Genomic DNA, 144,179 nt, shown 5'->3' on the forward strand with positions numbered 1-144,179 from the left:
ACAAGGCTTCGTTGTCGAGGCAACCCAGCATGGGGAATAGGTTCCCAAAAGTTAGGCTTGTTTCTAACTAGCTCTTATAATTTAACTTGACCTACATCTTTTAATTTACGTTCTTTTATGTGGCTCAGTTACCTTTACTCTGTACTGACCACGCTTCTTCCTCTCCAACTGGCTTGAGACTCTACCTTTTCTCTTCTCAGTGTCCTCTGTGCCTGGAAATCCTGCCTAGCTATTGGCCATTCACCTTTTTTTTTTAAACCAATCAGAATGAGACATCATCACAGTGTACAAAAAGATTATTCCACACAGTTGGGTATAAGCAGAGGTCAAATGAAAGCCATTATGAATCTTAAGCCGAGTTTACACTTACTGGCAAGGTACTACTTTCTAGGAGTTCTTAGCGTGGAAATCAGTCTTTATGCTGCTCCTTGTGAGTCCTGAAATGGAGCCTGGAGGCAGAAAACCCTGTTGACGGAGGTGTGGGTGAGCCAGCCCGGAAGTTGTGAGCACGGGAGAGCTGTTCCCATTTCTCATCCACTTGTGGGGACATGGATGATGGAGATGGGGTGGGATGGGGGGGAGGGGGAGCTGAGGCAGGTGGGAGAGCTGGCCCTGAGGTCATAAGAGAGGAAGAGTTGTTTCTGCCCCCTACCAGTTGCAGCACCTGGGAAGTGGACCCTGTACCTAACCTGGACAACACAATAGAGCTGACCCTGAAGGTTTAGGTGTGGGAAAACTAACTCTGAGGACTTGAAAGTGGGAGAAATGACTCCACCCCTTGCTCATCATTATAGGGGGTGAACCAGTCAGGGCAATGCTGGAGAGCTCACCCTGGCGGCAAAGATGGGGAAAACTACCAGGTGGGCCAACCCCACAATTACCCAGAGCCAGAGCCAGAGTTATGTGTTAGCCCATCTCAGCATCCACCCGCACTGTGATCTCCAGTGGGGTGGAAGGGAATGGCAGTCCTACAGACCCAGGACTGCAGAATTTCCACAACACAGGGCATCAACAGGATGTCTAGGAGAGCCCTGGTAAAAGTCCAGCATTGACGGTGTAGCAGTGTGGGGAGTTTGAAAAAATATGCCCCCCCAAATGGAGTGGCACTACTAAGAGGCGTGGCCTTGTTGGAGGAAGCATGTCACTGTGGGGTGGGCTTTGTGGTTTCATTTTCACAAGCTTCCCTCAGTGTGACTGTCAGTCAACTTCCTTTTGCTTCTGAGTCAAGATGTAAGACTCTCAACTCCAGCACCATGTTTGGCTGCATGCCGCCATGCTCCCCACCATGATGATAATGGACTGAATCTCTGCAATTGTAAGCGAGCCACTCTAATTGAACTTTTTTTAAATATGAGGTGTAGTAAAAGAGCATGGTGGGCTGCGTTCCTGGCACCCGGCCGCCTGACTAGCTTTTACCTGAAATAATTACATGGAAACTGTATTCATTTAAACACCGCTTGGCCCATTAGTTCTAGCCTTCTATTGGATAATTCTCACATCTTGCTTTAACCCATATCTAGTATGATATCTGTGTATCACCACGGGGTCGTGGCTTACTGGGAAGATTCTAACCTACGTTCATCTCAGGCCAGAGAATCATGGCATCTACTACACTGCCTTCTTCCTCCCAGCATCCTGTTTTGTCTACTCCACCTATCCAAGCTGCTGTCCTATCAAAAGCCAAGGCAGTTCCTTTATTTAACCAATGAAAGTAACACATAGACAGATGACCCTCCTACACCAATGAGGTATTAAAAATAAAAAATACAGAAAAAGAGAACCCCTTCCTTCCTCCCTTCCTTCTCCCTCCATCTTTTCTTCCCACCTTTCTCCTCTCTTTCTCCCTCTTTCCTCCTTCCCCTCTCTCTCTTTCCCTCCCTCTCCCCATCTTTATCTTCCTCCCTTTTCCTCACAACCACTGTTGGGACTATGTCTGAAGTCTTGGGTGGGTTTGACTTCAGCAAGCCTGAAGTTTGACTTCCAGAAAGCTCATACCCTGCACAGAGAACTTCTTTTCCTTAACCAAGCACTTTGAAGACATTTCTATTCCTAATAAGACTCCGCACTCTGTAGGGATAGTTTAGTTTATTACATCTGACTTGCTTTTTGTTGCTGTTGTCTGGGTCTTGTTTAGGCAACCATATGCTAAGGTATCATGGATGAAGCTTCTCTGTCGTTTCTAGGAGGCAAAGTATCACACCAGATTTTTTGGTCTCATGGCCCTTACATTCTTGCCATTACTTTTCCCACAGTGTTCACTGAGCCTTAAGTACAGGAGTTGTATTGTAGATTTATCCATTTGGGCTGGGCTCCTGTCTTAGTTAGGGGTTCAATTTCTGTGAAGAGACAACAGGACCATGACAACTCTTATAAAGGAAAACATTTAGTTGGAGTGGCTCACATTATCAGAAGTTTAGTCCATTACCATCATGGTGCAATATGGTGGTGTGCAGTCAGACATTATCCTGGAGAAGGAGCTGAGAGTTCTTCATCTTGATGCATAGGCAACAGGAAGAAGTCTGAGTGTCACACTGAGTGAAACTTGAACAAAGGAGACCTTAAAACCCATCCCACAGTGACAATACTTCTTCCAACAAGGTCATACCTACTCCAACAAAGTCACACCTCCCAACAGTGACACTGCCTATGAGCTTATGGGGCCAATTAATTTCAAACTACCACATTCCACTCCCCGGCCCCCATAAGCTTGCAGCAATGTCACAGTGCAAAATGTATTTGGTCCAGCTTAAAAAGTCCCCATAGTCTATCACCGTCTCAACAATGCTTAAAAGTTCAGTCTTTTATGAGATTCATGCAATCTCTTAACTGCAATCCCCCATAAAATCAAAATAAAAAGCAGATTACATACTTCCAAGATATAAAGGCACAGGATATATATTACCATTCCAAAACACAGGGAAGGGAACATAGTGAGGCAATATTGGATCAAAGCAAAACTGAAAACCAGTTTGGAAAACTCCACATTGCATCTCCATGTCTGATGTCAAAATGCTCTTCAGACCTCCACCTCCTTTCGTCTTTGTTGACTGCAACATACTTCTTTCTCTCGGGCTGGTTCTACTCCCTGTTAGCAGCTCTCCTTGACAGGTATCCCATGACTCTGGTATCTTCAACATCTTGGGGTCTCCAAGGCAATCCAGGTTTCAACTTTACAGCTTTGTGCAATGGCCTCTCTGGGTTTCCACTCAGGGACACCACTGACACATGCCTGGCCTCAGCAGCTTTCCTTAGACACTCCTTGACTCTAAGGCCAGAACCATTGGCTGAAGCTATCAAGTTCTGCTTGCTGGGCTGGAACATGGCCCCCCTTATTCAATTACATTTCTATCAGCTTTCTGTTTTCTATGGTTTCCTTCACTGTCAAAGCTTGACTGTCCTAGAACTTGCTCTGTAGACCAGGCTGGCCTCAAACTCATAGATCTACCAACCATTGCCTTCTGAGTGCTGGATTTAATGATGTGCACCACCACACCTGGCTCTAAGATTTTCTTTAATTCTTTTTTATAAATCGTAAAGTTACCTGGGTGGATTCTTGCCATGAGAATGTTCCCTTTATTCCATTTCTTAATCTGTTTATCTCCTTTAACATAGGTCTTGCCTCCATTCCACTTCCCGGTGCTCATTTTCTCCTCAAATTATACATTTTGTATTTTAACTTTCTTAGCTTGCTCCTTTTTATTATAAATCTTCATTAGAGTTAACACTAATAACCATATGACAGAATCTATACTAGACTGTTTTGAGATTTCCTCTGCCAATGGAATTAATCCAGAACTCTTCATTTTAGCCTTAGGCAGACTCTCTGGAAAAGGGGCAAAAAACAGCCAAATTCTTCACCAAAATATCACAAGAGCAATCTCTAGGCAACATACTGAAAGTTTTCCCCTGTGGAACCTCTTGAGTTAGGCCACACGGTTCAGATCTTCCATGTTCCTACTAATATGGTCCACTAAGTAGGGCTTAAAGTATTTGGCTGCTTTCCTAACCCAAAGTACCAAAGTCCAAATTCCTCCAAGCAAAAGCATGGTCATGATTATCATAGCAATATCCTAGTCCCTGGTACTAACTTCTGTCTTAGTTAGAGTTTCAGTGCTGTGAAGAGACACCCTGACCATGGCAACTCTTGTTAAGGAGAAATATTTAATTGGGGTGACTCAGATTACCAGAGATTTAGTCCACTACCATCATGGTGTAACATGGTGGCATGCAGGCAGACATGGTTCTGGAGAAGGAGCTAAGAGTTCTACATCTTGATACACATGTAACAAGAAGGGGTCTGAGTGTCACACTGAGTGAAGTTTGAACAAAGAAGACCTCAAAGCCCACCCTACAGTGACATACTTCTTCCAACAAGGCCACACCCAGCAAAGCCACACCTCCTGATAGTGCCACTGCCTACGAGCTAATGGTGGCCAATTGCATGTAGACTACCACAGCTCCCCATGATGAGTTACTCTCTGAGTTTTGACCAGATGTGGTTTTCTTTAATGGTTCCATCTGTTGCAAAGAGAAGATTCTGTGATGGGGAATAAGAGCTGTGCTTATCTGTATGTATAAGGGTAAGTATTTAGAACGCAGTTAGGAAGTATGCTGGTATAGCAGAGCGATAGTATAGGTTCTCTTCTAAGATCCATGCCCTTAAAAGATGAATGACCTACAAACTCCCAGTATTCGACTGTGTTTCCAGTACCAGGCATGATCTCTCTCTTACTAAGCAGGCCAATTAGACAGCTGTTGGTTACCACCAAGCTAGAAGTGCCACTCCTGAACCCTTAGGGGTATCTTGCCATGCTAAACATTGCTATGGGACAGAGGTGATCAGTTGGGTAGGACTATTGGCTGCTTTCTTCCCTTGGGAGCTTACTACCAGTACTATGTAGGCTAGTTCTCAGAGAGGAGCCTGTCACATCAGATCCACCGTGGATCCTTCAAGTCTTTTGTCCAAATCGAACAGAGACTTACCTTCAGCCTCTGGGAGGCATCCTAGGACAACGACAATTACCTGTATTGTTTGGGGGAGTCTCTTGGACTCTTCTGACTGGCAACTGTAAAGTGGGAGCCTCACGCCTGTTTCTGGATTTTGTTGTTGGTGTTGATAATCTATGGCTCTTGGTGGGAGCATTTTCAGTCCAACTGGTATAACTTGATTTGAACTGTATTTGTGTATGTATACACACATACTTGTATGAAAAGTATATGTACTTTTAGGTAAATAAAATGTTATGTGTTTTCTTATGGCTCTTCCAAACATCCGTAGTGTCCCCTCCACCATCCCTCTCCTTTATCCCAACACAAGTAGTATTTATTTCTTCCTGCCTCCTTCTATATTGATAGATTATTCACAGATTGAGTAGTTGAAACTTCTTAGTGAGTCCACAATAGAGCTTTCCCCATCAAACATTTGATTAGTGTTTTCTGTCACAATGGTATGCTTTTGTATGTGGCACAAATTTACACTCACCCTCTTCTTAATTTTTTTTTCTGTATTGGAAGCTAATTAGGGAGTGGGGGGTGGGAAGCTGATGGATTCCACAGACCCATGTCCGAGGCTGGGGTCAGGGCAGCTGTTTCTACAATGTCCCTGATCAAGCCTATTTTCTTATTTCCTTCAAAAATGCACTTTTGCATCCCTTCAAAACTCATGGAAGCTGAATAGAGCCCCATGCCTGACAGAAATCCTTCCGGCACAGTGAGAATGACCATTACTTATTTATAGGCCGATGTTTGTCTGGTTAAGTTGACTTTGCCAGTGTGCAAAGCAGTGAATCTCTTCGAAATCTATCCTGGGTGTCTTTTCTGCCTCGTGGCATGCAGAATCATTTCCTTCCGGTAAATATTTGGAAACCCATTCAATTAACTACTCAACTGCACTTTGTTTCTGCACCAGGTTGACCAAGAAGATATGTGTAGGTGTATGTATGTAGTTAGGTCATCCTGTCCTTTTCTCTCCTCTGAAATCCATCTTAAATCTGGAGAAAAGGGTGCTTTCAGAATGTCATTTTGGTTCTAATCAGAAAAGAGCTTTTCAAAGCAGAATCAGTGGTGGGAAAACAAAGTCCAAAGAATGACAAGGAGAGGTTTGAGGAAGGTCCTCTCACTGAGGTGACTACTAGTGTGTCTGCTGGACTCCTCCCCTTACCAGCTTTATCGAGGCACCGCTGTATAAAAAATAGCGGCATGATTAATGTCTCTGGTTTATTCTGGTAAAAGAATTTTCTGGTTTGATAGAAAAGAAGCAGAACTAGCCAAAATTAACCATCTTGCTTCCTGTTTTCCCTGTCAATGATGCCTGAGCAATGGAGAATTTGGGGTGTACTTTAATTCATTTCTCACTAATCTCAGAAATAAATAGTAGAATGCAACCTGTCTTTCCCACTCTGAGGGGCCAGGGATAACCCCGTTGGGGTATAGACTTGTCTACTATGTTCTCTGTCTGAATAGCTTCCTCAGCATCTTCCACCCCACCTGCCCCACCATCATCACTCCAAGACCAGAGCCATCTTGGGTCAGGAGTAAGGGCACTTAGAGGGGATGCAGGAGCCTCCAGGTTCCACTGATTTATTTGAGTCAAATCTTTATTATGAAGAACAGAATAAATTCTTCTTGACTGAAATCTATCAGCCCAGTGATAAAGGAACCAAGATAAAGAGTTAGAAATAAATGGATAGACCCTAATAGCTTTAAGACATGAAAAGTTCCTAATCTGGTCTGCGTTTGAAGGTGAGAAGGTGTTTACCATCAAATATTAAAATCATAGGAACAAAACAAAGCAAATAAAGCAACATGTGACAGAGAAAGAATGCCTATGTAGAAATGACTGATGGCAAGTATGTCTTTTTGACTTCAAGATGTCTATCTTGCAGACTGTTACGAAGAACCTCCTAGCATAACCCATCTATCCTCAGTTTTTATTGTCAACACAGCCAAAAGTCATCTGGAAAGAGAATCTCAAATGGATGAGTGCCCAGATCAAACTGGCCTGTGGTCATGTCTGTAGGAAATTGTCTTGATTCTTGATTGATGTGGGAGGGCTCAGCCCACTGCGGGCAGTGACAGCCCCTGGCTCGTACAAGAAAGCAGGCTGAGCCTGAGCTAGAGACAGCAAACCAGTTACCAGGCTTCCTTCCTGGTTCCTGCCTCCGCTTCTGCTCAAGTTTCTACCCTGATCTCCCTCAATGATAGGCTGTGATCTTGAAGAATAAGATGAAATTAATTAACCTTTCCATCCCTAAACTGTCGGTCAGTGGTTTATAGTAGCAACAGAAAGTCAAGTTAGGACACCTCCTGAAGCCTAGTCACTTAAAAGAAGGTCACCCTGGGTTTTATAAATACTTGAGTCATGTGCGCGCAAGCCAGATAACAGATCAGCAACTATCTGAGTGCCTGTTACCAGTGCGATTCTTGTTCTTTCCGTAGTTTTCTATCTCAGTTACGTTAATGTTCAGAGTGCTCAAGCTAAAGTCCGTCTTTCAGCAGAGCGGGGACTGAGTTCACAACTGTTTTAGTTCTGTGCTCTTTGCTCTACTCTCTCCTTCTTTACTGCTCATCTAAGCTTTCTTGAGTCCCCTCCTTATACCTTTATGACGGATCATCTGAATCTCAGGGTCCAGGAAGAATGTAACTCATGGTTTTGTTTGGTTTCTTATATGCTTCTGTGATTCTAACTTGACTTTAACTTAAACTTAAATCAAGTCTTCCTTCCGGGCTAGAATATGGTTTCAAATACCATATGTGATAATAATATGATAATTAACATTTCTGAGCATTTCCTGTATGGAATATGCACTGTGTGTATAAATTTTTAGATTTTTAACTCAGCTAAAGTTAAAAGCTATCAGAGGCATAAATTATTCCGAAGCCTAAACTTGTCTTTCTATGATTCTAGCTGCCTACGAAATTAAATGCTTCTATGTGGAACCCTGAGGCGCTGCCTCTGTATCCACGGGACACTGGCTACGGAGAAGGGAGCTTGAAGCTGAAATCTCAGGTCAGACTGTTGATCTGGGGCAAGTTTCTTAACTTTCTGAGATTCATTTCTCCATAGATAAAAGTGGAGACATCAATCAGATCCAGGTATATGAAGGATAGAAAAAATAACAGCTGCCAAGTTAAGGCATCCACTTCCTGTGGTGGCCACAGTGAATTGCATGAACCTTATGCCTTCAGAAGAAGCCATTCATTCTCTCATTAGTCTAGAGGTCAAAAGCTCTAAGCAAGGTGTTGGCAGGGTCACATCTCTCTGAAAAACCCTGAGGGGATCTTCTTTGCCTCAGTCGGCTGATGATGTCTCCAAATGTCCCTTGGCTTGTGTGCCTCTATCTTTTGTGGCCTTTGCCTCTTTTCTCTCCCTTTGCTCTTGGTGTCAAGTATCTTTTGGTTTTCATCTTCTAAGGACACTTCTCAGTGGACTCAGGACCCACCTTAAATCCACCAACGTGGTTTTGTCTTAAAATTACTAATTTAATTACATCTGTCAAACAATTCCCCAAATAAGGTCCCATTCACAGGGTCTTGGGAGAAACATTGTGGGTATACTTTGGTGGAACGCCGTCTCACCATACACAGCCCTGAGACAGGTCTTGTTCTTTTCAAAGGTTTAGGAAAAGACAGCAGCAAGTTTTCCTTCACAAAAGCCAGTCCTCCTATCACTGCCTCACCTATAATCATACCTTTCTGCGTACCCAAACAGCAACTTTTAATAAATCAGAACCCGACTTATATTTCATGTAACTGAGCTAGGGAAATGGCTACACTAGCAGCTATGCTAGCTTTAGGACCTGTGTTTGGATCTCTAGTACTTCTATAAAAGCTAGGTGTGGCCACACAAACACGTTACCTCTGGGCTGGTAAGAACAGAGATAGGTGGTTCCCAGGGGCTCAATGGCCAACCAGTCTTTTCTAAGGCCAGCTCCAAATTCTATGAGAAACCATATCACAAAACAGTAAGGTGGAGAGCTATATGAGATACTCAGAGTCGAGCTTTGGTCTCTACAGGCACATGTACAGGTGAGTGCACGCACACATACATGTGCACACACACATGTACACCACACACATACGTGCACACACATGTATACCACACACATGCATGCACACACACACTACACACATGTATATCATGAACACGTACACCATACATACACATACATGTGCTCACATATATAGCACACCCACACATGTACACCACACATATGTACACCACACCCTCGTACACCACATGCACACACACATGTATACCACACACATTCACACACACACACACACACACACACACACCACACACGCACCTACATCACACACACACACAGGTAAAATTCCAGAAACTGGTATTAGTTAACATTGCTAATCTATCAAAATGAAGTAATATCTGGAAATAATAAGATTTGTGAACTCTATAATGCTCAAGGCAGCTTGTGTGAAATGGAGAGCAGCATGGATAATGTTCCAAAATGAAACTGCTTAGTTGTATTTTATTGCTATAAATATAGCCCATCTCACATGCATCCGTTCTTTTACCACACTACACATGAGTCAGTCAGATGAATTAAACATTAGTGCGAAGAGTAAATACAGAAATGCTTCTAATTGCGCTAAACTCATCTATATATAGTAAAGCTTCCTTCATATTTTGTACCACTTCTAATTGATTAAATATTTGAAGTGAAGCCTAATTTAGCCAGACTTTAATTTCCCAGTGGAAAACACTCTCTTCATCAAAGGTGATTGTGCACCCCCCCCCCATATCAAACACCATTTCTAAAGGTGGTTTGTTGAGAGAACCTCACTCAGTACACAGCCCATCTCATTATAACATTCTTTCGAAGCGGAATGACTCCTAAATATATCTTGGGACGGGCCCCAAAAAACCCCTTCCAACCAGGCCAAAGAATTGGCCTCTGCAGGTGGAGTGTGAATTCAGGATGTCTTGAGGCCATACATTGTTTTACTCTTTTTTTCTACCAAGTCCCCTTACTTCCGTTAGTAATTTGTGTAGAAATCCTGGGCCACCTGTGACCACCCAGTTTCTCTGCTGGTTGCTTCCAGGTGTCACTGCGGACCATAGAATGGGTCCAATATTAAAGTTCTCACTGACTTCTCCTTTTTATCTTGTTCATAAAGAAATTCCATACCAGAATCATTCTGATCCTTGGACATATAAAATCTTTCCATTTAACAACCCAACGCTTGCAGGTGGAAAGAGATGCTCACTATTCCTACCAACATTCAGTTTTGATGCTTAGAGTTTTGGTCTGTGCTTCAGATCACTTACAAAGGAAGAGCACACTTTAATGTCCTCTAAGACACCTTTTGGGACTGATCCCAGTACCAGGGCACAGTCTCTGTTCTAGATCAGCACCCGTGTCAACTGTATACTATGGCATTAACTCTGCCATGGTCCAGCATTGTAGATATAGAAGGATCTGCATTCAAAATCATTGGGGAGCACTCCTCTGAGGAGAAACAGATCACAAAGTAGCAGAAACCCAACTGTTGGAACAGTATACAGTATTACAGACAGTTGTGAGCTGCTATGTGGGTGCTGGGAACTGAACCCAGGTCCTCTGGAAGAGCAGCCAGTGCTCTTAACCACTGGACCATCTCTCCAGCCCCCAGATACTATTTTAATACTTACTTTGGTCATTGTATTAATTTGTAAGAGTAAATAGCAAACTTCCAAACCTTGGTTGCCAAGCACAGGCCAGGTCTATGTCTTGGGCTTCCAAACCTGTTAAGGGCATTTCTGTAAATGGCCTTCTCCATGAGCCTCCAGAACTCCAGGCCTTCAGGAACTCCTTCCTGTTTAAACACTCAGAGTTCTTACATCCAGTCAGCTGTTGGGGAGATATTGGGGGGCTGCCTGTGGGAGATTTGTAGACACCAGGTCTGGAAGGGGCCCATTGGCGACAGGTTAGACAAACGGTCACAAAGAAGGCAACATGATAGTAGAATTGAGTTCTGTACCCAGGAAGAAGAGGAACTGAGTTTTATTTTATCTTGTTTCACTTTGGGTGTGCCTGTCTCTACCACAATCACCTAAAATGAGATTTTAAGTCACAGTAGCCTAGGGCCTCTTAGGAGCGATCCAAGCTGACTGCTCATTTCAGTTTCCGAACTGAAACTTCTTGGTCTGTAGTTGAACTTCAAGAGTGTCCCAAGGTTTTTAGGGAGACTGTTACACAGCATCCATCCGCATTGCAGTGATTTAGCTGGAGCAATCACTGTTATCATCTACAAATATACTTGCGAAAAAATTACAAAAATTGAATTTTGGCTGATCTTGTTAACAGATTGTCTACAAACCTTGATCTTATCCACCCTCCTCATTCCTAGTCACTGATTTTAAAGCATTTGACAGAAATGAGTTTACTAGCACATTTATATTAGTTTTTTTCAAACATTTGAGATATGTGGAAGACACATAGGATTTATTTTTACATGACTTCATTGCTAAACAAATTAAAAGCAGTAGTGCTGAAAGTCTAAATCTTTTAGCGCCTATATTTATAATGTTCTCTATTTTTAGTTGTCATTGAAAGGTCTACCTCCTGATGGCATCTACATGGTGCAATGCACATGACTTCAGTTGTTTTCCTTAGCGGAGAAGTCAGTTTCATTGGGGAGCTTCTTGCACAATGCTTGTCTCCAGCTTGTCTTAAATCAATTACTTCAGAAATTCGCAGAGCCCAGAGTCCCCAGAGGTATCTCCCCACTGATAATCCATGCTAATAAATTGCACAGCTTATTCGGTGTTTGCAAAGTGAAACATGCTTTTGCCTGTTCGTAATTAAGTTCATCTCTCCTGCATTAACTGTGCCGTTCTGTCAGGGGTTCTGTTTAATTAGAGAACCACAGGCTTGCTAAGGACCAGCGCGGGTTGTTTCCTGCTTCGAATTCCTTCTTACTTAGATTTGGACATCTGCTTTGGGTCTCAGGGACTCTGCCTCCGCCCCTTGCACAGCAGTGGCCCCGCATAGCTCACCCAGGAGAGCCTTAAGCCTGAAATATATAACTAAGCCATATATTGAACCTTGTAGTAGCAGCTGCTGTGGTTTCTGTTTTTAGGGCTGCAGCTTGAGGTGAAGGTCATAATTTCTGTTCTCACGACTGCTGGTAATGGCCGCAGGGCTCCTGAGGGAGTAGCCACAGACCAGAGCATGATGGGAGAAATGAACTCAGGTGACCCTCCTGTTTTGCTTAGATGAGGCATTGGTAGGAGACACCTTCACTGAGTTCTTAGCTAAGGTCAGGCTCCTGGGTCTGTCACCGCCCTCTACTGGATCAGCTTAGATGCCCGAGGAACACAGTGGGACCACTGCTGAGGTTTTCTGGAGCCCAGCTCTGGGGATACAGAGACAGAGCTTGCCCCTCACCTCACCTGCGTGCAATTAAACCGTGATTATGGCTTGCTTGGCTTGCCAGTTGCTTGTGCTGAAACGAGTCACATCTGTGAGAGCTGCCAGATGTGGGGGTTCTATTTGATTTTGCACAGTTGCAGAATAAATTGCATTTGGGGTTTGAAAGAAGATATATTTAGATCCAAGACATAAGAAGACCAAATGTTTCCAGAATGCTGAAAAAGACGGTGGCAAGAGTGTTTCCCTCAAGAGTGTGCATGTCTAAGCAGACCCAGGGTAGTCCATTGACAAGTCCTTCAGATGTCATTATTATCCCTGCAAAATGTTGTGGAGGGGGACAGGTCAACTTTGGGGCCTATTTGCTTTAGCCATCAATGTGATTTGACTCCCCAGAACCACTTCCTCCGTTAGATCTCCTATAATTTATCCAGCCTATTCCCTCTTGCTTATTTTCGGGGCTTTTTGACTCACACCTACATTTTATTCTTCATACAACTCTCTCAAAAGTGACAGAAATAAATGCCCTGGAATCAAAACTCAAAGATGAGAAACATATGTTTCTTCACCCCGTCATCTTCCTCGGTGAGTAACTGGAGCGGCTGCTCCTTTCCCAAAGCCCCCTGCCTTCTGACCTCCTCCGGAGTTGGTGTGTGAGCTCGGGTGGTTTATGCCCTGCTTCCTTCCTCATGGAGTGGCTGCCAGCTAGCTGTGCTTCTTGAATGAAAGACCCAGCTTGTGTCTAGCTCTCTCCTGGGCATATCACCCTCTATGCAACTTCCTACACTAGGTATCAATGACCTTAATTGAAGAGTTTTGTTTGTTTGTTCTTTTTTTTTCTGCTAAAAGCCTGCATACTACAGTTATAATTACTACCCCCAAATAAGCCATTGTGAGTATTCTCTTAATTCAAGCTACCTTTAGGCTCCTGTGTATAGGTAACCGCTTCAGCGTTTATTTGTATGTGAATTTCTGAATAGTTTTCCTTAATTTCTTTCCTATAATCTACAATAACTTGTGAAAGAATGAATTCCTAATATTAAAACCATCCATGTTTCAGATCATGAATTTTTAAATTGTCTGCGGTTTTTATTGTGTTGCCATAACTTGAATTCATTTAGAAGACAAGGACAGATTGGGAATCTGTAGCTTTTCAGCCCCTAAGTTAATGGCTTCCTATTTCTTTCTTTCTTGTTATTTTGTTTGTTTGCTTGCTTTTTGTTTTTTGAGACAGGGTTTCTTTGTGAAGCCCTGGCTGTCCTGGCTGTCAAGCAGGGAAGGAACCTGAGGCAGGAGCAGATGCAGAGACCATGGAGGGGCGCTGCTTACTGGCTTGCTTCTAAGGCTTGCTCACCCTGCTTTCTCATAGAACCTGGGGCCACCAGCCCAGGGATGGCGCCATCTCCGTGGGCTGGGACCTCCCCTATCAATCACTAATACAGAAAATGCCTTATATGGTTGTCTGCCTGTAGCCTAATCTTACAGGCATTTTCTCAATTGAGGTTCCGTCCTCTCAGAAGGCCATAGCTTGTGTCAAGTTGACATAAAATTAGCCAGCATGTACCCACTGAGCCATCTCTTATTCCCTCAAACTCAAAATACTTAACCATTTTTTAAAAAATGTGTGGTTCCTTTTAAATTGGCACAGTCTTCTCAGTGCTAACGTATTTTGTTATGTCTGATTTATGGCTGTAGTCGTCGCTAAAGAAAAATGACTCCTTCTTTCCTTCTTCACAAATGTCTGTAAAAACTGGCACTCCGGCTCTGGGGCTTGCTTCTTTTCCTGTCGTTAGTTTAAAGCAGGGTCAGCGTCGGTCTGTCACACTCATATAATGTGGACCCCTGATTAATTACAATGTATGTCTTGTTTTGAAGGTGCTTTCTTGTTGATGAATTTCACAGCTAAGTCCTGCGGTGAAGAGAGCCAGGCTCAATTTCAGTTAGAGCCTTGGAAATTCGCAAGAGTAGTCTAGATCAGTGTTTCTCAACCTGTGGGTTGACACTCCTCTGGAGAGGGCGTGGAGTGACATTTTCACAGGGCTCACCTATCAGATATCCTGCATATCAAATATTTACACTGCGGTTGATAGCAGTAGCAAAGTCACAGCAACAAAAATAATACCGTTGCGGGGTCACCACAACATGAGGAACTGTATTAAAGGAACTGTCTCAGCGTTAGGAAGATTGAGAACCACTGGTCTTGGTGGTGAACTTGAGAGACTTGAAATTCCAAGATTTGTCTAGGCGTTCACGGCAGGGAACATGTGGCTAAATTGCTCCCAGCTTTAGGTGCATGGCTGTCTGAGGGCCTCACTGAGTTATCTGACTCCATGCCAGTGGAAAGTGTAAGTCTTTCTTCAACGTAGACACAGAATTTTGATATTACTGTGCATGAAATAAACAACATAGGGGAATAAGCCTCATTTGGTAGCATTTTAGTGAGCTCGGCAGAGAGGCTGCACCAGAAGCTACCTGTTTGTTCACCAGGGGACATCTCTGTGTATGCGTATTCTGAGTGATTGATTTTTGAAATGCATGAAGGACCAATGATTGATGCATGAGGTATGAGTTCTCTAACAGGGCTATACACGACCATCATTCTTCCAGAACCTTCCTCTTGCTCATCAAGTATTATAGCAACGGTGTTTGAAAATCTCATCACAGTGTGTGAAATCTGGTTTTTGTGAGCACAGTCATTTTTTCTTCCTATTGTTTCCTGAGATAAACTTATGGGAATGCTTGTCTTTTGTGGTAAATGGAGAAAGAGAGATAGATTTGGGAAAATCAGATAGTTCTAAAACCATTTTCTTTTCTTGCTTTTCAGTTCTTTGAAGGGGATTTAGAAGCTCTATCCGTTGCGGGTGCAGTGGAATAAAGCAGTGTTTTCCTGGAGTCGGGATCGAACCCAAGGTCGTACACATGCTCTCTCACACGTGTTCTCTCTCACGTGTTCTCTCACACGTGTTCTCTCACACGTGCTCTCTCACACGTGCTCTCTCACGTGTTCTCTCTCACACGTGCTCTCTCACACGTGCTCTCTCACACGTGTTCTCTCAGAACTCTACCCTTCAGCCCTAGCACAGGCCTTCTTGAATCATGTAGGACTCCGGGGGAGAAAACAAGATAAAAAAATTTGCCCACCTGATTCTGTGATATTTGTTTACAATGCTTATGTAAACACACACCAACACCTTATGTTGGGTGTGGTAGCACAGGCCTTTAATTCCAGGACTCCAGAGGCAAAAAAGCAAGCAGGTCTCTGCGAGTTCCAGGCCAACCTAAGTTATATAATGAGTTTCCAGTCAGCTGGAACTGCACTGTGAGACCCTGCTTTAACTCCCACCCTTGAAGCCTAAGCCACAAATGGTTTCTGTACCATATAATACATATTCATTCAAATATATTTTTAAGTATAAATCACACACCCACTGACATAATTATACTATAAATGTAACAAAGTAATACAGGATATAAGTATATTAATACATTGAAGAATAAAATATATGTGTAGATTATTACATTATCTAACAACATATACATTAGTAAGTAGGGTTTTGTATGTTATTAACTTTGTATATAACTAATGTGTGACCAACCATCCCTTTGCTCCTGGGCCCAGGGGGTTTCCAGGGATACGGGCTTTTAGTTTAAGATAAATATGAATGAGAAAGCATGACATTCCAGAATGTTCTCTAAAAATTAACCCTAGTGAGGATGAAGGTGATGTGACTGGTCTGAAATTTGGCTGCATTTCTTCTCTATGAGAAAACAGATTCAATGCTCTCTCTGGATTCTTGCCCAGTTCCTGACAGAGACCCGTTACCTCTCTCCTACAGTGGGCAAGAGAGCTGTTCTTCCCAACGTGTGCTGTTTTTATTTAATATGCTAATTTCAGCATTTACAAAGTGGGGGTATTTGGGTGCAGAGAACACAGGAGCAGAAGGAAGGGTGATACATTCAGAAGAAACTAAAAACACACAATGAGATGTTTCGTATAACAGATTAACAGTGGCCACAGCTCGGCTTTGTGCCCAAAGAGGATGCAATCCGTTACCAAGTTGGTCGTATCTGTAAGAACAACTAATGCCACGCAAGTCCAGCGCTTTGTGGCAAGGCAAAGGGGCTTTCTACTGATCTTTGTAAGGACAGCACTTTGGGTAGCAACAAGAAGCATAGCACCACAAAAGAGATCACACACGAGATCCAGGGAGCCTCAAATAAAGGCCAAGGGCTTAACTTCCAGTTCAAGAGAATCAAGAATTCTGTCTTAAGTTCCTTGTAGGCTAGGTTAAAGTACAAATGTGTCATTTGTAAATAAATAAATAAATAAATAAATAAATAAATAAATAAATGGGAAGAACTCTACAAAAGGTCCAGGTATAAGGATCTTCAGTAGCTTGGCACTACCAGGGGCAGACGTTAGAGTCCTCACAAGGCTGCCTGGGTTTCCTACCCTGGAAGCAATGTTCTATGATGATATTTCACACAAGCTTTGGAAGTCTTGAGAGCCATGATTTTGAGGATTCCTGCCTGACACATACCTCCCAGAGTTCAATCTGCCTGTGACCCACCGGGCCTGAGACAGCAGGACAGAATTCTTCATGTGAATGTTGGGAATCCAAACGCGGAAGCCCGCCGGCGAGAACATCTTGCATCTTCTTGGAGGTGAGCCAAAGAAGGATTGCAACAGTGGCATTGCTGTCAGTGCTATGTCCTCTGTCCTAACACATGAATGAGGAGATGAGCACAAACCGTCTCTGCAGACCACCGAACAGTGCATAAGAGTCAGTTCCCTGGGTCCATGAGGAAGTGAGGTCCATTCAAGACCAGGCTCCAGACACATCTCTTTGACACATTTATTTTGCCAATGTTCTCAGAATCATTCACACACTGGCTTGGCTTCCATTCAGCAACCTGACTTTTGCTTTGGTTGCTTTGAGCATCACCAACCCGGAACAGGCTGATCCATGTTTTTTCTTGGTCTCTCTGCCAGGTACCCTCCCTTCTTCTCTCCCTCCCCTCCTGCCTGCATGCCTTTCTCCCATTTTAATTCATCCCCAAGTCTACAGGCATCCTCAGCACTTTGATATAAAACTGTGATTAGAGCCGGTTGGTGGTGGCGCACGCCTTTAATCCCAGCACTCGGGAGGCAGAGGCAAGTTGATCTCTGTGAGTTTGAGTGCAGCCTGGTCTACAGAGCAAGTTCCAGGACGACTAGGGCTAACCTGTCTTGAAAAACTTTAAAAAACAAAGCAAAACAAAAGGTCTATCTCTGACTACTCCCCCAAAAGAATCTAAAAACCTGGGATTAGAGCTCTATAATTTCCCTACCTGCTGCTCAACTGACCTGGTGGCCGGAGCTCTAATTTCTCCCTTTCCACCATCTCTCTTGATGAAACTTAGAGGCCACCTTTTTTCTACAGTGCTCTTTCTATTAAGTACACGGGCATAAACAAGATTATATGTTTCCCTCAGGTTGCTCTGACAGCGACCTGTCTGTCAGTAATGGTTTGTGGCAGAATAGGAAGGTTGGAAAGTGTGGTTGTTGATGTTGCTGTTTTTAATACAGACTCTCGAGTAGACACTGAGCTATGGTTTCTCTTGCTTCTACTCTGCCAAGGCTGGGATTACTGGGGTGACCCCCTCCCCTGCCTCTCCGTGTGTGTGGGTGTCATGTTATATCCCATCCTTGACAGGTTGACAGGTTCCAGAAGGTCCAGACAGCATGGGGTGCTACGATCTTACTAGTACTAGTGTCTGGAGAGGTTTATGGCATTTTTATACATGTTCTATTAATTTTATGAAGTTTCTGTAATCCAGGCAAGCTGTATAACTTCTCTTTCTTGTAAAAAGTCCTGGTATTTGAGAGACATCTTTATTTCCAATGTTTTCCCGAAATAGAGATCCTTTAGATTTCATAAGCTTTAATAAGAAACCATAGAAATTCTTCAGTAGCTAATTTAAACTGCTATTTTGCACATATACATACATATATGCATACACACACACACATATATATGTATATATATACACACATATGTAAAGAGATGGAGGGAAGGGAGAGAGAGAGACAGACACACACCACACACAGAGGGGGAGGAGAGAGAGAGAGAGAGAGAGAGAGAGAGAGAGAGAGAGAGAGAGAACATGCACTTAGGAGGACTTTTACCAAATTTCTGATATTTTATTGATAAGCTCAGGGCTGGCCATTTACCCATTGGAGAACCAGTATTTGGCACCTGTTTATGAATTAATAAAATCAAAATGTCACTTGTCTTTTAAGTGAAATTTTTGACTTCTTTGGAATTTCTAACTACTGCCATCTAAAACACGTGTCCTTGTGGCAGTAACCTATTAGAATTCTTAAATATCAAACCTTAGCATTTGCCCTTTAGAGATTAATCACAAGGCTGAACTTGATTACGTGAATGACGAGTGTTTACCACCTCAGAGTTTGTTCCAGCACTTTATCACCTGCTCTGCTTCGAGCTCGCTCTGGAGATCGAGATATTTGCTACCTGACTATGTACAAAAAAGTTTGAAGTGTTTTAGCAACCAAACAAATCACACAGTGAGAAAGAGGTTCCAATAGCTTGCTTGTGGTTATGGTTGCCAGGGAAACCACTTCCTTATACAGCGTTTGACAACAGCCACAGGTTTTTTTCTTTTCTTTTTTTCTGTATTTTCTGTCAAATGCCATAGAAGTGAAGTTTGTTCAGAAGCCTGGAGAAGTAAGTTTATAATGAAACAAACCACAAGCCAAATAGAAGTTATAAAAAGGCAGAAGAGGAGAAATTCTGGATATCAACTGCCGTGATGTTTTAAAGTTTGTAAATGAAGCTAAAGGAGGCGTTTCTGCTGAAAGGGGCAGAATACGAGTTGGGAGTAGGCTGTCCTTGTTGAAGCAAGTCCAGGGTCGCACTGGGTTCTGACAGTATGCCATGTTTAGTTCAACAGACAGCCTCACCTCTGCTGTCTACAAACGGATAGGCAGAATCTTAAACATACCTGCTAACATGATCAAAGAGAGGCGTGGCTCTCTTTCCTGGTGACAGACTAGACTACGAGACAAGGCGTGGGCTTCAGAAATGAAGATCTGTTTTCAGAGGCTGGACATTTTCTGCTAGAAAGAAATGAATTGTGGTACATGGCCCTGCTGGAACTCCTTACTGAGAAAAAAGGATATGAGATATTGACAGAGATAAAATCTGTTTTTCAAAAGTAGTTTCCCGAGGCTTGTGAATTTAGAGCAAGATATATACCAGGGAGAGATGAGATTGGTTTGATCCCATAGTATTTTAAAATTTATTATTTTCTCTGTGTATGTGACTGTGTATGTCTGTGTATATGTGCAGGTGCTCATGTGTGTGTGTGTGTGTGTGTGTGTGTGTGTGTGTGTGTGTGTTGGCATGCACATGCCTGAGCATGCTTCCAGAAGCTTGAGGCCAACTCCGGGTGTCATCCTGAGGAATGCTGCCACCTCCTCTGATCCAGGGTCTCTCATTGGCCTGGAGCTTAGGAATTAGCTTCGAGTGGCTGCCCACTGAGCCCCGGTGATCTTTCCGGTTCTACTTCCCAGCCCTGTGATTATAACGTGTACAGGACACTCAGCACTGTTCTGGGAACTGAACTCAGGTCCTCACGCACGCACAGCAAATGCTTTACTGCCCAGCTGTTCTCCGACCTAAACCCTTTATCTGAAGTTGGGGGTGGGGGGTTCTCATTCATAAGTGAAGAACACTGAACTGGAAGTTGAATGATTTTGTAGAGAAAAGGAATAAATTGATCATAATCCGAGTCTGTCAGCCTACAGAAAAGGACCTGATTTGAGAGACACAAGCAATTTGAAATGCTGCAAGTCAGAGGAAAGTCCAAGTGGAAGGGACAATTTAGGAATAGATTCTAATGTCTAGAAAATGTTTCATCCTTGATTGAACATTTCCTCCTGTATTTAGTAAACCATTAAGTTTATATAAATTTAATTTATCTAAAATTTTAATTCATTGATGTGTACTGTTTCTCTGAGGAGATGTGAGCAAAGGTCTATTCATCCAGACAGGGCCTCAACAAGGACCAGAGAGACGATTCCAGCCATGTCTTGCTTGGCAAGCCAATGAGCGTTACTCACAGGAGCATGGGTGAAGTGTTACTTATAGGAACATGGCCAAGTCATGAGAGCCGTGTCACAGACGAGCCTACCCCAGCATGAATGACAGCTCACACAAGCTGCCTCCCTGGAACTCCCCGGCAAGTTATAGGCAGCTCCACAGGAAGCTCTCCTCACCCCAGTGATTCTGTCCCGCTTTAATAGCCTTGGGTAGGGAGGGGCCTTGTGAACTTTGTGGCTTTCTGAGCTCTCTGTGCCTTGTAAGTTTCCTTAGCTTCCTGGATCTCATGAACACACTTCAATTCAGAGGAAACAGCTACAGAGCATAGACGCATAGCCATAGCAGATAGCAGAGTCAAGTTTCATGTTTATTTTTGTTTTTGATTTTCCACTGTTTGGGTGATAGACTTTCAAAAACAATTGATTCATCACTGCCCATCTTCTCGGGTCAAAGTGCTTCTGATTGCTAGAGATTGCAGAGCGGTTATCCCAGTGCCTCTAATTCCACCACATTGTTATACAGAAGATTAGAAAAACCAAAGAGAATTCTTAGGATATTTTTAACGATAAGATTAGCTAACTTCAGGAAAGAGAATGTTGTAAAAACGGAGGCAGAAGCTAACTAGAAGAGAAGAGGACGTTTTGTTTTCCTTTGTACAACAGTCAGACAGCACCTGAGTTAGGTGTTCAGGAAATACACACTTTAGCTTAGGAGGCAGATCTATTTGCTCAGCGAACATTTTTGGAGCATCTGTATTTTCAGTATTGTGGATATAAATGAAACAAAACTTCCTCCCGAATCTCGTAGTCTAGTGAGAGGGAAAATATACAAACAAAAATGCAATCTGCTTAGGTCGGGGAGTGGTGAAATCGAGTTCCAGGGCAACCAGGGCTACACAGAGAAACCCTGTCCAAAAAAAAAAAAAAATCTCTGCGTAAGCAACATTATGAAAAATATACAGGATTCAGATTTAGATTCCCACCAATTGGCCAGGGTCCTTCAGCTCGATGTTCTGGGACTGAAGAAATCCTTCTCTCTTCCTTCCTCCCTGCCTCAGACCCCACTGCCCCCAGGTCTTACACATCCCGACTGTAGCTCTAGCTACAGGTCTCAGGCATCTGTATTTGCTGTGCGGATGCAGGTGGGGTCAGAAGGGAAGCCACGGCTCTGACTCCGACCCGCGCTCTCCTTTTCACAGTCTACAGATTCTCAAGTTTTCACTTTCTTTTCTGTTCTCATGTTTTTCTCCATCAAACTCTACTTACACTGGTTAGTTCTCAGAATCGGAGTCCATATACACAGACACATAACACAAGCTCGCTTCACTCAATGATGAGACATTATATATAATAGTGGTCCCCCAAGACTCCACTGGTAAGTGACAGGCAGCCATCTTAGTCTGTGCAAGTGCACCCCATGGTGTTCACAGAAGGACAGAATCTCTTGGTGACACAGCTCTCAACATTTCTCCCCCAGGAAGCGCTCAGGACTGTCGTTATGAAACTTGATTTTTCATCCCGAAACCATTTAGAGTTCAGGCTCTCTGCCTGGCTTCACAAACATAGTTAGCTGTTTTATGACAACCTTAGTTATTTATTTTCCTATTTCCAGTGTTTTGAATTCAAGCAAATATAACGCGTTCCCCATGAAAGGCCTCAGCAATGTTCCCTCCCTTTGCCAGCTCATTGGAAATAGCTGTAAAGTCCTTTTCCTTCCTCTTACCAAACACCCAGGGCCAAGTTCTCTCTGAGGCTCCAGTGAGAAGCGCTTCACACACTGACTCCCTGTGTTTAAGGAAGGAAAGGAACACGTTCCGGCTGTGTGTGGCTCCTTCTTTCTCTCACCCAGTGGTGTCCTTCCTAAAAGTTTCTGCTTTCCAACTAGTAAGTGTCTCTGATCTATCGTTCTGAAACAAGATAAATGATTGTTATTCTAACTTTCTCAGTGTCTTCCGGAATAAGCAGGATAGGCATTACTGTTACATATAAGAAAACTGGGGAATTGATCCAGTGCATATGGATACTAAAGCAAGAGTCAAGGAGAAGATCCCAAGGAAGCAAAAGATGAGTGAGTATGAGAAAAACAAACTCATTTTCCATAGCGCTTATTTTCCATTCTGTTTGCCTTAGAGTTAGTTTCCACCGTTTGGTTTCTTTCTAGTTGTCCTGACAATCAGGCCCCAGACAGTAAAATGAGTTTGGTCCCATGACCCTTGACTGCCAGCTCTGTGGTTGGAGTGACTGACTCCTCTCTAGTTGTGTTGTGCCTGATTGGGGTGACACCATCACATCCCAGGCTGCAGGCGAGGAATGAGTAAAGTCTAAAGCCGGTGGGTGGAGTCACAGATCAGGTTGCTTTCTCAAGGCACACTCTGACTCTCTAACCTAGTCGATTACTAATTCACTAGACAGGTCACTTGTCTGTGACACATTGTTACGTTGGAATATTGGGTTGTTAGGCAACATGTAAGAGATAACAAAGGAACAAAAGCATGTTTTCAAGTTTCAACCCACTAAAAGGTTTCAACGAGTCTACTACGCATTTGTTTCAGTTGGTACTTTCCAACTCTTGAAGTCTTCTGTGGAAATGACTATAGTATTAAGGTGTCTCTCTTTCATCTCCTTTTTAGTTGTAATTAATTTATATTACCATTAAACAGTACTTTATGCACCTAGGATGCTTAATCTTGACAGTAAGCTTGGCTGTACCGAGAAGTCCCTCAGAGGTTGGCAAAGCACTCCTCTGGGTACACCTGCTGGGGGAGTCCAGAGAAGACGAAGTGAAGGGAGAAGGCCCACCCTGAGTGTGTGGCTCCCAATGAAACAAGAGGAACGGGCTGGGGACCGATGACACAGAAGCAGAAAAGAAGAAAGCCTATGAGGACAAGTTCCCCCCTCCCCCACCTCCTTCTCTCCCTTCTTTGCCTTCTTTCCTCTCCATCTTCTTCTTTGCCTCCACAACGAGCTGTGGCCCTCTGTCGCACCCTTTCTGCCTCAATTAACTGCCTAGGGGGAAAATCCTTAAGATTTATTAAGAAGAAATGTACATAGATAATCTCACATTCAAATTATATTGGGAAAATTAGGCAGACCGTTCAAGCCAAGCCCAAAGTAAACATCTTCTAACCTGACTCCTTGCCCCCTGCCAGCTCCTGCTTATGTGGGAGGTGTTGCTCTGCTTTTCGATTCTCTTGTGGTTCCTTCAGGTCGGGTTCTAGCCTAGCACCAGGTCCTTAGTCGCTTACAGAAAAGGTCAAATCTAGATGGCTACAAACCAATGGGCATAAGAAAGAAATCCTCTGGGTCCCCTGAATCCTGGGACCCCAGTGGAAGTCACATCTATCCTAAATTGGATTAAATAGCTGCTGAATGCCCTATATGGGCTTTATGTACTATAAAGGCGTACCAGGCTCAGGATCTGCAGGCGTTACAGATGACTGTTTCTTATGGGAGAGGAGAGGCACCGAGTGACTTCGTATGACCAGCTAATCATGAATAGACAGCACAGCTCGAGAGAATGTGACTTAGGAGGGTGTTTGTGACAGGCAGAAAGCAACGACACAGGAGTCGTGCTGCCCTCTGAGCGCAGGTGCTGAGAACCCGCTAGGACGCCCAGTCAGAATATTTGGAGTTAGGCCTAAGATTATACACCACCATCAAACAAACAAAACAAACAAACCAAGAACGCCACAGGAGGTCGAAAGACACAGCAGAGCCTTTATTATTACAAGAAAAGACATTTTATGGAATAGTTGCATGTTTAGTGCCCCGTGGGTGGGTGGAGAAACAACAGACGTTTAGTCAGTGCCTGCTTGGTTGCATGAATGACTGTGCTAAGAATCAGGCAGAAGCAGGGTCCTTCGTGATAGCTAAACTAAGCTCCTGTTCTCCCGCCCTCACCTGAGCCGCTTTACAAGGCTACCAGTTCCTCGTCTAGAGGATGCGGCGGAACACGAGGATAGGGATGAAGGACAAGCAGAAGATGACAACGGAAGACTGCATCTTGAGATGCTTCCAGTAACGTCTGGTCTTCCTCCGCTTCCAAAAAAGAGACAGACTGGCATTTTGTTCCCTCCAGTCAGCTAACGGCACGTGCCTGATGAAAACCAATTTGTGAATCTTTCCCGGGCTCGGTCCCAGAGCACAGAAGCTGCCATTAAAGTGGTGTAAATGACAAATATGTGGCCTTATGGGACCTCCACAGGAGTTCCCCAATCAGCTCAGCTGCCCTTCAGGGCTTGGCTATAGCTCCCTCCTATTTGGAACAATTCAAACTTTCCGCCATTACGGCAGGAGGGCAAGTTGGTGGAGGAGGCTGAGTCTAAAACTTGAGAGCTGCACTCTTGTCTCATATCATAAAATGAAATGACCGAAAGGAGTTCACCCCATTGTGGTAGCGCGTCCAGAATGTCTGCATGCTTTTTCTGGATTCTTGGATTGTTTCTCTCCATTCAAAGCAAATGTGTGGCTCTGACTTAGCAGACTGCACTTTGATATTTGACTGAACTGGGATCTCCAACTGTGTCATGTCAGAGGATGAGAAAAGCCGCTGAGAATCTTGAGTTGACACTTGAGATCTGTATTGTTAATCTCTGTGGTAAGATGGCTGAGGCTCAGACTCATGGAGACAGCTATTTTTGGCTCCCTCTATGGAAGGGGAAACACCTTCCGAGCTCCTGAGGAAATTGCCTAAATTTACAACCACAGTTATGGAGGGTATAGTCAGAACAGATAGCAACAGGTGGGGAGGCAGAGCAGGAAGGAACAGAGAGAGAGCAATGTGTCCGGCTCAGTCATAAAAACGAGGAACAGATGCTGTGGGAGGGATGGAGCAGCTCAGGGGTTGAACTGTTACAAGTTATTCACCTGAGGTTCAGTCACAAATTCTTTGAAGTTTGGGCCAGTTCTCTGAGTCAGTTGTCTACACAGTGGAGATCACCTTAGAAGCCCAGAATAGTCCTAGGATTTTTATCCCTGGTGTTTCTTACTTACAGCCTCACTCTTCTGAAGACAGGCTCTCAACTATCCAACCATGACTGGCTGGCTACAATATGCTCTGAAGACCAAGCTGGCCTCAGACTCACAGATACCTGCTTGCCGCTCCTCTAGAGTGCTGAGAGTAAAGTCATTTTTAATTCTACTGTTAATATTAAAAGCATTTTAAATAGTCATACTTCTTTTTAAGTAATAACTGTATTTGTTTTCTGAGAATTTAAAACAGTATATCTTGACTCTATTCAGTCCCCTCTCCCAACTCCTCCCGCATCCTCCACCATCTTCCGCATTTCTTATATACTTGTGCTATCTATATTCGTTAGATAATCTTTGGCCATCAAGTGGGATTTAATTCTTCTAAATAAAATTTGTGGGAGGTCATTGCTTTATACTAGACTCGCACAGTGGGGCTCATCAGGCCAAGCAGATATAAAGTCGTTGTTGTGGGGTATTCACTAGATTGCTCAGACATGGGCTTAGGTCAATAGAAAGTCTGTTAGCTGACTGGAGATTCCACTGAGTCTTCAGATTCCCAGTGTAACACCGAGCTTTTCTTGGGGTAAGCATAAAACACACAAAAAGAGAGAAAAAAAAAACTCGTATTCTTGGTTGACATACTTTAGTTAACAAGAACAGTTAGACAGAAGTGGAACTGTAGGAGCCAAAAGGCAAGGTTCGTGCACTTAGAAACTTTCCCAGAACTATGGACTTTGATGGATTACGTTTTTGTTTTTCTTTTGGCAGGTGGTGTTATCTAGGTGCTGAGTTTGGTGGCCTGAATGGCCCTTCTATCCTTACCTTAACTGGGGCTATGTCATAGTCATTGTGTGAAGAAGCTCACCAACTCGGGAGTAGACGCTTGTAACCCATGGCCAAGCGTCAGTTCCAGCTCTGACCTTCTGGCTTCACGGCAGACCCTGACTCAGCTAGGGTGGGCAGCTCACCTCTGGGCCTCACTTCTGTTTGAGTTGTCAGACTCGGCCTGGCTGCGCTGTCATCTCTGAGTTTGTTTCTTTGCCGAGAGCTGCTGGGTGCTAGACTCATGGATGAAAGCCAGTTAAGGTCTTGAAGTTTGTCATAACTGTGTCTTTTGACTGTGCCCCATGAGTGACAGCATTTAAATGAGCAGGTTTATTAATTTCAGGAGGTCGAAAGTTACACAGACTTTGGGCGAGTTTGCCTGTGGCACCTTTACCCCCGACAGAAAACAAATGAGTATTGGAACCATGATCTCCATGAGGGACCTTGGTTCCGTTTACCCCCACTTTGCAGAGCATCGGGAAGCTCTGGGAAATGTCACAGTTTGGACTCTAGAGAAGGGTGTTCCTCTGAAGGCACAATTGTGAGGAGATACAGATAAAGCATCTTACAGCCCAGGAGCCCAGACTTCACTGCAGAAGGTTACATTTTTCTTTGATAACAGAAACAGCCGAGGAACCGCTCTTCCGAGGATGAATGAGTTGCATTGTGATTTTTACAAATTGTGCTTTGCTTGCTCTCCCTGTTTGCTCTGTGCCTGTCTCTTCACAACGGCCAGAGACCGGAAAGGACTTTGATAACAATCAGGGGAAGGGCAGCCGAGGTCCAAGTCCTGACTGAGAGGGTGAAAAACAGAAAAGTCTGTGTGACTCAAGACACTTTAAATGAAATACACCTCTTACAGACGATGCTGTGCAGATGTCTGAGGTACCAGACCGAGCATTTGAAAAACACTTCACTTTCTCTTCCTGAGCCCTGGAGCTTTAGCCCTCTGAATTATTAGTGTCACTTGCAATCTTACTGGAACATCTATATTGGCTCTCAGTAGAGACCAGTTTTTCAAAAATAATCACCCTCTGTACCACAAGAAGGAGACATTTCCCTCTATGTCACCACACTTGCCTTCAGGAGCCTTCTGCCTATGGTTTTCTACTGATAAACAGTGATCCAGCTCTGATAATTGATCGCGTTATTCTGGGGGAACTGCTGTGTTCCATGTGTTACTATTCATCTATCCAGTACCTATTTATCAAACACTTAGGAAATAGAAGCTCTTTGGTGGATGACGGTAGGAATGGCAGGATAGACAGGCACAGTGTGTCTGGCTTACAGAAGCCTACGATAAAACAGCAAAGGAAGACACCAAACAAGGAAATAAAAAAATTATCTAGGAGTGTTGTAATAAAAGGAGACTCTGACACAGGGGACATAGCAGAAGTACACACCTAGTGGCTGTAAGGGAAGCCAGAGAAGCCTCCCCATCTCACCCTTGCCCAACCAGGGCAAACTGGGAGGAAGTGAATTCAAGAAGGAGTAGCTGAACACAAGAGGAGGCATTGAAGTGGGGGGGGGGGTTGCAGAAACAGGGGAGTGTCTGCCTAACACTCTCAAGGAGCTGTGAAAGAGAAACCCAAGAGATGGGCTTCTTCCTCATGAAGTAACACCACTGATAAGAAATAACATGATCACTTTTTCACCAGACCGACCCAGTAGACATTAGACGTGGAGTGGAGACCAGGGGCCGCAGGAAAGTGGCTGCTTTAGCAACAGTGGACCAAAGAATGTGACTGACCAAGTCCAAGAGGAGATTAGCCAGCACAAGGTTTAGAAGCAGACTGTCTGGGAGATAAGAACACTTAAATACCTTTTGATAATGAGCATTATCAATGCTTAAGTGGGGGAGAAAGGGTACAGGAGCTTTTCTGTTGCCAGAACTGACTACTTTTGTTCTCTATTCCAACAGAAACATGGAAACCTCCAGGGTGACTGGGATCAGCCAGAAGTCACAGCATACGTAGATGGTATAGTATTAGGTCTACAGGTTGTTACATGAGGCAGGATGCTTCCTATCTAATCAGAGCCTGCGATGGGGCTCTGGAAAAGTCGCAGTAAATGAATGAAAAAAATATTTTGCCCTTATGGAATTTTAGTTGTGAAGTTAATACAAACTAGATCTGTACACTGAGAAAAGCGCCGGGAACGAAGGTGACACACAGTGAGGTAGAGCTGGGGAATGTGAATCAGTCACACAGATGACCTAGGGGGAGGGTGTCCAGGGCAAGCATCAGGAAACAAAGCCGTGGGTAGGAAAGAGGGGGTCACCTGACGACAGGAGGCCTGAAGATCCAGGCCTGCAGGCTGTGTGGAGAACACAATTGATTTTGAGAGCTTAAGAAGTTATTAGCGCTTTTTAAAAAAATTTTGATATTAGTGCTTTTAAGGCAAGAGACTTAAAAGGTCTAGGTTGACATTTTTTACAATGTCGTTCTGACAATTGAATAGAGAGTCAAGTGGAGAGGACTTTCCAGTTGTCTAGAAAGACAAAAAAAGGCTTAAGTGATAAAAGTTAATTAATCACTACCTTTATATCCTTGGAAGTAGTTTTTCTTGAACTATTTGTTTGGCAAGACTTGGATAAAAGTTGCAGAAAATGTATTACTAAGTTGATACATTTTCAAAATGAAGAAAAGGGTCACGCAGAAGGGACTGTGGAGCGTTGCAGCTTGCCTTCTGCTGTAAACAGATCTCTTAATAATCTCTCCGGCCCATCTATTTTTGACACTCCTCAAAGCAAAAAGCTCATTTTATTCCCAAGCACTTCAACACTTAAACAGTTCTCTGGGAATCCATGGTTTTTGGAACTCATTTTTTTCCCTTTTGTACTACGTAGTTGAAATATATCCGTTTAAATCTGCCATTTGATGCGCTTGACAAAGGACAGGCTTGTGCACACCCTGCACTCTTTCTGTCCTCTCCCTTTGGGTCTCCGATGAACATCCTGGGATTTTTCAGGACTACCTTGCAGCTTTGCAGTTTGTTCTCTCTCTCCTTCGGGTTGGGCAGTCCGCTGCTAACACTTCACTTCCTTCTGCTGATGGCATCCTGCTGTTATCAAGGTTCATGAAGATTTCTGAAATTTCAGGTTTGTATTTTTTCAATTCTAGAATTTTTCTTTTAACTTTTTGTCATAGTTTCCTTTCTTGCACTTTAATTTTTGATGAATGTGTGTGTGTGTGTGTTATATTGTGTTATATTGTGCAGGATTCCATAGACACTTTAAAATCCTTACCTGCTAATTTTAGGAGCTGGGTCAGCAGTCTCCATCTATTTCCTTATGGGTTGATATGGTTCGTATTCCTCTGTTTCATTGTACATACAGTGGTTCTGGATTGTATCTTATGTGCAGGTAATACATAGGTTCTGAATTCTGTTATCTTCTTTATGAGAAGTGCTAATTTATCAGTTGAATTTTCGATTAGTGAAGACTGGACTAAAATGTTTACTAAAATGTCTTGTTTTTACTATGGTTTTATAGTAATACATTTATTTCTCATGGTGGAGGATGGCAAGGGTGGAGAAATCCCAACATCATTTCACCTTCTAATGTAGTTTTTGCTGCGTGCCTGAAATCTGCCTTGGACGTATGTTCTTCAGGGGTCAGCCAAAGATTTGGGGAGATCACATCCACTGAGACTTTGGTCCTGCTTTTGTGGCTGTCACATCCTCTGAACGCCTCTCTTCACTCTCCAGGGATGTGGCTCCAACAAACTGTCCCCTGGCTCCTTCAGTCCCCAGTAAGTGTAGCTGTCCTTGCTGGGCTCTGATGGAGCGTTACACAAAGGTGTCAGCCTTCAGGTTCAAGGCTGACAAGTGAGAAGCAGGGCTGGTTACTGTGCTCAATGTGGCAGCTCTGCTCCACTCTGTCTGCTTTCTGGTTATTCCATAGCGCCTTCAGAAAACTGTTTTTATTTTATTCAGAATTAGGTACTGTTATCTGAAGCTCATCCAAAAAGAGCCATCTAGCTAAACCTAAAAATTTCAACTTCTATTCTCAGAAGTGTGTATATAGCAGCTTATTAGTTTTCCCAGCCCAGTCAGTACCGTAAGCCACTCTGGTAGTTAGTTTCTCTTGCTGGGACAACATACCATGACCAAGGCAACTTGCAGAAGGCAGGGTTTATTTGGGGCTTATGGTTCCAGAGGATAAGAGTCCATGACCATCATCACAGGGAAACCCGGCAGCAGGCAGGCGGGCAGGCATGATGCCAGAGCAATAGCTGAAAGCACACGTCTCGATCCACAAATGGGAAGCAGAGAGAGCTAATCGAGAATGTTATGTAACTTTTGAAACCTCAAAACCTACTCCAGTAACAGACTTCCTCTAGCAAGGCCATACCTCATAATCCTTTCCACACACTACTTCTAGCGGGGGACCAGGTATTTCAATGCCCAAGACTATAAGGGGCATCTCCTTCATCACCACAGTTAAGCTGTTGTGTAGACAAGGAAACTGATGCTTAGAGAAATTAAGTCACTTTCAGAGCATATTGCTGGGGAATACAGAAACCTACGAGATAGATCTTCAAGCATTTCTTAAAGTAAGAGGTTAGTGGTAGGCACAGAAATAAGTGGACAGACTTGAAAACTATTAGTTTTGTGGTTTGACTATGAAGGGTCATGTGTTGAACACTTGGTTCCCAGTGAGTGATATTGTTTGGGAAGGTTGTGGAACTTTTCGGCGGAACTTTTCTAGGGAAAGTAGATCAGGAAAGGTGGGCTTTGAGGGTTTATAGACTCCTGCCACTTTTGGTTCACTCCCTGCTTACTAACTGCTCATGAAATGGAATCAACCAGGCACCCAATCCTGCTCTTGTGCCCTCTCCACCATGATGGACTGTGTCTCTTCAAACTGCAAGCCAAAACAGTTCTTCCCTTAAATTGTCTCTTGTTAGGTGTTTTGTCACAAGAATGAGAACAGAAGATAAAGCAATTAGGGAACCAGATTTTTTTCTGAGATGTGGCAGGATTAAGTCTGAAAGAGGGGGCAGAAAGGAAGAATCTAAGCCTGTATCCCATGTTGGCCAATGGGATCCTTGGTGATCTAAGTTATAGGGGTAATAAAAACTGAAAAAAAAAATCAAAAGATTTTGCTGTTGTTTGAAGAAGTGGGCATAGGAGCATTACAGATCTTTTAAGCTTGAGGTTCTACTACACATTTGAATAGAGTTGCCCGAATACAAACTTGGAGCTTGGGAGTGGGTTGGTTCATGCTGGAAACACAACTTTCGCAGCCGTCAGCATATGGATGTCCTTTAAAGCCATTGGGTGTCGTGTGATAACTAAGGCAGAAATACAGAGAGGGAACAGATGGCGGTTTTTCTGGACATTTAACTTCAAAAGGGGCAGAAGAATTTGGCAAAAGAGCTGAAGGAAGAGCAGCCAGTGATTCTGAAGAGGAACCAGAGGAACGCGGTGTCAGGAAAGCCAAGAGAAGAGAAAATGTTGAGAAGAAGGAGGTGATGATGTGCGAAGCTGCTGGAGGGGAGGGAAGGTGAGGGCTAGTGGGTCTAGGGAAGCCGGCTGCAGAGAATGAAAGTTGGAACACAGAACGGGAACTGGTTTTGAGTAAGCAGTGTTTGAATGAGGACGTGGAGGTAGCAGAGCCTGCATCTTTATTTAATAATGTTTGTTGTGAGTTGAGCGTAGAGGAAAGAGGAAGTTTTTTTTTTTTATGTGAATAGGAACGATGCAGTAGGGAGAGATTCTTATCCAACTTAATCATTAACCCAAAGCAGTCACTTGGGCTTCTGCATGTTAGAACAAAATGGAAATTTGCCTTTCTGTACCTGTCCTATTTCACTTGATATAATGTCCTTCAGTTTATCCTTGTGTCTGATCTCAGAGAGGTAGAGAGTAGATGGTGGGTACCAGAACTTGGGAAGGGGGTGGAGGCAGGGGAAGATGGACAGAGGATTGTTTGTTGTATCGCTAGACAGGAGCAATAGCCCCTAATATTCAATAGCACAGCAGGATAATAATAGCTGATAATAATTAATTACATATTCAACATGGCTAGTTAGTACAGGAGAAAATTTAAATATTTCTAACATAAAGTCGTGATAAATGTCTGAGATCAGGGCCAACGACCCTGATCTGATCCCTACACATTGTACACATTTACTGCACCGTCACACTGCAGCCCATAAATGTGCTCAATTACTATGTGTCAATTGAAAATAAAAATATATTTAAAGATAGCTGGCTTGGGCAATTTGTTGAGTTTGTTTTGAAATGGCAAATGATGTCTTCAAAAGTGCTCTTCAGAGAAAAACTGTGCAAACATGGTATCAGAGAGAATAATGCTTTTTCTAAAGTTATAGTCCTAAGGAATCTGTATTTATCTTACACAGTGTTCCTGATGGTCAAGATCCACATTGTCTCTGGCTTCTTTAAGTAGTGTTGCATAAAACTTGATGCATGATGAGTGCTTTCTCTAAAGTGATTCCCTCTGGGGCTTCAGGGAATTGTTTTAGACCTCCAGACTTCACTCTGCCCAGTTTTGAAAACCTATGGCAAATGATGAAATTAATGCTTGTTGTCAGAGAGATGCGAACATAGTACTAAACGGAAACAAGTTTTTATTGTTGTTGTTTTGTTTTTTGTCTTAAAACAGCAGATTGGGGACTGGAGAGATGGTTCAGCAGTTACGAGTCTCTTGTGGAAGACCCGAGTTCTGGCCGTCCACCCACAGTCCCTGGCTTAAACAGCCTTTATCTCCAGCTCTGGGAATCTGATGCCCTCTTCCAACCTCTGCAGGCACTGCACTCGGGAGCAAGACTTATACTAGCACGTGGTATAGGATGATGACAGCTAACAATGGATTCAATGTTCAAAATGGCTTAGCACACGGGAACTTTAGGGCCATGAACACAGCCAGTGGCAGATTCCATGCGTCACATGTGCGGGGTCCCAGGTTCAAGACCAGCACTGTTTCAAGAAAGACCAAGGAGGCCGACAAATCTCAGCACATAATATAGAATTTCACTGTTGCAAAAATGACAGGCAAGTATTCATAGACTTCATTAAATAGCTTATTTTATATATTAATGACTGGAATTATCTTAAATCAAATGTCAGGGCTTAATGGTAAATAATAAAATCTAAAACACGAGGACATAAAGCCAGGCGAACCAGGTAAAAATATTTTCAATTCCAAAGAACAGATCTGATAATTTGCAAGAGGATAGCTATCAAGTCCAGGTGGCCTGCAGGGCGGAAGCAAGTCCAGGTGACTGATTTGCATCTGAATGGGTTCCTGCAAAGAACCTGGCAAGTTAACCGCTGTGTGAACGCAGCTGTCCTTCCTGCTCTCAAGGGAAGTAAAAGGTCAGACTGCGTCCAGTCATCTTCCCGTGCTTTCCTGAAAGTCTCCACGTTCTCTGAGTCCATCCTCCTCTGAATCTCCCTGCTCTTCTGCCTTGCTGACCGTAACAACTCAATTTCCTGACACTTCCACAAACAACTTCTCGCGGCTCTTCTTGCTGCCCGTCAAAAAACCCAGTTCCTCCTCTTGACTCTGGTCTTGGTTCACACAGTCCTGAGTGAGTTCTGAGTGACAGTCAGCAAGCTCTGTCAGCTTCAGGGCCCAGATTCACGGCCTGGCTCGGCACTCTTCTGGATCAAAGGCTTTGTCTCTCTGTGCCTGCAGTGCCCACCGTTGTCATGTGTCCTGGCACCCTCTTTAGCAGCCTGCCACTTGGAACACTGTACCTTGACGTCTCAGTACTCTGGTATTTTTTGAGATTGCTCCTTCAGGGCTTTGTAAGAAACTGGCAACTGTGTTTACACAGTGACTGGGAAGAAAGTCTTTAAAATTTCAGTAAAAAAAAAAAAAAAGAAAGAAAGAAAGAAAGAAAAGGAAAGGAAAGAAAAGAAAAAACCCTCATAATTTAAAATCTTTTTTTAAAAAAAATGTCACGTGAAGGGGAAAGGGTTATAGACCATTTCTGTTTATTGTGTGTTAAACACCGGCCCTTCCTTTTCCCTTTGCCAGCAGTTAGGGCAGGTCTGCCTGCCTTCAAGGTCATTCTTGAGTCTTAACACCCAGCAGCCTTCCTTATCAGCCTGGCTTTGGGAATTTGACCTTTTCTGTGCTCTGTGAACACACAAGGTCTTCAGGAGTTCTCCAAACACAGCCTGGCCTGGCCTGCCCATCTGAGTTTTGTCTTTTCTTTTAGACGGAGGCTTTCTTCTACTCAAAGCGAAGCCTCCGTAGTCCCAAGGCCCAGAACCTTGGCTTCAGGATGGTTTAGCCGGTTCAGGCCACTTGCCACCACAGTGCCTTAGGCCTCATCTAATTTACATTCCGAGTAGTGAAGTAGTCAATTATTTATTTAAACCCTCTTCTTTATAAGAGCTGCAAAGTGCCCTGGAAATCCCAGGTCTTGCAGCAGAGGAAGTTTTGGAAAAGCTCCCCCTAAGAAGCGGTAAGTGTGTTGAGGTTGGAAAAAGGCATAGGCCTGAAGCAGTTGCACGCCTGGAGGAGTGTGTCAGGTGAGGGGAGCGGCGCGTGGGCGGGTGGACGCGGAACAGCAAGAAGATGGACGCCTGCAGCGGGGACAGCATGGCTGATGAGCACACGGCTCCAAAAAGCCAGGCTTAGCGATAGTGCGGCTACTTTTCTGTTGTCAGGTCCCAGGTTCCAGAGAGCTATAACTGGACATGCTAATCATTTAGAGAACACGGATAAAGGGATTGATTCTTTTAGGCACCGAAATAAAGCAGTTTTGGGGGTCATGATGCATCACACAGATCACTCAGGAAAGGAGAAGCTGCCGTAGGAATCAGACCGTGGGGATTTAGTGTGAAGGGTTACAAGATCTGGCACCTGAGACATGAAAAGCCCGAGAGGCGGTGCAGCAGTAACAAAGGGGAGGGGTGAAAAGCTGCAGCCTCTGCAGACCGGAATCTTAAGCTTTGTGTTCGATCCGTCTCCCTTATCTAGCCCATCTCAAAGCCCTGTTTTCAGGATCCTAGGAGTGTGGGTTGGGTGGGACTCTGCCCAGCAGGTGCTATGTCAGAGGAATGCTGGAATGCTGGGAAGCTTTCCGAGTCAGTGCTGGTGCCTATATTTCTTAAAAAAAAAAAATGCATTCAGATTAATTCGAGCAACTCTGGAAATAAATCAGGGGGCCGAAAACCAAGCACCCACCCCAGGATGGAGGACCATTGCTAAGGATAATCCAGAACAGGTGAAACGAGGAAAACGCCACTCTGAGTCGCCCTCTAGCGGCCACTGCGGTAGTAACTACCAGGGCCTAGCCGGAGTGCTGCCCCAGGGAGCACATTACAAAGCATAGGAGGGTGTGGGAGAACTTTCATTTTTATGAGTTTTTAGAAAAGATTCATAGGATGGGAAGAACAGAAAAAGGACAAGGAGGGCATTGAAAAATGACGACAGGGAGAGAAAAGGCTGTCCTTAGCTTTGAGACCATGCAACATACACACACCAGTGTAGCAATAATAATAATAATAACAGTAATAATAAATAACTGACTGGCAGGATATGAAGACAGACATGACCAGCACAGGAAACCCTCAAGCGTGAATCTCACTTCTGCCTTTCCACAGCACAACACATCACTTTGGAAGCCATCGTAGAAAAGTCTTTCCATGGACCGTTTCTGTAGTAAAAAGGTGGATTCTCTGTCTAATGCAGACACAGACAAGACTTGTTAGTTTTATGCAGCTTCAGTCTCGAATTGGAAAGCATGCATACACGGGTTCATTCAATTATGTATATGATATCTACTCAAATAGAGATATTTTAAATTATTGATAAAGAGCAAACCCTTGTGAAATCTCACTGCTGGGCTTAAAGCTGCTGGAAAAAAGGACCCAGACTCCTTAAACAGAGGCTGCAGGAGGAAGAAGAGCTGCGTTTCAAGGGTCTTAACCATCTGCAGAGCTCCTGCCCAGGAACTCCAGCCAAAAGAACAGGGCTTTCATTCTCTCAAAGGCAGCTGTAAACTCCCTGTTCACCAGCCTCCCTGGCTGTTCACCAGCCTCCTTGACTTCCATTGGCTGGCAAAGCTGAGCAGGAATTGCAAAGAGCCAATCCTGACCTAGAGGGACTCCCCTGTCATCTTCTTTTTCTTTTCTCTGCTCTTTTTATATTTCTTTTCTTTCTTCTCCCTTCTTCCCTTCCTCCCTCCCTCCCTCGCTCTCTGCCTCTCTCCCTCCCTCTCTCCCTTCTTCCTCTCTTTAGTACTTACAGAGAGTCTTGAAACATATGGGTGGAATCATCAGGTAAGTAGGTTACAGAAAAGCGGGGAAATCATAGGCCTCAGATTTGATGACAATCTTAGCGGATCGGTTGGTGACAGTTAGTGATTTGTCAATTTTGCATGTTCTGAAAGAATTTACCTGTTCGTGGCAGACACGGAGGGAGGCCAGGAATCACTATTTAGGAGTACTGAAGATAGCCCACAGTGCATTTTAAGTCAGTTCTTTTATCTGTAGCATTCTGGCCTCCCTACAATAGTGGCGTTCTAATCATTTAATCAGCCTTACATAAAATTCAGTTCCTCCCAGGAAACTTCGTTCACGCTGTGTGTGCAGACTGGCCTCGGACTTGCACTAACCCTGCCTCAACCTCTTGAGTCCTAGAATAGCAGAAATAGACTACTTATGAATGCTTAGCTTCATTCTTATTCTCTGCTCATAAAATGAAAGACATCCTCACCTCACTCATAAACAATACATTACACATATTTCTCATTACTTATAAATAACAATATTTTTAAAAATAACCAAGACTGGGCCTACAAAGATGGCTCAGTGGTTAAGAACATTTGCGGCTTGCAGAGAACCTGGGCTTGGTTTCCATCACTCACATGGTGACTGACAGCTGTCTGTAACCCTAGTTCCGGAGCATCTGGTGTCCTCTGCTGGCCTCCATGGATGCTATACACACATGGTGCACAGACACATGGCAGTAAAACATTCAAACCCATAAATGAAAAAAAATACTCACAAAGCGGAGGCAGGAGAATTGCTTTGAGTTCAAGGCTAGCCTGAGCTACAGGCGAGAGCCTGTCTCAAAAAGAAGGACAAACAAAAATAAACCAAAACAAACAAAACTAGCTACCATTTTGATAGCAAGTTGTCTGGATTCCAATCAGAAGCGAATTGGTATTTTTGCCATCTGAAGCAATTCTAGCAAAATAAACTTGGCGATTTCACTAGCTATTTTGACTCAATAAGAATGCTACGTGTTTTCAACTGTACTGTATTAAGGATGTGTTTATGTAAAGGTCGATTGAATGCAGAAGGTGGCTTGACAGATCCTCCGGGTTGATGACAATACACAAGCACTTTTGTTCTTTATTTCAGCCCCTGTACTTCTCCAGAGAACCAATAAAATGACCACTTTGGTGTGAAAAGAACTATAACTACAAACTATCATATAAAAGGAGTACTGAAATGTTATTGATTGTTCAGATGGACTCATCTGTCTGAAACAGTCATAATTCCTCTTATTGCCTATAATAATTACTATTGTATTTTATCTGCTTTCTTTTGAGTTTTTTTTTCTTTTGAGTTTTTGCATTAGAAACAATAATGACTTCAGTGAAAGACAGTTTGTCCCACCCAATAATTCCTCCATAATGGCTACGCTTTCGTTCCATTGCTAGAATGGACAGAATTGAGGATTGCTGAGAGTTTGTTGTTCACATGGAAAAACAAAACATGCTTTTATCAGGCTTATAAAGGGAGTTGCGAGTAATAAGAAATATGTTTATTTCTTCAAAATAAAATGTTTCAAGGTCACCCTAGACATTAACTTCAAAAATAACCTTTCCATTACCTAAATGTTTATTTCTGTGCTAGTGGCAATATGAATGTGAGAAACAGGGACAAATCAGAGCATGTACACAAAATACATTTTTGGTGAGCCTTCGAGTGCTGCTTTTGACTTTTATTTGTTATTTACTGTGTCTTTATGGGCTCCATTGCCAGGGGAGAGACTAGCCCCAGTGGGTGCTCCGCATACTTTGCCCCCAAGAGCGGAGTATAGATCTTATAGAGTTGCTTACTTTACATGAGTGCAAACCCAGGTAGCTCTCACTAGCTTAGCAATATGTAAATATTTGTCAGAATTAAAGGACATGGTTATTACTTTAGAACAGCGTCCCGAGGGCATCCTGTCTCGGCTGTGGCGTCATTTTTAGGCGAAGTCTTTCTAACTCTGTTAGTGTCTTCCCTTAGAAGGACTTAGCTCTCTTGCTGCCCAAGTTCAGCGTGGCTGGTCTCTTTCTTCCACATGTTGTAAAGACTATCTTGGTTCACAAAGCTGCCGTTCATGAGAAGAACGTCCATGGAACATTGGGACATGCTTCTCTCTGACCATAGCTGACTTAGTAATCTTATCTCCCTTACCCCAACTATGCAAAAACTTACTAGCTTTGAGTGCTCTGTCCTCGGGAAAATGACTTCAAAGTCCTTTTCTTCATTGGGGGTAAATTGTTCGTGTAGGGTTCTATATAGGGAAGAGTCAGGCCCACCGCCAGTCTCCCATGCGTGGCCTCATAAGCCTCCTTTTTGGTCCCATCTAGGTCATACACTGTAAGTTAAAAGTCTAACTAATATGTAAATACACCTTTAAAAAACTACATTTAATTCTACCAGAAAGTCAACAAAACACAAAGTAATTTCAGGATGGGTTCATATGTTGGGGAAAGCAATAATTGCAGTTTTCCTTCTTGTCACTAAACATGTTTAGAGAGTTCCTAACAGCAGTTCTTGGTAGTGCAGCGTTTTGGGGTCAGGTTTGAAACTTTGCAAAGAAGTCACTTTTCCCGTTTCAGTGTTGCTGGAACATCGCCACTGGGCAGAGGTGAGGCTTAGGCTCCAAACTCCTCCATAGACGGTGTAGAATGGATGCTGTGAGCGCAGAGCAAAGGCTCAAACAGCTGTAATCTATCTATGGCTATGGTGGAGGCTTAGCCAGAAAGGGTAGAATCAGCGTTGTAGATATGATGATGGAGTACATGTCTAAGAAAGCGGCAATGAGATCAGCAATGAAGTGCACAAGCATCCCTAGACGTCCAGTGTTCAGTGGCTGTGCTGTGTAGGTGCTGAGAGATCATGCTAACCGCAAGAAGACGTCACTTCTCCCTGCTTGGTCATTTGAAAGTGGAAGGAAAAACCTTCAGAGCGAGCAATGGCTTCTTAAAGGAAAAGTCCAAGCATCCTACTAAGGAAGCCATCCGTCGGCTCTCTAAAGGAGATACAGTGTCTTTGCTACTAAAATCTGACAAAGAAGTTTACACCAGAGACATGCGGTTAAATCTGCTAAGATGATTCTAATTTCCTCCAGCGTTCCACAGTTAGGTAGGCATTGATCAGTTTTTCTATTCAGATATTTGTGCAAAAGTCTCACCACTCCAAACCTTGCTTCCTGACGCCCATGACTCACATTCTCTCCAGCCGCTGCTTTTCCTCCCTACTGCAAAGGGAAAAGGGGCTCGTAGGGAACACTCAGAGCAGTCTGTATGCCGAGAGCTTCATTTGTTTTCCATAAGTAATCTTCAATTATTCAAGAAACTGCTCTCAACTGGAGTTTGACAGTAATGGCTGCAGGAGAGAAACAGCCTGAGGAAGTGAGTCTAGAAGACACTTAAAAAAGAATAAAAATAGGATATTCCTCTTCCATGCATATGCAAATTAAATTTAAATTTGGATTTGCATCTTGAGCCTGCCGATGAATCTTTCTGGAGAAGTCTTTTGATCTCTATTCCTTGATTTATTTGCCATTTTTTTTTGTATTTATGTATTGTATACCTTATGAAGCTGTGTTATTTTGGATTTATTCTTAATATCCAGGCTTGGAAAGTTCACATGTGCTTCTGTTAAAATCCATAGTCACTTTAATGAAACAAACTAGAAAGTATGATTCTTGCACATCGCAGCTTCATCGCGGACATGAACTTGATCTATTCTCTTTAATTCAGAAGAAATGTAGAAAGAAGGAGAGTAAATTTGATGACAATTGTGGAATGAGATTGGGGCACATGGAGACGTTGTTTTAACGTCCTTCAGTATTCATTTTTCTTCTTATCACTAGAAATCCTGAGTTTGGGATTTTAAACCTGCTGGGAATAAAGACTGTGTTTTGGCCACATGGCCTAAGCTCTGGCCAGTGGACCAGGGGTAAAAGTGTATTAACTCCGCTGTTTTCCCAAAGGTGCACAAAGAAGTGAGCTCGTGAATAGAAGTCTAGTCCCTTGGTCTCCACAGCAGTTCTCCACAGCAGTTCTCCGCAATCTACTCCGGTTTTCTCTAATCTATGAGGAAAGAGTAGATTACTGATTTGTATAAGCCAATATTATATCAGTTATAAATCTTTTTCTGGATCAGGATGGAATCCCAGCTGATATGTAATTATTATAAATCTGGAGGTTTTCTTCCCTTTTTTCTTTTAAGGTGATATCACGATTAATTCTAGAGTTTGAGATAATCTGTTCCAGTTGAAATAATGCTGATGTGAAAGCCAACATATGGTATTTGATAAATGACTAACTCGAGGGTTATTCAACTTTCTAAGAATGGAGAAGTAAATACAGAAACGGTCGTTTGATTGTTTGGTTGGAGTTGTTGATCCCCCATTTCTGAACATTAGTGGGCTTCTTTTCACTATGTATTTGTTCTTAATATCACTCCATAGCTGATCGGAGCTCTCAGATTAACTAAGTTTTAGCCTTTCTCTGTCTTATAGAGAGTTACAACATTGATTTCACTTAAATTCACTCTGTGTATAGTATTACTATGACTATTACTAATAGTAATACTATTAGTATTACTAATAGTATTAGTATACTATTAGTATTACTATTGACTCATTTTTCATGATCTCTTTCCTAAATAACCACATGCCTGGTAACTGTGCCGTAGAGCCTAGCAGTGGGTCACTGGGAGTTGCCTGAGGCATTGACTTTAGACCCGGCTAGCTTTGGCTGATGGGCACTACGGGTAATTTCTACAGCTGCAGCTTCAACTCTAGCACTGCCACCATCCCTTTGACTGGATGACCATACTTGTCCATAATTTAAGACCTATTTCTGGTTTACTGTTAATACTTTTTGGCTTTGGTTATGTTACCATTTATATGCTGAGTGAGTTTGGCAAACCCTCCCTCTCAGGGTTCTGCTGCTGTGGAAGACCTTTGAGAACTAGGCAAAATCAAAGTGTAACAGGCCCTAGGGAAGATGAACTTTTCTATAAAGAGAAGAGATCCGAGCTGGGACTCTCAGTCCATGTTACTATTTTATTCCCAATGCAACCATAGGTCACTTCAGAGACCCTCCCACAAGCAAGAAGGACTTTATCAGATGTGTTGAACAATCTCAAACTTCCCAGCCTTCACAAGGGTGAGAATAACAGGTCTCTTTTTCTTACGACTTATCAGTTTGTGGTATTAAATTAAGATACCAGAAGTAGAATTAGCTGTCTGGTCATTGAAGACATAGATGTAGTAGCATCCTGAGACTTGGAAGGATGGGAAAGGTTCACCATTTTATTGCAAGTGCCTTTTTCTCTCTGAGAAAAAAAATTCATGGTTGTTAACAGATAAGGGGGTAAGGTGAACTATTTTAGGAACTAAGATTATCAAATCTGTGTCTAAAAATGTGTGTCCACCATATGGGAGATAACCTTGAGGAGGAAGTATATAAGGAAGTAATAACAGTCAGGTGGTGCTTAAACTATCTTGGGTAGGAGATGGCAGAACTTGGGGGCTGAGCCAGGCAGTGGTGGTGCATGTCCTTAATCCCACCCAGCATTTGAGAGGCAGAAGCAGGTGGATCTCTGTGAGTTCGAGGCTAACTTAGCCTACAGACCTAGTTCTAGAACAGCCAATGCTACAAAAAGATACGGTTATATCTCAAAAACAAAACAAAAACATAAATAAATAAATAAATAGGGCCTGTAGAGATGGCCGAGTGGTTCAAAGCTCTGGCTACTCTTGCGGAGGACCTGGGTTCAGTTCCCAGTGCTCACACAGCAGCTCACAAACATCTGTAACTCCAGGTTCAGGAGACCCAGTGATCTCTTCTGCTTTTCACAGGCACCAGGCACAAGGCACACATATGGTTCACAGACATACATATGGGTTAGAGATCCTTGGATCTGACTCCTTTTAGCAGTTTTCCTGAGTATGACTGATAATAAGTTGTAACCAACCCCTTTAAATACGACAAACATCCATATTACGGCTTTTGGGAATATGGGTGTTGCTTTTTCTAGACTGCTTCCTTTAGTCTGGGGGTGTTGGCATCTTTGAGGGACCCTGGGAAAATTTAGGATAATGGTTAAGTCTTGGCTGGAGTAGTTTGTGAGGCTGGGTCATCTCGGCCAACAGCCTTGAAGCTGTTTTGGATGCTGGATCATTTGAACCATCTGCTCTGAAGGTACATAAACTTTTAAAGGTAACATACGTATCTGTATTAATACAAGTATAGACTGTACATTATACACAAGTCAGCCAAAGATGATTTTTTTTGTTGCTTTATGTTTGAGCAAGTAAAATAGACATCATGTATCTTGTAGTTCATCTAGGTTTATTCTTTGTGTTTGTAGCTGGGATGTTCAGGAGATCTTCCCCCATCAAATCTGATCCATGCCAACCTGAAACGAATCCACAGTCTCTCATCTGTGGAAATAGAAGAATAACCCCTTCCCCAAAGCAGCATAGCTTTTGACTTCCATTTTGAAGCCAAGACATTTTTTAAATATATGAGTTGATTTAATGCAGCAGTTTTTATAATCTAATGTGTCTTAGCACCTGTTGTTTCTTTACTAGCCATCAGAAAATCTAAAGACAGCACAATAGCATATACGGTCCGTGTTCCCCATGGATTTTCCATCTTTGTGTGGGTTTTCCCTTTATATTACTTTACTCTTTCTATAAGGACTTTATTATTCTTAATTTATGACTGTTTATACCCTTCCTCTTCTCTTTCCTGAACCTGTGTATTTTTAAATACACTGTAACCCCTTTAGAGTTTTTTTTTTTTCTGTCTGGATCTTTCTTTTTCTTTTTTCTTTTTCTTTTAATTGGTTTCTTTTTTTTTTTTTTAATTGGTTTCTTGAGACAGAAAGTAGTAGTTTCTGTAGCTTGGGAGCCTGTCCTGGAACTCACTCTGTAGACGAGGTTGGGCTCAAACTCACAGAGATCCACTTGTCTCTTCCTTCCTAGCGCTGGGATTAAGGGCATGCGCCACCACCATCCAGCCTGGCTGTGTCTTTACTGAGCATCTGTATTGTCCTTTGATCACGTGAGAGGAATCATAAACTGCTATGTCAGCCATGGGCATTGCTCAGCTTAGCCCATGTCATTGGCCACTTTGAGAGCTTAGCTTCACAGCAGAGGTACAGGTGGGAGTCACGTTTACCACTCCACTTCTGGGAAGTTGTTGGGTCCACACTGCCACCCAGTAGCATGCTGCCCGCCGCTCATAAACCCCATTTCCGTGTTTGCCACTAACATGAGCGGGGAAGCTGCCTCTTAAAGGAGCTGAGCCTCAGCTCGCTGCTAGCAAACAGAGCTTATCCGAGAAAATGCGGTTATCAAGAAGCCGTATTTGATTCTGTTTTTGTGTGTTTGGAATCCCACCCCCACCTTTTTTTAAAGCAGTCTCAGGTTTTATGTGGATCTATGTTTCCCCACGTTAAGCACCATTTATGCAATGTTTTTGTCAGGATCGCTGGCTCCGAAGTAAACCCATAGAGACTTATTACCAATTATAAATGCTCAACCAATAGATCAAGCTTATTACTAAGCAATTATTACAACTTAAATTATCTCATTTATATTAATCTACGTGCTGCTCCGAGGCTCATTTACCTCATCTATGTACTTTCCATGTTGCTTCTTCTGAGTCCAGTTAGTGGCTCCACCCTTCTTCCCAATGTCCTTAGTCTAGTAAGGACTTACCTTACTATCCAGGTCAGCTTCTTTATTAAACCGTTCCCAGTGACATATATTCACACAATGTGAAGGTGGTGGTTGAGACCAGGGAAATGAGTACGATCTCTAAGGAAGATCACGTAGGTTGAGAAATCACAAAACAACAAATCACAGTGTAGAAGAGAATCTAGAAAAAAGGAAAACAAAACGAGGTAAGGGAAAAAATATGGAAGAGCTAGGAAGGAAATTAGGGTGCAATTGCTTGAGTTTGGGTCTGGTTTGTCCTTCAAGGGTTCATGGGTTGGAGACCTGATCACCAGCCGCTGGTACTGTTGAGAATCCATAGAACCTTTAGGATGCGGAGCCTCCCAGAAGGAGATTGTGTCACTGGTAGTGTACTCTGGGAAAAGATATTTGGACCCTAGCACCTCTTACTCTTTCTTCTTCCCAGTCACCATGAAGGAAGCAGTTTCATTCCACCATAAACCTTCGCCATCAAGTTCTGTTTCACACAAAGCAGTGGAACCAAGCTAGCCACAGACAGACACCCCCAAAGGTGGGAGTCACACTCATTCTTTCAGGCCCTGTCTCTTGTATATGTTGTTGTGGTGACTGAAACTAACACTACTGCATCTACTTTCCTTTGTAGGAAACCAGTTTAAGAAGCTTCAACAGATGCAAGAGTCTGTATTGAATAAACTCCTTTGTTTTTCTCCCAAGGATGTAATTCACAAGTATTTTAAAAGCCTGCCAATTTTATTAGTGATTAACCTTGAGAATTATAGATTTAAAGTTGCCACTGGCAATAAGTAGAGGGTTATGTGGTATCAAATGCAGTTCACAGTGATGCTCCTGAAGGAAGAATTGACTGGCATAGCCATTTGGAAGAACAGTAGAAGTGTAGAGGAAACCTGATCTCTGAATGCTCAGTGAGTTGAAGTATGTGCTCTTGTCTATTATTCTATAGAAACCTCCCAGAGTCCATCGATTAGAACACTGAACCCACACTTCTCTGTAGTAGCAGGCAGCCAAGTATCTGTTACTTGAAAATGGATGAAGAGTAGGTTGGAATGCACAGTAGAGTGCTTCATTGTAGCTGGAAGTCATGACATGCAGGAAAATGGACATATTTTAAAAAGCTCAGTGTTGGGGGGAAAGGGAAGTTAAACAATGGCTTATCGTTTGTGTAAATTAAATTGTATAAGGAAGAAAAGAGTAGTGTGACTTATTGAGATGCATCCATATCTGACCCACATCAGAGAAGTTGGAATGGTGTCTCCTGGGGAGAGGGTGAGTGAGAATGAGGAAAGAGGATGAAGAGGAAAAAAATTAAATGAGGATGGGATTTTGCTGAAGCTTGTGGTCATAGAGTGTGGGGATGAGTAGGGTAAACTCAATGTGTGCACCTGAGGTCCAAAGGAGAAACAGTGAATCTAGTTTCCACCATGTTTTGGTTAATTTATTCTTTCAAAATTTCATCCATGTATACAATATATCTTACTCATACTCACTCTCAGTCCTTCCTTGCCTCCATCCTATCTCCCTCTAAATTTTATGTCTTCCATCCATCTGATGCCACTTGTCCATGTGCAGAAGTGGGGTCTGCATGGAGACCCTACCAGTGGCCACACTCTTAAAGAAAAGCGACTCTCACCCCAAAACCATTCATTGCCAATAGCTCCTCAGCTAGGGGTGGGGATGCATGAGTCCCTCTCCATGTCGGAATTTTTAACTGACTTGATCTTATGCTGGTTTTGTGTAGACAACCATAGCCACTGTTAAATTCATGTATGCAATAGCCATGCCAGATGCAGAAAACAACATTTCACAACAACCCCGCCCCCATCCTCTGTTTCTCATATTCTTTCTGACCCCTCCTGTGGGAGAGGGTATTGATGGCAAAGTCACTTATTCTGAGCACTTTGAACAGTAATGTTTCTCTGCATTAACCATTCCCTATTGTAATACGAAGCTTCTCTGATCAAGGGTGAAAGCAATGCAAATCTATAGATACAAATAAAAATATTTAGAAGTCAATTGGACAACAGGACTATTAAAAAAATTGGACCTATAACTTCCCTAGTCATAGTTTTTTGACTATGTTTACAGCATCAAACATGAATCCCCTGTTATGGAACAGACCTCAAATCCAATCAAGAGAATAGTTGGTTACTGCCATTAGCTGTATTGCCACTATTGCAGCCATGGTTGCAATATCAGGGTGATATTGTTGCATGTGAGGCACAATGCTGGGTATGGCCGTTGATGTCCTTTCTCCCCCAGCAGCCTGTATGACACCTTCCAACACTAGAAAAGAGTTTTCTGAACAGTTAAGAATTGATTTCTCTGTGTCCTACAGACAAAATGTTTGGTGTCTTCAGCAGAATCTTACATCTAGCTATAGTAGGCAACCATGAGCAAGTGCATTGTTCTGGAGCCCTCTGGGGCTTCCTTGACTCATAGGGAGGTAAATCATGTCTGGCACAGAGACTTTTGTTTAATAACTCATTGTTCTTGAATAATATTGGTCATTAATGTGGAGTACTTAGGTTCAAACTGCATTTTAAAATTATATTGTTGGTGAACTTACAAACCAATGTGGCTCCATAACATTTCTTCATATATGCTTAGCTTTAGTTCAATCGCCCTTATCCCTTTTTCCCACTCTCCCAACCCCATGCTAACTTAAACCTAGCTCAGTATACATTTTACCACCCCTTCTTAGTATACTTATTTTATCTGGGATTGCAAGATCACTAATTTCCAAGTAGCTTCTTCATGTCTTCATGTCTACCTCATTTTGGCTAAGCCTTTGCCTGTCCCCTCCTTTTCCCACCCTGCCACACTACTGGCTGCTCAAGCCCTTGCACCCCTAGCATCCTCCTGGCCCTTGCGCCCCTAGCATCCTCCTGGCCCTTGCACCCCTAGCACCCTCCTGGCTACCCCTATTTCACCTGTATCATGTGCTTCCCCCAAGTCTTTGTTCACCCCCGATGCTGTCAATAGTTCTAGTTTTTTAAGTTCCATATTTACTCCACGTTAAGCAAACAAAATAAAAGTTTTAAAGCTAGGGCCCTCATAAGAGAGAGACCATGTGAAATCTTTTTGTTCTGGGTGACCTCACTCTATAATTTTTTTATAGCTCCATTCACCTACTTGCAAACTTTATGCGTTCAATTTTCTTTACAGCTGAGTAACACTCATATATATTATATTTTCATAAATATATCATAATATATCACATTTTCTTTTTCTTTTCTTTCTTCGTTTCTTCCTTCTTTCCTTTCTTCCTCCCTCCCTCCCTCCCTCCCTCCCTCCTTCCCTCCCTCCCTCCCTCCCTCCCTTCCTTTGTTTCTTTCTTTCTTTTTGTTTTTAGATACAGGATTTTTCTTTGTAACAGCCCTAGCTGCCATGGAACTAGCTCTGTAGACCAGGCTGGCCTCGAACTCACAGAGATCCACCAGGCTCTGCCTCCCGAGTGCTGGGATTAAAGGTGTGCGCCATCACCACCCCACTATATATCACATTTTCATTATCCGTTCATTGGTTGCTAGACATCTAAGTTGATTCCATTTCCTAGTTTTTGTTAGTAGAGAATCAATGACCATGTATATATTAAGTATTTCCATATTAAGAAATAAAGTCCTTAGGGTATATTCCCTGGAGTGGCCAGCCGTATGGTATTTCTGAGAACTCTCCTAATGATTTCTGTAGAAGTATTTTCCCCTTCTTCACATCCATGACAGCATTTGCTGTCGTTTGCATTTCTGATGATCGCCGTTCCGACTGGAGTGAAATGGGATGTTAATGTAGTTTTAATCTGTACCTCCTTGATTTAGGGTTAGCATCCCACTTTTTAATCTTCTACCCGATTAACTGGTTGCTGCTCACGAGCAAAGTGGGTGCCTTGGCTGGATTTGACTGGCATAGATCGGACTCTAGCAAAAGGAAACTTCATTAATTTTAAAGTACATCAAAATGTTAATTATCCCAGAAGGAAAAAAGTCAAGTGGGAGCTTCTATTTCAGTAAAACTCACTGGTCTCTAGCTGGAAGTAGGAAAGGTGGGTAGGGAGGAGAGAACAGGGCTTCTGTTTATTTGCTGGCTCACAGCCGTCCAGCGGGGCCCTGAAATCAGCCATGTGAAAGACATTTATTTTATGATGCTGTTTTCGCTGCTGCCTTGCAGCCTTGAGCCTTGGGAAGTCCCTGAATACTTACTGAGCACTGGGCCACAACCAGTGTGGTTTTCCAAGACGCCTGACTGTGTGGCTGTGGGTGGCCTCTGGAATGTCAGAAGACAAGGTGAATACTGTACTCGGTTTCCATCATAAAGCACCAGCTTTGTTGAGCTGCAGCCCGGCACAGACAGCATGTACACATTTCTAAAAATAATAAACAATATCTGTGTGCCGACTGGTGAGCGGAAATGATGTATGACAGGCAACCAGTACAATCATAAAACACTTTCTGCATTTTTTTTCAAACATAAGGCTCTAATGTCTTTATGGATGGAAGGGTCTGTTTATTTCAGCTTTCTAGTTTCCACATATTGTATGTGAAGACTCCGTGACGTCCCTCCAAGGTAAAAATCTCAGCTTTGGTTGGTAGAAGGAATTGCTTCTTCCGACATTTAGACCTATGGATTTATTTCCGAGCCTTGAGGGAGTTTTAGTGTTTATTTCTTTCTTAATTGCCACTAAGAAACTAAATGTTTCAATATTCCAAGCATGTGCACCAATAGGCATGATGAAGAAGCATTAGAAAAGAAGTTTAATGCCATAACATATTTGGCAACCATACCTATTTGCATTGGGGAGTATGTAAATGAATGTAAACATCCGCAAAGAAATAAACAACAGCATGGAATAAATAAACAAATGAATAACAAGAAAGTAAATGAGCTTCTGAAAGAAGTTCAAAACACCCATTTCCCCTCACATTTAATTGTAAGTTTTACATGCTGTTTTCTTTGCAGACAATTCTGTGGACTAAGGATTTTGAATTTGTGTTCCAACTCTCTCATCTACTTACCCTAAAAGTGGAGGAAGTAAGCCCTGGGTATTCTGCCAACATTAGGGGCACAACCTGAGCTTCTACCTCACTCAGATCTCTAAATTACAGAAAATTTAAAATGTACAATGGAGAAAAGTTTCGAGAGGAATATGAGAATTCGTTTGAGGCAGGTCGAGTTTAATATCGCTGTTGAATTTGTATAGCTTTAGGTCAGTGCATAAGTGATTGGCTGAATGGGACAGAAGTATGGGGTGGAATTTCTATTCGGAAGTCAGGTGGCTCGCTAAGCGACAGTTCTGCATATGTGTTAATTCCATTTACAGACAGGAAAACCAAGACACAGAAAGGCTGAGTAAATGGCGTGGTGTTCCAGACATAATATGAAGCAATAAACTCACTAGTCCCTGAGATGCTATTGGTTGCCAAGGAACAAACTCATTGGAGCAAAAGAAAGACCAGAGGGACTGAGCGTTTAGAAAGAACTGAGTGTTCTTGAATGTTCTGCTGAGTCTCCGAGTGTGTGCTTTGTCCAACACCCACAGTAGAAATTCCTTTCTTTCTTTCTTGCTTTCTTTTTTTTTTTGTTTGTTTGTTTTTTGCTTTTGTTTTTTGAGACATGGTTTCTCTGTGTAGTCCTGATTGTCCTGGAATTCACTCTGTTGACCAGCCTGGCCTTGAACTCACAGAGATCCACCTGCTTCTCAATTCCTAGTACTGGGCTTAAAGGTGTGTGCCACCACTGTCCGGCCATAGAAGTTTCTTAAGTAAGATGCCCCACTGTGCTTCAGTTCTCTCTAGTTGATCTGTGTTAGTGTCTTGCTCATACCTTTTATAGAGTGAGCTATAAGGAAATATAGTCCTATGTAATCCTGCAGGTAAATCGATGCATTTCTCACAATAGCTTCTATCCCTTTACTCTAAACTTACGCTTTCTTACGGTTTCAGCTAAAATATTTCTCCTTCAATCTTTACTGACAGCAAAGAATACCTGCAGAACAATAAGCACATTTCAAAAGGAAATCTGGAGAACCGACTTCCAAAATTGGTTCATCCACTAAGAGCTGAGTGAGGAATCCAGTGTTGGGAATTCAGTAGGGAAATGGACGTTCCTGTCAAATCGACCACAAACGGATTTATTTCCTTTGGGCTCCTCCCAGTCCCTCATGACTAGCACTCATTCAGGCCTGCATACACATGTCCATTCATCCAGTTTCCCCCTACTACATTTATTGTGGTCCTAGTACATACCAGGTGCCGTTTGCCAATGACCCTCTCAAATACAAAACTTTTCCCAGTCACCAGAAGTCTCTTGTTTCAAGGTCAAGTTCAAATTGACTCCCCAGGTCATTAATCCATGCGTTCTGGATCTTTCTTTCCTCTGCCTATTTATCTGTTTGTTCTATCCATAAGAGATGGCTGTAAGAGGTCACTCTCACATGAGACACGAAACTCCTGATTTCAAGAGCCTTCACAAGCAGAAATACAAACAGACGGCTTAACAATATCAAGAGTCAAGGTGAACGACTTCCTGTATGACCTTCACAAAGGCTCCCGCTGAAAGTGAGGCTGTGGGAAGTGTCTGAAGTCATGGCAGTGATAACCGTGTTCTTCAGTGTTACTCCGAGGCATTCCTACCAGGAAGGTAGAGAACAAGAGAAATCAGTACAGGGTCCCAAGCATAGATCACCAAGTTGTTGCTTCCTACTTAGGAAACCCACTGAAACGCATTCTCTTTGTTTCCTGGTTGTGATCTGGAGACATGTTGAAAGTATCCTCTTTTTGTGTGTGAGAAGTGGGGGATTATGCAAAAAATAAAGAAAGAAAAAAAAAGATAAAAGAAAAGTGAACAGTGAGAAAATCTGAAGGATAACGTACATATTACTCAGACTATGTATAGATTTTAATGCTGCTTAATTAGCCTTTCTTACTTCACAAGAGAGCAATGGCATCTGACTGCTTCTCTTCAAGGCTTCAGCTTTCCAGTCAGTTGAGCGCTCAGCTTCCGCAGTCGGCCAGACCTCCCAGCGCCACGCCGCGGCGTACATTCCATGTGACTCCTTTACAGTGCTAATGGATACAGTGTCTGGGTCTGGACCCGGCAGGCTCTTTCTCATGTTCCCTAAGAAAACACCGCAGATTTCCTCAGAGTCGTCCAAGACAGCGTATGGAACACACATTTCAACATTTCTGATGTGTCGCCATCTTGACATAAACTTTTAGCCAGAGCAAGGAAAATCATTTCAGTGACTGCTTCCCTATAAGCGCCATTTGTGCTGCCCAGTTTTATGTTAACTTGACACAAACCAGAATCATTTGGGAAGGGAAAATTTCTACTGAAAAAAAAAAAATGTCCCCTCCAGCTTGGCCTGTGGACAAGCCTGTGTGGTATTTCCTTAACTGATATTTGATGTGGGAGGCAGAGCCTACAGTGGGCAATGCCACTCTGGGGTGGTGGTCCTGCGCTTTAAGCATGCTGAGCCAGCCACGAGGACCAAGATGGTAAGCAGCGTTCAACTGGGATATGGAACCGGAAGCTGAAATAGGCACTTTACTCCCCGAGTTGCTCTTGGTCATGGTGGTTTTGTTTGTTTGTTTGTTTTATTTTTTTTTTCTTTTGACTTTTGGAGACAGACTTTCTCGTTGTAACACCTCTGGCTGTTCTGGACTAACTTTGTAGATCAGGTTGACCTGGAATTCAGAGGTCCTTTTCCCTCTGCCTCCCGAGAGCTGGCATTAAAGGCGAATGCCACCACACCTGGCTGGTCTTGGTGTTTTTTTATAACAGCAATTGAAACCCTAAGACACACCCAGCTGTAAACTGGTGACATGGGACTTAAGGATATCACAATGGTAGTGTCCTGAGCTAGGGTACGGCTGTTCTGGTCATAACTGAGAAGATACTGGCAGCCGAGTTGCTATTTAGAGTGACAGCGAACGCCATTCATGAATTTATCTTAATCTCGTGTCTTAAGAAGAGTTTTCTTTACTTATTCCTAAGACTTCCATATAGGTACGTGATGGAATATTATCTACACCATCTGTGAAGCTGTATACCTCTTTTTAAAATTTATTTAAGATTATTTTTATGTGCTTTGGTGTGAGGGCGTCAGGTCCCCTGGAACTGGAATTATGGACAGTTGTGAGCTGCCATGTGGGTGCTGGAAATTGAACCTGGGTCCTGTGGAAGAGCAGTTGGTGCTCTTAACCACTGAGCCATCTCTCCAGCCCAGCTATGTAACTCTTTAAGAGTGAGCTCACCTCTGCTCTCACCATCTGTGACACGGACTGGATGATCGGTTTGAGGGTTTTATTTTTCTCTGTGGTGGAAATCCCTCAAGTTCTAAATGTGGACTCTTGAGACACTGCGCTAGGGTAATCCGTGACCAACAGGGCGGAGCCAGTCATCCCGATCGTGTCTGTGAGTCTCAGCGTTTTACCCCAAATTCTTTTTTTTTTCCACTTTGAATTTCCCTTTATCGGCTATACCAGAATAGTCAATCGCAATAAAATATATTTGCATTTCCTAAGTAGGGAATCAATGGAATGATGCTGATTATTAAAGAGAGCTAAAAGACAACCGTGTGCCCCTCTTCATGCCAAGAGTTTGCACTCCAAGAGTTCTCTGCTCAGGCTCGAGTTCAGACAAAGCCACCATCTGAAGTTTCCTTGCACAGTGTTTAATTAATCTCTGTCCTTGAAGTTCATAAATTAACAGGCCCTGTGATTTCCTCCTTGTGATAGCCTCTGGCTGTTTTTACTGCCTTCACAGCTACTGCCAGGCAGCTGGTCTCCCACATTCCCTCAAAGTAAACAGGAATTTGGTCCCTGGGTAACTGGCTGCCTTCCAGTGTAAGAATTCGAGTTATTCATGAGCTTTGTGGGCTGGCTTCTGCTTAAGCCAGACTATTTTCACAAGGGAGAGCACAGACAGAAAGAATTATGGAAGGTTTGAATCTTGAGGATTATTCCTTTCAAGTGTGTGATAACCTCTGGTTCTTCTCCCCAGCTAGTTTCTAAACCGTCTCTCGGTCTCCCCCACGACCTCACATTTCGTGGTGGTTACTGGAAATTTACCGAGGAAGCTGCCTTGAAATCATGGGTCTTTTCCAGAATGCAGTTGACCTAGGCAGATGTTCACAGGCTATTCTTTTCCAGATAGAATATGCTGACAACGCTTTGAAAATTAAATTTTTGGCTGGACAGTGGTGGCACACATCTTTCATCCCAGCACTTGAGAGGCAGAGGCAAGTGGATCCCAGAGTTTGAGGCCAGCCTGGTCTACAGAGCAAGTTTCTGGACAGCCAAAGGTACAGAAAGAAATCCTGTCTTGAAAAAACAACAGCAGCAACAAAAAATTAAATTTTCATGAGACTGTAAGGGTAACTGCCTAGATTGTAAAAGATTCAAAAATAAATACTACGAAAATAATGGAGAAGGAGACATGTTTTCAAGGGTAAGAGTGCATGGACTCTGAATTTTGATTATACTGAATTATGAACTATACTAATATTCTTTATCAGAGCAAAAAATTAATAAGCTTAAATTTTTAAAAAGCAAAAGAGTTACCTATGCATTATGAAAGCAAAAGAGTGAACTATACATTATGATTGGAAATGAGTAGAAGAATCAATTCTAGGCTTCTGGAGACTGGTCGCCAGAAGATGGCTCTCCTTTGTGACGTCACCTGAGAGGGTAACATGTGAGCACTCATTTCTAGTGAGCGACCCTGACCTCGAGGCTCCAGGATATTGTCATTCACTGTTCAAGATGCGATGGCTTCAGTTTAGTGAACAGCATGTGTGAACGGTCAAAGGACAAATGTTAGGTATATCATACAGTCTGGTTTGTAGAAATATTTCTTTTTTAGTGAAAAGTTTTATGGAGAAATATTGATTTTTTTGTAATATGACTCATAAACAAACTGATCCCTTGCCATTCATTCCCTGCCAGTATGTGGTTCTACCCTTCTTTCTTGATCATGAGTCTTCCTTTATATCAGTATTTGCCAATCACATAGAACCTTCTGGATAACTGCATGGAAATTTGCAGTGTGTGGGGGCGAGCACGGGGAGGGCATCAGGTCTCTGAGCCAAGTGTGGTCTTAAAATCAAGATCTAAGGCTTCCCCTCCCTTAGATGTCTGTAGAGCAATGTGAGCTCCTTCAGCACGCCGCGCAGCTTTTGAGCCCCACATCTTTCATGGATCAAACACTGACACTCCAGCCACTAAGAAAAGCTCTGCAGCTGAACAATATATTAATTTTGCCTGCAAAGAGTCCTCAGTTTGGTGGAGAATTTTAACACACAAGCTTACACAGAGAGAGGGGAAGGTACAGTAAAGAGAACTGTAGGCTGCCATGGAAACCAGGGTAAGAAAGGAATCTCCATCTTGAAAGAGGATTAGTTCAGGTGAGTGTTAGGGAGCATGTCTGAGAGGGGTTCTGGAGAAGGCAGGGCTTGTGGGAAGATGCAATAATGTTGGAATGTGGTCCTCTGGGGTGGTGATCAGTGGTAGCAAGCCAGAGAAAGATGTGGAAGTAGAGAAAACCCACTTTGCGAGTGACGCACACTGGACTTCCTTCTGTTACAGCTAAGCCTTCAAGGAAAAAAAACAGATTCAGGTGCCGCTTGGGAATTATTCCTGAGGTCCCAAACATTTCATAGATGCTAATGAACCAAGCGAAACCTAAGAGTGGGCTTTTATACGGTTTATGCATTTGGACAACATTTTATTACCAAACAACTATTCTCTAGAAATTGAGAAACTTCTCAGTCACCGAAAATTTTTCCCTCAGGATATGTGAAGAGCAAGATGAAGCTAGTTAGTCATGCTTAGAGGTTCTCAATAAAACCAGCCTGGGCAAGATCAGACATTTCAGTAGTCAACCCCCTTTCCTTCCTTCATCTGCAGCAGCATAAGAGCATATAGACAGACAGACAGACAGTTTGGAGACTTTATGTTTTGTGTGCATGTATATGTGTGCGTGCATGTATCACGGCATGCATGTGGAGGTCAGAGGGCATCTTGTGGGTTCTAGGGGTGGAACTCTGGCTTTCAGCCCTGGCAGGAAACACCTTTACTCACCGACCAGGAGGAGACTTAAACTGCGGCTCATGAGCAAGCATATGGAAGCCATGAAAAGCCTGGCAACAGGAAAAGGTTTTTGAACATGCAACGTCATGAATCCCAGGTGTATTTGAGAGCACTTATCCATGCTGCATCCTGCGGCTTCACTGCAGCCCTGGCTCTGCCCTGTGCTGCCGCTGCCTCCACACAGTGCAGTGCTGATCAATGGGGGCTTGAAACGCTTTGACGCAGGTTGTCGACTTCCACGTGGTGATGGGGTGTAGCACCGTCAACATGCACACATCATTTTCTGTTCCTGTAGAAATGCAATGATTTAACTATAGAAAACAAGGACTTTTAATATTCCCCTACCATCATTCCACAGCAACTAATAAATTAGTGCATCTTAGAAGAGCATTGCCAGGGTATTTGATATTAAAGTTTTCTCTGTGAGATACTAGAGCCATATCATCATTAAATGTCTCGCCTTGGGATAAGGATAGAACTCCCAACATTTTCTAAAATGGCCACAGACATACTTCTGTACTTTGTACTGTGTTTCTACACAATGCATTGTTCTCAGCACTGATGCTTATAAAATTAAAATATCTACCAACTCTGGGAAACATTGAAGATATTCTACAGCATCAAATATTCAGTCAAAATTAGATTATTATATGTTTTGAGACAAAAAAATTATCCTCTCTATATAGCCCTGAGTGTTCTGAAATTCACTATGTGAACTGTCCTAGAACTCACAGAGATTTCTCGTGCCTCTGCCTCCTGAGTGCCGGGAGTAAAGGCATGGCCAACCACACTCAGCAAGATTGGAATCTTTTTTTTTATTATTAATTTTTATTGAGCTCAACATTTTTTTCTACTTCCCTACTGCCTCTCCCTTCCCCTTCAGCCCTCTTCCAAGGTCCCCATGCTCCCAATTTACTCAGGAGATCTTGTCTTTTTCTACTTCCCATGTAGATTAGATCCATGTATGCCTCTATTAGAGTTCTCATTGTTGTCTAGGTTCTCTGGAATTGTGGTTTGTAGGCTGACTTTCTTTGCTTTATGTTAAAAAAAACCACTTATGAGTGAGTACATATGATAATTGTCTTTCTGGGTCTGAAAACTCAGAATGATGTTTTCTAGTTCCATCCATTTGCCTGCAGATTTCAAGATGTCGTTTTTTTCTGATGTGTAGTGCTCCATTGTGTAAATGTACCACATTTTCCCTATCCATTCTTCGGCAGAGGGGCATTTAAGTTGTTTCCAGGTTTTGGCTATGACAAACAAAGCTGCTATGAACACAGTTGAGTACATGTCCTTTGTGGCACAGTTGAGCATTCTTTGGATATATGCCCAGAAGTGGTATTGCTGGGTATTGAGGAATGTTCTTTCCTAAATTTCTGAGAAATTGACATGCTGACATCCAAAGGGGCCATACCATCTTGCATTTCCACTACCAATGGAGGAGTGTCCCCACAACCTCTCCAGCATAAGTTGTCATCAGTGTTTTTGATCTTGGCCATTCTTATAGGTGTAAAATAGAATCTCAGAGTTGTTTTGATTTGCATTTCTCTGATAACTAAGGATGTTGAACATTTTCTTAAGTGTCTTTCAGTCATTTTAGATTCATCTGTTGAGAGTTCTCTGTTTAGGTCTGTACCGCATTTTTAAAATTTGACTATATGTTTAATGATAATTTCTTGAGTTATTTGTATATTTTGGAGATCAGCCCTCTGTCAGATGTGTGGTTGATGAAGATCTTTTCCTATTCTGTAAGCAGCCTACAGAACGTCTTGTTGACCACGATCTTTTCTTTACAGAAGCTTCTCAGTTTCAGGAGGTTCCATTTATTAATCGGTGTTCTCAGAGTTTGTTGTCGGAGGCTGCTCATTTGTTCCCAGCCACTCAGACCCGAAGTAATCACACAGAAACTATATTATTTGCAATATTGTTTGGCCAATAGCCCGAGCGTATTTTTCTAGCTAGCTTTTATATTCTAAACTAACCCATCTCCATTAATCCGTGCATCACCATGAGGTCATGGCTTACTAGCAAAATTTCGGTGGGCTCCTGCAGAGGCTGTGGTGGCTACATGGCTTCTCTTTGACTCTGCCTACTCTCTCTTCCTTTATCTGCTTGAAATTCCCATCTTGCCCCATTCTGCTAAGTCACTGGCTGAAACAGCTTTATTCATTAATCAATAAAAGCAACACATATACAGAAAGACTTCCCACACCAAGAGTCTGTGCTACTGATGTTGTATTTAGGAAGTGGTATTCTGTGGCTAAGTATTCAAGGGTACTTCCCACTTTCTCTTCTATGAGGTTTAGAGTCTATTTTTATACCAATACCAAGCTGTTTTCATTACTGTAGCTCTATAATAGAGCTTGATGTCAGGGATGGTGATGCCTACAGATGTTCCTTTATTGTACAGGGTTGTTTCAGCTATCCAGGGGTTTTTGTATTTCCATATGAAATTTAGTATTGTTCTTTTGAGGTCTGTGAAGAATTGTGCTGGGATTTTGATGTGTATTGCATTGAATCTTTAGATTGCTTTTGGTATGATTGCCGTTTTTTTTTTACTATGTTAATCCTACCTTTCCATGAGCATGAGGAATCTTTCCATTTTCTGATATCCTCTTTAATTTCATTATTTAGATTTAAAGTTCTTGTCATACAGATCTTTCACTTGGCTCGAGTTACCCCAAGATATTTTATGTTGTTTGTGGCTATTGGGAAGGGTGATATTTCTCTGATTTCTATCTCAGCCTATTTATTATCTGTATATAGGAGGGCTACTGACTTTTTCTGAGTTAATCTAGTATATTGTCACACTGAAGGTGTTTATCAGCTGTAGGAATTCCCTGGTCAAATTTTTGGGTTCATTTATGTATACTATCATATCATCAGCAAATAGTGAAAGTTTGACTTCTTCCTTTCCAATTTGTATCCCTTTGATCTCCTTTTATTGCCTTATTGCTATAGGCAGGACTTTGAGTGCTGTGTTGAATAGATATGGAGAGAGTTGACAGTCTTGTCTTGTTCCTGGTTTTAGTGGAATCGCTTTGAGCTTCTCTCCATTTAGTTTGATGTTGGCTTTAGGCTTGCTGTATATTGCTTTTACTATGTTTAGAAATGTACCTTGTATACCTGATCTCTCTAAGACCTTTATAAAGGGGTATTAAATTTTGTCAGAGGCTTTTTAGCATCTAATGAGATTATCATATGTTTTTTTTTTAATTTGCTTATATGGTGGATTGCATTGACTGATTTTTTTCTATGTTGGACCACCCCTGCTCTGGAATAAAGCCTACTTAGTCATGGTGAAAAATGTTTCTGATGTGTTCTTGAATTGGTTTGCCAGCATTTTATTGAGTTTTTTTGCATCAATGTTCAAGAGGGAGGTTGGTCTGTAATTCTCTTTCTTTGTTGCATCTTTGTGTGGTTTTGGTATCAAGGTTTCTGTAGCCTTATAAAAAGAGTTTGGCAGTGTTCCTTCGGCTTCTATTGCATGGTACAATTTGAGATGTACTGGTATTAGCTTTTCTTCAAAATTCTGGTAGAATTCTGTACTGAAACCGTCTGGGCTTTTTTTTTGGTTGGGAGGCTTTTGATAACTATTTTTATTTCTTTATGGGTTACAGGTATAATTAATTTGTATATCTAATCTTGATTTAATTTTGGTATGTGATACTTATCCAGAAAATTGTCCATTTTTAAAAAAAAATTCCAATTTTGTGGAGTATGGGTTTTTCAAGTATGACCTAATGATACTCTAGATTTCCTCAGAGTATATTGTTACGTCCCCCTTTTCATTTCTGATTTTTTCAATTTGGATATTCTTTCTCTGTCTTTTGGTTAGTTTGGATAAAGGTCTGTCAATCTTGTTTATTTTCTCAAAGAACCAACTTTTTGTCTTATTGATTTTTTGTATTGCTTTCTTTGTTTCTATTTTATTGATTTCAGCCCTTAATTTGATTATTTCCTGCCATCTACTCCTTCTGGGTGAGTTTTTTGTTTGTTTGTTTGTTTGAGAGCTTTCAGGTGTTTTGTTAATTCGCTAGTGTGAGATTTTCCCAGCTTTTTTATATAGGCATTTAATGCTATGAACTTTCCTCTTAACACTGCTTACATTGTCTCCCATAAATTTGGGTATGTTGCATGGTCATTTTCATTGACTTTTAGAAAGTCTTTAATTTCCTTCTTTATTTCTTCCTTGATCCAGTGGTGATTCAGTTGAGTATTATTCAATTTCCATGTGTTTGTGGACTTTCTGAAATTAGTGTTGCTGTTCAATTCTAACTGTAAGCCATGGCGATCTGATAAGATACATGGGGTTATTCCAATTCTTTTTTTGTATCTGTTGAGGTTTGCTTTGCTACCAAATATGTGGTCAGCCCATGAGGTACTGAGAAGAAGGTATATAATTTTGTGTTTGGGTGGAAAGTCCTACAGATGTCTGCTAAGACCATTTGAGTCATAACATCTGTTAGTTCCCTTATTTCTCTGTTAGTTTCCCTGTCCAGTGGTGAGGAGTGTTGAAGTCTTCCACTATTAGTGTGTGGGGTTTAATGCATGATTTAAGCTTTAGTAATGTTTCTTTTACAAATGTGGGTGACTTTGTATTTGGGGCACAGACGTTCCATATTGAGATTTCCTCTCGATGTCTTTTTCCTGTCACTAATATGAAATGTCCTTTATCTTTTTTTTTTTGATTGATTTTAGTTTGAAGTCTATCTTGCTAGATATTTTTATTAGGATAACTACACCAGCTTGTTTCTTAGGTCCATTTGACTGGAAAATCTTTTTCCAACCGTTTACTCTAAGGTGATGTCTGTCTTTGACGTTGAAATATGTTTCTTGCATGCAGTAGAAGGATGGATTCTGTTTTCGTATCCAATTTGTTAGCCTGTGTCTTTTTATAGGTGAATTGAGACCATTTATATTAAGGGATATTAATGAACAGTACTTGATAGTTCCTGTTATTTTAGTTTTCATTGTTGTTGTTGGTGGTGCTATTGTGTGTGTGTGTGTTTTCCCTTCTTTGGGATTTGCTGCTGTAAGATCATCTATTGCCTGTGGTTTGGGGTTTAGTTTAGTTAGTTTAGTTAACTTCCTTGTGTTGGAGTTTTCCTTTCTAGTACTTTGTGTAGGGCTGGGTTTGTGACTAGGTATTGGTTAAATTTGGTTCTGTCATGGAATATCTTGATTTGTCCTTCTATGGTGATTGAAAGTTTTGCTGGGTATAGTAGTCTGGGCTGGCATCTTTGGTCTCTTAATATCTGCATAATGCTTGACCAGGACCTTCTGACTTTCATTGTTTCAATTGAGAAATCAGGAGTAATTCTGATAGGTTTCTCTTTTTATGTTACTTGGCCATTTTACTTTGTAGTTCTTAATATTCTTTCTTTATTCTGCATGTTTAGTGTTTTGATTATTATGTGGTGAGGGGACTTTTTCTTTGGTCCGGTCTATTTGGTGCTCTGTAAGCTTCTTGTACTTTCATAGGGATGGCCTGCTTTATGCTGGGAAAGTTTTCTTGTATGATTTTGTTGAACATATTTTCTGTGCCTTCGAGTTGAACTTCTCTTTCTTTTATCCCTGTTATTCTTAGGTTTGGTCTTTTTATGTCCCAGATTTCCTGGATATTTTGTGTTAAGAATTTGTTGGATTAAACGTTTTCTTTGATCGATGAATCTATTTCTTTTATCATATCTTCAATGCCTGAGATTTCCACTTCCATCTCTTGTATTCTGTTATTTATGCTTGCATTTGTGGTTCTTGATCATTTACCCAAATTTTCCATTTCCAGAATTCCCTCGGTTTGTGTTTTCTTTATTGTCTCTATTTCAGTTTTCAAGTCTTGAATTGGTTTCTTCACCTCTTTGATTGCTCTTACTTGATTTTCTTTAAGGTATTTGTTGATTTCTTCCAATTTTTTGTTTGTCTACCTGTCTCTTTCTTCAAATGGTATATATAGGTAGAGCCTCTGCTTCATGGATTCCCTCATCCTGCAATTGGTTTAGTTGGGGGCTGTGGCTCCATTGAACGCTCCTTCAGGTGCAGACAGAGCAGAGCCTCTGGTGATCACTCTTCTAGGTGCAAGTGGATCCAAGGCTCAGATGGTCACTCCTTGAGGTCACAAGCCTGTTTTCTATACCTATATACTTGGGGCTGTGTAAAAATTTCTCAAACACACAGAGATCACAAATAAGAAAGATTTGAGAAATTCTACATTATTAATCCTGGGTGTGAGTTTTAGGGTCTCATTGCGGCTGCCTAGCCAGCTGTTTACTCTTCGGTAAGCCACCTGGCTTCTTTGGGTATCTATTCCATTCCTCTATTAAGGTGTGTGTATGTGTGTGTGAGTGTGTGTGGGTGGATGTGGGTGTGTGTGTGGGTAATTTTAAATACTGATGACACAGAGATAACACCTGAGGACTACAGTGAAATCAAGTGAACTGCAACACATTTGGAAAACAAAAGTGTGGAGGGCTATGATTTTCCTACCCATAAAGGCAACTACTGGTTTTAAAACCACTCTCCTGATTTTCACACATGATCTCATTAAGTGAAATTCTGATAGGGAAGACTTGGAGGAAACGGAGGCTTGGCTAGGACAAGTGAACCGCAGACAGAGCTCTGGGCCTCAGCTTTACAGTACTCACTTCTTAGAGCGCAGGCGGGCTGGCAAGAGATCAGCACGGAGGTCACAGTCACTGGTGCGCCTCATGTTTCTTCTCACTATGAGAACTAGAAACCCAGAGAAGGAGGCAGAAGATATGCTCTCTCCGCTTTTATTCCAGATTAGAGTAAGTGCTGTTATTGTTGGCTACAAACATAAAATGCTCTGAGGTTTTGTCAAAACATGACTCAAGGAAGAATTTAGCTTAGAAAGTCCATCTTTTGGTGACGATAAGCAATACAATTTTTTAAATTATGTTCCTTATAATTTATCCCTTAATAGCAATGGTGCCCCCCAAAAAGAGAGTGTAGGCAACCTGAAATATTTGGTCTTAGCTTCCTGCTATAAATTCCATCATTCTTTGAATACAGAATAAAGAGCAGGCAGTTTGTCACACTGAGGACCACGGGGAATTGAAGAAGCTGAGACACACAGGACTGTGTTAAATAATGTCCTGAGCACTCTAAGGGGTATTTTTAGAGGCAAATCATTAACATACACATATGTATATATGTCTTGCATATATATATATATATACATATATGACTTGGTTTAATAATTGGCTAATAACTATTGACGTAACACTGACTTCATTTAATTATTTGCTGGGTTAAACAAATCCTAGCATCTGTTCTTTGTTGATTTGAGTCCTGTTGCATCATCCGGATGTGACCTCAGTAGCTTCCAGCCCATCCTTCTGTAAGCAGGTAGCTCATAGACCTTAGGAGGGGGAGATGGGGCAGATGCTCGCCTCCACCAAGCATGGCTTCTCTTGCTAGGCAGGCAGTAGATGGCAGAGTTGAGCTTGCCTTTGGTGGCTGCCTTTCTCGCCTGTTTAATTGGTGGAGGTAAACCATGGCTTCAAACTGCTCTGTTTTCCTAAGTTGGAAGTGTCCTTTGGGTCTGATTTGTCTGACTCACACCTCTTCTGATGTATATACACAAGGCTTTCATTTTCTCACAAAACCTAGAGTACTCGTTCTCAAAAGGACACCAGTCCCATTTTTATAAGTTTTCTGGTCTGGTCCCTTTTCTCTATTTTCGTTAAAGTTTCTAGGATCCTCTTCCCTCCTGTGGTCACAAATCTGAAAACCAGTGCTGGACTCAAATTTTCAGATAACTCGACTTGTCTCCAGGCTATCATAAAAAAGATCTGCCATTTATGGAGAGAGATTTAAAGAATGGGCCATGGAAGGAAACACGGTCCTCGTTGGATATAAATATTATTTTTTTAAAATTTTTTCTTTATTTTATTTTATACATATGGATATTTTGTCTGCATGTATGTCTGAGCACCATTTGCTTGCCTGGCACCCAAGGAAGCCAGAAGAGGTTGTCCTATCCCTTGGGACTGGAGTTACAGATGGTTGTAAGCCACCATGTGGGTGCTGAGAATCAAACCTGGGTCCCCTGCGAGAACACCAGTGCTCTTAACTCCTGAGCCATCTCTCTGGTCCCTAAATATGGGTATATATATATGAACAAACACTTAAAGCCAAGGAGGGGTCTGTGGGATAGAATTCAGCCATGGGCTGGGGAAGAACAAATGGAAAATGTGTGGAGGTAGGAATCTGTAAGAAGGGCGTTTTGTTCAAGGGTGAGAGAACTGTGGAAGAAGCCAGAAGCCAGCTGACTTTGCTCTGCTCATGAAGGCTGGGAAGCACAGAGGATAGCTTAGAAAATCTCCCTTGCAGCGACTTAAGGAAAGGGAGTGGGGGCTGTGTTGCCTGACCCCAAAGGCAAAACAGCGAGCTAAGAGGCCACCCCCATGATGGCTTCTTAAGATGACAAGGTACCTGTGTGTTTAAAATTCTCATCCTAACTACACACTGTTTTTGCAATTAGTAGGGCTAAGAGAAGACTCTAAAACTGATTTAGAGGTAGAAACAGACAGCAAAAGCTTGACCCTGAATCAAAATAAAATAGTTAATTGGTTTACCTACAAAATATACCTTGTATTTCTCCACACTAATGGAGCAGTCTTTGCAATTCATCTGCTCAGGGAAACATTTTATGAAAATTCCCACACAGTGGGGCCTGGTGTTGTGTCCCTGTAAACCCAGCTTACTCAGGAGGCTAAGCAGGAGGATCACAAGTTCAATGACAGCCTGGGTCGCAGAGTAAGTTCAAGGCCAGCTTGAATAACTCCCTAAGACCCTCTCTCAAAATGAGGAGTTTCAAAGGGGCTGAGGATAGAGTCCAGGGACCCAGCACTTGGCTAGTGTGTGCACTTAGGAGCAAGTCCCTACAGCCAAAGAGCAAAGTGTGGAAGCAAAGGAGGGAGGAAGAAAAAGAAAGCCCATGAACAGGAGGTGTTTGAAGGGGAAGTGGCAGAAGGCCCTGGCGCCAACTGGTGAGTAGACAAACAGCTAGCGAAGCTAGTAAAATCCCAAATTGTAGGTACATAGGTCTTTCCCCCCTTTTGTTCGTGGTGATTCGCAGGGCCCTTTGACCTCTGGCTTCCTGGCTCTTCTGCACTTGCACCAGCCTGAGGATTTAGCTTAGAAAGAACTTGGCCCTCTTTTGTTATGGCAATTCCACCTGTAAACAAGGTTCCAGCCGTGGGCCCTATACACCTGCCATGCCTGCCTCCCACAGCTGATTCTGGCCTTGGGCGCCAGGCACCTGTCATCCTCTTCCGCTGCTCCTGATGGGAGGGGGCTTTTGCCCCCTTGCCCACTAATATATATACCCGACTTGAGTTTAATAAAGTGGCCATTTACTCTTTGGTGAATGAGCAGGTCTCTTGTGTCTGTCTGTTTCAGCCCTTAGGATATTAATCCATTCTCGTGGACTCGGTTCGGGTGTGGGTATTCACAGAAAAGTGCGGGAGCCAACACCAAATTAGCAGTCAAGGTACTCTCCTTCCCATCTTCCTTCTCTCCCTTCCTTTTGTGTGGAAGGAAGTCAGAAGCCAGCTTTGAGGAGTCTTCTAACACGGGGCCCAGGGATGGAACTCAGGTCCTCAGGTTCGTGCTGTGGCCAGGTTCAGACCTCCCTGTCTGAGCACAGATCACTTCTGCATTCCAGCACCCTCTCTTGGAGGAATCCAGACAGGCCTTGCAGACTTTCCCCTTTATCCAACACATTCTATCAGCCCCCTTTATCTAGCTTCATTCCTACTCAAACTGACCTTTTTTTTTTTTTGTGGAATCTGAGCTTTACAAATGGACTATTTGGGTCTTTGGATCTTTACTTTGGAGAGCTCCTTTGTCGCCCCCAAATCTGAATTGATTAAATTTGTTTTGCTTTTCTCTTGTTCGTTTGCCTTCCACCTAGGTGTATCGGTCTTGTGTGAGGCACGAGGTCTCTAAAGAAGGAAATGTTCAAGGACACTATTTTAAAAGCCTCGTCTTATAGCAGTTTATCCTGTTAATTGCTTAGCCAGCCATTGGCAAGGGAATGGCAGTCATTTTCCTAAACCTAAATTTAGCAGACACCTGATAACTCTGACCTTGCTGATAGAGACTAAAGTAAACAGAGTGGCTCAGGGCAACGCTGTACTCCTCACCCTGGGAATCCGTGTGGGAATGGGGGTACAAAGAATGCAAGTTGCTTGCAAAGGAATTTGTTTCTGACTGAGAAGTTAGTCTATGCTCTGTCACATTTAACCTTATGGAAAAAAGTCTCAGGCATAATTTGAAAACTCTGTACATGAAAAAAGGAATCTAAGCTAAGTTACACCCTGCCATATTTTTGTTGTTATTTTTGTTTGTTTGTTTTTTTAACTATAGAGAGAAGAGTCTCTATGAAACATTTTCTGGAAGCTCCAAATTGAAGAGTTCAGACGCAGAGATTATTAACCTGTACAAAGCAGTGCAATTGCCTGGAGAGTTGTTAGAAGATGCTGATGTTGGGGTTACTCCCTACCCCCTTCCCAGACTCTTTAATAAGTCCTATACAGGCATGGGTAGTAAAGTTCTAAAAACTCCACAGGGAATTCCAACTTGGGTAGTGCTGGTGCCTGGACCAGAGCATTTAAGTTAAGCAAAGGCACAGAACAGATGAAGAAGTCTGTTCATTGGACAGCATCTGTATTTGTATTGCCTCCGGTGTGGAGAATCTCAGTTCTTTAGACAGAGAGGAACCATCACTTTGTAAAGCTTTTGTTTGGTTTGTTTCTTGTTGAGACATCTTCCTCTGTAGCTGATTTGGCCATTAGTTCATGGTGATCCTCCTGCTTCAGCCTCCTAAGTGCTAGGACGACAGGCGTGGATTTCCAAATTGACTGGTGCACTGGGCAGCTGCCTCCCAATATGATCCCTGTTCCACCATCCTCAGATCTGCAGCTCCCCTGTTGGAAGCCTTTTGCTTTTCCTGCTGCAAAGACTTCTCTCTAGTTTATCCCTTGTAAATAGTGTCTAAGCAGCATCTCTGATTTGGGAACAAATATAAAGCATTAGTCTTTTTAATCTCTAGGTCTCCTTTGTCTTGAAATAGACTACACACATATACATCACACACCACACACTCACACACATAACACACAGACACACCCACACAATACACCACACATCCCATATCACACTTCACACACATAACACACAGACACACTCATACATACCACACACACACACTACACCACACATACACACCACACCACACACACTTCACACATATAACACAGAGACACACATACACCACACACATACTTCACACACACAACATACTGACACACCACACCACACCACACACACACACACACACTTTATACACATAACACACAGACACACTCACACATACACACACACCACATCACACACACTTCACACACACTCTCTCTCTCACACACACTTCACACATATAACACGCAGACACACACACTCTCTCACACACACACACACCACATACCCTGTATCTCCACACACACCACATACACCATACTACACATACATATAACCTCCCACCGCACACACACACACACACACACACACACACACACACACCACACACACATCACATACATAACACACCCCCGACACACACATCACACACACATACACACACACCTCTCACACACTCACACACACCTACTTATGCTACTCTTTTGGAAACTTAGTCTTTCAGATAACTTGGTGTCTTAGGGTTTTTAATGCTGTGCTAAACATCATGACCAAAACAAATTGGGAGGCAAGGGCTTATTTCATCTTGTAGCTTGTCATCTATCGTCATGGAGGAATGCTGCTTACTAGCTTTCTCCCCATAACTTACTCAAGCTTGCTTTTTGATACCACCCAGGACCACCTGTCCAGTAGTGGCACTGCCCTCAGGGAGCTAGGCCTGCCCACATCAATCATTAAATAAGAAAACTTCCCACAGAGTTGCCTGTAGGCAATTCAATGGAGGCATTCTCTCAACTAAAGTTCCTTTTTCAAACAACTCTACTTTGTAACAAGTTGACTGTTACAAGGAGAGAGGGCCTGCTTTTGGTACCGGCTTCCCTGCTAGCTTACACCCGAAATAATCACACAGAAATTGTATTACTTAAATTACTGCCTGGCCCATTAGCTCTAGCCTCTTATTGGCTAACTCTCGCATCTTGATTAACCCATTTCTATTAAATCTGTGTATTACCATGTGATTGTGGCTTACCAGCAAGATTCTAACCTACATTCGTCTCAGGCAGGAGATTTATGGCATCTGCCACACTGCCCTTCTTCTCAGCATTCAGTTAGGTCTACTCCACCTATCTAAGTTCTGCCCTATCAAAAGGTCAAGGCAGTTTCTTTATTAAACCAATGAAAGCAGCACATAGACAGAAGGACCCCCTATACCAGTTGACAAAAACCTAGCTAGCGCATCCAGGGTTATAGATCCTTTTCCAGAAAGCTACAGTGACCAGAGTTTTGTTTAACGGATAGGGAATTGATGGTTCATAAAGAATTAACTAGAGGATCATAAAGAATTAATAACAAGAAAAATTCAAATGAGGATCACCATTAAGAAATGAGTACTTTCCACTTAACTTAAGCCTTTGAAGATTCTTCATTGCTTGCCTTGGACCAGAGTCTTCCTTGGGAAATAATAATTTGGTGAATATGCCAGGGGCAGTTTGAAATGTTATAAAAGAGTTTGAAATGAGGAGGAATTGAGGGTGTCCTTTCAGTCAAAAGCAGTGTCTTTCCTAGTGTATCTTGGACTTACTTAACTAGGTAGGGGTCCGTGTCTTTGGCTATTGCATAACTGCAAATGGAAGACATGATAATAATATAAATGATTTTGTTCAGTGAACACACACAGATAATTTTCACCCACCCTATGAAAGTGTCCCCTTTTGTCTGTTCAGTAGATTCATTCCAGTATCCTTTTGTGTCAGGGGTCCCCCAAAGCACCTCCAGACTGGACATCTCATTGGAAGTATCAGCAACCCTCTCCCAAGGGGCTTGCATAAGTAGCCTTCCTTCTGGAGTGCTGAAGCCTGGCACACACCTGAATTCTGACAAACTGGGCGGCTTACTTGAGCATTGGCATTCAGAGTTTTCGGTCAGAAGTCAGGTACAGGGGCACACAGTGCTTCCCTGCCATTGCCGCTTGTTCTCCACACCCCAGAGATCACACTCCGCTGTGTGGTCCAGTACATCAGACAGACAAATATAGCTCTAGCAGAGCTCACCTCCTGAATGTTACACTTGCAGCGTGCAGGGGTAGAATAACCCAAAGATGACTACAGAGTTAACCCTTTATATACACATATCTGTCGCGTTTCCCACCAGCTGGCTATCACTATTGTTAATTTTGTCTTCTTGGTTTTCTTGTCAATGGGCTAAATAAAATTTTTGACACATTTCTGTTTCATGAGTCATGAGCTTGTCTTTTTAAAGAAAAGTTAAATTTAATGAACATTGAAACAAAGAAATCATGAATGCTTTTACTTTTATTTGTATACCACTCTTTTCCCCTCCCCCTAGCTCTTCTTAGAAACACTGGTGCTTGGTGCATGTGCTTCTTATTTCACATTCCTTATTTCTTTCTTTGTACCATTGTACAATGTTGCCTGCGTTAATTAGGAACTTGGTGTGTCTACAAGGAACTTTACTACACACGAGATGTTCACAGTGACTGCCTTGTCCACATTTCCCTTTATTCTATGGGCAAGTGAGTGTCCCATGCCATTATGAAGATGAGAGAAGTTCGGAGTTAAAAAGGTTATTGTCTGAATTTATAATTGGGAAGTGATCAGATTTCTGCATAGAGACCAAGCCTATGTACTTCAGAGCCTACTGGATCACAAATAAAAAGTCCGAAGTTTCCCTTCTCTTCTGGCCCCTCTTTCTATCTATTAAATAGTCTTCCATCTACCCAGTTTCTTGTATAAACCCAGGAATATTTCCTGACTAACACCGTCTTCTCTCTCACTTTCCACATCCAATCTTCCTCTAAGCCCCTTGGGTTTCATATTAGTTAGCTTTCTAACTAATAGAATACCAGAGACAATCAACTTATAAAGAAAGTGGGTACCTTTTGGTTCATGTGTTTGGAGGATTCAGGTCTAAGGGTGGTTGGTTCCTGTGCTTTGAGAGGCAGCCATCATGTTGGAAAGAATAAGATGCTAGCCTAACAGCTGGGGTATTAGAGAAAGGAGGAGGGTCTCGGTTCCCAACCCCCTTTTAAAACACATTCCCAGTGATCTGACTTCTTCCCACCAGGCCTTATCTTTTAACACCCCCCTCCCAGGCCTAACTCGGTTGGGGCCAAGTGCTTGCCGTGTGAGTCTCTGCTGGATGTACAGACCCAGACTCCAGCAGGCCCATCTCATTCTGCCTCCACACCGTGTTCTTCTTCCCATCAGCCTGTGTCCACTGCTGCTCAGGACACAGGTCCTTCTACGGGGTTTCTTACCATTTTCTCTTCATTCTATTTCCATATTGTAGCCAGAGTGACCATTCATTAAGCAGTAATTTCAGCATTGTACTTAAAATCCTGACATGCCGTAGTAATTCATCCCCTACCGTGCCCAGATCTGTGTGGTCTGACCCCATGTCCTTCCTCCGCCCCACTATGCTTTTGTCCACCTTATTCTAACCCTTTGGACCGCTCTGTCCTTCAGATAGTCACACATGCCCTGCTTCAAATGCTTTGCCATGGCCATGCTCTTTTCTTTGCTTGACTACTGCCCTGTCTTGCCCCTTGACCCCCAGCTGCCTGGCTAACTCACGCGCCATATTTAGCTTAAACGCCACGTCCTCGGAGAGACTTTCTTTAAGTCCTCCGGCTCAGCATTAGTCTTTTCCTGTCACTTTCTAATTACACCTTGCTCTTTGCCTTGTGGTACTTACTGTAATTATAATTAAATGTGAAGTTTTTCATGTCCCACAAGTTCTATGACAGCAATGATTATGTCTGTTTTACCTGAAGTTATTGCTCAGCAATGATAGATAGGAAAGGCCTGGCATTTGGCAGGAGCTCAGTGCAAGTGTTTCGGAAAGAATAAAAGCGAAGCACATCCCAGACCTTCTGCGTCTAAACTCAAGAGGCATTTTCTGATGTTACATTGCATCTTGGGAGCCCTTTTCGGTTTTACTATTTATTGTACACTTTCCAGTTTCTGCATTTATCTTTTTATTACTCAGCTAAAGCAGAACCAACCATCAACATTTTCAAATGTTGCATTTAATATTTGACTGTGAATGTATTTTCAGGGGGGTGAAAGGAGTGTGGGGCTCTTACTCTGAATAGGTCTCTTTTTAAAATGCATTTCCAGACTCTTTGGTGTGTAAGGAAAATATAATGCTTTCTTGTTGCTGTTTTGTGTTTCAAGAGAATGTTTCTTCTGTATAACAGTCCTGGGTGTTCTGAAACTCACTCTGTAGACCAGTTTGGCCTTGAACTCACAGAGATTGGCCTGCCTCCGCCTCTTGAGTGCTGGGACTAAAGGTGGGTGCCCCTACAACCCGGCTAATATAACACATTTTTAGAGGGCATTTGGAATATGTTCCTGCTGCCTTCTTAGCCTTTCTTCCGCTTCGCTGTAGCACACAGGGTGCGATTCCTTCCTTATGAGATTTGCAGGGCAGTGTCCCCACAATAACCCTTTAAAAGCCCTTCTCCGTGCCACATCGTAAAGAAACTGCTCTTATCACATCCCCGAATGGCTTCTAGATTATAGAAATAAATCTCCTTAAATCTCAGTGGATGAGATGGCTTATGTGCAAGTGAAAAGAAAATTACTGCCCTTCCCTGATAACTGCCAAGGAACACGAGCCTTTTGTTAGCACAAAGACTGAGGAAACAAGTTAACCACAGCCAGCCAGGTGCAGAAAACCTGTTCCGTGGAATTTGGTGGTTTTCAATGTTCTTTTTATGTAACTATCTCTTAAAAGTACCCTCGCAATGCGTGCGTGAATTGCCGCTGCCTTGGATGCTAATGACTTTTCATATCCACGTGGCAGTCATGAAGAGTTCGGATCACACAAGTTCTTAACCTTCCTTGAGGGCATTATACTGTACGGTTCTACAGAACGCGATTAAGTTGATCCAAAGAACATTTTTCTTCTTTTGCTTAGCAGCCTTCTGTGAGAAAGTGAGCAAGCGGCTGATGCTTGAGAATTTTACAGTCCGGGGGTTAGCGTGCAGTGGATCTCCTCCATTGCCCTCAGCCTTCAAGGCATCACGCTGCCGGTCTGACTGGAACTCCAGAAGGGTGGATGGATGAGAAGCCGACACATTCCACCCACACATCTGTCATAATGGTGGTAAAAACGTTTCGAGCAAAACCGTTTGGAGCTAAAATGAAATTTAGATTGACAATAAAAGATGTGTCGTCCCCCCACGTAGATAATCTAATTAACCCCTAGCATTTAGGTGAAGCTGCCGTCCTATGGAATAGAGGTGCCGACTGTTTGGACCCAGCAGGGTACTTAGTTATATGGAACAAAAATCAAAGTTGGGGAGCAGAGAGCCCTGAATTTGATAGCAAGTCCTATGAAGCCACTAGCGTGAATCCTAGTCCCTAGGCTGCATGCCTGGGGTGCTTGCTGGTGGCTCTGCTTTCCTGGGAGAGTGGGTCCTTCAGCCCAGGTGGTTTTTCCTCCAGCATCTCTCTTCTTGTCAGCATACCCCAGTTTAAAGTTGCTGATTTGGAGAGAGGCTGGAAGGTCCTCGGCCCCGAGTATATAACTTTAGACAGAAGGGCTTTCTTTAAATGCACGAAGGAGGTTTGAATGATTAGCAGCTAGAAATGTCCACTACATCAAGTTTCTTGCCTTGAAGCGTGCTAGAGAGTACTAAGATCTACTCTGCAGTTTTATGTAGTTGAACAGAAACCTCTGAGCATCCAGAGTCCTGTGTGTTGTGCTTGTCGGGGCTCTGGCCCCTGTGTCAGTAACTCCAGATGACGCTTCTAGGAAGTGTTCACTTTTGTTACTACTGCCACTTCTATTTACCTGTTATCTTCCGGGCTAAGTTCAAGGTGGGGTTTAGTTGAAATGATAAAAATACTAATTTTTATAATAAATAGGAGGCCAGAAAGGAAACTTCGGGAAGGAGTTTGTTTTCAGTCCTCTTTCTTCCGCTTCTTATTAATAAGTAATGTTTACCAGATGCTTCCTGACAGTTTTGAGCCCCTTATGATTCTCACACCAACCTTTGTGGAAAGCTGCTGAGATAAGATTGGGCTATGCCTTGTCCTAAGTTACTCCATACTATGCAAAACACGATTTTCCTGACTGCACTTGTCTCATAGACTTCTTTTTCACAAGCAGCTGTCAAATCCATTTTGGGGACAGGGAATGATCTGGTGCCTGGGCAACATGTGATCAGCAGTATATAGCAGGCACCATTTACTTCATATAGACTGGCAAATGATTTATTCCTGGAAGTAGAAAAGGTGTCCCTTATAAACATATCATCGGAGTTAATTGAAAACATAGGATCATATGGGCATAATCAAATTTTTATTAGGAAAAGCAGGCCCGAGAATGTATTAGACATACCAGATCAGGGAAAAAGAAGAAATTTCTTTATTCCAGCTTCATAAAGAGCTAGACACCTAACACTGTGAAGATGGCAGCTTCTACTGTTCTACTATTGACTAGACACATAATACCTTCTCCCTGACTACCTGGTGTGTATGTCAGGAACTCGAATGTAACCCTACGTCCTGAATCTACGTCCCAGCAGCAACCACAGTAGCCCCAGCAGCCCTAGCAGACAGACAGCCCCAGCAGAGAGTCACAGCAGCCCCAGCAGACAGACACAGCATCCCCAGCAGACAGACACAGCGGCCCCAGCAGACAGACACAGCATCCCCAGCAGACAGACATAGCGGCCCCAGCAGACAGACACAGTGACCTCAGCAGACAGACACAGCAGACAGTCACAGTAGACAGATTCAGCAGCCCCAGAAGACAGACACAGCAGCCCCAGTAGCCCCAGTAGCCCCAGCAGCCCCAGCAGCTTCTGCAGCTCTGGTTTCATTACCTCACTCCTACAGACTCAACGGCATGTCTATTAGTTTCTAAGCTCTTGTCTTAGGACTATTTGCCTCTTGAAACCTTTGTACCCATTCTGTATATGAATATATACACATATACATACATGTTTGTGTACTATGTATGGTACCATATAAGGGTATATATGTATGTATATGTACACACACACACACACACACACACACACACACACACACACACGGAAAGCAGGAGTATCCGGCCACTGGAACTGCAGTGTCTTGTGATGTCATTCTTTCCCAACAAACTCTGACGCTGTGGAAAGGCGAGTGTGTTCCTGTTTGTGATGTAGCATGCTCCTGACGCTTGCTGCTAGTTTCACTCTATGAGCATGTTGTGACTTCTTTTAAAATTGCACATATTTTCTGGGATTTAATGGGCTGGCATAATCACAAAACAATGTGTATCTGTCATTATATGACACTTCCAGCCTAGTTTAAGATTACTTATTCATAATAAAGCCTGTGCTATGTAGCCTCTTCTCTGTCCTTGGGATTTATGCTGCCCCCAGCTTCCCCCACCACCTGCTTCTCTTGCTTGCTTTGTTTTCCCAGAACCCTAGTCACTTGCTTCTCCTCCTTATAATTCTTTCCCTTGCTATATGCCATTGTCGATAACAAGCCAAATTTGAGGATGCTGTAGCAAAGTCACCTTAGTTGTTATGAGCAGGCCAAGCCTGCATGTTCTGGATGTACATGGAAACAGAAAACCCAAACCCATCCCCATAGCTCCCTACCTATGGAAACAAAATCGAGAATACTGGTTTCCCACAGCCTTTAAACAGCGTGGATCCAGAGCTCAGTGTTTGCAGCCAGTGGTTCCCGGGCTGACAGATGTCTTGCTCCAGTCTCTGCCTCCACGTCTTAGGAATACTGTCTCCTATGAGGTCAGCCACATTGTGCTAAGGCCCATCCTATCCTGGCGTGGCCTCATTCTGGCTTTCACGTCAGCAGCTACATCTATGTCCAGGTAAGATCATCTTCTGAGGTTCTAGGGTAAGGAATGGTGTCCCGGAGTGGGTGGGTAAGGACCTCACTGGTGTCTTGTGGGGGGGGTCAGCCTATAACAGGCAGCAAACTTTTCAGTTAACATTAATTTTGCTCCTGATAGTTTTTCTTGTGGATAGAGTCTGTGCTTCCATTAAAAAAGTGTGAGAGTCAGACCTAAGATACAGTGACACTAACTGCGCCAAAGAGAATAAGCTAGCCCTTGAAAAACAAGAGCAAAGCGAAGCAGAGGATGCAAGAGAAGGGAAATGAATGGCATTAGCATTTCCTGGGAGCTGGTCAGAAATGCGAGTCTTCAATATCTAGCCTGACCAGATGCAAACCTTGGGCAGCCCGGGGAAGGGATGGATAGGCTGGCCTCACTGAGTGCAAGACAATGGTTCTCCGATACCACGTTCCTTGGAATTATTCCTGGGCTCTTTGGGAAAACCCCAATTTGCAAGTGCACCCCGCATACATTAAGTAAGAACTTCAGGAATTAGAATCTCAAAACAGCATTTAAAAAGCAAAGCAAGGCACATGTGATTCCAATGTATAAACAAAGCTATGGTTCAAGCCTTTAAGCACCCAGGAATCATAGGGTTTCTGCTGAACCAGAAGCCTCTTGTTCCCAGGTGGTGCTGATGCCATTTGAGTTCTTTTGTGGCTTCCATAGTACCTACCCCCAGGCACATGTGAACGCCAAGTAAATAATTATCCAATTACAGAACTACTAAATATTTTGGATACTATAAAGGAAGAAATAGTCTTCAGAGATGTTTAATTTGTAAATACTTCAAAGGGATTTTTGTTTTCTCTTCTCAGGCTTGAAGAAGACAAAAAAAAAAAAACACTTCAAACAAAACGTCTTTTGTTTTCTCAGGATTCTCTGCGAGAAAATAGACTCAATAAGAGATAACAGCTTGGGTTGTTTTCCTGTTCCTCGGACACAGTTTCTTCAAATTACATTACTAGGCTCCCTGGGTACAGCGTTCAAGAACTGTTCCCAGAGTGTATTGAGTTCCCGTGGAGTCATTATTTCATTACTGCTGAGGTACACAGAGCAGCAGCTCGATAAACACGGGATCCTTAAAGCCCTTTATTAAGGTTCACGCGACTAATGCATTGTTTTTCTGTTCCATAGGAAATACATCCCAGATTTGTTTGAGAGATGCTATTGCGGATAAAAGCGCTAGGATTTCTCAGCTTCTCATCAAAGCTTAGAGCGTTTGACTTAATTAAAAACACTTCTTCAAAAACACAGTCCATTACAGAACACTTCGATCTGGGAGATACATTAGTTCCGGGACATTCTAGAATGACTGTGGAACTGTAGAAGATGCTAAGCTCTGGCCGTACCTCATTCCTTCTTCACTTCATCCTCACCAAATCTACTTCATTCTTGTTTTTGCTTTTCTTCTTCTTTTTCTTTTTCTCTTACGGTGTTTTTGGGAAAACTTCTGCTGTAAGAAAGGAATGTATGAATCACACAATTTTACGAGATCCAAACTAGATACCTAAACAGTCTATTCTGCCCAGCATTCAAATTCAGTTCAGGCTTAACACCCTATTAGAGCCTTCTCCTTCTTCCCAACTATCCCTCTGCTAGCCCACAGGCATTTGTCAAATTCCAGTTCTCCTCTTTGTCTCTTTAAATGCTGCCATTTGCTGTTTTATCTGTCGGAAGTCCTGAGCTTTGGGCTAAAGTTTACTATGATACAGAAGGTGTTATGCCCAGATTATGAGTCGTCCCAAAACCAGCTAGGACATTGAGTCCTGTATGCAAGAGTCAAAAGCCTTTATTCTTACAAAGTTTGCAAATTCAGTCTCTCCTTGTGTCGAATGTATTGGGGTGATCAGAGGGCCCTGAATTCAGTTCGGGTTGGGTTTTTAGAGTAGTAAAGGTGGGGATGAGGGATTTCTAGGGTTCAGGGACCTTGATTGGCTGACATTTGTCTAAGGGTGTCCTGGTGAAAAGCGATGGGTGTATGCTGGCAGGTGATCCTATCTACAATGGTTCGAATGTTAGAAATTTCCTTCGAATGACCTGTTCCTGGGTGATGCCTGGGTAGTTTCAGTTTGTGGTCTTTCTTAGAACCAGGCATTGCCTTAGGGAAAACTATTAAGACTCTGGCCTCTATTGACCTTGTCATGCCTGGGTCCTACAGGCACCAATTCTCTGAAATCTTTTTTCCTTTTTGCAAAACTCCTCATGAGCTTTTAATGAGTACAATGTAGGTAGGAGTAATGGCGTGTTCTTTTTACTGTAGTGATTTTTGACTTCCTAAGTAGATCAAAGGCTTGCTGAAGATTTTGCACTGACAATATTTACAAAGAAAAAACATACCTGGTGGGTTAAGGAGGCTCTGGGAAAGCAGGAGGATCCTTTCCTAGTGTTTGGGTCATGAAAGGAACAGCAGAGGACAGGGCATTTAGGTTAAGTAGGATGGGGAGGAGTGGCAGGAGAACAGTAGGAGGAGGAAAGAAGTGGGAAGTGTATGGGCATTGTCCATACTCCAAAGTGTTTGCAGACAGAAACTGAGCCGGGGTTTTATTTGTACTTTGCAATCAGTAAACAAGCTTGAAGGAGGTAGAAATTAAGAAAAGAAAAATATGCAAGTAAAAAAATATATACAGAAGATAATATAAATTACATTTAAAGTGTCAGAATGATGTTATAGACACGTGTATTTACCATGTGTTTGTATTTTGATGTGTTTATCCAGTTTTGTGAGCCACTTTATATGGCAGCCAGAGTGCTATGAGGCTGAAGGGGTGAACGAGTGCTGGGACAGTGGCCAGCAAAACGAAGCATTTGCTACAGGCTGGAAGTTCAGGCTCAGCAAAGGTCCAGTGCAGGGAAACAGGTATGAATGGTTAGTCTTGCTTAAAGTAAAATGAGACACAGCTGTTCACTGACACATTGTGATGGTTCAGCAGAATACAAGCCAGGTATCTTGCACGATGCCTAGCCACCCATGCATCAACACTCAAAATTATCCAAGTGCCCAGGTGTCAATGCTTTCAAGTCACCAAATATATTTTGTCATTTAATTATTTCTTATTAATAATTATGGCACTGACATTACTTATGTACAAATTTTCAATTAGACAGACCATCAAGTTACATAACAGACAGCCAAATGTCTATTGAAATAATTGGCAATGACCTTAATGGTACAGGGCAACATAGCTATATGGGTCTTAGAAATATCACTGTGATTCTCTTCTTTTCTGTTTTTATGTCATTTTATGTAGTAGGAGACTTCTTGTTTGTTTCCCGTCTGCCAAGACCCGAATAATCACACAGAAATGTTATTATTTAGAACATTTTTTGGCCAATGATCTAGAGTATTCCTAGCTAGTTCTTACATCTTAAATTAACCCATTTCTGTCAATCTGTGTATTGCCACAAGGCTGTGGTCTACCAGTAAGGTTCCTAAAGTTCCAGCATCCTTCTCCTTCAGCAGCTACATGGAATCTCCTTGATTCTGCCAACTTTCTCTCTGTATCTCTGTTCAGATTTGCCACCTGGCTTGGCTCTGCTAAGCCATTGACTTAAACAGCTTTATTCATTAACCGATGATAATAAAACATATTCACAGCATACAGAGGGGAATCTCACATAATCTCCCCTTTTCTGTCTAATTAAAAAGGAAGGTTTTTAACTTTAACATAGTAAAATTACATATAACAAATTATGTATCAAGCAAGAATTGCAGTTACAATATTTAGTCATCTAGCCTATCTTTGTGAATCTGAAGTTTTATATCTAATTTATCCTTTATCACAACTAAGGAAAACTTTAACTCTCTGTCTTCAACTCCTCAAAGACTCCAGAAGGATATAATATTACCTAAGTAAACAGAAGTTCATTGTAAGCAACTTCCAAAGTTCTAGAATTGACAGAGACATATTGCTGCCTGGATAGTCACACAAAGTTCTTTTGTAACATTGGGGCATCCATCTTCAGCCTATAGGCCCATAGCAGACTTTTCCAGGCAGCAGGAAATTTGAAGATCTGTTCTGTCTTGTAATGGCAAAGTTCATTAGTTACTTTCTTCTGTGTCCTGCAGAATGTCTGACTTCTTTCATGAAGCAGGAACACTGAAGGACTGTCTCAACTTTTTTAAGTAAGTTCATCAGTCATTTTTCTATGGGTCCTTCATGTCCAGTTCATACAGCATACCATCAACAAGTCCAGGCAAGAAAAATTTCTTGCTCAAATGGCTAGCAAACTCCATAAAAAACCACTTCGATGCCCATCATCCTCTTGAAGTAGATTGGTGTTGCCAGGAGATGTGTCTCATTGTTGTGAAAAGTCTACATTCTTAAAACATTTTAAATGCCATATTCTGCAGGTCTTTGAAAGATTTGAAGACTACCTATCCATCTGAAATACATCTTTCCATATCTAAAAAACCTAACTAAAATGACTACAGTTTGATTATTATAAATAACACTATCTATTAATCTGTGTTTCTCAATTATACATTGCATTTTTAATTTTTAGTTGTAAGCATAACCTTTAACAGCTGAGCCATCCCTCCAGGCCCATCACATTTTTAAATGAGTGTATAAGCATAATACTTAAACAAGAGTAGAAATATACATATAACAAAATTGATCTTAAATTTGTATCAATAGATAAAAGTCCATACTGATGTAAACTACTTATCTCTATGTCATATCCTCCTTTAAATGAAAATAAACATTTGCAAACAATCATTTTAAGAATTTGGGTGCTGTTTTCTTCAAACTGCTCCCTGAAGTTTTTTGGGCAAAATATTTTTAGGGTTCACAGAGACCTTCCAGGAGGTCTTGTTCTATCAGGCCACATTAGCCTGGAAGGAATCCACAGGATCTCATCTTCTGTGGAAACAAAAGCAGGACTTCTTTTTCAAAGCAGCATATCCTTAGACACAAATTTTGAAGTCAAGATACCTTTAGGTTGGTTTAACTTAACAGCCCCCCATAATCAAATACCTCTCTGCACTCAAAAAATTAAAAAACAATAATATGTATATTCTAGACTCTCTGTATATTTTCTATCTTTACATGCTTTAATCTATGACTTTAATTCTACTCCTTTAATCTATAACTGTTTTTACTTTTTTATATTACTTTTATTGTCTCTTTAAAGATTTTATTTTATTTTTAAAACTATTATTTCCTTTTATAATTGTTTATCCTCTTTTTCTTCTCTCTCTCAAGCCTACATACATTTTTAAAAACATTCTGTGACCCATTCAGAGATTTATTTTTGTCTGAATCATTTTTATTGCTTATCTGTAATCATTTTTGACCAAGAACATAATTTTTTTTTAAAATGGTAAGTGGGCATAGCTAGGACCAATTCCATGGCCCTGCCTGTTTGTTTCCACTCTGTCCAACATGACAGAGGTATGTTCACCACCTCCAAGAGTCATGTTCACTGCCCCAGCTCCAGGAACACAGCAGGTGCATGTTGCCATTAATCAATTTGTAAACACTGCTCATAGACCCCATTTAACTGCTCCATAGCAGAACCTCTCAACAGAAGCAGAGATGTTTGTTCTACTAGCACAAACCAGGAAGCTGGGTTTTAAAGAAGCCACACCTCTGCACACCACCAGCAAACAGAGCCTATCTGAAAATATGCGTCTACTAAGAAGCTCCAATTGACTCCTGTTTTTTGGGTCTAGAAGCCCATTTTTTTAAAAGAAACTTTCTTAGGCTTTCTGTGAAAATTCTTGCCCCATGTTGACTCTATTTTGTAGTTAAAGTTAAAACCTTCCATTTTAGTTAGACAGAAAAGGGGAGATGATGTGGGATATCCTTCTGTATTTGTGTTGCTTTTATTGGTTAATTGGTGAGGCCAATGGCTTAGCAGAGTAAAGCCAGACAGGAAACCATACAGCCTCTCTGTTTCAGAGGTTTAGGACATGGATTCTACCTGTTTACTGGGAGGAAATGCAACGGCACATGGTGATGAGTTTGAATATAGAGGACAGAAGGCCGGAGCCTTCATCCCACTCTTTGTCATATATCTGAAGAAAGGTTTTGGCATTCAAAAGAGACCTCAGGCATTAAGGAATAAAGTACTGTCCATAGGTTCAAGATTTTATTAGAGACGATGCAAAGACAAGGGATAAGACTCTAAAGGAACTAAAATCTCAATCTCCTTGTAGACAAAAGAATGCAATATGGGGGTGAGATTGGGAGACATGGGAGCCAAGTTTCTATGAAAAAAGAAAAACTAAGAAAATAGAAAAGATACAAATTAGAAATTATACATAAAGCAGGGTAAGAGATTATGTGGAAAATTTAGCAGATAAAAGCTGAAGCTTTCTTTCCCACAAAAGCACAAATAACAATACCAACCAAAAAGGGACAATTAAACAAGATAAGTAAAAATCAATTCAGAATATTCAGTATCTGACTTAAATAATGATCCTAAATAACTGGTGGGAATTATCAAAAGTAGGAGAAAATGCGGATTACGGAGTTTATCCAAATAGAGATCTGATTCTGGGTGGGCAGCTGGAATTGACACATTCTTTGCCATCTTTTCTCTGGCGTCATGGAGTCACTGAGGGAGAAACAGGAGCAGGATCGCAGCGAGCGGTCAGTTCTCCACACCGAGCAGCCCATGTTTCACATGGTTTGATTCGAAAGTGTGGAGATTGATTGTGGGAAGAGGAATAAGGAAGAGGACAACTCAGGCACCATCTTAGTTTAATAACTGTGTTTAATTATTTTGAAAGTGAGCACAGTGATATATTTGGTAACACCAGGAAGTGGACACAATGTAGCTGCTACTGGAGGCCCTTAAATATTGACTTGACGTGAGTTCAACGTGACATGTTTAGTAGGAAATGGGAGAGGAAAGGAAGTGAAAACAGACCAAAGTAAACATTAACTCAAGACAGATGAAGAGCCGCATATCCTCTGGGGGGGCCCCTCCCCCGTGAGAACAAGACCATCAGCTTCCGACAAATCCTCTCACATCTCCATTGTTATGAACATGTTTGTGGCTTAGCACCTTCTGACGTCTTTTATTCCTGTTTTTCTGTTGACCAAATGCTAGATGAAACGTTTCAAGTTCCCATTGTCACACCTCTCCGGGATAAAGGCTACCGTCCGCCTTTATTTGGGACTAGGTGGCACAGAGGAGTTTCACGTGAGATTGGGTTTAAGAACTTTGGAGGCTGGTCATCGATTGAGATGACACTTCACTCTTACTCAGAATGCTTCCTACTGAAATAACGCTACTCAGCAGTGCTCTGTCAAAGTGTCCAGTGGTGAGGGATGGTGGCAGTGAGCTCCGGAAATCATGACTTAAGTAACAGTTTAAGCCGGCAGCATCTGCTCCCTCTCCTTTAACAAGGGAGATGGACATGGTTTTGAAATTCAGGCAGAAGTCTGGCTTCAGTCGTGAAACTCTCTGGGATTGTAGAATGAAGGGGAAAGTGCAGTTTGAATGATTGGAATTTAGGTAACCGGGATATGTTAAGCAAAGTGAGTCATAGTGACGTTAACGGCAGAGATCTGGAAACCAGACTGACTTGGGGATATACTGTAGTAGGCTCTATCTTAGGGGGCTATTGTAAATAACGTGAAAGACTCATACAGCCAGTGTCCAAATGAATGGCATGCCCCTCGCCATAGGGAAGGTGGCACAGGTGTGAGGTAGCGTGAGCACACTGGCAGAGTACACCTGTCTCCCCTGCCCACTGCTCATGTTACAGGACACAGAAGGGAGTTTTAAGACCTGTTTCCTACACGTCTTTCAACCTTCTGAAGATCAATAAGAAGAAGTAGACTCTCTGAATCCCTTCTGATTTGATGGGGAGAACAGTTTTATTTTCTAATATGTATGCTGCAAATTTTTGAAGCGATGATTTCATTCATCACCATAAAAGCATCTCTGTTTTGGGAACGAGCTTATGATATAGCTATCTCAAACTGTGGTCATTTCGTCATGGTATCTGCAATGCACGCTTTGTTCAGAAAAAAAGAGAAGTTGTAATTGAAGAAGATTGAAATGAGCGTTTTTGGAGACTTGTAAGGTACAGAACATGGAAAGTCTGGAACTCGGGCAGAGAAGGAACCTTTGTTTATCCCTGAATTTCCCAAACCAATTGAGCAGGGACTATACAATACATGATTACTAGTTAATATGCATGACTGCATTTTGGTTTAAGACCACATACTAATTTAGAAAATTATTTTTTTGACTTTCTTTGAGACAGGGTTTCATTGTATAGCCCTGGCTGACTTGGAACTCATTATGTAGACCAGGCTGACCTTGAACTCACAGAGATCCAGCTGCCTCTGCCTCTTGAGTGCTGGGATTAAAGGCATGCACCACTCTGCTCAGGTTAGAAATTAGTTTTTAAATGTAGTAAGTTCACTGTAAAAAGTCAAAGTCTTTGCGAATAGGTGAGAGGTTAGTCACTTGGAATGAGGAGACAGAAGATACTAGAAAGGGAGACAGGAGGACAATGAAGGGGCAAAGGAGAGGGAGTCACGTGACTCACATGGTCACTGCCTGTGCTTACCTTTGGTTCAGCTCATCTGTGTGGTCTCTAGTTTTATCCTGTGTCAAATGGGGTTAGGAAGGTAAAATGCCTTCCAGGGGTTATCTAGGTGGACCACTGTAGTCTCAGATTATTTTGTTCTGAGAAACAATGCATGACACTTCTTTTCTTTGGTGGAGGGAGGATGCAACATGAGTTAATTTCACCTTCATTTAGCATTTTTTAGTTTTTGAGGACTCTTGGCTAATACTTTTTTTGTAGCTGGAATCGTATTGCTTACAATTTTTAAAAGGTTAGTCTAGTTCAATTTGTTAAGATAAAAACTAAATCAGATTTTTTTAAAAATAATGGCAGTATTTTAGGTGGCCAGTCAACTTCTGATTTCATTGCTTTATTTTGATGTTCACTCAGTTTTCCAGTAAATGAACTGAACGCGTCCTTACACAACAGAGGAATTAGATTCTCCATGTTCAGCAGCTAACTGGGATAACGCCGTCAACCCACAATTGTATTCCACTGTTGAGTCAGGTTGGCGCGGACCCTGGGAGGGATTGTGGTAGTTTCCCATAGCCCTGCATGTCAGGTGGTCACTTTATTGTGAGCTGAGCTGTGGTAGATTCCTGGGCTTTACAGACTTGATAGCCGTAAAGAGAACTGGCTGACAGAGGCGGAGAATAAAAGGAGAGTTCTGGAAGGCATTACCAGGACTGAATGAAAGGTATGCATGTCACTGGATTTTTGTATGTGTGTGTGTGTGTGTGTGTGTGTGTGTGTGTAGTGATTATGAGTCACCGCTTATAAGCTTGCTCACATTGTAGCACACAAGGGAAGTATTTTGGTAAGATCCGTAATTATTCTGGAAAATACTTATTCATCATTGCAAAGATAATGCCTTGAATACAAACATGCCAATGCTGTTTGTGGTCAAATTTTGTGCTGATCTGACAATAATTATTTTCTACCTGACAACTTGCCTTTGCCCCTTCCCTTTAATTCCTGAGGGTTATCAACCCACTTCCTGCTAAGTCAAAGTCCTTTTTCCCTGAAGACAGCTTGGTTACACAAAATATGAAGTCTCATTTCTAAAGCAATAAGTGCTTTAAGCTAGTTGGATGGCTTGTTGGCATTTACTTTCAACGATCTCCTTAAGAATGCAGGATGAATTTGAATTCAGAATTCCACAGACATTCTCATTTAATGTTCATTCTTTGATATTACAGGCACCAAAGCCTACTGACGTCCTTCAACTTCTGCTCACAGTCTTCATCTAGACCCTTTAATTGGCATGTATTTACTGTCTTCAAAAACGTAGTGGCCCATGTGACTCAGCTTTCCCACTTCTGGGCGTGTTCCCCAGAGTCGGCATCCAACAGAGCTGCCTGCATCCTCACCCATATTACAGCACTGCTTATAAAGACTGAGGTATGGAGTCCACCTAGGTGTTCACCAGACAGACAAATGAAGAAACTGGGGTGTCCAAATGCGGCAGACTTCCTCAAATGCAAGGAAGAATGAAGTGGTGCCATTTGCAGGAAAATAGGTGCAGGGATCAAGGAAAGAGAAATAAGCCATCAGCATGAAGACACATATTGTGTGTTTTCTCTCATGTGTGGAGTCTCAGGTAAGAATAAAGGGCACAAAAGCAAATGTGCCCTTAATGTTCCACATTAAGATGTGGAAAGGAAAACAAGAGAGAAAGGGGAATAAAGATAAGTAACTAAAAATAAAGAGGCTACGATTAAAGTATATTAAATGCGTATGTAAAATGCCATTAAGTACCTTTGTATTCATTTATGTATGCTGATAAAAAAAGAAAATATCCCCACTCCTAATTCAAGGGGATGATCACTCATTCTCTTGGGATGACAGAATTGAGAGTCGGTGGCTGTCCTTCAGGCTAACAAACAGTTCACAGTTGGAGAGAGCTTGTTTCCTGTGCTCTTCTCGGAAGCACCTCTCATTTTAGCAGAGCCATCACAGTTACCCAACTGTACCTCTTTTCCTTTAAATACCGACTTGTATTTAACTCTCACAGTGCACAAACACGAAGGTTTCCAAAGGTGAAAAGGCGGGACTGAGCACAACTCCATACTCAAGTGAAAACAAGGATCTAAAAGATGAAACCCACACCCACGACAGCCGAGGAGAAGTAAAGTCCAAGGAAGAGATAACGTCGCTGGTGCAAAGGGAATTTCTCAGAGCATTCGGAAAGCCTTGCTGTTATGCTTAAGTTGAACATAAAGGCCAAATACAGTAAACTTGAAAAAAAGTTAAGCTATGTTTAAGGCAATTCAGAGGGACACGCCTCTCAACAGAGCCCAGTGGGGAATCCTGGTAAATACGAAGAAACAAACATGAAGATAGCAAGGAGGAGGCGCAAGGGTCTCGAATGTTCTGTAACACAGCATTGAGCAGTGCAGAACAGAGGGCTCGTGCTTTTAGCTCCTTACAGGATGAGTTTCATTACTGTGTGCCAATACTGTCCTCACATGAAAACAAGAGGACTGTATTGATTTGTAATTCCATGATTTTATTTGACTTTCTGTCTAGATACCATTTTTTTCATTATGACTCCCTTGACAACCACTATTTTTGCATTTACATAATATGGTACAGTTTTAATTGTCTAAAGAAGGAACTAGAAGCTTATCAATACTTTAGAAGCTCTATTAAAAATAATTTAAAAATGTGCATGAGTGTGTGTGCATGTATGTGTGCACGGATGCCACGTGTGTACAGGTGCCTCTGGAGGCCAGAAGAGGAAGCTGGATGCTCTGAAGATGGAATTATGGAATGATCATGAGCCACCCACCCAACCAGGATGCTGGAAACTGAACCCGGGTCCTCTGAGGGAGCAGAAAATGCTCCTAACGGTAGGGCCATCCTCCAGCCCCTAAGTCCTGTTTTAACATGTTTCCACATTTAAGGTACTGTTTGTTACTAGACCCAGGTCAGACTGTGATCCAGGATCATTAACAGGATATCATCCGAGAGAATTTCAACCCTGAACCATTTTTTTTTTGTAATAAAGTTTCAATAAAGTTACAGTCATTAGAGAACAGCGGGGCTGGTTGGCATCACTTAAATCAGCCTTGTCTGCCTGAGAACTACCTTCAGCTTCTAGACTTTCTCACAGACTGTGTCGTGGATTCAAGCCTTGATCCCATCGCCGATCCAGGAAAAAACAAATACCTATGTGAAGTCTAAGTGTGGCATCGGCAGGGTCCGAAGATAGTGCTTGCGTTAAGGAAACCCGAGGGCGGAAGAGACAATGAGCGTTTCCTACCGTTTGGCAGAACAACTCGGTTTGTAGAAGAAAGCCCTGGAAGAGGAAGAGAAAACAAGCCACCTTGACCCCGACTGAACTTCCCCATGCGATTCTCCCTATGGGGAGGGAAGGCACCTGGCAAATTCTCAGTAGTGAAGGAAAGCGGGGAGCAGGCGACCCGACACATGGTGGAAAAAGCAGGTGGGCACACCCATGCTGGGCGGCCGATGGGAAGATCATACGTGCTGCGAGGCATCCAGTGGCCTTGTTGTCCCCCGAGCCTCTTCCTTTATTACATAACCTGTTAACAAGGCTTCAGTGAGGACCCACACAGCACTTTGTGGGTATCGACCACGAGGATGCTATTCATTCCATCACTTGGGGTAAAGTAAAATGATGGTTAGTCCATTTTCACTATGCCCCTGAAGCAGTCCACTGGACGGCTAGCTGTCAATCATTTCCCCATCAAATCTGTTGTTATGACTTGCTCAAAAGTCTTCACTCAGCTTGAGAGTCCAGTTTCTAACTTTTCCCCTGGTCAGATTCACATTGTTCAAGGAACAAGGGAGGGTCTAGGGTAAAAAAAAGATCGGGTGCTGTGTTATTCATGACTGTAACCAAGACAGGAGTTTACAGGACTTACTGCTTTAAAAAATACTCTTCATGGATCAGACTAATTAAATCAGTGTTAAAAATCCAAGCTGTCAAAGTAACACTTAACTAACGTTACGTTGTTACATTGAGTGCTGTGTACTGTCCCAGACTCCATTTCTGTCTCTGATCCAGTTCAAATGCCTTTTTTTGCCCTGTTCCTGGGCTGGGCCATCACAAGGAAACAGTTCCCTGTCTACACTGCCCTCTGTCCACCCTCCTAGGCTGCTGTCTTAGGCTCCACCGATCCCTCTCAGTTACTGGCTTTTTGCTCTTTGTTCTGGACTACAGGTTTTTTTTTTTTTGTTTTGTTTATTTAAAACAACTTTAAATGATTTATTTAACTTCATTTTATGTGCTTGGTGTGGAGGTGTCAGATCTCCTGGAACTGGATTTCCAGACAGTTGTGAACTCCCATGTGGGTGCTGGGAATTGAACCCGAGTCCTCTGGAAGAGCAGTCAGCGCTCTTAACTGCTGAGCCATCTCTTCAGCCCTACAGTTTTTATATAAGCCAATTTTATGTTCATCATTTTCTTAAGCTTTTTGGCTGAATTGGAAACCTCTGTCATATATTCTCTTCAAAACTGTGCTCCTCTCCCATAAGACCCTCCCAGAAGTACTCAGGCTGTTCTTCACAGAGAGGTCATGACACAGGGCTCGCCACACAGAACATTCTGAATGTGTTTGTTGAGTGATCAACTGACCGCTTTGACTGACCTTGGCTCTTCTCATTCTCTGAGCCACAGATGGCTTTTGCTCCACTCTCATCCTGGATATCCAGCTTGCCCCACAGATTTGCTTCCTATGTATTCCCGGTCCTGGAGTCATAGCTGAACCGAAGCCCCAGGCATTCCTCACCTCAGAGCTGAATTCAGACTGCAGCCTCCTAACTAGAAGGCCATCAGTGGACAGAACTCCCTTAGGAAAGTGTAACTCTGCCCCACCAGTGTTTCTGACATCTATCCTTGACTTTCTTCCTCTAGTTAACCTGCCCACATTTCCGTCCTTTTCCTACTTCCTGAATTTCAGCTTGCCTTCCAGGTAACCCTTCTGATCCCTTGGATCTTATTTCTGGTCTCTGATTGCTGATTTTTGGCGCCCTCTTGTGGATGTCGGCTTGGGTTTGCCCTTTCGGTTAGTGCACCCAAGTTGAAGTTCCTACACAATTTCTAAGGGAGGAGATATTCAGATAATTAAAATATTTGATGCTACATGCCATGGTAGAAATACGGGTATTGAGACAACAGAAGTCTATCTAGGAGAGTCAGTTGACTGTAAAAAGCTGTAAGTTGGCAGGGAAAGCGGGGCTTTTCCATACAGACAAGGAGGCAGGCATAGCAGGTGCCTGGGGCAGGATAAAGGGTGGGTCCCTGAGGTGAGGCCAGGTTTATGGCAACTGGGGTGCTAGCCCTCATACTAAGGAAGACCCAAAGTGGGACTGATGGGTAGTTCTCTCCATTTTTTTCGTAATATTTCTTCACAGGTGATCGAAACCATTCCTATAAACAGTTGTGCTTAAATGTTTTATTAACATACTTGGATATTTAGAAATATTGTTTACAATCAGATAACCAATCAAAACGTTATTTTGGCAAACATAGTTAGTTTTTCTAAAGTCAAAGATACTTTTTTTTTGCTTTGGTATATTCTTAGCTTCAGTTAATAAACATATGTTCTTACATAAATATTTAAAGCTTGGTCTTATGGATTTTTCAAGCATATACAAAAATAGAGAAATGATTTAGGAAGTACCTATCCACCACTAATCTTATTTCATATGAACTTCTTTCACCCCTCCAATCCTTCAATGTGGTATTTTCAATCCAATTCTAGACTTTATATTATGGTATTGGTGAATGTTTTCGCATGTATCTCCAGAAGATACCCTCAGTTTTACTTTTAAAAGTACATAATTTCATTATTATTATCATCTGACAAAAATCATCATAAATTCTGAATATTTTTAAAATATCGAGGTGTCATAGTTAGCTTTAGCTGCCAGCTTAACACACCTGGGAAGAGGGACCATCAGTTGAAAAACTGCCTTCACTGGATTGGCCTGTGAGTATGCTATGGATCATTCTAGAAGAAGATATACTTGAAGTAAAGCTTAAACCAGGCCCCCACACGGCTCTTTTGTTGATGTTGAAGTATATGTCAACACTATCAAGGATTATCCCCTAGAACTCAATCCTATCAGACAGAAGCTTGTGCTGTGGATTTCACTGTGTCAGTAGGTTGTGGTTGTCGCTGTTGCTCAGCTTGGGTCGCCTGTTGCCTAAGCAGTACTTAATAGACACCATGGCTGCTCTGTCACCATTTGCTGTGCGATTGGATGAGGGCAGAGTGGGTTTAGGGAGGCATTTCAAGTTGAGGGAGCAACTGCATGTGTGAAGGCCTGCAGACACACGAGGTCAGTGCGTTTAGGCAAATATTGGATTGTTTGGGATTGGATTGGATTGTCTTCGACAGCACAGGCTGGCCTCTCACTTGCTATATGGGTGAGGCTGGCCTTGAGTATCTGATTATTCTATCTTCACTACCCAAGAGCTAGGATTACAGGTGTGTCTACTGGGCCAGGCAGTAAACATTCTTTAGGTCCTCATGTTGTGGTGAACCCCAACCATAAAATTATTTTTGTTGCTACTTCATAACTGTAATTTTGCACTGTTAGGAACTGTAACGTTATGAACCTGTAGGGGTTGGGAGCCACGGGTTGAGAACAGATGTTTCACGTGTGTGGTTGGAGCACAGAATTGGGTGGTAGGAGAAGAGATGAGAGAACTCAAGCAGGGTCAGACCCCACAGTACTCACTCAGTAGACTGTTGAGAAACTTCTGCAGGGCTTTCCAAAGGGCCAGCGTTCACGCAGTCAGAATCTCATTTGGGAAGATGTAGTGATAGTTCATTTTTTATTTTAATAAATAAAGTTTGCCTGAAGGTCAGAAGAGCAAAACAGCTAGCCACTGACTCTTACCTCTACCTCAGTCTGAAATGGCGTTCCTGCCTCCAGGAATCTCAGAATGAGACCGTGTGTGAGAGCTGTCTCCTCCCGTCTTATATTCCTCTCTAGGGCTGGGACTAAAGGTGTGCACCATTACTGCCTGGTTTCTATGGCAAACTAGTGTGGCTACTGGGACTAAAGATGTGTGCCACCATTGCCCAGTCTGTAAGACTGACCACGGTGGCTGTTTTACTCTTTGACCTTCAGGCAAGCTTTATTTATTAAAATACAAATGAAATATCATTACATTAAGATTGTGATTTCTAGTTGTTACTGAGAGATCCAAAAGACCCCATGTAGACAGTGTTGCCAGGGAAACACTATCAACCACACAGTGAAAACAAATTCAAGGGGACTCAAATGTTTATTGTGGTGTCCCAGGAAAACTCCAGGGCGAACCTGCACAAGTGTTTCCTCCCTGGTCCTGCTCCCAGGCTTCAGTGCACACGACTTGAACCTTTCACCTTTAATCCTCTGCTCATCCATTTTGTTTTGCTATCCCCAGCCAGTTGTCCTCTCCTAGGAATCCAGATAAGCCTCAGTCTTCTCTGATTTCCTCATAGGGTATCAGGCCAGATGGCAGTCTCAGCCGAAGGAGAGCTGGGGGTCGGGGGCGGGGCGGATGGCAGTCTCAGCTGGACGAGAGCTAGGGGAGGCAGTTACAGTCCGCTCTCACGTCTCTGGCTCCCTTAGGTAATGCAGACTGTAGCACCTGTCGGGGTGATGGAGAGCCTCTGCCTACCGCCTTCTCCAAAGGCACGCCCATCCTGACGATCACACTGTAATCAATTTCTTGTCTACTGGAACACGGTTCTTCCACACCTACCTTTATAATGTGTGTGTTTGGTTCTGCTGTTCCTGTCCCAGTCTCAGAATTGTACTAAGTGTTCCTCACGTAGTGAGGGCTCGGTCCTGGCCTTACCTTTTTAAAAATAAAGGTGGAATTTAGCAAGGGGAGCTTCTTGGCAGGTGAGGAGGGAGACAAGATTAGGAGGCGCAAGGCTGGAAGCCAACTGGCTACGGGATCCAGAGCTCAAAGACTGAAAAAGTTCTTTTCAGGATTAAGATTAATTTCTGGGAGTTGGGTTGTTTTGGATGACATTTAGATTAGCTATTGGTGATGGCAATGATTATATAGTTGTGCATTTTATCCGTGTAGTGACTTTGAAAACTTGATATTCTATCAGAATTTATGTAAATGTCGTGGCTTTCCCAAAAGATATCTTTATAGACCAATCATAAAATTTTCCTTTTTTGCTAAACACCTGCTGCTGGACTGGATTATTTTCTATTAGACTTCCTTTTAAAAACTGTTTTAGAATCACAAAAACTTTTAGGCAAACTCATGTTAATATATTAATTCTTTCATTTTTTTGAGAAATGTATACATGGGTAGTGAAACTGACCACACCTACCTTCGATCATCCCAATTTCTCTGTCTCAACACAATCTCCTCCCAATTTCATGTCTTTTATTTTTCTTATAAGCCAATAATTGCAGTTAACATTGCTCATATGCACACGGGTATAGGGCCAGCCACTGGAGTGCGGGAATCAAATCAGTCTTTGGGAAAGTAATAAAGGACAGGCCTCTGATAAGGCTATGGGGGCTTGCTTTACCTTTACATTAAGTTAAAACTCGAGGACTTCTGTGAGTATGAAGGTGAACTTTCGCAGCTCTGTTGAAGTGGAAATGGGTTTTCTCCATCTGTTCAAGGAACAGATGGAGAAAATACTAACACTACAGCTTTTAAAAGCCAGAGAACACAAAGGCCCCACAAGAAAACCCACAGAGCCAACCAATGTGGGCTCATAGGGCTTCACAGAGACTGAACCGACAACCCGGGAGCCTGCATGGGACGGGCCTAGGCATATATGTTACAGTTTTGTACCTAGGTCCTCTTGTGGGACTCTTAACAGGGGAGCAGGGGCTGTCTCTGACTCTGTTGTCTGGTTTTGGGACCCTTTTCTCCTGCCATGTTGTCTTATCCACCCTTACTAGGAGAGGAGGTGCCTAGTCTCCCTGCACATTGATATATCCACGGGAGCCTGTTCTCTTCTGAAGAGAAACGGAGGAGGAGGAGGAGGAGGAGGAGGAGGAGGAGGAGGAGGAGGAGGAGGAGGAGGAGGAGGAGGAGGAGGAGGAGGAGGAGGAGGAGATAGAGGAGATGAGGGAGTCAAGGTAGGGAGAGAGACTGGGGTGAGAGGAGGGAGGGGAAACTGAAGTTGCAATGGAAAAACCACAATAACAAAAACACAAAAACAAAACCAAAACATTTCTGCTCAGTTAAAAGAGCATGAGTTCCACCGTTTACTTTCCATTGGTCAAAAAAAAAAAATTCTACTTAAAAACTTATCAGTGTTCGAAGGAAGTATAATGGTTACTTTGTAAACTCGGCTAGCCCCTGTCACAATTGGTAAAGAAGCTGTAAACAGACCAATGAACTCTGTAGCATCCTTAGCAGCTCTGTCAAGGCAGTAGTCATTCTAGAACCCAGGTGGACTCGTTGAGGCTGTGACTCCCAGCATCCCTCAGCGGTCCTCGAGCTCCTCTCAGAGCTGCCCAGATGGCGAGAGCGCACCAGTTGCAATGTGGACCCTGGGGCTTCTCTCTCCCAGCAGAGCTTTTTTTTCCCTTTTAAATCCTGACCCGCAGGGACTCTCTTTGCTTTTAAAATGAGCCTTCAAAATGTATGTTTATTCAGGCTAATAATATTGTGCAGCAGGCAAAGGTGCTCACTGCCAAGCACAATGACCTGGTTCTGGGACCCACATGGTAGAAGGAGAAAACTGATTCCTGAAAGTTATCATCTGACCTCCACATGTGTGTCATGGCACACATACACACGCACACACACTCTCACACACACACTCATGCACACACTCACACACACACGCACACACACACTCACACACACTCATGCACACACTCACTCTCACACACACACGCACACATACATGCACACACATACACACACGCTCATGCACACACTCACTCCCCCCACACTCACGCACACCTACACGTATGCACACACATACACACACACTCGCTTTCACACATATACACACATGCACACACACACACACATGATGTTAAAACACTTTTAAAAACATGTAGATTTGTTTTCAAGTGTCAGAATGTTATCTGACTTACAGAACATGTCAAGGAGCATGGAGTCTATGCTCAAGTGGCATGTGGAGTTTCTAGTCACACTGGTATGTTAGAAAACTTAATCTGTGCGTTCATATTCTTTGCTCCTGTACTTTCCATCATACGCCTCTGCCCGTGCTCATTTCTACGCTAGCAATATATAATTATATGTTTGTCAATGATATAATGTGGAAGTTAGTTTGGAATGTAGACATACTTGGAGCATGTGTATCCTTGTGGCTTTGAAGTTCTTTCTTCTATTACAAAGGAAATAAACTGCAGAACAGTATATAGCTTCTGGCAAGAATAGCATTTCAGCTGCGTTCTTGGAAAAGGAATTCTCCCCCCTGAGTCTGGTACAAATTATGACTTTTAGCACTGAGTTTATTTTTATAGAAAGCTCAATTTATCTTAGAAACTACCACTAACAACCATTAAGCAAAGGCCAAATGTTAATGCAGGGTTTTATGGCAAGTGCTCTATTGTCCTAACTTTCAATAAAATTTTGTATAATCCATTAAATAATGCTTCCACTAGATTTATTGAGGCATGATTGACAAAAATATATTTATTTAAAATGTGTGATATGATATCTTGATATATATGTAAAATACATTTGAAATAATCACCATGATAGATAAATATACCAATTGCTTCCTGTAATATTCTTCCCTATCTCCCTTCTTCCTTCTTTCCTTCCCTCCTTCTCTCTTTATCTCCTTCTACTCCTCTATGCTCTCCTGTCTTACCTCTCTTATCTCCCATACTTCTTCCTGCCCTCCCTCTATTCTATTTAATATTGCTACTGATGATTGTGGAAGATGAAGAGAAGTTGTGGCCTAACAGATGCTGTATTTTTCTGAGGTAACCAAGAGGCTTCACACTGGCCTTGTGAATTAACTTCCTTTTTTCTCTTATTCTGCACTTACCTGGCTTGATAAGTCACACAAAAGTAATAATTTTATGTTCTAATTATCCACCACTTACTTCTTTTTCTTTTTTCTTTTTATTTTCTTTCTTTCTTTCTTTCTTTCTTTCTTTCTTTCTTTCTTTCTTTCTTGTTTGTTTTTTTGTTTTTGTTTTGTTTTTCAATACAGGGTTTCTCTGTGTAGCCCTGGCTGTCCTAGAACTCATTCTGTAGACCAGGCTGGCCTCGAATTCACAGAGATTCACCTGCCTCTGCCTCCTAAGTGCTGGGATTAAAGGTGTGCCACCACCACCTGGCTTCCTTGATCAACATGTATCTAAAACTTCTAGAGTCATCTGGAAAACAAAACAAGCAAGCAAAGTAAAACAAAATCAAAGTTTCCTTGTCTTGAACTTTATGTACGTTCTCTTCAGTAGCAATACATCTACTAAATCCAGTGTCTAGGACATAGACAGGGTCCATGTCATTATCAAACAGTGAACATCCAGATTAATAAGTGGGGTATTAAGCTGAGGGATTTAACAGTTCACAAAAGCTGTTGCTGACATCTGGAAGTTGGACGTTGATGGGAAGTCTAGCATTCATTCTCTTGACCACAAAGAGTTCATCCAATAATCTCCAGCAACATTTCAAATACCATTATCTATTTTTAGTTTATGTAGACTATATGGTATCCAGTCTTATTTTTCAAATTTCACTTTATAAAGCGTTTTTAAAAAGTGATCTAAAAATTCCTAAGCAATTTACAAATGACCAAATGTATGGCTCTCTTGAGGTGGAGGCGTGAATGGGGAGAGCCGAGCGTTATGTTCGACCTGCTCTCTTCTACCCCACAAGGGTGCATAGCAGTGTGTCTGTGTAGGGCTAGTAGAATATTGGTTGTTCTCTATTACAATGCACATTTTGACCTAGTAGGTTTGGGTTAGATCTAGAACTTTTGTCTTACAGAATCAGTACAGAAAAATAGGTTTCAAAATATCACCTATCCGCCCTTTGCTCTCGACGCTGTAGAAGGTTTTAAGTCTAGGGGAATTTGTGGATCCACTGACAATTAAATTCCCTTTAATAACAGCAAAGAGTGGGAGAGGATCTCAGAATAAGTGGGAGGCAGTAGTAAGGGAGAGGAAGGCAGTCATTTTGTCCCAGTCGTAAGGTTTTTTAGCCAGTAGATCAGACCTCACATTTGGGTATACATAGAGGCAAACCAGAAACAGCCCAGTTCTTTGGGAGTGGTCAAGATTCATGGGTCAGCTGCAGGAGAGAAGCACTATGTGGAAGGAACACCATGAAAATAACCTTACCCCATAAACACACTGAAAGTAAGAATGTAATGGTCTCTTGGGCTGTGGAGGAGAAGAAGCCTAGACTCATGAACTTATCCCTCTGTCTCCTGGAAACCTCCAAAGAACTGGGGCTCTGACTAGGAAGCACATGGCCTGCTCTTTGTTGGGTGGTGCTTGCAGAGAGAGGACCTCATGCAAAACTGATTTAAAGTCACGGTCTGCGTTTGTGACACACTCTTACAGGGCTGGAACACGTGAGAAGATGAATTTGCGTTTAATGCTCCATCTTTCCCCCACTCTACTTTGGCCTCCTCCTCTTTCTGGCCCATCAGGTGTTCTAGAGAAGGCATTTAGTTTGCTTTTTCCCAGAAATAGCCCTATCTAATTCCCATTGGTGGATTTACTAGAAAACAAATACTTCTGGAAGGTATTTATTCAAGTGATCTCCGAGAGACGGTAAGTCTTTACAAAAGATGACATTTCAAATGGCCACTTCCGCTTTCCTAGTGGATACATTTTTTTGTGTGTTATGTAGTCTAAACTTGGAAATAAAACAGAATGCTGTTTTAAAGACTGTTCTGTCCTGGTGTGAGACCTTCATCTAGGTCTTGCCAAAGATGGCAGGGCACGCCAAGCAGTTAAATTCCATTAGACTCTTTTCATTAACACAAATCTAGAATTAAAACAAATACTGAATTTTTTCTTATATTTAGAACTCAAACATTACTGTTTACATGTGAATTGTTTTTTCACAATACATTTGTAATTTGAAAGATAAATGCACCTATTTATGGGGCAAACATATGGAGGATGTGCCAGACACTGCTGTGCATAACTTGGCTTCTATCAACAAAAATGATGATTATCTCCAACTTACAAGGAAAGTATGGTTCCGGGGGGGGGGGGGATGAAGGGATTTGCACAGATCCACAGCCCCCCATGCGGTTCATTCTGCCTCAGGCTCCTCACAATTCTATCTTCCTCTGTAAAGTGAAAGCCCCACGTCTATCAAGGCTCACCATGCTTGCCCTTTTCCTTAGAGACTTTGTCACTTTCATACATGGGGATAACGGTCACATTCAGGGCCCAGCTCATCTCTCATCTCATCCACCCGATCCCCACTCCCTCCCTCCTTCCTCCCAACCAGTCTTCCTCCTACTTCATGTCTTTTCGGGGTACAGGTCTTCTGCAGCCACTGTTCCAGTGTGTTCATGGCTGTCACGGCCTGGTCTTTCCCAGAACACAGCATTTCACGGTCCTCTTTCCTCTCCTCTGCCTCTCCTGATGTTTCTGCTTCTTCTTTCATTAGTTTTCTTGGGTTTGGAGGAGGAGTTATAAATGTCCTCTTTAGGACTGAGGACCCAACAGCCCCTTATTTCAGCACTTGGCCAGCTGCACACCTCTGCATAACCTGTCACCCTCTGCCAAAGAATCATCCTTCGTCAAGACTGAGAGCAGAGCTTGTCTGCAGGTCTAAACACGGCATAGTTACAGTCAGTTTGGTCACTTGTCTGCTTCCCGGAACATCGGTAGCAATGCTCTCCTATCACTTCCTGCCCAGGGTCTGTGGCCTCTGCAGTCACAGGCTTTTAACATATATGCACATATACCAAAGAAGAATCTTTTATAATATAAAATATTTGAATGATGACTATTTAAACCAAAAGGCAACTGAACACATGATGATTCTATATTTGTAAATAAAAATACACTTTAATGTGTTCAGTAAATAAACATTAAGATTCTACTATGCATACACCAGAGTTACAGATATTGTGTGTGCGTGTGTACGTATGTGTGTGCATGTGTATAGGTGTTAAAAAATCTAATGTTATTTTACAGTTTTAAAGTTATATTAACTTTCTTTTATATAATAAACTTTATTATTAAAAGGTTTGCAAATAAATAAAAAAGTCACATAACCAAATCAACCAGACGTAAAGTCTTTACAACTTAATGAATTTATATATGGCTAGAACCAGCATTCAAAATCCTGGGCCTATGTGTGTACATCTGGGTACAGTGTAGCATGAAGAAAAGAGGACAAGAAAGGTAAACATTCGGGGATGAGAGATCACTGAATGCAGGGAACGAGCAAAAGTTATAAAAGAGAATATAATGCTGATTGTTTTGTTCTTTAAAAAGATAATATGTCGGGATGCCCCGAGAGGCCTGCGAGCCAGGCAGAGGCTGCCGCCAGAGCAGTGCAGGTTCCCTGGGCAAGCGACAGAGTCAGGCGGCTGGATGCGGTGGATGGCAGAGTAAATGGACATAAGGCTATACACAAAGCTAAACATTTATTACTTAAATAAGAGGGAGACATTTATTACTTAAAAAGAGGGAGACAGAGAGACATGGAGACAGACATAGAGAGAGAGACAGAGACACGTGTACACACGCCAAGAGACGGACAGAAGAGAGAGAGTTAAGATGACGACCAGGAGGTCAGAAGTGGCTGGGAGTGGGCGTGGTTAGTCCTTAAAGGGATCGCAAAGGAATAACAGATTGCTTTGCTAGTTCTCATTCTGTCTTTTCTTTTTTTGATTTAGTGGTAGATAAGTGCACAAAACATACATGATACTAAGCAGGTAAAATTCATAATGAAGTTTTACAGCTTCCCTTTCAAATGCAGTCCCAGGCCCTTGTTCTGTAAGTACATGTGTTTCCTCCGGTGGACCGGACTTCAGCGCCACCAGAAAGTGTCAGTCATTGCTATCGTACCAGTGGGGCATATTTTGCCTGGCATAAGCATACTACATCCTTTAGTGTTCACAACTGGGAAAGGCCATAGATGAATTTTCTCCTAGCAGGCTGCCTAGAACCTTCTGATACTATGGATGTTAGCTAATAGAGAGAAAGTTTCCAGATTGGTTCCAGTTTGACTCCTCTGCAGCCTGTATCTAAAGTGTGTGGTGTTTCCAGCAAAGGGTCTTACCATCTAGTTGATCAGGCATAAAGAGCCAAGGTAAAAGCCTGTATTGTTTGGGGAGCTTCTGGGGGCTTTCTGGCCAGCAACTCTGTAATGGTAAAAATAAAATGCTGTAGGTCCCCGAGTGGTGGCAGTGGGCTGCGGGCCATGAGACCATGGAGGGCCACGAAGGCAGCCAGTCCCAGGCAGGGAGCCCTGAGTGGCCTGCGGGCCATGATGGCCAGTGGGTCCTAGGCAGGGAGTGGCATGGTGGCTAGAGACCTAGATGGAGCAATGAAGCAGCCAGTCCCACGAGGGGCCGCACCTGCTGTGGGTGAGAGACAGACGGATAGGCACGCCATGCAGAGTGAGGTTAGATAATATTTATTTAGTGGGTTATGGAGGGGAAAGGAAAAGGGGGGAAGGGGAGAAGGGAGAAGAGTAGAGAGGGGTGATGGGGAGAAAGGAAGAGGAGGGGCGATGGGGAGAGGAGAGGAGTCATGGCAACAGCTACCTTTTTGGGAAAGGGATGGAAAAGAAAGGGACTCAGACTGGAAGCAGAAGGAAGATCTGCCTGCCTCTGCAGTGGACAGGGGAGGGAGTGGGCAGGGCTTGTCTCTTAAAGGGACAAGACAGACCATTACCAACTCAGTATAGTCCAATATTTATACTAAAATCTATTTACAACAATAACTTTAGAGATGTGGTCCACAGACTAACAGAATAGGTATCCCTAAGAAAGGTCTAGAAAAGTTATTTGTCTTAGTGTTAGACTTAATGAATCAGACACTAGAGTGGGGAAGGGTGAGGGGGGTGCAGTTTCCTCTTTGTGAAATACTCTCTACTGTTCTAATGAACTGTTTGAGAACCACCACCTAGAGTTGAAAACAGGGCATATGAATAGTCAGGGTAGCTACTCATCCCTCGACATCCCACTAGTGCTGGAGAGGGCTTCTCGTCTTCTCCGCTCCCTCAGAGAGCTAGCACATCTGAGAAAGCTTCCTATGTGTTTTGTTTTTGTTTAAAACAGGGCACACAAGCTGTTTAAGTAAACAGGCAACACTTGAACTAAATTTAACCGGGATGTTGTGGTAGATTGGGCTTTCTGGTTGACATTTTTGTGATTCTCCCACCTCGGCTTTCATCCATAACAGGAAGTGGAAGCTCTGAAGGACCACAGGACCTGCTCTAGGTGTTTCCGGGCTCGCTGAGACCAGAGAGTGGCGGAAGAGACGAATCTTTCTTGTTAGGTAACAGTCCAGGTTGATTTCTAAATCAGGGTGCGCATGATCAAAGGTCTCTTAGGTACAGATCAGCGTCCCAAACTTTGATACTTATCTAAGCAAACAACTCTCAACTCTCCTCAACCAGCTCTAGAGGGCAGGTGCCTGAGATAAGGGATAAGTCAGCACTGAGGAATGAGGGCAAGTGTTCCACTCTGCGGCTGCCTTCTCTTTTAACTTGTTATGGCATAGGTGATCAAAACCTTCAGTAACTCGAAGACTGGGGGCTTAGATCCTGGAGTAGAAACGCAGTTTTCATACAGGAGTTCTTTTGGTGCAGCAAAACAAGCAAACATCAAACTGCCCTGCCCCCTGAAGAATTTTACCAAAGCTGAGACTGACAGCTCCCTTCTATTCTGTGGCATATAAAACAAGGGAAAGCACACAGAAGTAGAACAGATACAACATTCTATACTGTATTTCCTAGATTTTTGGTTGTGAGCCTAGCTTTTAATGGCTGAGCCATCTTTCCAGCCCTCTATTTCCTAGATTTTATATTTTAGCTTAGTTTTTTCTTTTTGTTATCCCCCTTTCTTTTCTCTTCCTTCCTTCCTTCCTTCCTTCCTTCCTTCCTTCCTTCCTTCCTTCTTTCTTTCTTTCTTTCTTTCTTTTCAGAGACAGGGTTTCTCTGGCTGTCCTGGAACTCACTCTGTAGACCAGCCTGACCTTGAACTCACAGAGATCTCTTTGCCTCTGTCTTCCCAGTACTGGAATTAAAGGTGTACACCACCACTTCCTGGCTCGTTACTTGTTTTTATAGGGAAGAATATTTACACCAGAAGAAATTTAGATTACTTTAAAAACAATGAAGCTTCTGAATTTGTGAATCAGACACAGGTATTTGGTGCGCAGTTGGGGAACTGACTAAGTCCGCTCGTCTGAAAAGGAAGCAGAAAAGTTTCACTTTTACCAGAGCTCACGTGGGAAGTCACACATTGCCATACCCAAGTAAAGTAACACCAGAGCGACACCTCCATCATACCCATGCTTCAGAATCCTTAAAGCCACTAGTCTGGCAGTGCTGCCAGAGTAAATGGAATCAGTTAGTCGACACCAACCGAAAGATATCTGGAAGTTAAATATCACGCTAGTTTTCGTTGATGAACTCACGAATGACTGACTGACGTAATGACAGTTATAAACACCGTTATGAATACGTCAGACCTCAGAGTGTCTGGTATGATCGATGTGTTCAGTTCACCCCCTGACATTGCACTTGTCAGGGTTTCCTCGAATACCCGTGTGCCACGTGTGCTTTCCCTCCAAAAGGCCACGGACATATCATCCCTGTCTTCCTGGAACTTAAAATACTAAGTCAGTTGGGGCAGTTTCTGAGAACTCTAAGGCTAGATAAAGAGTCTTGGCTTCTAAGGAGCTCTGTTGTGGCTTCTGAGCTTTGCTTTAGACCTCCACCTTGTGGTTAGATGTTTAAAATGTAGATTCTTGGAGCTTTTGGGATTCTCCGTTATAGATTCTTTTAAAAAGAAACCAACACGGACATTGATTGGATATTTAGAAATTTATAATTTAGATCGAGTATACTTCTGATTGACCTTTATGGACCCTTTAAAAACATGTCCAAATATAATTGCATTGCTTCCCCTCTTCCCTTTTCTTCCTCCACCCCTACGTTCCCTTCCCTTCCCCAATGCCTCCAGTATACCCACCAACTCCCTCTCCAATCGACAGTGCCTTTTTCTATAATAACTACATATGTAAATACAACCTGCTGTATCCATTTAACGTTGTTTTGTGTATATGATTTCAGGGCCAACCACTTTGTATTGAATAACTGAGCCGGGGCTCATCCCTGGGAGAGGCTAATTCTCCCCCTCCGCAGTCTGTAGTTTTTTTGTCTAACGTTGTGGGATCCCTTGAGATGAGGTTTCTGCCTTCCAGATTAGCATGCCTATTAATTAATTAATTAATTAATCCCGTCATTGTTGACGTCTTGTTTAGGCAGCTGTGTTGGTCAGTATTATGGGAGAAGCTTTTCTGTCACTTCTGAGAGACACAATCTCACAATATGGGCCATTCTTCTTTAACTGCTTTGAGAAATTACTTCTAGGTGCTATGGACTGAAGAGATTTTTCAGAGAACATCTTTTGAAGGATGCTCTCAGGAAGGGCTAAGGAGGAACTTTGCTGGATGTATACACACACACACACACACACACACACACACACACACACACACACACACCGCCCTTTGGAAACTCAAGTGGAAACTATAAGGAATCTAGGGCTTTGCAACCTTCGACCACAACAAAAGTCTACAAAAGCATGCAGTCAATTTTATTTGGTTTCAACAAAGCAGATGATATCTCATGATTCACTCTTGAAGTTTGCTTACTACAGAGGAGAAAAGTTGACATCCACCCTGAAAAGTTTTTGCATCCCAGTAAACCTCTCTGCTGACGCAATAATCCAAATCAGACCAAATCAAATCTTATTAGAAAAAGCCCAGGTTTAATGGATACTAGCACTCCTGGGTGAACTTCTAGGCCCTCAGAGAGGAGATGGGGAAGGAAGACCAGAAAACCACATGTTTGTTCTCTTGGTTGCTGTTTAAATACCTATGAGAGTGGTCTTGAGCATCTCTGAGGAGGTGTCAACGTTTGGCAGGCTTTTTCGGGGGCAGAGTCTGAACTGAGGCAACTCCCAGGGGAGGGGACTTGGAATGGAACTTTCCACCCAAACATTCTAGATTTTTTGGATATATGGATGCCAGAGCTGAGGTGAAGCCTTAACCCAAACATTCCAGACTCTTTGGGTACAGGGGTGCCAGGGGCTGGGGTGACGCCTTAACCCCAACACACCGCAGAGTCAACAGTGTTCTGCACATCATACAGACTGTACCCTTACAGCACAAGGTCTTGAAAGGGGGACCCAGTGTATAGTACATCACAGGTTAGAACTCTTAAGTTGAAAGAGACCTGATAAATGGAGTATTTTATTACTTTCGTCTGTTTACTTATCATCGCTGACCTTTTCTTCCTTCACATCTTACAGTAGACAATACTCACTGTCTTTTATCCAGACTGACAATTTCTAGTCATTTCCTTCAGTCACAGCAACAAGACTGATCCTATTAGGGCAGAAACCACACTCCTGTCAATCTTTTGCTTAAAAATGGGGACTCTTGTCTCACTAATGACCCCCCTTTCATTCAGAAGAAAAGCCCAAATCCTTAAGGGAGCCAACAGGACTTATGTTGTGTCTTCAGGGCTGTCTCTTCCTTCTTGTTCTTCCCATCCTGGCAGTCACACGTCCTTCTTCTTGATCTTGGTACAGGAAAGCTTTTGGATGACTATTCAATGAGCTTAGACCTTCTCCCTGATACCTGCATCCCGCAAGGTCACCAAAGAGTCTTGTGTCTTTCCTAGCCAGCCATTTAAAATGGTAGCATCTTCCTCATGCTTCATCGCCTTGGTTTATCCGCCTAGTTCACCCCTATGTCCCGTACACTGTATTTACTTATCTCATGCTTTCTCTGTCTCCCCCAGGATGTGAACTTCACAAACAGATTAGTTAATTAATTTTTCTACACTCATATTTTAGTTCTTACAAACAGTGCCTAGCTCCAGGTGATAGCAGTAAATATTTCGGCAGGATTGATTGTCTCACACATTGTTTCTTTAAATCCCTCAGGGCTGTCTTGTTTGTTTGCACTCCTAGGCCTAAGCATAGTGCCTGGCAGTTGTTTTTAATAGATGTTTGGCATATCAGCGAATGCTGATGGACTTTCCAGAGGGCTTTCAACCTACCAAGCACATAAACAAAAGGTGACTGAGCTCTTTCTCATTAGATTTTAAGCCTGTTCTACTGAACTGTCTTTAAAAGCATCTTGGTTACATTTCATATTATTCTTGTTGAGTTAACTATTGAACAATACTATCTGAATATTTAAAACTGTTGTACTTAAAACTGTTTTTTTATTAAACTTCATTCCAAGAGCTCTTCTGCTGGGAATCAGCTAGTGATCTAAAAACTGAGTGCATCTAGATTTTTACAAAACTCTTATTATATATATTTGAAATTTATACTATTATGGTACTGGGTCTGTCTATGGTAGTCAATAAATGGTTATTATCATAACAATAAAAGCAAATGGCTATAATTAATATTCCTAAAAAATGCTGGCCTGTGCCTCCCCCCCCCCGCCCCCCCCCCCCCCCCCCCCCCCCCCCCCCCCCGCGGCAAGCGGCAGAACAATGGCTCATCCCGGACAGGCTGGTGCTGCCTTACGGCCGGGAGAGTCACCCAAGCAGACGGGTGAGCAGGCGCAGATAAAAGGCTTACAAGACATAGTAAATAGACATAAAGCTAAACATAAAGCTGAACGTTTATTACTTAAAGGAGAGAGAGAGAGAGAAAGAGACAGAAAGACAGAGACAGAGAGAAAGAGAGACAGAGACATGTGTGCACACGCCAAGAGAGAGAACAGAAAGAGGCCAAGATGGCGACGAGAGGTCAGAAGTCACTGGGAGTGGGTGTGGCTTGCCCCTTAAAGGGACCAGAGACCAAAGGAATAACAATAATCTCACATAGTTAATTTGGTTTTTGCTTGCAAAGAGCAATTAAAATCTTAAAAATCTCAAATAATTTTATTAAATATACAATTCATATTTACATTGCTTTTTATTTTATATTTTGAGATAGGCTTCTCTTCTTTATACATCTTCATTAAACATATTTTCCATATTTATTCCTTGACTTAGACCTCCTTGATCCTCTTCTAGCATCCTACCCCTTCTGTAACTACTATTTTATTATCTACTCCTAATATTTGCATTTTTAAAGAAACAATAAACATTAAATTGAAATTATACAATGTTCTTTGTATTGATTTATTTTACTTAGCACAATATCCTCCATGCTAAGGATCCAGGGCCTTCTTCACAAAGTTGAATTTCCCTTTTAAAGGTTGAATAATATTCTATGGTGTATAACAACCATATTTTCTTTTTTATTTGCACTTGTACACAAACAGACATTGTGTTCTTACCCTGGCTATTTGAATAAAATTGCAATGAACATGTGAGTTGAGTTTAATTTTCATAGGGTGAGAATTTATTTTTGTTGCATATGTATTTAGAAGAGGAGTTACTGAGCCATATTATAATTTAATCTTTAACTTTTGGAGGATTCTCCATGCTGTTATAAACCTTTACTATTCCAATGATTTTCCAGAGTGACTACCAATCTACATTTCCATCCACAGTACTTTCTTTTTCTTTACACGCTTGCTAAATCTGGTTCTCGGTCATCTTTGTCTTTCTGGTAGTAGCATTTTAATGGTTTTAATTTCTATTTCTCTCCATACCAGAGATGGAAGTTTTCCCTTTCTCCAATCCAGTCTCAACTGACCATGTGACACCATCACTCTCCCTGGATAAGAAGCCGCTTACAACTCGGAGACTGTTTCCATCCACCATGGTACACCTCCTCCTGCCTGATTCCCCATCTGCTGGCTCACTACCGTGGTTGACCACAAGGTGAGGTCAACTTTGTCTCATTCTAAAGCCTTCAATAGCCCCTCCCTACCCAAATATAAAGCATAGCCTGACTGCATGCCTACTAGTGAGGTTGATGCATGTCCCTTTACCACTTTTCCATCCCTCCCCTTGCAGTGGTTCCCAACCTTCCTAACGCTGTGGCCCTTTAATATAGCTCCTCATGTTGTGGTGACCCCCAACCATAAAATTGTTTCATTGCTACTTCATAACTGTAATCTTGCTACTGCTTTGAATCGTAATGTAAATATCATATATGCAGGATATCTGATGTGCAACTCCTGTCACAGGTTGAGAACCGTTATTGGTTTCCTTGGCACCCTGTTGAAAGAAGATTTTATATACAAGAAAGACAAATGAATTTTACAAAAACTGTGATGACTGAGCTGGCAGCATGACCCAGTGGTAGAGTTTGCCTTTAGCATGAAGGCCCTAGGTTCAGTCCTCCAAACCAGCAAACCAAACAGTGACGATTTTACTGTCTGAGATTTGATTATATTAACCATAAACATTGGTTGTTCTTCAAAATTGGTATATAAAATGTTTTAAACTGCCTTTTAAGGCTGAGACGTTGTTGTGAAATGATGGGAAATATCACATTCTGTATTCTGGGGCAGCTAATTAAATTAACCTGGAGCAGTCCAGCATGGGTGAGCTACAGCAAGACACACTCTTTCTTCTTGAGTCAGGTGCCCTGCGTCTGTGGACATCTTCCTGCTGCTGCTCCTCATGGTGCTTTAGGAATATTTTACTCTATGTTTTTGAGAGTTGTCTAGAGCTCAGAGGATGGAAGCCAGTGGAGTTCCTTAGGTGGAGTCCAATATTCTTTGGGTAAGCACCTCCTACTGCTCAGTGCTGAGGCTTGACCCCAGAGCCTGTGTGTTAGGCAAGCTCTGAGCAGCGTCTTTAGCCCTGGCTAAGAAACTTCCCTCCAAGGGTTCATCTAAAGTCGCATCTCTACGTTCCTCTTCTGCCACGTGGCTCTAAAAATTTGTATTGAGAGCCTGGCGGTGGTGGCACACGCCTTTAATCCCAGCACTCAGTAGGCAGAGACAGAGGCAGACGAATCTCTGTGAGTTTGAGGCCAGCCTGGTCTACAAGAGCTAGTTCCAGACAGGCGCCAAAGCTACAGAGAAACCCTGTATTGAAAAAAAAATTGTACTGAGAAAAAGAAAAGAGAAAGGAACAAAAAAGTTTTCAGTACTTAGAAGTTTTTCCCCTTAAAAAATCTCACAGTGGAAATTCTGCGAAGGGATTAATTTTCCCCTTTAAATCTTACTTTTTTAAAAAATAATTTGAAATTAGCTGAATTTATCACATTTGTGTAGTTTTTGGCTTGTGAGATTGATTAAACTTTAAGGACAAGTCAGAATTATCCACATTTTTTATTATGTTTGGGGTATGTGAATCTAGGGTTACTCACATAAGACACAGTAGTCATGAATTAAGTGAAAATGATGCCAAATGGTCCTTGCATTGATGAGCATTGTATTAAGAAGGCGCGAAAAAGTTCACAAGCTCACAGTGACAAGGCCCCTCCTTTGGAGTCCAGCTTTGTTGTTTATGCTCCCTTGTTGGCAGGAAGACTGCAGAGAGAGCCCAGCTTCTGTGTCTGAAGCTGGCCAGATAATTCCGTGCGTGTGGTAACACGAGCCTTATCTTCCTACCATTAATAACAATTGGAATACGCAGAGGAGAAGCCGCTGTCGGTGATTGCAGTGAATTTGAACTCATTGCGGATGAGGCTTTAGAACTTCTGCCAGATCCTCCTCTGCTCCCACACCTGCCTGTGCCGGGGCCTGAACGCAGCAGGCTTTGGGTGGGAGAGAGCCCACAGAAAAAGATGGAAGCAGCAGACTAACTAGAAGGTGACAGTTGACACCGCTAAACAGCGTTGCCGCTTGTAAGATGCTGGCCATGGTAATCATTTTCCTACGAAGCTGTCTCACATGATTTTCAGAAAATTAAAGCCATGACTTGCATGCGAATGTAAAATGAACACATGTCAAAGATTTACTCAACTCGTTTACGAGAGCTGAGGAAATCAGTAAATGTTAAAACTGTTTTTAAAAATATTCAAAGACTTAGGTATTTTTAAAGAAATTTAATGAGTTACTGCCACAATAAGAGTGGTGGACTAGATTTTAAAAATATGTTTAATATCTGACGAGACAAGAAGTCATTGTTCTAGCGCGTTTTCTATTGCTCTTGTCAGAAGCCTTGAGCCAGGTAGCTCACAAAGAGAACTATAAACCAAGCGGTTCTAGAAACCCAGGAGCATGGTGTCAGAATGTTTGACTTCTGGTGAGGTCATGACATGGCCGAGGGTATCGTGAGTGAAGGCAGTGTGGCTCTCTCTTCCTCTTTAGAAAGCCTCTCATCCCACCATGAAGTACTTACTTTCATGATATCAAGCCCTTAGGCTTCCCACAGCACCCGCCTCCAAGTTCGATTTCCGTAGGACTTTGAGGGGTAAGTTTGGAATATATAGTTTGGAGGATGAAATAAAGTCATTCCAAGCCTGAACTTCAGAGGAATTTATTTTACAAAACAACAGACATTATTTGCATTTTTCCTGGACAGAATTCTGCAAGCTTTGCGGTAGTGTTTCCGCATCTCAGAATTTCAAGCAACTGTAATGGGGCCCTGCTCTAGATAATGCTTCAGCTGTGTCTTGAGCTGTGTGCTATTCAGACAATTTTCCACCCATCTTTTTTCCATGTTTTCCACTCCGAAGATTTTTTTCCTAATAGGCTATTTAGAATTTTTCAAAAATCACTTATTTTTTTAACAGAGGCACCACACATACATAGCCACGTGGGAAATAACCTCAAGTATTAGATCAAAATAAGTGGTGGGGGGCTGGAGAGATGGCTCAGTGGTTAAGAGCATTGCCTGCTCTTCCAAAGGTCCTGAGTTCAATTCCCAGCAACCACATGGTGGCTCACAACCATCTGTAATGAGGTCTGGTGCCCTTTCTGACCTTCAGGCATACACACAGACAGAATATTGTATACATAATAAATAAATAAATAAATATTTAAAAAAAAATAAGTGGTGGGTAGAGAATGGTAAGTACTCAGATAGGTCCTTTGAGATGGGCTGGCATGGACTGCATTGGATTTACTATTGCTATTGTCCGTTCTTTGTAGCCACCCTGCTGATGTTAGCAAAAACCAGAGACAGCCCAATGACACCTGAAGAGCAGCATAGACAGACAGCTACTGTATTCTTTCACTGAACTATCATTTAGCAGGCAAAACTATTGAACAGCACAATAAGGGTAAATATTATAAATATAATATTAAATGAGGAAAAACAAGCTTCAAAGGAAAATATAAAGTTTAAAATCAATCATTATCAAAAATTATTGTCAGACGCGCACAAAGATATGTCAACACTGTGTAGGAAGAATGGAAGAGAGAAACACAGACGGTTCTATTAGGTTGGATGATACAGGAGAATGCAATGGTGCTGACTACTTATTGACTTCTCATTATTATTTCTACATAAAAAGCCCTGCAAAATTTAGTGCCCCTGATGGATGAGGATTATCTGTCTATGTGTTACTTTTATTAGTTAATAAAGAGACTGCCTTGGCCTTTTTGATAAGCCAACCCTTAGGTGGTTGGAGTAGACAGAACAGAATGCTGGGAAGAAGGCAATGAGGCAGTCACTATAGTTCTCCTCTCCAAGATGGACACAGTTAAGATCCTTCCCAGTAAGCCACCACCTTGTGGTGCTACACAGATTATTAGAAATGGGTTAAGCAAGATGTGAGAGTTAGCCAATAAGAGGCTGAAGCTAATGGGCCAAGCAGCGTTTAAATTAATACAGTTTCCATGTAATTATTTTGGGTAAAGCTAGCCGGTCGGTGGGAAGTAGCCTGCCATTCATACTACAAGGCCCCAAACCCCTACTTAATTATATCTAGAGATTTCATGGGTTGGAGATTTGGAGAAGGCACATGAGGATTAGCTTGTGTTTGCTTTGTGGTGTCTGCATTCCATTTGGGAAGACTTGAGGAGTGGAATTGGCTGACTCACCTGGAGAGGTCTAGCAGCTGATGCTGCCTAACACCAAGAACACCTACACATGGCCTCTCCACGTGGATTTACAGTGTGGACTAGCATGAACTTCCTCAGTACTCTGGTTTTATTCAAAGAAAGAAAGACCAAAAGATATGGCATCCTTATAACGTAGCTCAGTTGCACAGTGACACTTTTTCCAAACTCCACTGGTCAGGCAGCTCTGATGATCCTCACAGTTTCGTAAAGATGGCACAGAGACCCCACTATCCAACAGGAGGAAGACTAATGTCACAGCACAAGAAGAACATGTGTGATGGGAGATACCTCTGTGGCCACTCCCAGATGTATTTTGTGGTTGCCTATAGTCTGAATTTTAAGTGTCCCTAGCTCAACACTTATTAGGTAGAGTCATGCCATTGATGGGTGGCAGATGCCTAAAAGGTGGGCCCTAGTGTGAGAGTTTAGGTTACTGGAAGCACACCCTGAAGGGAACTATGGGACATTTGGGACACTGTTCTTGTCACCTTCTTCTTGCCGCCTTTTCTTCTTCTTCTTCTTCTTCTTCTTCTTCTTCTTCTTCTTCTTCTTCTTCTTCTTCTTCTTCTTCTTCTTCTTCTTCTTCTTCTTCTTCTTCCTTTCTGTCCGTTGGTCATGAGATGAAGAGCTCCATTCCACGTCAAACTTCCTGCCCTAATGTGTTGTCTTCCCACAGGTTCAAAGAGCAAAAGAGTCAAATGACCATGATCCAAAACAGTGATCCAAAATAAGCTTCATTTGCATACATCGATTAGTTCAGGCTTTGAGTTGCAATAGGGGGACTCAGACTAATACATAACCTCTGACAGCGGTAGAGGAAGATAATGTCAAAATCTTGTTTTCTTGTTGTGTGGTGGGTTCATGGGCTCTTTGCATGTTATCAGAAAGACCAAAACACAAAAATAAATCAGAGCATTCTTATACCAGTAATGCATCTTAAACCAATTATATTACATTTACTGTCCTGGTGGTCCAACACAAAAGTTAAAACTAATCTGAAGGTTAGTGTTCATCTCCCCCATCTTGGTATGGCTGTAGACTCCCCCATCTTGGATTATCGATCTTTATCACGTGTTTGTCACATCACGCCTCTTTGAAACTTTTCACTGTCTAGTCCATGTTCTCCTCAAAGGTCCCCAGTCCGTCAGTGTTAAGAGGGACCCTGTCTGATGCAGATTGCTGTGAACTGTTTGTTCTTGGGACCTTCTAGAAGGCTGACTGTTTCTTCACACCTCACATCACTGCCTCATACCCACTGACGGCCAGTAGGAGGCTTTGCAGTTTTCTTTCCTGCCAAACCATACAGCCTTACTTAATGTCCAGTCAAGATTTGCTCATTTGTAGAAGTTTTTACAATCTAATATAACCATTTTCATTTTAAGTGGAGAAGTTTTGGTCCCATTTTCCTTGCTTTGAGAAAAAGCAGGACCCCTGGTCTGATATCTAGTATATTAACTGCCTTTACCAATTTTTGCAATATTCACACATTTAGTTAACAAACTAATTATATTTTGATCTAAGATGTTCAAGACAGAGCAGAATCCTGGTAACCCTACATTGTAGGACATGCTTATAATCTCACACTCACAGGGTGAGCAGTTATGCAAGTTCAGCCGGCCTCTCCTACAGAATGGGTTCCAGGCCAGCCACGGCCCCATAGTGAGACTCTGTGTCAACATATGCACACATATTCACACACACACACACACACACACACTGCCACCACCACCACAAACAACAATAATATGATAGAATACTGGTGAAGTTCACTCTGAGTTTATTTTTGGCCCGTGTTTTTGTTTTTAAGAACACAATTCATCTAGGTGCTCCTCATCTCAAGATTGCGTGGCTCTTCTATGACTGTGTCTGTGTTCTGTGGCTGTGTCTCTTGTATGACTTTCAGAATCTCTATGGCTGATAATGTTTGTTTATTTTCTTGTTCATGTTGTACACCCCATACGAGGTTCCACCATTGAAAATGTAGGTCGTAGCTCTTAACTTCAAAGGCCTTGTGCTTGCTTCTGCCTCTCTCATCCGAACCCTCTGAGCACCCAGCTTGGTCTTAGCTGCTGACAGCAGGATCGGGGCTACAGATGTCACATTAAGAAGACAGGGAGGCTAAAAGGTGTGAATGTGTCACCTTAAGCAGGTGAGTCATTGAGGAGGAGATAGAATTTTAGGATGTTTCTCAGACGTTCAATGGATTCTTTTTTAAGAAAACTTCATCGAATTTGGTCAGATTTGATATAAGAAAGAAATAACCCAGAACTCAGAGCAACTTATTAGCTTGTCCTAACCACATAGTAAGTGTGAACATTTTTATTGGTCTTGGAAGAAGTCTTAGTATATGAGGACCAGCATGCAATTCACTCCAAAGCTACTTTTCTTTTTAAAAGTTCAAGTTTATTAAAATTTTCACTTGCAGTGATACCCCGTATTCTGATACCCCGTATGAGTGAACAGAACTAGCCTGAATCAGCTTCTGGAAATGGAGCCTCAAGTACCGAAGAACCAGGTTGTCTGATTTTATTTCACCGCTAACTTTCTTCTTCAGAGAAGTTACTTTTGACTGCCTGGTTGTGCGCTGTCAAGAGGGGATAAATCTACAGGGATACAAAGTAGAAATTTTATTAGAAGTGACCCAAGTGTAACTCCCCCCCCACTCCAAACTTGCTTGTTACAATGTTCCTCTCTGTTATTGTTTGATGGCTAACATGTGCTTTGTTTTACTGTTCATTTATTCTCTTTAGCCAAAATTTTGTCTGTTGTGCTGGGAGTGAACACTCTGCATTGCTGCAGGCGGATTATATTTTTCCTTTTAACTTGTCTTCCCTTACTCAACAGCAACTCTTTTCTTACAGGGTGGAAAAGGGAGGGGAGGACCAAGAAGATTTCAGCTTCTTTCCCTAGTTCTGCTTTTTTCTCTTTCAGGTGTTCTATTTTGGCCAAATTGAAGGTGGCACCATCCTGGGATTTGAGACGGCTTCAGTGACTGGGCAGTTTTTATTAGGAGCAGTAAATTATTGAAAAATCATTCAGAGAAAGATATTAGGAGTATCACAGGGAAGGCAGAGATGCTGTGGGGGCAGAGACAGTTGCTCCACATTCAAGGAGATTTGTGTGGGTGGAGGTCAGAGGTCAGTGGTTGGTATCATCCTCAACTTTTTCAGACAGATTGGCAACTGACCTAGAAACTTATTAATTTAGCTAATTTTGCTGGCTAGCAAGCTGAAGGGGTTCTTCTGTCTCCTAGTCCTCCCCTGTGCTAGGATGCTATGTCCAACTTTCTACAGAGGTGCTGGGAATCTGAACTCAGGTCCTTCTGCTTGTGTGCAAGCACATTGCTGACTTAGTCATCTCCCCAGCTGTTTTCTCCTCTTCCTCCTCCTCCTCCCTCCTCTTTCTTCGTGTCACTAATGCCACCAGCATCAGCACAGGAGCCTGATGATTAAATTAGCAACATTTGAGATTTCAGAAACTTGCATTTTCTGATTAGAGGGAATCTGTGTAGAAACTTAAATGATATTTGCTAAAATCCAAGTTAAAGGACAATTTTATGGGACCAAATCGGTGACTTTGGCCAGTAAATATCACATTTTTGGCATTTGCCATGATTAAGGCAGATTCAGAATTTCTTGATCTTTTCCATGCTGTGAGAAAGAAGGGTCTTGGGCTCCAGTTTTGAACTGGATGCTTTACTTGGCTAAGATGATTGGAGAAGCAGATGAGATAGGACAACTACAATTAGTGCATCCATAAATTGTTTGTTAAAATTGGGCATCTTCTTTGCTTTTAAGCACAAACTGAGCTCATGGACTTTAGTGATACCCATTGCCTCCCTGACAGCTTTTCCTGAAAGTCCTATCATAAACTTCTCACTAGTGTGCGGCAGAGGCATGCAAAGCAATAGTGTAAAGTTTTGTGTATGACCAGTTTATTATTTATGACAAATTTTATGCCCATTTTGACCAGTTCTTAGAGTGATTTATCAACCATTACCTGCTAACTGATATCGTGTTTATAGTTAACTTTTTTTCTATGTTTTTAAAAAAAGATTTTAAGTGTGTGTACATGTTTATGCATATGAGTGTAGTGCTTTTGAACGCCAGAAGAGGGCACCAGATTCACTGGAGCCAGAGTCATAAGTGAATGTTAGTACCCAATGTCCATTCTGGGAGATAAACGCAGATCTTCTGTAAGAGCAGTATGCACTCTTGATGGCTAAACCACTTCTCCAGTCCTTCTGTGTTTGTCCCTACTTAATTTAGTTTTTTATTTAGCCCTTGAGAGTTTCCATGGTTGACTGAGAAGAAACAATTATTTTATTTGCATTGAGGAGGAATATGGTGCACTTGTCCACCATAGCAAACCTTCTTTACCTCCGTTGTAAAGAATGAATCCACCTGAGAGTGTTAAAAACACTACTTCGATAAGTATCCACATTCCTTTTTTTTTTTTAAAAAAAAACAACAACACAATTTCAGGGGTATATAATTTTCTGGAAGGCACAGGGATCCAAGATCAGCCAGACTTTTATGGAAGGATGTGTGATCAGTGTGAGACTAAATGATATAAGAAGGGCTGGGTATGGATCTAGAGTTGGCACAGAAACAGCAGTAGACAGGTGTTGCCCACATCTTTGCACAGAACGTTTCTTGATGGTGTGAGAGTTTCTGATGAGAACAGCTGGCCACCACTGGCACTGGGAACACAGCAGCAGCAGCAATGTTTGCACTGCACCAGAGAAGAAAACCTACAGGCCCAGCTGTTCCCAATGGCGACTCGGAGTCTGTAGCCCCGCAGATACGAGCTTCATCTTTTCCATTCCACTTACATTCACTGTAGCATCTTGAATGTTCAAAATAAGCTGAGCGCTTCCCTAGAATTGTTAAAAAAAAAAATAAAACAACAAAAACAAAACCAAAAACCATCACCAAGGGCATTCAAGCTTGCTACAAAACCTTGGGAAAGTAGCTAATTCCAAACAACTCACCACATGCCAGTTGTGACTCACTGAGGGGGAAAATGAACACCAGGACTCATGACTTGGGTGTCTTAATGGGTAGACTGCAGCGCCCCAGGCAGCAGGAGAAAGCAGAATCTCAGAAGCAATACCGGATGTGGAGCCTAGAGGGCGCGGGTGAGTACAGAATGGCTGCTGCAGGGCTCATCACAAAGGATCCTTGGACAAGTCAGAATACAAATCTATTTTTATTCCCCGCATCTGGCAGGTCTGTCCTTCCACCGGTCTTCCTTTCCTTCGCTTTAAAATGGGGGTTGACGCGGGACAGAAGAGAGAGAGTGGATGGAAGTGTTTCAAAGTCTGTAGCTCATTGATTGCACGGAAGGTGGTGTAATTCTCCACTTTTTCTTAGTTGGAAAATGACAGGCAGGGAAACAAAGCGCCCGGCTGCCTTTTCCAATAACCTCTTTTGAAATCAGTAGCAACTTTAAAGCGGCAAAACAGTAACACATACATGCTTACTCTTGTTCCTGGCAGGAAAAAGGAGGCTTAACAATGTAGACAAATAGTATTGGAGCCACAGACTCTTTCTCCTCTTCTCAAAATGGATCCGAGGTCACGTTCACTTATAGTTCTGATTATAGAGAAAGAAATAAGAAATTTATCTGGGATGACGGAGAAGAAAACTCTGCAATATCCATTATGCACTAAGAATTTTCCAAAACACACATTTCTTTTTGTATCCCTAAGAGAAGGAGGGGAAAAAATCTTATTTTATAGATGGCTTGAGGAAGTGAAGTTTGCTCCCAATACAAAACTGGGTATCAAAGCCAGGACTGAAATCCAAGTCGGTATGGTTCAGAATATACATTCTTTCTCCTAAACCCTTCTTCATTCACCCCTAAGCATTTAATTGAGAAAAGAATTTAAAATTATTAAGCCAATTTATTTCTCCATTTAATAAGCCTTAAGTATGTACTATATAAAGAACACAGTGCTAAGTAAGCACTAGAAATACCAAGGTGAAGTAAGACAATACTCATTCTCAAGGGGCTCTTGACGGAAGCGGATTTTGTCTAGCCTTCTCTACCACCAGAGAGAGAAAGGTTCACTACAGGATGTCAGGAGCAACCTATAGTGGATATTTGCTGCACCGATGACCTTGGGCTATCTGACCCAATAGAGGCAGTGCTTCTTGTCTGCCTATGTGACCTATATGGAAGGGGGGAGTGTGGTGAAGACCTGGCCAGGTGGCGAAAAGCAGCATGGGATCAATGCCTTGGGACACAGCAGAGAGACAACAGTCAAGTTCATCTACCCCGTTGATGAGAGAGAGAGGCGGAATTATGTTATTCCTGATGAGGACTGAGCGCATTCCAGAACTGACTCATTAGCAGGAATTCCTGGCTTCTTGGATAATTAAATTCATGTTCAATCAGAAGCAATTCTGATATCATGCATTTTGAGCTGTTAAGTTATGAGACAATGCTTCCCATCTTTACGGTAGAGCTCTCTCTTTAAAAGTGTTTATTTTGGTGGTAATGATTAGACATTTATTAGCACGATCTCCACATTTTGCATTTTATTTCCCAAGGACTCCAAATATTACACTGGCGAGAAGCAAACTCCAATCTCCTAGAGTGGAAATGAATACCCGCAAACAGAAGTGAGGTACCAGCAGCCCACAAATGCAAACGTCTCTCTGCAGACTACCAGCAGAGGGCAGTGTTAGTTTTCGCAAGTTCCTTATGCCTCCACTGGTCTTAAAGCCCCGATTTTGCAGGAGCTTCTTTGGTGGAACTCTTGGGCTCTGCAACATTTTTTTTTTATTGCACTCACCCAACAGCAATAACATGAGCGGAGTAAAGACAGGTGGCAGTGAGGACAACTAAAATACATTCTGATAAGAATCAAGCAGATTTTATTTATGTAGTTTCTGTGTGATATATGTTCGCGCTCATGGGAGTGTATGGACATGTTTGCAGGTCAGAAGTTAGTGTTGAGAATATTTCTCAGTCATCTCCACCTTAGCTTATGAGATACGGTCTCTTAGTGAACCTGGAGCTCACTGATTCAACTCGCCGGGGTTATAGGTATATGACTGTCTGTACTTGGCTCTTTTGCAGGGTCAAGCGGATCTGAACTCAGGCTCCCATTCTCGCATAACAGGCCTTTCTCTAACTGAGCCATCACTTCAGTTAAGCATCTTTATTTTTATTGCCCTGAAGGATCAGTTGATTCCTATGATGCTGCAGAGTCCCAGCATTGAATAACTTCTAAATAACTAAGTGCTTATTGAATGTGTGGAGTTAGTGGGGAGACCAAGGGAATGATGGAAACGTGCCTTTCGAGTCCAACGGATCACACAGGTATCAGGCATATCAGATATTTAGATTATGATTCGTAATAGTAGCAAAATACAGTTAAATAGAGACAGAAATCATCTTATGGTTGGGCTCACTACAGCAGGAAGGACTGTTTTAAACGGCCGCAGCATTAGGAAGGTTGAGAACCACTGGTCTATCTCACTTAGAAAGCACTGTTTCTGCTCATGGTTTCACCGAATAATACAGACAGACTCCTTGAGAGTGTTTTCCGCTCTTTCCACTAACGTCAGGGCAGTTTGGTCTCGATAGCTTTGCCTTCAAAAAGACAAATGCCAGTGGTTGGCTTTCTATTGCACAGGCCAAGGCTTCCTGTGCATTGGCGACTATATTTGGCTAGACTGGACTACTGAAAAGAGAAATGAAGATGATGTTTATCACTTGTTGGTCAGGTGAGATGAGCCGCTCGACAAAGCCAAACTCAGGCAAAGGCTGTGACTTTTAAAATCTGGACGAGGAGAAATGGAGTGGAAATTGTTAGTGGGTATTTGAGTGTGTGCATGTGTGTGTGTGTGTGTGTGTGTGTACTTGTATGCAGTGTGTATGTGGAGGCCAGAGGGCAGCCTTTGGTGTTATTCCTCGGGCACTAGTCATTTTTGTTTATTTACCTTTTGAGATTGGGTCTTCCATTGACCCAAAACTTGCTTAGTTGGCCAGGTTGCCCAGTAAGTACCAGTGAGTCATATCCCTGTGACTGCTTCCCCACCCCCAAAGGTCTGGGCATCCAACTCATGTCCTCATGATAAACACTTTAATGACTGAGCCATTTCCCAGCCCAATTAAAAAACAAAAACTTATTTTTGTTGCTTTTAAATTTGTAATTATATCACTGTTTCATTATTATTTTGTTACATAGGTTGATAGCAGCAACATTGGAAGCTTGCATTACTTGGCAGGGTGCCTGTTTCTTTTCAACATCTGTTAAATATGTTTCTAATTCTATACTCTCAGTTTCAGGGTATAGCTAAATATTTGGCATTCAGGAATGCCCATCAGGGATGGCTGAATAAATTTTAATGCCTGCACCAGTTCACTTTGCATTTGTTTTGAGAAAGTCAACCTTTAGGCATTAAGTACAACACGAGTGGGGAAAGCCCTTCCCTAATACACTTCTGAAGTTTCCTGGTCACCCCATCCCCTCCAGTTTATGAGTCTCAGCTAAAGAAATTAATAGAGGTACTTTGACTGTATACCACATCGTCTCCCAGTGACTTCAGGTGGAAGACTTTGGCTGAAATTAGCTCATCAAATCATACTGAAGCTTTCTGACATGAGCCATGCTTGCCTCTGCTTAGGTTCCATGCATGGAGTCATGCTGGTCAAGTTCAGCAAGGAAGCAACAGCCCTCAGCTCCAGCCATAAGCTATGTTGCTTAAACAGTTTCTCTAGGAAGGGTTTGGGTCTATGCCGCTCTAGGTGCACTCCTGTACCACACTAACAGTTCCAAGGCGAGGGTTAGTTCTCAAATTAGTTCCCAAGACCAAGTTCACAGCACAGAGGGACAGAAGGCAGGGGATAATAGACAAAGACAGGAGATAGAGGATGGGAGGGAAGGGGAAAGGGACAAGGGAGGGGAGTAGGAATATTTGGAAATTTGTCCGGGGCAGGGGGAGGAGGCAAAGGACTACCTCTGGATAGAGAGGAGACAGATGTGGCCCATAGGATAACGGCTGCTTACAAAAGTAAAAGGAGGTAAACCCTGTGTTAGAATGATGTGTTTAATTTTTGTTGGGCATGTTATTAGGACAGCCAAAGGGTACTTTAGATTGCTGGACTTGAATACTTTGGTAACTGGATCTTGGTAGTCAGCCTCAGGAGGAGGAAGTGGCCAAATAAGAGACTAGACCTTGGTGATTAGCTTTAGGCTTTAGGAATGTAATCTATTTTTTTTTTTTTTAAGCAAGGCAGAGGGAATGGGGGAAGTATTTGCCATACTCGGGCTGGCTAGAGACCCTTCACTGAGCAGAAACTTATCTCAAATGTAGTTGAACTAACTGAATTGCGGGCTACTGCCTTGAGTCCCATTAGCAAACTCTCTGAGTAAAACAGTTGTAATTTAGGAATACATATGTGTATATACACATATATATGAATATATTTAGAAATATAAATATATATTAGGAATTAGAAATATATTTAGAGTATGTATTAGGAATATATATATATATATATATATATATATATATATATATATATATGAGACTCTCCCGCATCAACCATCACTTAAGGAAACTCAACACAGCTTGCCCGCAGGCCAATCTGGTGAGGGCATTTTCTCAGTTGATGCTCCTTCTTCCCACATGACTCTTGCTTGAGTCAAGTTGAAGTCAAAATGAGCTGGCACAGGAAGCAATATTGATCCATCATCATTAACCAAATATTATGATTTATTCGTATTTTGTACTTCTGTATTTTCTGTTTCGTATTTCATTCAGAGTGTTACATTGCACACTAAACTTCTTGAAACAACGACAAGAAGCTTGGGAGTGTTATTGGAAAGAAGACCAGAGACACTTTTCTTCTACAATATCAAGAGGAAATACTATCAGGATGAAAATTCACTGCTGATTTTAATCTCAGTCATCTGTCAGAGGTAGCATTTGCTGGATTTCTCCCTTGAAGTATGGTTCTTTCTTTTTCTTTAACAATTTGGGAGCAAATCCAGCTGTAGTGTACACTTATGGGGTAGATAGTTATTCTTTATCTTCTTGAGCAGGGAGAATCTTGTTATAATAGTTGCAATTTGTCCATGTGGGAGATTTTCTAATTAACTTAGTAAATTTGTTAGCTATTTGAGAAAGGTTTTATGTGGTCCAGGATGATCTCAAAATTGTTTTCTAGCCAAAGCTGGCCTTGAACTCTTGACTTTGCCTGACTCTGTCTCCTGCATCCTGGGATTTACAAACAAATGCCACCATGCCCGTTAGCTTTATTTCTATTATTTATTCATAATTTTGTGTTATAAATTATCTCATTTATTTTACACTTTAATTTTGTGCTGTTCATTTGATGACTGGAAAGTCTTTTAATTTTGGTCTTTTTTTCCCTTGTTTTGATGATCAGGAAGTCTTTTAATGTTTGTCCCTTGTGATGAACTCAATTGCATATAGCTTTTAGAAAACTTTCTTAATTTCTGACCCTATAAGATGCACCAGGTTCATGTCATATATTTCCTGTCCCCAACTTAGAAGAAATCATTTCTCCAAAGATACTGCTTCTTTTCTTATCACAGACAACTTTTTGTCATTAAAAACCAAAGTTTGGACTCTCGGTATGCTTATTCATGTGGGGGTCATTGTTTCTAGAATTTTTCAGCTGACTGAGCAAGAAAACATAGGAACATACTAATGTGCATGTGTCCGTATAATTATATGTACCTGCATGAGTTCATACTTGTTGCAACACGGTCCAAGAATGGAGTCTTGTGAGGGGAATTCTGAGTGCTTGTGATAAAACTACAAGAGAAGAAGGCAAGAGTCTTGTGACCTCAGTTTCTTCAAAACATGGACTTGTTCTCAAAGCGTGCTTTTGTGCCCCTCCCAGGTGCAAGGGATTGGAGTGAGGATGCTTTAGATTCTTCATTACAACAGGCTATTGCTATGTGTCAATATGCCTCCACAGTACATCTTTTGGCCACATGTGGCTTGTTGTTGTGATTGGACAGTTTACTTGTGTGCCTCTTAGCTCTGAGATATAAGTTTAGTGATGCTCTGAGTCTAGTTGGCTATTGCATGAGACTTTAACCTGCCTCATTTTCAGGCTCCACTCTCCCACGTTCACACCCCATCCTAGAGCAGAGCAGTAAACACTACCCACAATTCAAACTCCATTTAATCACCACAGAATCATCCTTCTAGCTCCCTGGAGACAAGTTTTTACTTAAGTTTTTGCTTTTAACAATGTGGACTGAAAACGAAAGGGAAGGGAGGAAAGAAGAGCAGTCGGTCTCATGGTGTAGCTCCTTATTCCTTCCGAGACCCCTGGAGTCATTCGTTGTCTTCATCAATGTGATTTAGACAGCACCGAGCTCTTTACAAAAAAGTAAAGGCAGTTGGGATGGCTCCAGCTCATTCCTCCTTTCATAGATTAGTATGGGCGAATAGTGCAGGCTGTAAGCATCTGTCATTTTCCTGAAAACAGAGCAAGAGGAAAGCATCTCAAACTGCCTTAGAAGAAACACAAGGAAAACTATTCTGACAAAGAGCTATGAGTGTTGGAATGTAAGACACACAGGTAGGGATTCTACAGTTTTTCTAAGTTAGGCTAGGTTCCCCGCTGGCGAGAATAGTAGGTATTCTGACTTTCCAAGCTCCTTTCTGATCCCATAAGACAAGATTTTTGAGAACACGATTAAATTCTGAGTCTGGGAAGCACATTGTTTTGAAGACACAGAGGTAGGGTCTGCAGAAAGAGGGTTATTCTTTCAGAACATATTTGAATAAAGGCGTAGATAGGAAATGGGTTGTATACCACTGAATACCACTTGAATTCAAATTACTTTCCATAATGTTCAAGGGACAGCAAAAAATTCATATTGTAATATATTAATGCCTTTTAAAAGTAGACCATGTAATCCAGAGGTGGTGGCATAGGCTGTAAGGATTTGTCACTAGCAGACAGGTCATGGGTTCATGCTATTCTTTCATTTTTCTTAAAGAGCTTTCATTTTAATTTTAGTATATTCTGCTAAATTATCTTCACTTCCACAGTCCATTGATTATCTTCTTGGAGGTAAGTAATGAGGTTTCTCCTAAGCAAGATGATTTAAGCAATTTCTCTGTCCTTAAAATGATCAACTTACTCTTTGGAGTATTTGGCTTTACAGAAATTTCACAGACAGCCTAATTAAAAAATCAACTTATGACATTGCATCGCTCTGGTGATCATACTGAAAGGCCTGGGTTCTATTTCTGGCTGTCCACACAGCACTGATGCTATCTTATCTTGGCATCCTAAGTATTGTTTGTTTATATTCAAAATGGTTATAGAAAAACTCATCGCACAAAGTTGTTGGGAATATTTTTGTATTTATTATATATATATATATATATATATATATATATATATATATATATATATATATATATATGGGTGTTTTATCTGGATGTATATCTGCTCACCAGAAGAGGACATCAGATCCCATGGGACAACAGTTCCAGGTGGTTGTGACCTGCTATGTGGGTGGCCGGGAATTGAACTTAGGACCTCTGGAAGAGCAGTCAGTGCTCTTAACTGCTGAGACATCTCTCCAGCCTTGTTGGACATATTTGATGTGTTAATGAAGACAGTTACATTTATGTCTAAGATGATGCTTGAAGTCCTCACATAAAGTTATTATTGTCATTGCTATGAATCATAGTGAATTCAGCAATCCTTTAAACAACTGTTACTGAATTCCTACTACGTTAGAACAAATAAAATGAGCCCTTATTTCAAAGGAATTCATGGCGTTGTGGTTGAAAAACAAAATTAGCTTTAATTTATAACGAATAAGAAAAAGGACTCAGAAAAATGCTGAGCAAAAGGAAAGGCCTGAAGTCAAAGACCACTTCATAAATAATTCACACAGCAAAAGAAATTAAAAATGGAGCATCGTTTCCTCCAGATAGGCTGTGATAGGGCATAATGAAGCCCTAGAGTGTCATACAAAGTGACTGTATATTTTAAGTGTCCCCACCAACATTTTCAATTTTACAACGAAATGACAGGGACGATCTAGACTACAGGCAGGAAATGAAAAATGATGAGAAAGGCAAACTGTGATAAGTTGGGCAGGTGACATAACCACTCTATGTCCTTTTCTACTTTCTCTTATGTGGGTTAGTATTGCGATTATTTCCCAGCTCTAGAATATAGAGGAAAAGTGGTCAAGTTTGCCCATGTATCAAGCTCCAAAATAGTGCCTGGGTTGTAGTTAGAACTTGACAAGTGTCCAGCAGTGCTTTAGGGGCAGAGGGAGACCGACAGTCATGGGATATCAGCAAACTTACAACGCTGTTGCAAGTATCTACTTTTGGATCTTAGGCAAATCACTCTCTACACCCCAGTCTTCTATCTGTTTAATGAAGGTCCTTTTTTAGCGTTCTGTTGCCTTGACAAAGCATCTGAGGTAACCAACCTGAAAGGAGAAAGATTAATTTTAGCTGGTAGGCTCGTGGGTTTCAGTCCACTGTCGGTCGCTTGGCTCTGTTGCTTTGGGCCCACAAGTGGTGCCGCGGCTCATGTAAGAACACATAGAAGATACCGATCATCGCAGTGCTGCCAGGAGGCAAAGCACGAGAAAGGAGAACCCAGATTCTCAGGAGCCTCTTCAAGGGCAACCCTTAAAGACCTAACTTCTTCCCATAATGCACCACCTCCCGAGGTAATGCCACTGTAGGCTGGTGACCAAATTTTTAACACATGGGCCTCTTTTCCTCATTAGACATTGAATTAGGCTTTATAGGATTCTTCCTGAAATACTCTGAGAACAGCCTGTAGATCTGTTGGTCTTTATTTCCAGATGAAGGGAAGCAGAGAGCTGAGTCCTTACAGAGCAGGCTGTAGCTAAAACATCCACCAGAGTCACAAGCCTTAGGGAACCAGGGTTTCAGTCCAGCCACAGAGGACAAGCTTCCAGACATTTGCTCCCTCCTACCCTGAGCCTGGTCCCCGTTCCTTGAGGCAGCACATTTCCTGTTCCGTCACTGGAGAGAAGAGTTTTGTCTTTATAAGGTCTGGAAGATTAGACCCCCTAGTGTTTCTCCCCTCTGGCCTGTTCTCCTCCCTGACCACAGACTTTGTGGCTTCATTAAAAAGAGTAAAAGCAAAGTGTTACATTCCTCAAAGTACGCCATGACATAGCTATTCTGTGCTTTCTTCCCTTGACATTAGTACCCAAGGAGAGCAAGAATGTAAACATCTGTTTTATATAAACCCATTCCAAACTTATAACTTGATTAGTATAGAGAATATTTGATGTGATTAATTTTCCAGTTACAACACATACGATGGCTTTCTGTCCTTTTATTACCTTCTTCAGGGAGACAAGAGAAGGACAATCCTCATTTTAATTAGTGTGTGTGTGTGTGTGTGTGTGTGTGTGTGTGTGTGTGCAGTGCCAATTATAATCATTATGGTCAACACAAAAGTCTTCTAGTCTTAATTCAGTGGTAATTGTAAGTTACTTACCTTGAAGAAATGTGCTAAAGTAGACATAAAACAAAGCTGGGTCTCCTTCCATAGAGGAGAAGGCACTTTGGGAAGGACCACTGAGGACGACATGAAGCCATATGGAGATTTGCAAAAGGCCTGTGGACTCATTCACAGCTTTAATGAAGTCTGTGTATACCACGTCAGGCTTTATCAGGTCCAGTGTGACTGATGATTCCAATTAGGCGAGCATGTAAAAGACTTAACCACCAAGCAGCCTTGTCTGCTTCAGGGCATGCAGAGCAAGCTCAAGGGTAAACCCAGAATGGGAGAGATCTTTGTATTGAGTCCTGTATGACTCATTAAGAAAGTGATGCTTCCTCATATACTTTATTCCTCTCTCCCTCACATAGAATGCAACTAATGAGAATATAGGGAAAGACCTTTGAAACTAATTTGGTAATTGTTAGCAAGAGACTGTCAATGTCTCTTGGCAATCTGCTGCATGTTCTGGCAAAATCATAGTTCATCTCCATTCCCACCCCTGCTTCTGGGACCTCTCAGGGGGTCCAAGGTAGATTTAGGACAGAAAAACTGAGACATCCTTTTTATTACTTTAAAAGCTGCAAATAATTTTGATATTACTGTCATAGCCTCTCCTTGTATCATATATGACTTATTAGCTCTTGTCCTCCTAAGATACAGCGAGAGGGCTTGGAATAGGAGGTTGCCTCTCTGTAACCTTGACTTATGCAAGATGTCAAATTTAGCAGATCTTAATGTCTTGAGACAAAGGGTGTTATTAATACTATGGGTGCAACTTATTCTTATCTTGAAGACGGATGCTAAAAAAAATCCCACACTAGCACAAATTATTTATTTATTCAGATTATTTCTTTATTTATTCAGATTATTTATTTATTTAGGTGTAGACTCACAGATCACAGTCCTCTGCTCTAACAGGAACAGCAACCAAATCCCGCAGCCAGAAGAGAGGCTGGATGTGAGCTTTACATCGGCATTTATAGTATAAGAGACCATGCCTAAGCGGGTGGGTAACTTAAAGGCTACCGGTGGTAGGAATTCTTACAGCACATCCCCCTTTTGTTTAAATAAGAGAGTTCTCTGCCTAATACAAAACTATATACAATAAGAACAAATATCAGGCATAAAAATTAGAATTACAGCCAGCATAAACAATATCAAGCAAGAAACATGTGAAAAATGCTTCAATAATTATCCTATCCTGAGGAGTTTAAGTCTTGTATTATAAATAACATGGCCAAGTCATGAAAGGAAAGTAATTACAACTATCTAGTCTTCAATACCATCAAAAACCTGAGAAGGGAAATAATATTACTTGAGTAAGCAGAAAGTGCAATCAAGCAACTTCCAAAATGTGCAACAAATGACACAGACAACAGGCTACCTGGGCAATCACCCAAAGTCTCATTTGTAACTTTAGAGCAACCAACTCTGGCTAAGGCCTAGAGTAACTGACAGACCATTTTCAGAGGCAAGAAATTTTTCAAAGCCATCTTACCCTGTCTTGGGCAATATTTTACAGTTCTTTTTCTTGTATTCTTCTTGTCCTGTCCAGACAGTGTGCATTTGTCAGTGGTCGATGCATGGGCAGTTCCTTGCCCAAAGGCCAGTTTTGTCAAGAAGAAAACAAGCTCCAAGTGGAGTGTCTTCAGTGCTTAACATTCTCTCAGGAATAGAATGGTCCTGCCAGGAACATCGTGTCTCATGTCAACAGAACCCTAAGTTATTTAAATTCCATATTCTATAACTCTTTGAAGAGGTTGTCAAGAAGTTTTGTCAAGAAGAAAACAAGCTCCAAGTGGAGTGTCTTCAGTGCTTAACATTCTCTCAGGAGTAGAATGGTCCTGCCAGGAGCATTGTGTTTCATGTCAACAGAACCCTAAGTTATTTAAATTCCATATTCTATAACTCTTTGAAGAGGTTGAAGATTACCTATCTATGCAGAATACAATATGTATCTAAAGATCCTGATTAGTCTAACTATAAGTATGACAAACATGAATGACTATTGACTTATAATTCTTAATATCTATATAACTTAAAGACTAAGACTTCATTCATATTAGAATATTAAACAATCTTTAAAAAACTGTGCAACAAATGAGGACAATGACCTCAAAAATGTAAACAATGTATAAATATCTTGATCAGAGGTAGAATCATGCATGCATGCAACATGACAAAATACCTTTGCCTAGATATACAAATATTGTAGATGAAAATAGAAACATATTCAATATAATTTAAGTTTGTATCAATATACAAGAATCTGTAGCAATGTAAATTGCCTATGAATCATAGCTCACAAGTATTCACTCTATTATTCACTATTATTATTATTGTGAGTAAGATCACACTAGTCTATTATTTCATTCAAATTCCCTTTTCCCCCCAAAGAGATCCCTGAGCTTACATAATTTCCCCCTAACCCCCAACCCCATAACAATTATAATCAAACCCTAAATGGTGGCCCTAACCCTGAAAAAAAACTTTTTTGGGAGAAGGGACATCGTCTTCTAGAATTACTTCCAGCTGTCATGGGGGCGATGTTCTTTCTATGGGGTCCTGTGAAAGTAAAATGATGGTTAAGTTTCAAAATCAGTGGTATAATTGCAAATAGTCTCTGAGTATTTGGTAGGATTTTTAAGAGGTTCCTATTTGGAGTTCTGGCCAGAATGTTGTAAAAAAAAGTGCACCATTTCAGCTAACCAAGTTGAAACCATCTTGAGCAGCTGGTACCCAAAACCATAGTAGCACTATCTGGACAATTATCTTTTCCTCTCTAGCTATCTAGGTCTCTTGTTTAGGGTCTCTTGACTTTTTGAAGATGAGTATTTTTCTGCAAAGACAAGAGCAGAGTCCTGCCCCGACCCTTGTGAGGTTTCCTTACCATCTGATTAGTTGTCATGTCTATGGATAAGCAGTTATTTCTCTTTCTCAAGAGATTTCTCCTTTTCAAACCGAATCTCTAATAATTTTGATGGTATCCATAACTTTTCTTCTCCTGTTGAAACAAGAACAAAAACCCTTCCCCACTGTAGCGCATCTCCTGGCTTCTACTGTGAGTTCAACACATCCTTGAAATACACGGGCTGATTTATTTCAGAAGACTTTTCTATTATCCAATGTTTCTCTGCTGCTGTTGTCCCTTTCTTATTAGTTTAAAAAAATCAAGGTTAATAAAGCATTATGTAATCTATTTCTGGGATTACATAATATCTATGTAATATTTCTGGGAATATTTTCCATTCCTTTCAGTTTGTTTAACATATCCTTTATAGTTCGATTGGATCTTTCTATAACTTCCTGACCTGTAGGATTGTTTAGTATACCTGTAATATGCTTTATATTATAATAAGCAAAAAATTGTTTTATTTTCTTAGAGACATGTGCTAGATTATTATCTATCTTTATTTGTGCAGGTATATCCATGATGGCCATAGCTTCTAATAAATGTGTGATTACTGAATCAGCCTTTTTTGAGCTCATTGAAAACCTAAATAAGTGTCAGTGGTGTGGTGTACGTACTCTAATTTTCAAAATTCTGCAAAGTGGAACACATCCATCTCCAAGATTTTATTCTTTTGAGTACCTTTTGGGTTAGTCCCTGCAGGTAGCGATGTTTGGTTATAAAAGAACAAGTAAGACAGCTCTTTATAATCTCCTTAGCTTGTTACCAGATAATAGAAAACTCTTTCTTTAAACCTTTGTTATTGACATGATGTTTCTTATGAAATTCTGAGGCCTTCTATGCACTTCCAATCAGTAATAGATCAATTTCCATATTACCTTGTGCTAGAGGACCTGGCAGATCTGTATGGGATCAGATGTGTGTTATGTATATGGGACAAAGCCTATTCTTACCTGTATGAATAACGAAGTCAATTATGTATCATCTGATATAAATTCAGTGGTTTCAATATGCAAGACAACTCTTTCTGCATATTGTGACTCAGTAACTCTGTTAAGAGGTTCTTTAAAATTCCTTAGTTTCATGAGAATAGCATATAATTCTGCCTTTTGGACAGAATTATAAGAGCTTTGTTCCATCTTACTTAAATCTTCTGATTTGTAACCTGCCTTTCCTGATTTATTTGCATCAGTATAGCATGCACAAGCTCCAGTTATTGATGTGTCCCATACAATACGGGGAAGGATCCAAGTAGTTCTCTTTATAAGGTTAATTCTATCACTTTTGGGATAATTGTTATTGATCTCGCCTAAAAAATTAGCACAATCTCTTTGCTAAGGTTCATTGTATTCCTGTAATTTTTTAATTTCATCAGAAGTAAAAGGCACAATAATCTCAGCTGGGTCTATACCTGCTAGTTGACAAAGTCTCAATTTTCCTTTTAAAATTAATTTAGAGACTTTTTCCACCTAAGTTTTTAATTTTTTATTTGGTTTATGTGGTAAAAAGATCCATTCTAAGAAAATATCTTCCCTTTGCATTAAAATTCCGTAGGGAAAATTCTGGAAGGCGATATGACCAAAATACAATTAAGACTTGGATTCACCCTATTCACATGTGCCTCCTGTAATTTTTCATCAACAACAATCAATTCCTTTTCTGCTTCAAAAATTAATTCCCTGGGACTATTTAAGTTTTTGTCACCATCTAAGGTTTTGTTTAAATGAACTATTAGATCAGGTGGTATCCCAACAGCTGATTATAGACTGTAAATGTCTCCTAACAATCTTTGAAAGTCATTAAGAGTCCACAGTTGGTCTCTCCTAATTTATGCCTTTTGTGTTTTAATTTTCTGTAAACCTATTTTATAACCTATGTAATTGACAGAATCTTCTCTCTGTACATTTTCAGGAGCAATTTGTAATCCCCATTTTGGCAAAACTTTCTTTACTTCTTTAAACATTCTTTCTAAAGTATCTATGTTTGAATCAGAGAGCAAAATGTCATCCATGTAATAGTAAATTATAGATTTAGGAAATTTTTTACATATTATTTCCAATGGCTGACTTACAAAGTATTGGCTATTGACTATTCCCTGTGGAAGGATAGCCCATTGGTATCTTCTAGTAGGTTGAGAATTATTATAAGTAGACACTATGAAGGCAAATTTTTCTCTATTCTTCTCCTATAAAGGTATAGTGAAGAAACAATCCTTTAAATCAATAACTATAAGAGGCCATCCTTTTGGATGGCAGAGGAATTCCAGATTTTAGAGGGCCCATAGGTTAAATTACCTTGTTGACAACTCTTAGATCTGTCACCATTCTCCATTGACCAGATTTCTTTAAAAAAAAAAAAACAAATACAGGAGAATTCCAAGGGCTGTTTGATTCTTCAATATGGTGAGCATCTAGTTGCTCCTGTACCAGCTATTCTAAAGTCTGCAGTTTGTCTTCTGTTAACAGCCACTGCTTAACCCATATTGGCTTCTCAGTTAATCATTTTGAAGGTAGGGCCGTTGGTACCTCTAAAAGTTTGATATTTGTTTTGTGTTCTAGTGCAGCCTGAATGGCTGGTGACCTTTGTGTGTAGTACCTTATTATATCTTTCACAGAATTATGAGTTTCTGGGACAGCATGAATGTTAATCTGGGTATTCCATTGCTGCAGCAGGTCATGATCCTGTAAATTCACTACAATATTAGCCACATATGGCTTCAGCCTTCCTCTCTGTCCTTCTGGCCCTATGCATTTAACCCATCTTGTGCTTTGTTTCACTTGAGATAGGGTTCCAATTCCTAGTAATTGGACATCTGCCTTTTGAAGAGACCAAATTGGATGCCAAGATTCTGGAGTAATGATACTCACATCTGTACCCATGTCTAGCAAACCTACAATTACAATGCTGTCTATTTGCACTTTTAGCTTTGGTCTTTGATCATTTATAGAAGTATGCTAGAATATACTCTTCCTATTTCCTATTGGAATTTTGATTTTTTTCTTCATGTTTATTTCATCATCCAGAACAGTATAGTCTTTTACATAAGGTTTGGAGTTTTTAGTTTTCCTGGTGAGATATTTCCTTCATACTGACTGGATCACTTTTGATTTAATTTGAGGCCCCCCCAAGGAGTTTCCTGATGGTATCAGGTTGCCTTGTCTGTCTTTTGTTGATCTGCATTTATTGATCCAGTGTCAGCCTTTGCCATACCTTCTACATATACCTGAAGGCTGAGTCCTCCCATTCTTGCCATTCCCAGAGGAGACATTATTCCTAGGAATTCCTTGCCTACAATCCCTTCTCAGATGTCCTTTTCTACCACAATTAAAACATTTGACATTTTGATATCTCCTCATACCTTTGGAAATTGCTTCTCCTACCCAACATTCATATTATAGTCAAATATCTCAATGTTCATTGTATGCAGGATCCATTGGTGTTGATCTAACCTTTAAAGGTCCAAATATCTTCTTGCATTCAAAGTTGGCATTTTCAAAAGCCAGAGATTCAAAAAGTATTTGTCTAGCATCTGGGTCTGTTACTCCTATTTGTACAGCCTTAGTTAATCTTTGTAAAAGTCACTAAAGGGTTCTCTCTGGCTCTGCTTAACCCTGGTATATAATTCAATTTGTTTTCCTGATACTTGAATCCTGTCCCAAGCATTTAAGGCTGCTTTGTGGCATACAGACTAAGTTTGTTCATCGTAAAGAGCTTGAACATGTGGGTCAGCATACGTGCCCTCACTAAGAATTTGATTTTGGGAAGTCTCAAGTCTTTTTGCTTTTCCCTGTTGTCCTAAAATTTTTGCCTCTTCTCTAAAATAGCATTTCCACATCAATTGAGGCCATCCAGGACTGCTGAAATTAGCTGAAGCCAGTCGTGTTGCATGGCTTTAATGCTAGAAGTTCATGTCTTTATCATCTCCCTAATACATGTGAAATGCAAGTCATAAGTTACTACTGCTTGCTTAATTTCTTTTAGATCATTCATTTCTATAGGTATCCAATTACCTTCTTTGGATCCTTTTGAGCCTGTAGAACTTGATGCTTTGTCAGAGTAGATTACCGGGTAGGAGGATAAAACCTTGGGTAAGTCATCTCTGACAGCTACTGTTGATGTTAAATCCTGTCTTTGTACCTTCTTTCTCTGCTCATCAGCTCCAATAATTTTTTCAATCGTTTCAAATCTTTTTACTACTGTCTTTTGTAAAGCTGGAATCTCCTGGCCTGTATATATTTCTACTGATTTTACTGAGGCACCTAGCCTCTGGTCCTTATTCTGCACATGTGATTCCAAGGTATGAAGCTTTTCCATTAAAGACAACATCTCATCCTTGGACATTATTTGGATAGTGTGCACATTGCCTTCCTGGACAGATACTTTATCTGCTAACCTATCTTAACTTTTTAACAAATTTTGATTGACAAATTCAACAGTATAAATTCTTTCAGATAGTTTCTCAGTACTCTTTTATTCAATTGTATCTGTCAAAATGATATTACCCTTTTCAATAGTATTAATTTTTCAGGTAACTTTTGATTTTTGATGGTATTAATCCTGTTAACTAGCTGCTCATTATTAGTCTATAAAGACTATATCATTCCTACAAGTATCTTATTCTCGTCTCTGTTATCAAACCCTTTTCTTTTCTTTTCTTTTCTTTTTTAGACAAGGTTTCTCTGTAGCTTTGGCGCCTATCTTCAAACTAGTTCTTGTAGACCAGGCTGATCTCAAACTCACAGAGATCTGCCTGCCTCTGCCTTCCGAGAGCTGGGATTAAAGGTGTGTGCTGCCACCACCTGGCTTCAAACCCTTTTCTTAAAGATATAATATGAAGAATAAAACTGAGTTCCAATATTCAATAAATGGATGTATCACAATAACCATACAAGCCTTGCAGAATACAATCCATAGTATTAGCAAAAGAGTTACTAAAATTTTCAATGGTAATGTTGTCAGCAATTATATAACTTTTAAGTTTATTGATTTATTATTTAAAAATATTTACCTGTTATGAGGTTTGGTAAATTGTTTTAGGTGTAATAACCTTTATTGACCAACAGGTGCCCTTGTTGCAGAGTTGTGACACAGTCCAGCACCGCTTTGGTTTTCCGCCTTGGTGCTGGTCAAATACTGAGAAATATGCTTTGCTTGACAAATTAAAGGCAATTAAATAAATTCCATCCATGGAGCAAGAAATCCAGAGCTCATGAGCATGGAGCACAAACCAGAAGCTGTTCAAATCACCACGCAGCAGGGAACAAGGCAGTAACTGGGGAGATGTGTGTGTGTGTGTTTGGAAATTTCCAAGTTGCTGCACACACTTTGCTCTGCTACGGTGGGTGTTTTACAGAAAAACTGCTTAATAGGTAAAAGCTAGTCAAGCGGGTGGGGGTGAGGGACTCTCTGAGCTGTGGACTGGTTAGGCCTTTAAGCTGGTCCCCCCAGTATGTGTGGAGTTTGGGTCCACATGAGTACCAGAAGAAGACGGATGCTAAAAAGAAATCCCACATTCGCTCAGACTTGAGTAAAATAAAAGGTTATTTATTTAGGGGTAGACTCATAGATCACAGTCCTCTGCTTGAACAGGAGCAGCAACCAAATCCCGCAGCTGGAAGAGAAACTGGACACGTGCTTTACACTGGCATTTATAATATAAGAGGCCACACCCACGTGGGCGAGTAACTTAAAGGTTACTGGCTGTCGGAATTCCTACAGCATTATCTTTTTTCTAATTCATGTCTCTTATTCCATCTTTCAAAATTTGAGTAATTTGCTCAAATCTGACTAAATATTTATTCTTTAGCCTGAAGTCCTTCAGTGTTTTTATATGCCTTCAAGATGTAACCCAAACCTTCACAGTTGATGCTATATGCTGGGATTCCTGTTGCTATTGTCTCCCACTCCAGTCAAATCTCTGGGTATAGGAAACATCATGCCCTTACTACCGGAACCACATCCCTAACTAATGCTGGTGATTTCTACACTTTCTCCACAGGCCATCCTTTGGGACAGCCGCCTGACCTGCTTTTCCTAAGGCAGGCGCCTACCTGACATGGTTTCTTAGAATGCTGGATTTTTAAAAAATATTTATTTATTTATTTATTATGTATACAATATTCTGTCTACATATATGCCTCCACGCCAGCAAAGGGCACCAGATCTCATTACAGATGGTTGTGAGCCGCCATGTGGTTGCTGGGAATTGCTCTTAACCACCGAGCCATCTCTCCAGCCCTAGAATGCTGGATTTTGCCTCTCAAAGAATCCTATCCTTTTCTCCTCTATACTAGACTGTTGAGCTCCTTGGGGACAGGGAATGGATATTCTTTGTCTAGTCATTTGCATGAGTGTGCACAAATAATAACTTCTAATCATTTTCATTTTTTTCCTGCCAGACAGTGCCCCCCTCCAACGAGGTAGCCCAGGATAAACCTGAATTTATGATGTATCCCAAATTGGCCTCCAACTCATTGCAGCAATCCTGCCTCAGTCTTTTGAGTGTGCACCATCATGCTTGACTTTCAATAAATTTCTTGACAAATGGATAAGTAAACCACCAAATAAAGCTTAGCAGCCATAGACACCAGAGCAAGGTTCAGGCAGTTTATTTTGCTGTCAAATAAGGATAATATTGGATAATATCCAAAAATTCTTTGGGTTAGGTCATCTTATTGGTCACCTCTTACTCATTCCTTTTATCCTTTTGGCTTCATCTGACTTCCCATGGTTCTACCCAGGGTCTGGTCAAGTTCACATAGGTATACTTTGACAGTTATTATTGCCTCAGCCTTCATTATAGGCTTGTTGTACCATCCTGTGATGTGGGAGTCCCCTCTGTGTGCTGTAATTGCCATTAATGAGTGAAGAAACTGCCTTGGCCTGTTGCTAGGGCAGAACTTAGGTAGGCAGAAAGGACTGGACTGAATGCTGGGAGAACGAAGGGCAGAATCAGGGAGACACCATGGATCCACCACTGCAGATAGACGTGCTGAAACTTTGCTGGTAGGCCATGACCTCTTGGTGATATACAGATTAATAGGAATGGGTTAAATTAAGATGTAAGAGTTAGCCAATAAGAAACTAGAGCTAATGGGCCAAGCAATGATTTGATTAATACAGTTTCTGTGTGATTGTTTCAGTTCTGAGTGGCCAGGATGAACAAGCAGTTGCTTGTAACAATCCTGGTTTGTCTATGATGAAGATATACTGCCAGTTCCTATCAGTTCCATCATTCACCATCAGGCCACATTAAATAATTTCTCAAACTATTTTAGCTATCCCAATCCCTGAGAATATCATTCGAAGTTCCCCAAAAAGCAAAAATAAAGGCCCAAGTTGTGGTAGGCAAAAAGAACAGAGGAACAAAGCAAGGAGGAAACCTACATGAGTACTTTATGAAGTTAGCCATTGCTAAAGGCTACTAGTTACTCAACCCCTCAAAACTGTCAGGTATCTGAAAGCCATTCTTCAAGAAGAAATGTTAATGGATAGGATAAAAAGGTGATCCATTCTCACTGATTGTGGTTTGCAGAGTATTGGGGAAAAAACAAAGATCCTTTCTTAGTTACAGGTAATGATTAGTTCCAGAATGAAAACTGTTTTCATTATATCTAAAAAGTTAAAAAACAAATTCTGGAAAAAAAGATAAAACTGTTTCTAAAAATCTTAACTATCCCACAACAAAGTTCAGGAATTGATGTGGGATTCCCTTCTGTATATGTGTTGCTTTTATTGGTTAACAAATAAAGAAGCTGTTTTGGCTTGTGATAGGGCAGAATACAGCTAGGTGGGAAAACCAAATTGAATGCTGGGAGAAAGTAGGCAGAGTCAGTGAGACGCCATATAACTAACTGCGTTAGGATACAGATGTTCTGGAACCTTGCTGCTAAGTCACAGCAACGTGGTAATACACAGATTAGTAGAAATGAGTTAATTTAAGATAGAGGAGTTAACTAACAATGCCCCTAAGTGATGGATCAAGCAGTGTTTTAACTAATACAGATTTCTGTGTGATTTTTTTCAGGAATCTGGGTGACTGGGAAATAAACAAATAGCCTCTGCCAACAAGGAATAGTTACAGGAGTCCTGAGATACGTAGAATCCATCAGAGTAAAACTCACAGTGTCTGATATCTCAGGAGGCTGAATCCTGAGAAACAACAAACCACTCCCTGAGACAGGTGTCAGGTTTCTGGCTACTGTACCCACATGCAGTGCAGTTGTAGATTATAGGTGAGACATCAAAGGCTTTAAAAGGACATTAATCAAATTCCTGGAGATGGATGAAAACTGCAACACTCGTGATGCAAAGTACATGAGAGGGACCACTGGTATATTAGACAGTACAGAGCAGACTAAGAAAAGCCTGCAGACATAGTATAGAAACTTGTAAAATGTGAAACCAAAAAAAGTAATAAATAAGGAAATGAACAGATCATTTGTGAGCAGCGGAACAACTTCAAATGTCTCTTGCACACAAATCCCTGAGGTTCCCAAAGGAAGATGAGGTAGGAGACAGGAAAAGTAACAATGTTCTATAATAACCAAATTTGATGACAAGAGACAGGAGAAGTTCAAAGCCTTCAAGTATAGGAGACACAAGCAAACAATATCAATGCACATGATCAGAGTTATGACAACAATGATAACAATGACACAACTCTTGAATTACCAAAAGAAAAAGACTTGGTTCATACAGACGGGCACATATGAAGATGACAAAGATTTCTCATTGGAAATAGAGAGAAAGAAAGCACTAGAACCCCCCCCCCCCCAAGAAAAAACAAAACAACCAAGGACTGGAGAGATGGCTCAGTGGTTAAGAGTACTGATTGTTCTCCCAGAGGACTGAGGTTCAATTCCCAGTACCCGCCTGGCAGCTCACAACTGTCTATAATTCCACTTCCAGGGGACCCAACACACATAACAAAAACATCAATGCACATAAAATAATAAATAAATAAATACCATGTCAGCTAAGAAATTCTACATTTTTACGTTTTTCAAAAACAAAAGTTAAATAAAGACTTTCAAATACACAACAGCGAGACAATCAATTTCTAGTTGAACTATACCACAGAAACTACTGTGGAACTTAAAAAGTATCACTTTAAATTAAAATAGGCACAATAATAGCAAAGTAGCCAAGGATGGGTCTCTCTCTCTCCCCCCCCCCTCTCTTTCTCTCTCTCTCTCTCTCTCAAGTGCTAGAGATCAAAATCAGAGCCTCCCACATGTTAGGCAAGCCCTCTACTTCTGAGCTATTTGCCCAGCTACAGTCCAAGGCTTTTCTGTATGAAGTAATATGTAATATGCTTGAAGGGAAACCATGATCAGTTAAAGATATGGATTAGAAACCCTAAAGAAACTACTAATCAAAAAGGTAGTAGTTAACAGTCTAGCAGTGGAAACAAAATACTAAAATAAAATAAAAGTCATCAGTCAGTCCAAAATAAGGTAGAAAACCAGGGAAAAAAGCAAGCAAAGAAAGACACCAAACAGAAAGGTGATTATTTTAAGTACAACTATATCATCCATTACACTGAATGTAAATGGACTAGCTTTACTTATAAAAAGGCAGAGATTGTTGAGTTGGAATTTTAAGGAGACTCAATTTGTGGTGAGTACAAGAAATGCATTTTACATAAGACACGACTGGGCTAAAAATGAAAGGATAAGAACATGCACCATGGCAACACTAGTGAAAGTAAAGTTAGAATGTTAGATAAAGCATAGTTCAGAGCAAAGAATAGTAATGCCACTGAAAACGAAGCTTGCTTCATAATGCTAAAGATATATTTATCAATCAAGAGGACATAATACCAGTTGCATTGGCTACAAAGCTTCAAAATGCACAAAGCAAAAACTCGCAGAACTCCGAGAAGACTGACAAATCCACAGAGTCCTCTATGTCAATATATCTATCCTCAATAGCTGCTCACAAGTGGGTAGAAGTCAGTAAGGGTATAAAAAATAATGAACACCATTAAAGAAATTGGTTTGTCATTTTTTGAGGTCAATTTACCCAACAGCGCTTCTTCTTCTTCTTTTTTTTTTTTTTAAAGTGCATCTGGAACATTTATAGATCATTTAATCCTGATTAGGTGAGTGCCATCATTTCCATTTACAAGTGAATACAAGAAGGTAGGGAAAGGGTAGGTAGCTTGATAAAGGTCACAGCTATTAGGCATCATGCAGGACTTAGCACTCCAGCTGTCTGTCGAGTGCAGTACTCACCCACCTCCCTGAGCACCTGGAATAGCTCAGGTCTCTATGACCTAGAATGAAGTCCTTTTAAAATAAACAAAGGAATGGACTACTCAAATAGCGTTCAACATTCTCTAAATACTCCTTGGAAAGGAAACACATTCTTCCCCCTCCTCATATTCCCACCCAGCCCAAATGGCCCGTGTGCTTCCTTTAAGTGACATGACTTATAGGTATCATAAACTCAAGTTCCACAGCTGGTGGGTCTGAAAGGGAAGACAGTTACGGAACATAAAAGGCTGGTGGGACTGGCTCTTCCTCAGGCTGCTCTGCTGTTGGAGGGTGGTCTCACACACACACAGTCCCAGGACAAAGCTGCTCGTGCGCTCTTTGTATTCTCGCATGCCGACTATGACCCCTTTTCCAGGAAAAAAAATGTATTTATTAAAGTTCATGACTGGCTTTCCTTGCTTACCTTCTTAAATCTGTTAATACGGCTATAATGTATATAATGACTACGACTTGGAAGAACACAGTAATGTTTTCCATGGTGAAGTTCCCTTAAGTATTGGCAAGAAAATGCCATTGAAGGGAACAACGTTTTAGTGGATCTTTGCTTGAGATCTGACACATAGTTGTACAAGAGGATATGTGAAATGGGGATGTTATTCTGCATAACTATGCTTCGCAGTGGTTTTAGACAGCTCAGCACAGTGAATCTTGATAATGAAATTACATCTCTCCCAGGTTTCTAATATGCATTCACTATGTCTCGCTATTTTTTTCCCAAGTCACTCCACTCTTTCTGTTGGACGTCAATGTTTTATTGATACCCAGCTTCTTTCTCTAGTCCCTCAGCGTAGCTAGTGATATCTTGATGTCGCTCACTTTCCTCCCACCTCCTTGAATTTCCCCTGGCCTCCACAGCACTCCCCTCCCTGCCTTCCTCTCAGCTGAACACTCCCCAAGGGAGATCAAAGAAGCTTCCCGTGGCTGCCGCCCAGAGGAGAGAATTTTCCAGCTCCCCCTTCTGGCTGGGCTGAATGGTGGGTTGAGGGACTGGAAGCTGTGTTGGGGCGTCTCAGTTTCTGGGGCTGGGGTGGTGTGAGGAATTATGAGAGAAGGGTCTGAAACAGCGTTGCACACTTTAGGAAAAAAAAAAAGTACATCAGTTCCTTTTGTGCTAGCCAATGCGATGCTCCCGAATTTGGTACTGGGCCACACATTCTTGAAAACCATTGTTTAAACCTTGGGATTTTGAAAGTTGGGGCTAGCTCTGAAGAGAACACAGGAGCTGACACTGGGAGCGCTTCCCCGGTACCAAAGTGACTTGGAACTCACGGTGGGGGGGGGAAAGTCGCCCTCCGGGGTGGGGGCGCCCGCAGAGGAGGGACGGCCGCTGGCCAATCAGAAGGCGAGGTCGAGCCGGGCTTCGCCGCCGAAGGGCTAGCTGTGGAAAGTTGGGGAGCTCAGTCGCTGGCCTGGAGCGCGGCGGCGGAGGCGGCACCGCAGGCTCGCAGCGTTCCCCCGGGGCATGGACCCCGCGCTCTGCCTGCGCTCGGCTACTCGCAGCGTCCTGCACGCGGCCGCCTAGAGTACCGCGACCTACCCAGCCGGACAAAAGGCGCGGCATCCCTGCGCTACCCAGCCCAGCCCCGGGAGGCAGCCCAGCTTCGGGCTGGTCCCCATCTCATTCTCCGCTCCAAACTTTGCGTTAGTTGAGAGACTGCAAAAGGCTGATGAGGCACCAGAGAGGAAGTCCTCTGCCTGCTGTTGAGGAGTAAGCACAGTGCTTAGGAGCTTAGGGCAAAGAGCAAAGCTGCGAGCAAACAAGGGGGAAAAATGATTGCCTGGGAAGTGGTCCACACAGTATTCCTTGTGGCTCTTCTTCGTTCCTCCCTAGCTGGAGATGGGACCCCCGAGTCGGAGAGCAGGGATGAGGAGATTCCGGAGGGGGCATCCACGTTGGCTTTTGTGTTTGATGTGACTGGCTCCATGTATGATGATTTAGTTCAGGTTATTGAAGGGGCTTCCAAAATTTTGGAGACGTCTTTGAAAAGACCTAAGAGACCTCTTTTCAACTTTGCTTTGGTGCCCTTCCACGATCCAGGTAAGGGAAACGCTCCGTATTTGTTGTAATTCATGATTCTTTTATTTCTTATGCTAGGAATTTTTTTTATTGTCAGAGAGTTTCAAAAGCGTTTTAAGAAATATGCAGCTGAATGCAATTGTAACAAAGAATTGCTTGCTGGCATCTGGTTTTGCTCTCATACCTCCTTAGCGCTCTGCTAGGCTTAACCATGGAGTAGATGACTTGTTTAGGGAGCCCTGACCTGGAAATGTGGTCCCCTGAAGATCAGACTCGGGAATCTGCAGCAGCAACAGCAGCAAAAGCAGAGTTAACTGGTCTGCATTTTAAAGCTAAAGCAGACTGGGACAGGGACGTGAAATTCCACAGCAGGTCACTAGATGTTAAGGGCAAGCACACTCAAAGGATAACCTCACCCGAGAGGGGAACAAACCTGCCTGCCTAGGGACACAAGGGCAAGTCTGTAAATAGTAACTAGGCATGGAACTGAAGGCATGAAAATGAAAGACAGAAGCCATTCATTTCTCAACTGGATCTATTCATCTTTGCACCGGGTCATCATTAGTTAGGTTCACAGATGTGTGTAAACAGTGTGTCCGCGTCTTAGGCGGTACAAATGCATGCAGTTTGCTATGTCTGTGCTCTTGAAAGGTAGTTGGGGAAAAATAACTTTATGCTGTGCCCCGAGGCTGTGGGTTTCTGCTGCTGCACTGTAACGTGATCCTATTTACTTTTTCCAGTTTCCACCTCTCTGTGAGGCTCCTAGGAGTCCCCATTGTCATTGTTGAGGGTAGCATTACAGGGGGAGCCCCGAGGCTTGCTGTCTTGTGTCCACCTGAGTTTCATTAGTGCAAGTAGCTGCTCAGTGGAAGAAATAAAACAGTGGTTTCTTAAAAGCCCTCCCCCACTGCTCTCCCACATCCCCCCCCTGCCTTTGAAATGCTCTCTGCACTAGACTTTGGCATAGCCTCTTTCACAATGAGAGCATGATGTTGAAGATCTGTTTTTTTCTTCCTTGTGCAGTTACCAAACTTATTAAAACCCTAATTACTACTAGTTATTAAATGTAGTATATTTCAGCTATTTAGAAAGATGTCCTTGGGAACTGAGAGGGAACTGGAACTTTGTGGGATTGTCTTGTTCTTCAATGACCACATTAAACCGTCTCTCCTGTAGCACACATGTATTTCAACATTGATTCAACCTGCTTTTCCATTTGAATCCAGAGTAAGATAATCCTTTGCTGTGTCTACTGTCTCAGTAAGATACCTCAAATGTCATGATGTTTCAATTTATAAGATGCCACTAAGGATGCAGTCCAAGGTTTTTGTTATTTTGGAATAGCCTAAATATATGTCTTATATAGGGATGAGTCTGAAGTTGGCTCAAATATAAAGTAAAAACTAATTTTGCTAATTTGTACCACAATTTGTTTGCCGCCATCCAAAAGACATTGTGACTTTATGTTGCTGAGAAACATATAAAATATAGAAGCTGAACTATCATAGTTTGGAGTGATGTGGAAACATTTTGTAACAAACTGTATGATATGCGCTGCCTCCCAACTGTTATCCAGTGAGAAGGTCTACCCACTGTTGTAGCTGATTTTCCTATAGTTTAGCAATCAGAATTCAAAGTGGGGGAAGACTTGGAATGTTAATTGCAGATGACTAATAAAATTAGAGCTTTATTGAATTAAATTGTATGAGAAAATAATTAGTAGTCTAAACTTGTTTAATAATATTGTGGTTATAACTCAATGTCCATATTGATTATATTTCCATTATGATTAAAAGTGGAGAATTGTCGATAGTTTATATTATCCAAGAGAATCTAAACTTCAAATTTGCTTTAGCAGATTATTGCCATTGTGTAATTTTCCTGATTTCCTCTTTGTGTGCATACGTGCGCGTGCACACGTGTACGTGTGCATGCACGTGTTCATTGAGAATTTTTGTTTCTCTTTCAGTTGATGATCAGGATGTAATGACAGAAAGGACCTTGAATGGGGATTGATTATCTTACTGACATTAGGAAAATATCAGTTTCCTTTTTTTTGAAGCTCAGTTTCAATATCAAAGTGAGATAACTGGATTTGAACATAGCTAAGGACACTTCTAATTGAGACATTTTGTGATTCTCTATTTTACGTGTGGCTATTATTTTTGTAGTATCCAATGCATATTTGTACAGTTGAATGAAGCAACTAATGTGGAGAGAAATAACATATAGTACTGAATCTGAGTGATGACACTAGTGACCTCAGTGCTTGCTCTGTTGATATCGACCACCCATGTAGCTAGATTAAATACTGGGTGAATTTAGGGATATGGTCTGAGGCTTTTGAATAAAGCCTTTAGGTCTTTGAAGATAATTAGCCTGTGGGTCCATGTAACAATTCAGGGAAAGGTGTGTGCCTCCAGGTGGCGAGAGTTTGAAAATATATGGGAGACATAGATCCCAGTCCTGGCCAGTGTGGTGATAAAGCCCATTAGAAGGTATTTGTGCAGGAAAGGGCAGGGACGATCCAGTGACATCAGATGTGTTGGGGGAAGGGATGCAGCTTCCCTGGAATGCCTCAGTTCATGGAGGCAGAAGCCAGTCTTTTAATGATAATTAACTGCATTGAAGGAGTCTTTTAATCTCCAAAGTCATGCTTCTGGTATTAATTTTAATTAATTAATTTTATTTTGAGACATGGTTTTTTTTTTTATGTAGCCCTGGTTGACCTGGAATTCACTATGTAGGCGAGGCTGGTCTTGAACTCGTGGGTGATCCTCCTACACCTGGTTCTCGGTGCTGGGATTCCAGGTATGCCCCGGGACACCTGCCTGCTGTGAGCTGGTAATAGCTTTGCTGAGAGGCACTTTCTTTTTCAAACAACTTACCCCTTTATCATGTATAACTTATTCTATCATGTTCACAGATAGGTGACACTGTCAGTTGGTTTTAAAATGTTTTCCTTACCCCCAAAGAAGTCCTTTACCACTGGGCAATGGTGTCACACGCCTTTAATCCCAGCACTTGGGAGGCAGAGGCAGACGGATCTCTGAGTTCAAGGCCAGTCTGGTCTACAGGGAGAGTTCTAGGACAGCCAAGGCTACACAGAGAAACCCTGTCTTTAGCCCCCCGACACCAAAAAATGTCCTATGCCATTTAGTTGGCAATTTCCTAGCCACTGATTAAAATTTTCTTTTTCCATGTAAGCCATTAACCCACCTTTCCATCTCTCTAGTTTTCCTGTTCTGGATTTATACATTATAGATATTGTTTATAATCCTGTGTGATATTCTGTGACTGGGTTCCTTAAGTCAGCATAATACTTTCAAGGTTTATTCGTATTGAACCATGTGACAGCTCATCATTTCTTTCTACAACCAAATTATATTCTGTAGAATAATATACAACTCATACTGTATGCACTGGTCCACAATGGAGATTTAGATATTCCCTACTCTTTTGTGAATAGCTTATGAATACCCACATACACATTACTGTGTAGACATGTTTTCATTTCTTCTGAGTGCATTATTTAGACATGGGACCTCTGGGTCATGAAAACTACATGTTTACTTGCTGAGGGGGTGGGCAAGCTACTGTCCAAAACAGTTATGACATTTTATGATCCCACTGGCTGATGAGTGAGATCCAATTTCTTCATAGCTTCATCAACATGTTATCAATTAATAGAATATATATTGATTTTTGCTGTTTTTAATACTAGCCAGATTTCACTCCTGTTTTCCTCTAAATGAACTGATGAGAGCTGATGACCTTTCCTGACTGAAGGCCCTCTGGTCACTCAGTGTCTTATTTCCCCCTTTCTCTGTGAGACAGAAGGAGTGAGAATGGGCGGTGTGTTTTAATGAGTTGGGCATCCCCTTCTTCTCTCGGACAATTACATTTCACTTTCTGGAATATCTGCTACTGGTCTGTGTTCCTTGACCACTTGCTCACTCTGTTTTAGGCATTACTTAATGCACTGAGGAGCCAAAAAAAAAATAACACCAAAGAGAAGACTCCTGCCATCGAAGACCTTGCATTCTACTGTGGAAAGGGTAGCACAGGTGATAAAGGACGTGATTAAAATACACAAAAGCATTTGATGACTATGGTTGCTATAGAGAAAACAAAAAGCAATAAAAGAGCATGAGGTGCTCAGGGTGGATTCGAGGGTGTTAGAACTTTAAATATAGTGGCTGCGGACCATTCAAAAGAAGAGATTTCATTTTGATAAAGTCTTGAAGGATGGAACATTGAGCATATCTTTTATAGGCAGATGAGCAATCAGTAAAACATTCTTGTGATGAGAGTATCTTGACATTTTTAACAGCAGTGAGGCAACTGAGTGTCTTTGTCACAGAAAGTGATAGGGGGGAATTGTCAAACGAGGCCTGATCAGTTCAGGAAAGAACTCATAGTCCCCCTAAGCTTTGGTTTGTACTGTGAATGATGTGGACAGAGGCTTTAGAGTTTTATTTATTAATTTATGGATGTGGGTGTTTTGTCTCCATGTGTGTCTGTGTACTATCTGCAGGGCATTGAACTCTCCAGAACTGGGGGTATAGATGGTTGTGAGCCGCTATGCGGGTGCTGGGAATCAAACCCATGTCCTCTGGAAGAGCAGCCAGTGTTCTTAACCACTGAGCCTTCTCTTCAGCTCTCAACTCCAGAGTTCCAAATGAACCAGCGACACAATCTGGCATACATGCCTTCAGCATCATTCTATCGTTAGGTAGTAATGAAAAGCAGATAAAGAGTAGAAATGAGTCAATAGAAGACCGTGAATTCCTGTGTGCAGTCGATAGCTACTGGTGTTTTGAGAAACAGAGTTTGTTTATATTTTGAGTAGGAAACCAAGAAGACTTGATGAGTCACTGGATGTGAATTACAAGGATGAAAACAGAAGATGAAATGGGTTCCAAGAACTTGGCTTGAGCAAACAGACATATGGCAGGTGGAGAATTCTGAGATGGAGCAAAATAAGAGAGAGAGGGAGAGATAGATTTCAGAAGTGGTAGGAGGATGAGGTTTTCCTTTTTGAACATGTGTAACTTGAGATACCTTTTGATATTGGTGGAGATGGAAGAAGACAGTCATATATATGACATTCGAGTTCAAGGGGAAAAGACAGAAGGAGAGATATGAATTTCAGACCGAAAGGCATACATGAAGATGGTGTTTAGGGCTCTCAGACTATGAAACTATTGAGGGCCTGACTGTGCCTGGGGAAGAGAGAAGATCTGAGGTCTCAACATTGAGGTGCAGAGATGCTTGACTAGAGAGGTGACAGATAATCAGTGAAGCCCCTAGAGAAACTTGAGGCAGAGAGGCTGAAGAAACTGTGTCTTAGGGAAGGAGACCGGTCCACTGACAGGAGCTTAGCAATGTGGAAGCCATTGACAAGCCAAGAAGAATAGTCCAGTAAAGTGAAGTGATGAAAGCCCGTTTGGAGAGAACTAA

At 41.9% G+C, this 144,179-nt stretch overlaps 1 protein-coding gene and 3 long non-coding RNA genes across 9 annotated transcripts in view; all 4 read left to right on the forward strand.

Moving 5' to 3' along the window:
- Positions 1-21,990: 21,990 nt before the first annotated feature.
- LOC125398272 (uncharacterized) lies at positions 21,991-113,918 on the forward strand. 6 transcript variants are annotated; one of them, XR_015737916.1, is made up of 7 exons: positions 21,991-25,600; positions 26,221-29,377; positions 32,912-34,721; positions 77,132-77,272; positions 84,148-84,548; positions 104,732-104,900; positions 105,209-105,473. It is a non-coding gene; the product is annotated as an uncharacterized LOC125398272 (long non-coding RNA). The 6 variants fall into 6 exon arrangements; XR_015737917.1 differs by lacking the exon at positions 77,132-77,272 and having other exon boundaries at positions 21,992-22,549; positions 25,476-25,600; XR_015737915.1 differs by lacking the exons at positions 77,132-77,272; positions 105,209-105,473 and adding an exon at positions 111,917-113,918 and having other exon boundaries at positions 21,993-25,600.
- LOC148122111 (uncharacterized) lies at positions 34,728-44,937 on the forward strand. Its single transcript, XR_015737920.1, has 4 exons — positions 34,728-36,543; positions 41,585-41,666; positions 44,655-44,759; positions 44,853-44,937. It is a non-coding gene; the product is annotated as an uncharacterized LOC148122111 (long non-coding RNA).
- LOC148122112 (uncharacterized) lies at positions 50,069-54,158 on the forward strand. Its single transcript, XR_015737921.1, has 2 exons — positions 50,069-52,228; positions 53,374-54,158. It is a non-coding gene; the product is annotated as an uncharacterized LOC148122112 (long non-coding RNA).
- Positions 113,919-138,172: 24,254 nt separating the features above from the next.
- Hmcn1 (hemicentin 1) overlaps positions 138,173-144,179 on the forward strand; it is a 439,601-nt gene continuing 433,594 nt past the window's right edge. The window contains exon 1 of the mRNA XM_048431021.3: positions 138,173-138,737. Within this exon, the coding sequence (XP_048286978.3) occupies positions 138,470-138,737 (268 nt within the window). The 5' untranslated portion in view covers positions 138,173-138,469. The remainder of the gene's footprint in view (positions 138,738-144,179) is intronic.

The sequence above is a fragment of the Myodes glareolus genome, chromosome 5 (assembly GCF_982192425.1).
Source record: "Myodes glareolus chromosome 5, mMyoGla1.1, whole genome shotgun sequence".
NCBI lineage: Eukaryota > Metazoa > Chordata > Mammalia > Rodentia > Cricetidae > Myodes > Myodes glareolus.